Consider the following 140,310-nt stretch of genomic DNA (forward strand, 5'->3'; position numbering starts at 1 on the left):
CCTTTTTAAACATTTTCTTTAACTCGTTATATATCATTTCCCAGAAAGCCTTTATCTCTTTGCAAGTCCGCCACATGTGGTAGAATAAACCTTCCCTTTCTTTACATTTTCAGCACTCGCTAAATCTTGCCTTAGACATTTTAGCAAGTTTAACTGGCATTAAATACCACCTGTACATCATTTTATTTAAGTGCACTGCATGCAGTTAAATTAATGCCTTCTTTCCACAACCTTCCCCACGATCCTAACTGAATATTATATCCAAAATCTTTAGCCCAGGGGTCAGCAAACTTTTTCAGCAGGGGGCCGGTCCCCTGTCCATCAGACCTTGTGGGGGGCCAGACTATATTTTGGAAAGAAAAAATGAATGAATTCCTATGCCCCACAAATAACCCAGAGATGCATTTTAAATAAAAGGACACATTCTATTCATGTAAAAACACACTGATTCCTGGATCGTCCGCGGGCCGGACTGAGAAGGTGATTGGGCCAGATCCGGCCCCCAGGCCATAGTTTGCCTACTCCTGCTTTAGTCCATTGTATCGCCACCCCTTTAATCTCTTCATCTTGAGTATGATTACGTTTCAAACGCTTATTTGGTGGTTAAACGGCTATCGTCCCTTCCGACCTCTCCGCCACGCCAGCTCAGCATGCTCCGGATCTCCCCGTCGATGGGCCACATCCTGGACATGAACATCTCCCTCCGCCACTTGCTATTCCTCCTGGAGTATTGCATGGTGACCGGCTACGACTGGTGGGACATCCTACTTCACGTCCAGCCCAGCATGGTGCAAAACCTGGTGGAGAAGTTGCATGAAGAATACATGCGCCAGAATGCGGCCCTGCAGCAGGTGAGGTGGGAAGGGGAAGGGAGGAAGCTCCTTCGCCCCGAGTGCGTTGGAGTTGAGTGGACGCCGCCAAAGGGCGCTGGTATGCATGGAGGTGCCGTTTCGCAACCCGCCAGCAGGTGGCGCTAGCCATCTCGAGCTCCTCGGGGATAGGAAAGGGTTCCTTTGCAATGGGCACATGCGTCAGTTTGCATTTCCCAGCGCGGAAAATGTGGCTCTGATGTGTGTTGAGATCTTTCCTGCTTCGCTTACACCCTTGTGCAAATTAATTGAAACAAACCGTTTCGTTTCTTGTACGAAACTCACATATGCATGGACAAAACTCACATATTATTATTATTATTTAAATTGAAATACTTTATTACTTTATTAATTGAAACAAACCGTTTCGTTTATTGTACGAAACTCACATATGCATGCACAAAACTCACATATTATTATTATTATTTTTTGGAATTGAAATACTTTATTGCCACTTGCGCGCTGTGGTGCAGTACAAAAGGACGCTTTCCATTGTGAAATATTTGTGAGTTTAGGGAAGCTTTTAATGTTTAATAGGCTATTGTGTTTTAATATTTTGTTGGAAGCCGCCCAGAGTGGCTGGGGAAGCCCAGCCAGATGGGCGGGGTATAAAGAATAAATTATTATTGTTGTTGTTGTTGTTGTTGTTGTTGTTGTTAGCGTATGTTAGTTTCGGATATGACCTCTGCTATTTTTAAGCAGCATTTGAACACTGTTCGGCATGGAGTCTACTGGTTTCGAACAGTCGCTGTTGTTCTGGTTTGCAAACTGTTTTCGGAAGCCGAACATGCTCTGTTTTGAGTGTTACGCTGAGGTCTGCCTGTTTTTGCTATTTATTTTGCCCTTTTGCTTTTGCGGCTCTTTTTTTCGTTTTGCTTTTGTGACTGTGTGGAGCCCGGTCTGGCTACTGCCTGATCGATCGTGTGACTGCAGTACATCGTTTACGGCTTTCATTTTATGGATCGAGGGTCTGGTTAGATAGCAAAATTCATGTTCAATTTCTGTTTTAGGGGTTGTTTTTAAAAGTCTGGAGCGGATTAATCCGTTTTGCATGACTTTCTATGGGAAAGCAGCGCGCCTTGGCTTTGGAACGCTTTGGTTTTGGGACGGAATTTCCAGAATGGATTAAGTTTGGGAACCAAAGTGCCGCTGTGCGTCAGAATCTGCTCTGGATCGATATTGCGTAGAATTTCATGACAGTATAACCCTCTCTTTTTTGCTTTGGCAGGTGCTCTCAACACGGATTATTTCCATGAAGGCGTCGCTGTGCAAGCTCTCCTCCACCACGGTGTCTCGGGTATGCGACTATCATGCCAAGCTTTTCCTGATCGCCATCAGCTGCACCCTCAAATCGCTCCTCCGCCCCCCAGTCCTGAACACCCCCGACAAAAGCCCCGGCGACCGTCTCACGGAGATCTGCTCTAAGATCACCGACGTGGGTGCGTGACAGTCTTGGCAGTGACATACCGTATTTTTTGCTCTAGAAGACTCACTTTTCCCCTCCTAAAAAGTAAGGGGAAATGTGTGTGCGTCTTATGGAGCGAATGCAGGCTGCGCAGCTATCCCAGAAGCCAGAACAGCAAGAGGGGTGGCTGCTTTTGCTGCGCAGAGATCCCTCTTGCTGTTCTGGCTTCTGAGATTCAGAATATTTTTTTTCTTGTTTTCCTCCTCCAAAAACTAGGTGCGTCTTGTGGTCTGGTGCGTCTTATAGAGCGAAAAATACGATGATGATGGTGATAATAATAATAACAATTCAATAGTCAAGAGAAACAGAAACGAATCCATTCAAAAGTATGCATTATAATAAAGATTATAAACTCAAGTAGAGATTGCAAACTCTAACAGATTACAAACTCAAACTCAAAGAGATCTGTATAAAACAATAATTCGTTGCAAAGATTTTTTCCTTTTCACCCAACAATAATGCTCAGTGATTGAAACTGAGTCTCCATCTGCCAGCTGATAAAGGACCAGTGATTGTTGAGTGAAAAGGAGAAAATCTTTGTAACGAATTACAGTTTTATACAGATCTCTTTGAGTTTCTAATCTCTACTTGAGTTTGTAATCTTTATTATAATGTTGTTGTTTAGTCATTTAGTCGTGTCCGCCTCTTTGTGACCCCCTGGACCAGAGCACGCCAGGCCCTCCTGTCTTCCACTGCCTCCCGCAGTTTGGTCAAACTCATGCTGGTAGCTTCGAAGACACTATCCAACCATCTCGTCCTCCGTCGTCCCCTTCTCCTTGTGCCCTCCATCTTCCCCAACATCAGGGTCTTTTCCAGGGAGTCTTCTCTTCTCCTGAGGTGGCCAAAGTCTTGGAGCCTCAGCTTCAGGATCTGTCCTTCCAGTGAGCACTCAGGGCTGATTTCCTTCCAAATGGAGAGGTTTGATCTTCTTGCAGTCCATGGGACTCTCAAGAGTCTCCTCCAGCACCAGGATTCAAAAGCATCCATTCTTCGGCCACCAGCCTTCTTGATGGTCCAGCTCTCACTTCCATACATCACTACTGGGAAAACCAGAGCTTGAACTATACAGACCTTTGCTGGCAAGGTGACGTCTCTGCTTTTTAGGAGGCTAAAAATATTATTATGTATTATAATGTTATTTATTATAATACATACTTTTGAATGGATTCGTTTCTGTTTCGATTGACTATTGAATTGTGAGTAGGGACCACTCCCACTGCTGAAACTTCCATCGGCCTGAATTCTTGGTGTGCTTTTTCATTGGTATATTTAATAACAAGAACTCGCTTTCCAGATATCGACAAAGTGATGATCAACTTGAAGACGGAGGAGTTCGTCTTGGAAATGACCACTTTGCAGTCTCTCCAACAGCTGATTCAGTGGGTCGGCGACTTTGTCCTCTACCTTTTGGCCAGCCTCCCGAACCAGGTGAGACCCCCCCTGAGACCCCCCACTGCGCAAACACTTTCCCAAATTGCCTTCCGGGTCGACCGGCGATCCGACTCTCCACCTAATTTCCAGGGACGGCGCGTGAAAACCCAAAATATTCAGATAGTCTTTAAATTTCTTCTAGTCTTCTTGGTGTTCCTCTTCTTTCTGTCAAAATAAAAAAATTCCTTCCAGTAGCACCTTAAAGACCAACTAAGTTAGTTCTTGGTATGAGCTTTCGTGTGCATGCACACTTCTTCAGATACACTGAAACAGAAGTTGCCAGATCCTTCTATATAGTGAGAAGGTGGGGAGGGGTATTACTCAGAAGGGTGGTGGGAATGGGAGATTGGCAGATAGCTGAGATGAGCCGGTTAACGACTCTTAACGACTGCAATAGGTCTTACAGGAAAAGGCAAGGGGTGAGAAGGTGAGAAATGGCTTAGTCATGTATAGTGAGATAAGAATCCAATGTCTTTGTTCAGACCAGGTCTCTCCATGGTTTTAAGTTTGGCAATTCAGCAGCTTCTCTTTCCAGTCTATTTCTGAAATTCCTTTGTAGTAAAACAGCTACTTTGAGATCTTGTATAGAATGTCCTGGGAGATTGAAGTGTTCTCCTACTGGTTTCTCTGTTTTGTGATTCTTGATGTCAGATTTATGTCCGTTTATTCTTTGGCGTAAGGCTTGGCCTGTTTGTCTCTTCTTTCTGGTCGCGGATTCTCCCGGTGAGTTTTGACTTTCCTAACCTGCCCCCCTTTCCCCCCAGGGCTCGGGTCCCGTCCGCCCGGGACACAGCTTCCTCCGCGACGGCTCCTCCCTGGCCATGCTGCGGGAACTGATGGTCGTGATTCGCATCTGGGGCCTCTTGAAACCAAGTTGCCTGCCCATCTACACGGCAACTTCCGATACGCAGGACAGCATGTCCCTCCTTTTCCGGCTCCTGACCAAACTTTGGCTGTGCTGTGAGTAGGGGGCGAGGCTCGACGCAACTGCAGATATAGCAATATAGAAATCACATTAAAGCGGAACCGACTCATTCAGCCTTTATTCGCATAATTCAGACCAGGCTGGATAAAAACAAATGCAAACCGGATTTTTTAAAAAAAATTTAAATCAGATTTGTTTTTTATTTAAATCAGATTTTTAAAATGAAGTCCTAAGTTGTTGTTTTTTTAAATCGGATTTTTAAAAATTTAAGTCAGATTTGTTTTTTTTAAATAAAGTCCTAAGTTGTTGCTTTTTTAAATCAGATTTTTAAAAATTTAAATCAGATTTGTTTTTTTATTTAAATCAGATTTTAAAACTAAAGTCCTAAGTTGTTGTTTTCTTAAATCAGATTTTTAAAAATTTAAATCAGATTTGTTTTTTATTTAAGATAGATTTTTAAAATAAAGTCCTAAGTTGTTGTTTTTTAAATCAGATTTTTAAAATTTAAATCAGATTTTTAAAATAAAGTGCTAAGCATGTGTGTGTGTATATATATGGTTTATATATATATATATGGTTTAACCACATCAGTTAACAAACATGGATACATCTGCTGTAAGTTACCGTTTTTTTAATTTCAACTGGATTTTTAAAATAAAATGCTTTGGGGGGGGGGGAAATATTTAAGTTACATTATAGCCCAAAGGCTGTTAATCAGGAAATAAGGATTGCGTTTTTCATGTGTGCTAAAATTCCGTCTAAGTAAAACCTTGCTTCCTGGTCTGCTAGCTTTCTAGGTGCAGGGATTTCAAAGGCAAATTTCAGGGGGCCGCTTGGCGTGTTTAAGAGGAAACCCCCCAGGAATGGAGACACGGCTTTCTGCTGAGCTTTGCATGCAAAAGCGATTTTTTTTACAAAATCTGCAAGTAAAACCTTCCTCCCTGATGTGCTAGCTTTCTAGATGCAGGGCATTTTTTTTGTGGTACCCAGATCCACTTCCTCTGTGCTTGACCCGCTCCCCGTTGCCCCTCGCAGGTCGGGACGAAAGCCACCCCAGCGAGCCGGACGAAGCTTTGATTGACGAGTGCTGCCTCCTGCCCAGCCAGCTACTCATCCCGAACCTCGACTGGCTGCCCGTCAACGACGCCATCATCCACAAGCTGCAGAGCAAGCAGCCCGTCCGGATGCAGTTTGGGAAGCCCCCAGGGCAGGGGCAAGGCCACCCCGCCTCGCTGCAATTCGACGCCTTCGTCAGGTAAGTGTCGGGCGATGGGGAGACAGCGGAACTCCCTGCCACAGGAATGCCACCACCGTCTGTCATGGCTTATTTAAAAGAGGACTGGGCATACAAATCTCAAATCAGAACCAGTGAAGGCGGTGAAGGTCCTGTGTGAGTGTCTGGAGGTGGTTGGAGGATGGATGGCGGCTAACGGATTGAGGCTGAATCCTGACAAGACAGAAGGACTGTTTTGGGGGGACAGGGGGCGGGCAGGTGTGGGGGATTCCCTGGTCCTGAATGGGGTCCCTGTGCCCCCGGAGAACCAGGTGCGCAGCCTGGGAGTCCTTCTGGACTCACAGCTGTCCATGGAGGTGCAGGTCAATTCTGTGCCCAGGGCAGCTCCATCTGGGACGCAGGATGAGACCCTCCCTGCCCGCAGACTGGCCAGAGTGGCGCATGTTCTGGTTATCTCCCGCTTAGACTACTGCCATGCGCTCTCCGTGGGGCTGCCTTTGAAGGTGACCCGGAAACTACAACTAATCCAGAATGCGGCAGCTAGACTGGGGACTGGGAGCGGCTGCCGGGACCACATAACACCTGTCCTGAAAGAGCTCCATTGGCTCCCAGGACGTTTCCGGGCACAATTCAAAGTGTTGGTGCTGACCTTGAAAGCCCTAAATGGCCCAGTATACCTGAAGGAGCGTCTCCACCCCGGACACCTGGGTCCATCTCCCGAGGGCCTTCTGGCAATTCCCTCCCTGCGAGAAGCAAAGTTATAGGGAACCAGGCAGAGGGCCTTCTTGGTGGTGGCGCCCTCCCACCAGATGTCAAGGAAATAAACAACTATCTGACTTTTAGAAGGCATCTGAAGGCAGCCGTGTTTAGGGAAGCTTTTAATGTCTGATGGATTACTGTATTTTAATGTTTTGTTGGAAGCCGCCCAGAGTGGCTGGGGAAACCCAGCCAGATGGGCGGGGTATAAAGATTATTATTATTATTATTATTATTGCTTCCCAAACGCCGATGTTTTGCCTCCTTAATTCAGGGTCCCCGGGCAGCCGAAGATCGACCACTTGCGGCGGCTCCACCTCGGAGCGTACCCCACGGAGGAGTGCAAATCGTGCACCAGGTGAGTGCCAGGGGAAAAACAAAACCCCGGAGACGGGAGGCAGCGTTGCTCAGCGGTTGCAGCATCCCCGGTCCGGTCTTCCCCGTCTCCTGGCGGGAGAGCGGCGGCCAGTCAGCCTCGGGTTCGAAATCCGTTAGGGCTGGGGAAGGAGAAGAGGGGAAAATACCCACGTGGTTTGGACCTGTGGGAAACTGCTGCCGACCCGTGCCGGCCATATGGAGCTAAGACGCAACTTCCGGTCTTGACTCCGCAGGTGCGGCTGCGTCACCATGTTGCATTCGCCCAACAAGACGACGGCCGTCAAACAGTGGGAGCAGCGCTGGATCAAGAACTGCCTCTGCGGCGGGCTGTGGAGGAGGATGCCGCTGGGATACTCGTGACGGCGCCCCCGCCAGGCCGGGAGGAAGGACTGCAGGGAAGCCGGACTGGGAAAAAATAAGGCGGTTTTGTAAATATAAAGGTTCTGAGTTTTGCAAAAAGGCTGTTTTCGTGTTTCTTGCCATTCCCTCTCCTGCAGAGTCTCTGCTTTTTCGAAGATTGAAACGGCCACCTCTCATCGGTTTGCAACAGGTTTGCACTTTTTCATTTATGTTTTTAAAAATCGTTTTTTCCGATCCGAATTTCGTGGTGCGCTTTTGCAAAAAATGCAGAAAACCTCGGGGTAACGACAAGCACGTCCGTGGAAATGACGTGCAAAAATGCCTTGCGCCAGGAGAAATTTTTGCTTGCGGGAAACAGCAGGGATTGCACAAAAAAACAGAGAAAATTGTGCTGAAACACCAAAGGATTTTTTTGCAGATTTGGAGAACTTAAAGCCTGGAACGCGCGGGAAAGACATGCAAAATCTAATTTTTGCATCTTATTATTTTTTAAAATTGATTTTATTTAACATCATTATTACAAAATATTGCAAATACATACATACATATTTCAGATAAGCACACATATATAAAAAAGAACAAGAAAGGGAAAAGGAAGAAAAGTTGGAAGAGTCAATCAATGACATTTTATTACTGAGATATTTGTAGAATAAATTTGGAAAAAACTTCTAATATTTGCATCTTAAATTTGCGGGGCAAGGAGAGATCCTCTAGCTATTGGTGCTTAAATGGCCGCGAGGGATCCACTGGTTGCATTGGCCAAGACACTGTCGATCCATTCGGCGTACGGAGCGGTTCGGGTGTAAATCCCGGGTTTCTTCCAGTTGCCGCAAACTCGCGAGCCGGTGGACACGATGGCTTCGGCGACGCCGTTGCAGACGAGGGGCCCCCCTGAATCTCCCTGGGAAAAAGGGGTGAGAAAAAAGCAAGAACGTTGGATTATTGCCACTACTCTATAAGCCTGGGGTCAGCAAACTTTTTCAGCAGGGGGCCGGTCCCCAGTCCCTCAGACCTTGTGGGGGGCCGGACTATATTTTGAAATTAAATAAATGAATGAATTCCTATGCCCCACAAATAACTCAGAGATGCATTTGAAATAAAAGCACACATTCTACTCATGTAAAAACACACTGATTCCCAGACCATCCGCGGGCCGGATTGAGAAGGCGATTGGGCCCCCAGGTCTTAGTTTGCCTACCCATGCTAATAAGCCACGTCCTGTGTTCGAATTATGCCTGCACTCCCAGGATTCTCAATGATGATGGTGATTTCTCATTAACATTTTATTAAACAGACATGACATACAAAAAAACCAAACCAATCTTGCATTAGATCCTTCTAGACTAAAGAGATCATTATCACAGTATACGTAATCCAATTGTCAAGATATCTAGAATAGAGTGTGCTATATAATGGAAATAAAAAGTGAGAAAGAAAGGAAAAGGAAAATAAACAACGATAAAAGCGAAAAGTTGGCGTAACTAAAACTATAAAAAAGCGGTTATTCATTAAAAAAGATAATTTTTTTTTTTGCTTTATAGGACACCCTTTTCCCCTCCCAAAAAGGAAGGGAAAATGTGTGTGCGTCTTATGGAGCGAATGCAGGCTGCGCAGCTATCCCAGAAGCCAGAACAGCAAGAGGGATTGCTGCTTTCGCTGCGCAGCGATCCCTCTTGCTGTTCTGGCTTCTGGGATTCAGAATATTTTTTTTCTTGTTTTCCTCCTCCAAAAACTAGGTGCGTCTTGTGGTCTGGTGCGTCTTACAGAGCAAAAAATACTGTAATTTTTGCAGAGGGTCATTTAGTGGGGAAAAAACCCTGCGACGCGGCAGGGTGAGTTGCACACATTGGAATCCTTCTCTTGCCCCGTGCGAAGAGGAGGAACTCTCGTGCAAAAAAGTACCTTGCAGGAGTCTTTTTTCTTGGAGTCGGCACACATCATTTTCTCGGTCACCTCCCCGTCGTGGTGGATCCGGTGGTTGCATTTGGCTCGGCCGATGACCCCCAGCTCCACATACTGCAATACGTCCGGCTTCTTGCCCGTGTTGCGAGTGATGCCCCAGCCGGTCACCTCGCACAGGGTCCCTTCGGGGACGTCCCTGCCCTGGCGTTGGAAAGCCAGCTTCTGCACGTCCGGGTTGAGGGAGGCTGCCTCGTCCAGCTGGTTGGCAGAGACGGAGAAAGACAGAGGAGGTTTTCATAATAATAATAATTTATTATTTATACGCCGCCCATCCGGCCGGGTTTCCCCAGCCACTCTGGGCGGCTCCCAATCGAATATTAAAAACACGATAAAACATCAAACGTTAAAAAGCTTCCCTAAACAGGGCTGCCTTCAGATGTCTTCTAAAAGCCAGATAGTTGTTTATTTCCTCGACATCTGAACGGAGGGCGCCACCACCGAGAAGGCCCTCTGCCTGGTTCCCTGTAACCTCGCTTCTCGCAGGGAGGGAACCGCCAGAAGGGCCTAGGGAGATGGACCCAGGTGTCCGGGCTGGACGATGGGGGTGGAGACGCTCCTTCAGGTCTACTGGACCGAGTCCGTTCAGGGCTTTCAAGGTCAGCACCAACCCTTTGAATTGTGCTCGGAAACGTATTGGGAGCAAATGTAGGTCTTTCAAGACCGGTGTTATGTGGTCCCAGCGGCCGCTCCCAGTCACCAGTCTAGCTGCCACATTCTGGATTAATTGCAGTTTCCGGGTCACCTTCAAAGGGAGCCCCATGTAGAGCGCATTGCAGTAGTCCAAGCGGGAGATAACCAGAGCATGCGTCACTTTGGCCAGACAGTCTGCGGGCAGGGAGGGTCTCATCCTGAGTCCCAGATGGAGCTGCCCTGGACACAAAACTGACCTGCACCTCCATGGACAGCTGTGAGTCCAGAATGACACCTGGTCCTTCAGGGGCACAGTTACCCCATTCAGGACCAGGGAATCCTCCACACCTGCCTGCCCCCTGTCCCCCAAGAACAGTCCTTCTGTCTTGCCAGGATTCAACCTCAATCCGTTAGCCGCCATTCATCCTCCAACCTTGGCATTTTCAGCGCCACGCTCTCACAATTAGTCCAAAACTTCTGGCGTTTGCCAGAATAACCTGCGTCTTATTCGCAGAAGAGATTTCCCGTAAGGGAAACGTCATGTTTTCTGGAGAACCGGTTGCTCAACGTTTTCCCACCTCTTTGGGGGAATTCCCTGAAACTGCCCTCCTCCAAACTTCTCGATTTCGGAGATCAGCACTTCGTGCTTCCTTGTCGCAGAGATATTTTTCGGGGAAAGGGCAGTCAAAATGGCAAGGCGATCCAGCCAGGGCTACCCTAAGCAGCCTTGCTTTGCCTCCTATTTTATTTTCAATTTAAATCCTTTTTACTGGTTTTTACAAATGCAAAATGCAGTTAAATAGAACATAAGAGACCACATCACACTGGTCCTGAAAGACCTGCATTGGCTCCTAGGACGTTTCCGAACACAATTCAAAGTGTTGGTGCTGACCTTGAAAGCCCTAAATGGCCTCAAAGGCCCAGTAGACCTGAAGGAGCGTCTCCACTCCGGACACCGGGGTCCCTTTCCCGAGGGCCTTCTGGCGGTTCCCTCCCTGCAAGAAGTAAGGTTACAGGGAACCAGGCAGAGGGCCTTCTCGGTGGTAGCCCCCTTCCGTCAGATGTCAAGGAAATAAACAACTATCTGACTTTTAGAAGACATCTGCAGGCAGCCCTGTTTAGGGAAGCTTGTAATGTTTGAAGTTTTATTCTGTTTTTATATGAACTGGAAGCCGCCCAAAGCGGCTGATGGGAAAATCAGAGATCCAGTATTGTTTAGGGATTAGGGTGACTTACTGGGAACTGAGAGACCCGGGTTCAAATCTCCCCTTGGCCCGGAAGCTCACTGGCTGTGATTTTGGGCCTGTCATTGCCTCTCTGCCTGACCTAGTGAGGTTACAGGGGTCCTTCTCAGTGGTGGCGCCCTCCCGCCAGATGTCAAGGAAATAGACAACTTTCTGACTTTTAGAAGGCATCTGTAGGGCAGCCTTATCTAGCATCACTCACCTGTACCAGCAAGAGGTCATCGTGGTTGGTGTCTCGGTGGCTTCCGGGGTGGGCGATCAGCTGGCGGACCCCGTATAGGCGCTTGTGGGGTTCGGGGAGGGAGAGCGATCGTGCCCCTAGGAGAACCGCAAAAGTCCCGTTGCCCCTGCGTGGAAAACCACCGTTAGGTTACTGGGCCAAAATGCTAGACTTCTGCAATGGGGCCTTTGTGGGGCTGCCCTTGGGCCCGGATTCGGGGGCCCAGATCGCCGACACCATTGTGGAAAAAGCCCCACCGGTCGTTCCCTTACTATTGAGCAGGGTTCGAGGTGTTGGTACTCATTTACTAATCAGTCCCCATGCAAAACCCTATCATTCCTATTGAAGTTGAAAAGTGTCCCCAAATTCATTGGGGAAAAATCTGGGAAACTTTATTTACAAGGCCCTGAACAACTTAGGTCCAGGGTCCCTCAGGAATGGTCGGAATAATTCCTGGATAAATTTTATTGGGGTTTATAAAGAGAAATGCAATGCTGGATATCAGATATCTTTTGTGTCCGAAACGAAAAACATTTATCTGAATGCAAAAAAGGGGGAAAAAAGATTGACTTCCTTCGACTACAATACGGTTCCTAGAATCTCATATTTTGGTTGTCTGTAATCGTTTTAAACTTTATGGAGAGATAAATTTGTTCACCTGTGGAGTTTTCAATCTAGACTACACCGGTCACAATTTGAGGAAGCTACCTTCTTCGTATAATTTATATGAATCCTATAATCATTCTCTCCTGATTTTTTTCACCCGATTGACTTATTTGGAATGATTTCGCGCAGGATCTACTGTTTCCGCCAAGCGACGGAAAGGATTGGCTCGGCAGAGCAGCGAAACCCAACGGGGAGATCCAAGGGGACAGCTCTGTTGGTTTAGAGCCCGATGCGGGGATCACGCCAAGGTTGCGGGTTCGAATCCCATACGGGGCGTCCGAATTGCAGCGGGTCAGGCTAGATGACCCCCTGGGGTCCCCTTCCCGACTTGACAATTCTACAATACTAGGAATACTTACGCGTCCTCCAGGCAATGGGCGGCGCTCAGAACCCATTCGTCGGCGATGAGGAAGCCGCCGCAGAGGTGCTGCCCATTCAGTTGGAGAGAGGCCATGTACGGGCGCCGGGGGGCGTCCCGGCCCCCCAGGATACGGCCTCTGGGGCGGCTTGCTGAGAAGGCAATAGCACAGAGGGTTAGATCATGGGTAGGCAACCTAATGATCTGTATGCATGTGAAAACTGTTTCTATTAGAAAAACGGAAAATAAAATATTTAAAAAATAAGAAATAAATTTAAAAAGGCACAGCACCAAAGGAAAGAGGGAGGAGGAGGGCAGAGGAAAGCTATGGTTACCCCAGTAGTAATGTATGGAAGTGAGAGCATAAAGAAGGCTGATCGCCGAAGAATGGATGCTTTTGAATTCTGGTGCTGGAGGAGACTCTTGAGAGTCCCATGGACTGCAAGAAGATCAAACCTCTCCATTCTGAAGGAAATCAGCCCTGAGTGCTCACTGGAAGGACAGATCCTGAAGCTGAGGCTCCAAGACTTTGGCCACCTCATGAGAAGAGAAGACTCCCTGGAAAAGACCCTGATGTTGGGAAAGATGGAGGGCGCAAGGAGAAGGGGACAACGGAGGACGAGATGGTGGGACAGTGTTCTTGAAGAGACCAGCATGAGTTTGACCAAACAATGGAAGACAGGAGTGCCTGGCGTGCTCTGGTCCAGGGGGTCAGACACGCCAGAGGCGGACACGGCTAAACAACAACAACATAATAAATACCTAAATAAGATATATATATAAATGAGAGAAAGCAGGATTTTGCAGCCGACTCACCATCTGCGGCGAAGAGGCCCAAAACAACTGGGAGCCAGATGGAAGAAAAAGCCATCTTCGAGTCAGGCTGTCAGGAATAAGTTCTGCTGAACTTAGGAAAGATATATATTGGTGTGTTTGCATGTGATTTCCAGGACGTATTTTATCGGCTCCGAAGCGTGGGATTTTATTTTTTTCCTTCTCTGCACAAACACAGAAGAGGAAGCAGCCTGTTTGCATTGGCAATCTGGCAGTTTCCTCCTTTGACACACGAAATCTGATAAAACTGTTTGCCAGAGCTCTGCAAGTTGCGTGGATTTCGAAATCCCCTGTAACCAAGTCCTTGGGACAGGCCTATGTCATATGTCCGTCAATCGATAAGTCACATTCCTTTGGGGCGTTAAACAAAGAAAAGCTCTTTGGGGTTTCCCTAGGGGGGGAACTCACCAAATTTGGGGGTTTCCCTAGGGAAAAAACAACTCAAATGCAATAATAATAATAATAATAAACTTGCCTAAAATCCAGGACAAATTGGAGCCAGTAAGTTGTATACAGCACAATTTGAGTTTTTTCTGCTTCTAAATCTTTTCCAACCACTGCTTTATATTTTTGTCGCAATGATCCTGTCGGTTTTTCTTTTACGTTGCATACCGCTTGGAGATCCCCCCCCCCCAACCAAGGCTTCTAAATAAATAAAGTTTGTCACCAATGAATCCCGCCTGACGCTGCATGTCACCTATTGAAGTCCACAAAGGCCACCTAGGCATGAAAACCAGAATTTTAAACAGACTATTTTGGGTGCATATTGGGCAAGGATTCCTGGGATATATTGGATACCAGGAGGGGGATTTATTCGGACCCATACAGCGGTCCCTTGGTTCTCAAACGCCTTGGTACTCAAACAACTTGGAACCCAAACACTGCAAACCTGGAAGTAAATGTTCCAGTTTGCGAACATTTTTCGGAAGCCGAACGGGCTCCGTTTTGAGTGTCAACACTTCCGATTTGAGTGTTACACCAATTTCTGTCTGTTTTTCCTATTTATTTTGCGTTTTTGTGGCTCTTTTTCTGTTTTTGCGACTGTGGAACTGATGGATTGATTGTTTGACTGCAGTACATTGTTTATTGCTTTCATTTTATGGGTCAGTGGTCTGGTTCGATAGTAAAATTCATGTTCAGTTGCTGTTTCAGGGGTTGTTTTTAAAAGTCCGGAACGGATTGATCCGTTTCGCATTCCTTTCTATGGGAAAGAGCGCCTTGGTTTTGGAACGCTTTGGTTTTGGAATGGAATTTCCGGAACGGATTAAGTTTGAGGACCGAGGTGCCGCTGTGTTGAGATCATGATGGTCAAAGGGAAGCAGGATCTGTCCCCAGCTGCCCCCAACAGCTGTGAGATTATCCAAGTGGCTTAACCTAAGCCTCTCCGCTCCCAATAAGTGCAAATGCTCAAGTTTCCTCCTAATTCATAGCCTGGGCAGAGGGCTCAGGAATAAGGGGCAGACACTCTGCACAAGCTCAGAGGAAGCTACCTCTGAGCCCTTCGTAGTGGAAACAGGTTTGGGGGCATAAACGCGCCCCAAGCCCTCCTTTTCTTCCGGTTTCCCCAAGGTACAGTTAGCCTGAAGACGGGAACAGGTGCACTTTTATAAACAAAGAAACCAGCTCCCAAAGGATTTATCTCTCTCTGTGCTGGAAGTACTCTGCCTGTGCTCAGAGACTACTTCCACCCACTCCTCCCCAGGATGGAGAAACTGATTCTTGCCTGAATATATTTTTAAAAGTGGGTTTAAAAGGCTACCACACCCTCCTCCCCAAGGGTTATGAAATGGATTCTTGCCTGTTTTTTTTGGAAAGTGGATGGGACGCACTCTGTTTACGCTCAGGGACTACCCGCCTTCCTCCCCAAGGGTTATCAAATTGATAATTGCCTGGGTGTGGTTTTTTTTTTGGAAAGTAGGTGGGATGCACTCTGCTTATGCTCAGGCGCTAAGCCCACCCTTTCCTCCCCGAGGACTGGAGAAGCGTTTCCTTAATAATAATAATAATAATAATAATATAAAAAAATTTGGCCCTATTCTAAGGGAAACTAAAAGAGAAGGCTGGGGAAAAACTGCCTGGGGGGTTGGAGCCCCCGGACCTGTTTTTTTCACCGAGAAAGAATCGGATGGGGACCTGGAGGGGGGGCATTTTCTGTCGCTGAGTCTGTGCAGAGAGAGCCCCCCCTGCGCAGTCAGTGATGGAGGGTGTGGCTCACGAGCCCTGCTCTCTCCCCCCCCCATAACCCCCCCAGCGTACCCTCCCCGCTCTCAAAATAACGCGCAACCCCAAATTTTGGCATTTGGAGATGCGCTTTTTGCGCCAAACACGGGCATCACCGCGCTCTCTATGGAAACCGGAGGTTGGATAGAGACGCGCGCGCGGAGCAGCCGCCACCCACCGCCTCCCCCGCCTCTCCCCCCCACCCACAAATCAAACCAGCGGGGGCCCCCCTCCCCTTTTTCGCCCCTTTGTGCTCAGGCTTGCAGGAGCTGGGGCTAGAGAGAGAAAGAAAGAAAGAGAGAGAGAAAACCATGCTATCCATTTTTGGCTAGCGCAGAGCGCAGGGAAAGAGAGGCGGTCTGAATCCCCCCCCCTCCACCCAGTTCCTGAGCCCCCCCTCTCTCATTGGTGGGGTGCAGGTGGTCATTCTTCCAGTGCCAACCCACGCGCACCCCCACCCGGGTTTTGAAAAAGCAAAACCCTCTCCAATTTCAGAACCAACCACCTTTTTAGCCAAGTATAAAGGAGAATTATTTTTCCGCTCTTCTCCAACCCCCCCCCCGTGGTGGTGGGCGGAATCTAAAGCTGGAAGGAGACCCCCCCCCCTTTTAAAAACGCATGCATCCCCTTCGCCACTAATCCCAAGCAAGAGGAGGCGATGGAAATGTCCTTTTGCATCCCGGAGCGGCAAAAAGGGGCGAGATAAGATTTTTATATTATTTTGGAGAGGGTTGCCTCCTCCCTAGATGCGCGCGCGCCCCCGCCCCGTTTCCAGCTGCAAATCGGGGGGTGCCTCGCAGACGCCGGGCAGGTAAGTTTGATTTTATTTTTAAAAAACTGTTTTTCCTCCCCTCCCCTCGTTTTCTTTCTTTTCTTCTGCCACCATCATCCCTCTCTCTCTCTCTCTCTCTCTCTCTCTCGCACGCAAATCCAAGCGTCTCTACATCCACCCCATTTTGCGTCTCCAGACAAAGGGATGGTTTGGACTCTGTGTCACGCTGACTGCAATGAGACCCCCCCCAAAAAAAAAATGCAAGAAGGGGGCTCTCTCTTACCCCCCCCAGCTCACTCTCTGACATTTGCATTGTCCTATTAGAACCCATCCCTGAACAATAGCCGCAAAATATCCAACCCCCCAAAAAGAAAAGGAGAAAATAAATCGCAGAATGGTCCATTATTATTAGGGCGATTACCGTATTCCCAGCCACACACCACTTGGGGTTTTGGGCTTTGGGGTGGGAATGGTCTGAGACCCAACGAGACCCCCGTTTTATGCTGCGATGAGTATTTTTATTGATCGATCGATCGCTTATAACCTCTCGGTCCTTGAAATGGAAAAGAAAAGATATTTTTTTTAAAAAAAAGGATGGATGAGGCTGTCTGGCCACTTGTAACTTCCCAAAGCATCCATTAGCTCTGGGGGGAAAACACACACACCTTGGGTTGCGGGTTCCTTCGGAACTCACCGCCACAAGATGCTGGTGTTGGTGGTTCCTTGCCCGCCTTCTGAACAAATCGGTTTATTTCGGTCGCTGACCAGAGAGCTCTACGCCTTTTTTCAAAAGGGAGTGGGCAGTTTAGACATTGGTTATTGGTGTTGGCCGCCAAATGAAACCTCTATGTGGATATGAAGTCTATCTGCGAGTACCAGGGGCTGGTACAAGGGGGTGCTGTGACCTTGTAGGATTTCTCAAACTGGGATTGCTGGATGGAAACGGACTCTGAAACACTTCCCTTACCGGGTTGACTTAAAAAATAATAATACATTTATACGGCCATTTGATGCATCCTCTTTCAATGTTTTCTTTGTCTCCACAACAAGAGCCCTGGAGTCAGAAGCTGGCGGTTTCTGAGCCTCAGTTGGCCACCTCTGTAAAATGGGTTGATACTGATATTCCTCCTTTCCTGTTATCCCATGTTACAGAAGTAGCCAACAGAGACTCAACAGGGGCTAGAGGCTTGGCACAAACGCAGCTAAACCTCAGGTTTGGATCTGAGCTGGAGAGGCACGAAACAAATAATGAAGAACGCAGCGGCTCAGAGCATGTGCAGAGTCCACACGCCTCCCTAAGTAAATCCAGAAAACGGATTTGTTTGGGATCTGGGGAGGGGACTGGATTTCATAATGAAGGATGCCTTACTCTGGGAAAATCCCAGAACCTGTAAAATAACTGCTGGTTGAGTTATTTAAATTCATTCATTTCAATGGACAACATGGGCTTAATTGTTTTTTAAACAACAAAAACCTGTATTTCACATTTAAAGACTGTTTTTCTTGTTTTGTTCTATTTTTTTTTTTAAAAGATACCTTTTATTAAATTTACAATTTTACAATTCCAAATCAACATTTTACAAACTTTAAAATACCCAAACGACTTCCATTCTTCTCTTTCCATGGTTCGTTTTACATTTCACACATCTCTCCATCTTTCGCTATGACGGTTCAAATCGGTTTTCCGCTTTCACATCCATCAAATATTATTTCCCCCTGTTTTGTTCCAATCCATCCTGGTCTTTGGGAGACATTGCACATATATTCTGGCCTATTCGACCTCTTTTTCTTAACAGCAACACGGACCGTTCATAACACGGGAATATTCTTCCCAATGTGGAGCAGGGGGGGAAGCGAAGGCAATCAGCAACAAATCGCTAAAACGCCGTTCGTTCCTCCTGCTCAGGCTGCACAGAAGTAGAATTTCGGTTCCTGAAATTCATTCCAATTGTGCAAGTAAAATATAACAGATGGAATTCTACAGGGTGGGGTCTTAAGTGTGTGGAAACAGTCCAGGTTCAAGGATCCCCAGATGGCGGAGGCGTCAGGTGTCATCCTGGCACCCAAGAATCTTCACTCGGTGGCAAACGGCCAAAAGCCGAGTGCAAAATACGCCTGGCTAATTTCGAACGCTGTCTGCTGTGGCTTCGAGACAGATGTTGGGCAAGAGATGTTTCAGAGAGAGAGAGACAGAGAGAGAGAGACAGAGAAAGAAAGAGAGAGAGAGAGAGAGAGAGAGAGAGAGAGAGGAGGTTTTCTCCTTTCCATTTTTTAAACTGTATTATGAAGCCTCTCGCGTTACTTGGTTGCGGGAGTGGATTAAATAAGAAAATACAGATATGTTAAATCTGGAAGGGCATGATCATCGATTCGGATGGCATGCGTATTTATGGCACGAGAAAGGGAAAGTACATAAAGGATTTTGCAATCATATAATTAGGAGACCACTTTCTAAAGTGTGGGAATAATATAAAGACCTATTGGAACAAAAGACTCCATGGTGGTTGTCTCCAACAGAGGTAATGGCAATCAAAAAATTAAATAGGGACGCAATACGGCTTACATGTAGGGACCTACTAATGGAGATAGATGGGAAATTATAATATATTAAGTACCCTATTAAATCTAGAATCGAAAAGAATGTATTTTTAAGACTGTGAGAGATATAAAATAATGATATTAAAACACTAAAAAAAAGGCAACGTCAAGTATTAATAAGGGAGATAAAAGGGGTGAGTTTATGTTTACACCAGGACACCAAATATATAATGTTATCTTGTAGTCTGTTAAATCTGGTGCCAAATTTTTGGATGTCCATAGGTACTGTAAGCGATCGTTTCCCTTGGTGGCAGGCTGCAAGGTCTCTCTCTTGAGAGGGAATACCACCACCAACAACCCCCCCCAAAAAAACCACACCCCATAGAATTGCAATAAGCCCCCATGCTTTTTACTAAGGGTCCGCGATCGCCGCTATGACCGCTGGGACTCCGGGTATCGATTTGGGCGTTAAATGGGTCATTTTGACAGACAGCGGATCTATAGGACCTGGGGGGGGGAGAGATGGACGTGCCTCTAAATAGGGTCAGATCCAATGTCAGTCCTGCTCAGAGTAGACCTGCCAAAATGAATACACCTACGGTCTGCCCACGCCTGTGGATTTTAACTGGATGGATCCATCGCTAGTCAAGTTCAGAGTAGACCCATCAGAATCGATGGCTAACGGTCCTGAAAGACCTGCGTTGGCTCCCAGGACGTTTCCGAGCACAATTCAAAGTGTTGGTGCTGACCTTGAAAGCCCTAAATGGCCCAGTATACCTGAAGGAGCGTCTCCACCCCGGACACCGGGGTCCCTCTCTTGAGGGCCTTTTGGCGGTTCCCTCCCTGTGAGAAGCGAGGCTACAGGGAACCAGGCAGAGGGCCTTCTCGGTGGTGGCACCCTCCCTTCAGACAGGAATGATTTTGATGCACAACTCTCTCTATCCTATATTAATATTATGGTGGTTATCTCCCGCTTGGACTACTTCCATGCGCTCTCCGTGGGGCTGCCTTTGAAGGTGACCTGGAAACTGCAACTAATCCAGAATGCGGCAGCTAGACTGGGGACTGGGAGTGGAGACCACCTAACACCAGTCCTGAATGACCTACACTGGCTCCCGGGACGTTTCCGAGCACAATTCAAAGTGACCTTGAAAGACCTAAACAGCCTCAGCCCAGTATCCCTGAAGGAGCGTCTCCACCCAGGACACCTGGGTCCATTTCCGGAGGGCCTTCTGGCGGTTCCCTCCCTGCGAGAAGCAAAGTTACAGGGAACCAGGCAGAGGGCCTTCTCGGTGGTGGCACCCTCCCGCCAGATGTCAAGGGAATAAACAACTCTCTGACTTTTAGAAGACATCTGAAGGCAGACCTGTTTAGGGAAGCTTGTAATGTTGGGTGTTTTTAATCTTCTGTTGGAAGCCGCCCAGAGTGGCTGGGGAAACCCAGACAGATGGGCGGGGTATAAATATTATTATTATTACAGGTCTCGTGGTTTCAGCGGGTCTCCTCTGAGTAGGGCTCAATTGGCTCCGACCGGGATAGGTCAGCGTGAGACTTTTAAGCTCAGCGTTGTGGGTTCGAGTCCTGCACGGGGCAAAGAGGGTTGGGCTAGATGACCCCTAGGGTTCCCTTCCAGCTCTACAATTCTGTGGTTTTTAACTCCTGCTGGTTTTGGTTCTGTGATGTCTCGTGGCAGCGATGATCAGGACCTAGGCTGAGACCCCTACCCACCAGATTCCTCTGAATCCCACCGCTGACACCATGATCTCGGCAAAGGACAAGGCCAAGGCTCCGAAAGACAGCATGACTCTTCTTCCCTGCTTTTACTTTGTCGAGGTAAGCAGAACTTTTCCGTCATCTATACAGGTAAAGGTAAAGGGACCCCTGACCATTAGGTCCAGTCGTGGCCGACTCTGGGGTTGCGGCGCTCATCTCTCTTTACTGGCCGAGGGAGCCGGCGTACAGCTTCCGGGTCATGTGGCCAGCAGGACTAAGCCGCTTCTGGCAAACCAGAGCAGCGCACGGAAATGCCATTTACCTTCCTGCTGGAGTGGTACCTATTTATCTACTTGCACTTTGACGTGCTTTCAAACTGCTAGGTTGGCAGGAGCAGGGACAGAGCAACAGGAGCTCACCCCATTGTGGGGATTCGAACCACCGACCTTCTGATCAGCAAGTCCTAGGCTCTGTGTTTAACCCATAGCACCATCCGCGCCCCTATATCTTTTGTTTAGGAGAACTTTATTTGGTGGACATGCAAGATAACCAAAGCATTCTGGGGAATGATATATACAGTGGCACTTTGGTTCCCAAACGCCCTGGTTCCCAAACACCAAAAACCCGGAAGTGGGTGTTCCGATTTTCAAACATTTTTCAGAAGCCGAACGTCCGACACAACTGTTGGCTATTGTTTCCAGTGCGCCTGCGCCAATCAGAAGCCGCGCCTCGGTTTCCGAACATTTCGGAAGTCAAACAGACTTCTGGAACGGATAAAGTTTGAGAGACAAGGTACCGCTGTATTTGGTGCCATCAAAATTATTCCATCAGGTTTACAGTAGGAGCTTGGTTCCCAAATGCTGAAAGCCCAGAAGTGAGTGTTCCGGTTTTCAAATGTTTTTTGGAAGCCGGACATCCAACCCCAGAGTCGGCCACGACTGGACCTAATGGTCAGGGGTCCCTTTACCCAAAAGATAGCGCCTTCTTCTCCCCCCTCTCCCCCTTTTGTCTCCCAGCTGCCCATTGTGGCTTCCTCGATTGTGACGCTCTACTTCTTGGAGCTGACGGACCTCTTCAAGCCCGCCAAGGTGGGCTTCCAATGTTATGACCGGGCTCTTTCCATGCCCTACGTGGAAACCAACGAAGAGATGATCCCATTGCTCATGCTGCTCAGCTTGGCTTTCGCGGCCCCCGCAGCCTCCGTAAGTAGCGTTCCGACCCCTCCTTCCCTCTTGGGTTTTTATTATAGCTATAGTTGGTACAGGAGGCGGCTCTTAATCTGCGGGTCGTGGGTACGGGTCCCACACTGGACAAAATATTCCTGCTTTCTCCAGCTCCTGCGAAAATAGGGACGTCCTATTCCATCCCCTCCAACGTTTCTCCCCTGAAAATAGGGACGTCCTATTCCATCCCCTCCAACGTTTCTCCCCTGAAAATAGGGACGTCCTATTCCATCCCCTCCAACGTTTCTCCCTTGAAAATAGGGACGTCCTACTCCATCCCCTCCAACGTTTCTCCCCTGAAAATAGGGACGTCCTATTCCATCCCCTCCAACGTTTCTCCCCTGAAAATAGGGACGTCCTATTCTATCCCCTCCAACGTTTCTCCCCTGGAAATAGGGACGTCCTATTCCATCCCCTCCAACGTTTCTCCCCTGAAAATAGGGACGTCCTATTCCATCCCCTCCAACGTTTCTCCCCTGGAAATAGGGACGTCCTATTCCATCCCCTCCAACGTTTCTCCCCTGAAAATAGGGACGTCCTATTCCACCCCCTCCAACGTTTCTCCCCTGAAAATAGGGACGTCCTATTCCATCCCCTCCAGTGTTTCTCCCCTTAAAAGAGGGGAAATAGGGACGTCCTATTCCATCCCCTCCCATCCCTTGTCAACAAGCCCCACCCACCTGGGCGGAGAAGTCGCTGAGAGGGGAGGGGCTTGCTCTGACCCCTCCCCTCTTCCCTCCCTCCCTCTCAGATCATGGTTGGCGAAGGCATCATCTACTGCCTGCAGTCCAATGTCAAAGGCCGCTCCAGCTCTGAGGGCAGCATCAACGCCGGCGGATGCAATTTCAACTCCTTCCTCCGCAGGACGGTCCGGTTCGTGGGTAAGTTCATCCCCATTAGGTCCAGTCGTGGCCGACTCTGGGGTTGCGGCGCTCATCTCGCTTTATTGGCCGAGGGAGCCGGCGTACAGCTTCCGGGTCATGTGGCCAGCAGGACTAAGCCGTGAACCAGAGCAGCGCACGGAAACGCCATTTACCTTCCCGCCGGAATGGTACCTATTTATCTACTTGCACTTTGATGTGCTTTCGAACTGCTAGGTTGGCAGGAGCAGGGACCGAGCAACGGGAGCTCACTCTGTCATTGCGGGGATTCGAAGCGCCAACCTTCTGATGGGCAAGCCCTAGGCTCTGTGGTTTAACCCACAGAGCCACCCATGCCACCTGCACCCATATAGGGTGCAGAATGTAGGCACTCTATGTATAGAAAGGAGCAAACCAGTGATATTTTAGGGAGCAGGCGGGGCCCATGACTCACACCCGAGGAGCTGACACAACACAAAACACTGTTGCTGGATGTAGGTTTTATTCTATTTGTTTTTTATCTTATATTTTGGAAATGTACATCCAGGTGTTTTTTTCCTTTAATTTTTTTTTGGGGGCCCCAAGAGAGTGGGGCCCTAGAGAGAGCTTGTTTAGCTTAGATGTAAATAAGCTCTCTGTGTTCTTATTGCCCCAGCCCTCCACTCTCAGCCATGAGGACGCCTTTTTTATCATCGGGGATCAAAACCTGGTATCTCCTGCGTGCAAAGCCAGTGCTACGAGAAGGTGGATGTCATTGAAATTCCTCTTTTGAAATGGACAATAGACCCTGAGAGGAGGAAAGAGATCTATGGGCTGGAGATTAGAGTGGATTTGGGGAGGAAGAATCTTGGACAAAGCAGACCGTGCTTAAATAAGAAGCAAAGGGAGACCATCTAATGAATGCAAACTATTAGGTTCTCGTGCACGCAGAAGGAAGGGGGTTTATTTTAGGAACAATCATTATCGACCAACTGCAATTTCCCGAGCAACCATAGCTTTCGGAAGTGTTAAAATATAGCACATGCAGGAATTGGCAAACAGATAGCAGATGGGTAAGGATAATAGGTTAAAAATAACAAACAAAAATCCCTGCTAAGGATATGGAATGAAAAGCGAATTAGAAATAACTGCGGCAGCAAGAGGCACACAAAGAGGAAATTTTGGGTGCATCGAGGACCGAGCGTGGGAATGTTGGAAAACTGTATTGAATTGGTTTTGGTTCATTCGTTAAGATTTGGAAAATCAATAAAAATGATTTGGCAAAGAGGGGGGGAAAAGGAAGCAGATGGTTTGCCACTGAGCTACGGAATTTTCTGCTTTTGGGGCATCGGGAGGATGCTAAGAATTTGGTGCTTTTCTTTTCTGTAGGGCTGAATGAGAAGGGAGAGCCGGACAGTCTCTGCCCTGTGTATGCCCTGAAAAGTGGGGTTTTTTGGGGGGGGCTCAGAGGATGGCGAGAGGGACACGGGTGGCGCTGTGGGTTAAACCACAGAGCCTAGGAGTTGCCGATCGGAAGGTCAGCGGTTCGAATCCCCGCAATGACGGGGTGAGCTCCCGTTGCTATGTCCCAGCTCCTGCCCACCTAGCAGTTCGAAAGCACGTCAAAGTGCAAGTAGATAAATAGGTACCGCTCCGGCAGGAAGGTAAACGGCATTTCCGTGCACTGCTCTGGTTCGCCAGAAGCGGCTTAGTCCTGCTGGCCACATGACCCGGAAGCTGTACGCCGGCTCCCTCGGCCAGTAAAGCGAGATGAGCGCCGCAACCCCAGAGTCGGTCGCGACTGGACCTAACGGTCAGGGGTCCCTTTACCTTTACCTTACATTCTGCTATTTATCATTCTTAGCAGTTTGCACCTATTTTGTGTTATAGCAAGTTTCTAGAGACCAGATAATGAGTCTTTGTAAATTGTGTTCCTAAAGGAACTTTAGAAATGTGTTTGCATTATTCAGTTTGTTATGCATCAAAAAGCATTTTGGGTTGGAGCATCATAATCATTTCACTATCCATATACTTCTTCTTAATTGCATTTCACTATTAATATACTGTATTTTTTGCTCTATAAGACTCACTTTTCCCCTCCTAAAAAGTAAGGGGAAATGTGTGTGCGTCTTATGGAGCGAATGCAGGCTGTGCAGCTATCCCAGAAGCCAGAACAGCAAGAGGGATCGCTGCTTTCGCTGCGCAGTGATCCTTCTTGCTGTTCTGGCTTCTGGGATTCAGAATATTTTCTTTCTTGTTTTCCTCCTCTAAAAACTAGGTGCGTCTTGTGGTCTGGTGCATCTTACAGAGCGAAAAATACGGTACTTCTTCTTAATTGCATTTCACTATTAATATACTTCTTTTTAACGGCATTTCAGTCCAACGATGACTTTGATAAAACACATCTTTTGTGATGCGCAAATGTCTTGAGATACCTGTGAAGTCCATAAATGACTATGTAGCATATATTCAACACACACAAATTTGTTGTGGACAAAGGACAGCTGGACATAGAAAGGGCCCCATTTCCTTCAGGAGCTGAGGGCCGCATCAAACCTAAATCTGGCCCTGTCTGCGGTCCTTGCTTGACACCAGAAATGGGTGTGAAGAGCTGGATAAGGATCCCCATCCCAGGTTTACAGTTTCTCTGCCCCTGGGCTCTGTCCCGGCGGGAAACAAATCTCTAATATCCCGGCAGGTGTGCACGTTTTCGGTCTCTGCGCCACGGCCCTCGTGACGGACGTGATCCAGCTGGCCACGGGGTACCACGCCCCGTTCTTCCTGACTGTCTGCAAGCCCAACTATACCCTTCTAGGCATCTCTTGCGACGCCAATCCGTACATCACGCAGGACATATGTTCGGGGCAAGACCAGCATGCCATCCTGTCAGCCAGGTGAGGCCGGGACGCTGTTCCAAAATCCGGCGGTTACCGGTGTAATATATTACCCCGGTCAAATTGGCGAAAATATACAAAATGGGAAACAAAGTTTGTTGGAAATGTAAAAATAAAGATGGGGACCTTTATCATATGTGGTGGCTATGCGAGAAAATGAAAGGATTTTGGAACCTGATATATGATGAATTAAAGAAACTTTTTAGATACACCTTCCCAAAAAAACCAGAGGGATAATAGGGGATGAAATAAAAAAAAGAAGACCATAAGTTATTTCAATATGCAATGGTGGCACCTGGGGTGCTTGTAGCACAAAAATGGAAGTCATCAGAGATTCCAACATTCATGGAATGGCGGGCAAAACTTTTTGAATATGCTGAATTAGCAATAATGACAAATAAAATCCGACACCAAAAAGGGTCAAAGTTCACAGAAGAATGGAGTAAATTTGTGACATATATAGCATTGAACTGTAGAAGTTTAAGAACTACAGCAGGACTAGGATAGGGAGGGAAGGAAGTCGAGGCGTGATTTAGTGCAATGTAAATAAGACGACATTAAGAATGAATGTAAAGATTGTTTTATTTTGTTTTTTTTGAAAATGACAATAAAAAGTATTTTTTTAAAAAATTCGGTGGTGACCGCCGCCTGCTGGAGCTAAGCGGGGGGGGGCGAATCGCCCCCCACTCTGCACCCCAGTTTGCAGCAATTGTTCCTGTATGACGTTTCCTTTTCCCCCCCTTTCCTTTCCCCAGGAAAACCTTCCCCTCCCAGCACGCCACGCTCTCCGCTTTCGCCGCCGTCTACGTGTCGGTGAGTCCCCGGTCCCCGTCCGCGATCCGCTGGCTGGATGATCAGAATCAGCTGCTCATTCTGGGAACTATCTCTGGGATTCAGGCTAGAGTGGGGTTGAGTATTGGGCAGCAACAAGGCCCCACCTCAATCCGCTTCGGTTTCAAGCCTTCGCAGAAAGGGTGGCGAATTTTGCAATCTTTAAAATTACCTTCTTGTTTTTTAAAATGTTTTTATTAGCAATTTCAACATAACATATCATATTCATTATTTTTCCCCTTTTTTCATCACCCCCCCTCAAACCCTCCCCCAGAGACTTCCCTCAGTTCCTCTCTCTGATTTCTCAGCACATCTTATTCTCTGCATGTTATAAAATTAGACAAATCCTTACATTATCTGTCTACCGTGTCATCAGGCAATAAATCTGTGCATGCTTATTCAAAACCTGCCAATTCATTTTGTTGTCTTTCTAAGCAATTTGTGAAAAGTTCCCATTCTTCTTTAAAGTCACAGTTGTCCTTGTCCCGCAGTTTGTATGTCAAATTAGCCAGTTCTGCGTAGTTCATCCATTTATCTTGCCACTGTTCTTTTGCCGGGGTTTCCTCATTCTTCCATCCTAAAATTATGTTTTCAAAAGTTTGTCATTTTTCCAACTTCCTCCCCTGTTTTCCATGGCGCGGTGGCAAATGTTGAAGGGCAGGACCTTAATTGTGATGGCCCCCTTGGCGTGCTCCCACAATGGGAGCCCACAGCCATGCCCCCAATGAGTCCATAGCATTTCCACCCCCCATCTTCCATCCCGGATGCCAAGGCCCAGCTCCCAGGGTCTCCTGGGAGAAGTTAAGTTACAGGGAACCAGGTGGAGGGCCTTCTCGGTGGTGGCACCTGCCCTGTGGAACACCCTCAAGGAGATAAATAACTACCTATAATAATAATTTATTATTTATACCCCGCCCATCTGGCTGAGTTTCCCCCAGCCGCTCTGGGCGGCTTCCAATCAAATGCTAAAAACAGTCCAGCGTTAAATATTAAAAACTTCCCTAAACAGGGCTGCCTTCAGGTGTCTTTTAAAGATAGGATAGCTGCTTATTTCCTTCACATCTGAAGGGAAGGGAGAGAAGGCCCTTTGTCTGGTTCCCTGTAACCTCACTTCTTGCAATGAGGGAACTGCCAGAAGGCCCTCGGAGCTGGACCCCGGTGTCCGGGCTGGAAGATGGGGGTGGAGAGGCTCCTTCAGGTATACTGGGCTGTTTAGGGCTTTCAAGGTCAGCCCCAACACTTTGAATTGTGCTCTGAAACGTACTGGGAGCCAATGCAGATCTCTCAGGACCGGTGTTATGTGGTCCCGGCGGCCGCTCCCAGTCACCAGTCTAGCTGCCGCACTCTGGATTAATTGCAGTTTCCAGGTCACCTTCAAAGGCAGCCCCACGTAAAGCATGTTGCAGTAGTCCAAGCGGGAGATAACCAGAGCATGCACCGCTCTGGCAAGGCAGTCCGCGGGCAGGGAGGGTCTCATCCTGCGTACCAGATGGAGCTGCCCTGGACACAGAACGGACCTGCACCTCCATGGACAGCTGTGGGTCCAAAATGACCCCCAGGCTGCGCACCTGGTCCTTCAGGGGCACAGTGACCCCATTCAGGACCAGGGAGTCCCCCACACCTGCCCACTCTCTGTCCCCCCCCCCCAAAACAGTCCTTCTGTCTTGTCAGGATTCGACCTCAATCTGTTATCCGCCATCCATCCTCCAACCGCCTCCAGGCACTCACACAGGACCTTCAACGCCTTCACTGGTTCCGATTTAAAGGAGAGGTAGAGCTGGGTGATCTACCTGACTTTTAGAAGGCATCAGAAGTTCTTTCAAAAAATGTGGTGTTTTATTACGTTTCAAAGAGTGCCTTCACGACCCCCGCCATCAATCTTTGCAGATGTACTTCAACTCCATCATCTCCGACAGCACCAAACTCCTCAAACCCATCCTGGTCTTCACCTTCGCCATCGCGGCCGGGATCTGCGGCCTGACGCAGATCACACAGTACCGCAGCCACCCCATCGACGTCTACGTGGGTTTCCTGATCGGGTCCGGCATCGCAGCATACCTGGCAAGTCTCTTCTCCTAAGACCCCTTTCCCGGACTTTGGGGGGGGGACACCGGGTTTGGGGCCACCTCGCTGACGCTCAAGAGGTCCGCGGCGAGTCGGGGCCCGGGTGGGCGAACACGTGGGAATGTTCAGGGAGACAGGAGAGAATATATTGTTTATTAATATCCTTTCTAATTTGCGCTGGAAAGTTCTATATTACAGGGGCCGGCAAACTTTTCCAGCAGGGGGCCGGTACACTGTCCCTCAGACCTTGTGGGGGGCCGGACTATATTTTGAAAAATAATAATAATGTACGAATTCCTACGCCCCACAAATAACCCAGAGATGCATTTTAAATAAAAGCACACATTTTACTCGTATAAAATCACGCTGGTTCCTGGACCATCTGTGGGCCGGATTGCAAAGGCGATTGGGCTGGATCCGGCCTCCGGGCTTTAGTTTGCCTACCCATGCTCTATAACTTAGCAGAGTTTTAACATTCCCCTTTTAACGCACAGCATTTGTAGGTTGTTGTTTTTTTCAATATTATATTTTGGAAATGTACATCCAGTTCCCCCCCTTTATTTTTTTGGGGGGGTCCCCAAGAGAGCGGGGCCCTAAGCCGTAGTTTGTTTAGCTTAGATGTAAATCCAGTCTTTAACACCTGTCATTCCCTGCCCCCAAACAGGCCTACCACGCCGTGGGCAACTTCCGTGCTCCGGCCGAGAAGGCCCCGTCCAACCCCCCCGCCAAGGACGCTTTGCGGGCCCTGACCCAGCGGGGCCACGACTCGGTCTACCACCAGAACAAGTCGGTCAGCACCGATGAGCTGAACCCGCAGACGCGGCTGGAGGGCATCAACCGACAGGTCCAGCGCGAGAAGAACTCCCTGGGCAGCCTGAAGCGGGCCAGCGTGGACGTGGACCTCCTGGCCCCCCGCAGCCCCATGGGCAAGGAGAACATGGTCACCTTCAGCAACACGCTGCCCAGGGTCAACACGCCCTCGATGGACGACCCCGCCCGGCGCCACATGACCATCCACGTCCCCGTGGACGCCTCACGGTCCAAGCAGCTGATCACCGAATGGAAGCAAAAGTCCGTCGAAGGCCGGGGGATGACCTTGGCCGAGGAAGTGGCCCGGCGGGTCGGCTCCGATTGCTTGGTTGGAGAGGACGACGAACACATCCCGCCGTCGCTGTACCCCACTGTCCAGGCCCGGACGGCCGAGCGCGCCGCCATGGGGCCCCGGGTCCTCATCCAGCCGAGACCCGGAGCGACCCAGCTGGTCCACATCCCCGAGGAAAGCCAGGCGAACGCAGGGGCCAACATTTCGCCCAAGAGCAGCTCGGCCGTGCGGGCGAAATGGATGATGATGGCCGAGAAAGGGTCGGCGTCGCAGAGAGTGGCCAACCCGCCGCGCCTGATGCAGGTCATCGCCATGTCCAAGCAGCCAGGGATGGTTTCGGTGACGCCCAAACATTCGGAGACGTCTTCGTCGTCCACCAGCTCCGATTCCTCGCAGTACCGGTCGCCGTCGGAACGGGACAGCTCCAGCGTCGTCACTATCGACGCCCACGCCCCGCACCATCCAGTCGTGCACCTGTCGTCCGGGAACGGGCCGTGGGAATGGAAAGCCACGCAGAAAGTGCCGGACGGGACGGACGCTTACGAGCTGAACGACATGGCCAAGGATTTCCGTGGCTTCCGGCCGGCCAAGAGCGCCGGCGTCTCCCCGGGGTCGTCGGTCAGCGACATCGAACAAGACGAGCCGCGGTACGGCAGCGTGGCCACCATCAACGTGGCGGCGGGAGTGGGGGGCGGCGAGACCAGCCCGGCGGAAAACATGCTGGGGGGCCCCAGCCGCGAGTCGACGCTGCGCCGCAAGCCGACGAGCCTGACGGTCGGAGAGAAGGACGGCCAGGCGGAGGAGACGGAAAACTTCTACAAGAAGATGCAAGTTAATCGGCGGTTCAAAGACTAGGTCCGACCTGCGGGGCCGAAACAGGATGGGGACGATTCCTCCCGTTTCCAAAAATAAAATTGATTTCGGTCGCCGTCTCCGTGGCAAAGATCTCCGTTTACCGAGCGTCGAACAGCCGGGATCCGGTGTCTATTTTGGGGAAGCTCTGTGGACCAAATTTTGGGGATTTCCTGCTGGTTTTTGGCCAAGGAATCGCCCGTCCCTCTTCTGGATTATTGCGGGGACATTGAGGGACCGCTGAAGGGATTTTTTTTTTCAAATACCCGACAAATTATTGGTGCTGTTGATTTTCAGGACAAGTGTAATTTATTCGTAACTACTGATTGTAAAGCCGGCCAGAGCGGGGAGCCTGGCATGGGGTGGTTTAAACATTACGGAAGGGACACAGGACTGTACCCCTTGGTACGATCTCCCATCGCCCTGGAGCCTGCGCAGTTTGGGGAGGGTGTGTCGTATTTGAAAAGTCAAATGGGTGGGTAATTTAGCTTGCAAGATGAAGCCTTCCCCTGGTGATGATTCAGAGATGTTTTCTTGGTCTCCAATGCAAGTGGGGAGGGAGTCTGTAAATACCTGGGGTGCCCAAAGGAGGCAGAAGAGGAGGAGGAGATAAGTCTTGGAAAAAGATAAGATGTCCGGCTAGGGGGAACAGAAGAATCCGTCGTATCCGTTCTTCCCTGCAGCGGCCAAGGAGATTATAATAATAATAATAATAATTTATTTGTACCCCACCCGAGGTACCTAGGAGGTGACAAACGTGGTTTACCCGAAGCATTTAGTCTCTGGAGATAGACTGCCCCTGTCCTTGGGGGCTCTGGCTGTTGGCAGGCCCCCCAGCAAGCATCAGAAGTCATCAGGCCGATACGTTTTGTTTGGGGCAGGCGAAGGGGGCATTCTTGGGATGCTGGGTTCTGCCCTCCCCCCAAAATTGGCAAAAAGCGAAGGCAGAACTAGGGGGCGTGGGGAGACCCTGGTTGCCCTGTCTGGAGCAAAACAGCGGCCGTTATTAGTCACGAGGCTTCTGGAGTAGATTCCGTCGTGCCCCTAAGAATGTGATGGGGAGATATACGTATTATGAGGGTTTATAGCGTGGCATGGCTCAGTGGTTGGAGTAGGGAGGGAATGTAAAATGTATAGCCTTATGGGGGGGGGCTTTGGGGTTGTAGAAGGGGTGGCAGCCCCTGTTCGCATGAGATGGGTTTATTAACTTGGGGGGGCGGGATGGGGAGGGAGGAGTGGGGCTCGATTTCGAGATGCAACGTCACCGAGACGTCAAAAGTTACTACCGTAAGATCCAGTATTGCTATAAACCAGGTTTCCTCAAACTCAGCCCTCCAGATGCTTTGGACTACAATTCCCATCATCCCTGACCACCGGTCCTGCTAGCTAGGGATGATGGGAGTTGAAAGTTCCAAAACATCTGGAGGGCCGAGTTTGACGAAGCCTGCTATAGACAACCAGATGTTACCTTAACTCGGTTCCAGATGTTCTTAGACTCCTGCAAATGGGATTCGGAGTCCGGCAACATCCAAAAGAGTGTCAGGTTAACAAGACCGGTTTAGGAAGTTTAAGTAAACCATAAATGCTCTCGCTGCCGAAAACGGAATACCCCTTTCACGGTTACCCGAAATTTATCCTCTTCCTGCTCGAGAAAAGGGAGTTTCCTGAAAGAGGAAATAGCCATGGTTTCCGCCAATTTGACGGAATTGCATTTTTAAGCAAGCGCCTAATTGTTCCTAGTAGAAAAGGCTGATCTTTCCTTGGACTTGGTTGTTAGGACAGCTTCTGGGCAGACCCCTGCAAGGGTCCCCATTTTCCAGGGAAAGTCCTGGACATACAGAAGAGGTCTTACTTTCTGATTTGATCCCAGAATGTCCTCCTTTCCCTTAGGACGTCCCTATTTTCATCGGGGAAATGTTGGAGGGGGTGGAATAGGACGTCCCTATTTTCAGGGGAGAAACATTGGAGGGGATGGAATAGGACGTCCCTATTTTCAGGGGAGAAACATTGGAGGGGATGGAATAGGACGTCCCTATTTTCAGGGGAGAAACATTGGAGGGGATGGAATAGGACGTCCCTATTTTCAGGGGAGAAACATTGGAGGGGATGGAATAGGACGTCCCTATTTTCAGGGGAGAAACATTGGAGGGGATGGAATAGGACATCCCTATTTTCAGGGGAGAAACGTTGGAAGGGATGGAATAGGACGTCCCTATTTTCAGGGGAGAAACATTGGAGGGGATGGAATAGGACGTCCCTCTTTTCACAGGAGAAACGTTGGAGGGGATGCAACTTAGGAACTATACCCAGCTAAGCTATACTGAGACTTAAGCATTGAAATGAGTTGGCCTTTTAGTCCTGCCCATTCATTTCGATGGGTCTCAGTAGGACTTAGTCTGTGATGAATCCTATATATATATAGTTTGGGGTACGTGGAGGGGAAGACTACACAGTATTGTGGAGGGCTCCCCAAAAGGCCTCCGGGAATTCTGGGCCTCTGTTTCCATAGCGACGCCGGCTGGGTACCCGAGCCCTGTGTGCCGGATCCGCTGTCTTAAGGGGAATGTTGGCATGTATAGAAGCGTTTATGTCTGCGAGGAAGGAATGTATAACCTTATGGGAAGATGGTAGGGGGGCTGTTGTTGTTTTAATAGGGCCCTCCAAAAAATGGCATGGGGAAGTGGTTAGGTAGAAGAGGGGCGGTCCTTTTTGAACGGGGAAGCATGGGGAGAAATGGGCACAAGGTGGACATTGAAGGCATTTATAAGGTTCCTCTCTCCCTGGTACTTTCAAGGAGCAAGAAGATGCAATTTGTGCAAGAAGATGCATGTGCCCATTTACCGTATTTTTTGCTCTATAAGACTCACTTCCCCCCTCCTGAAAAGTAAGGGGAAATGTGTGTGCGTCTTATGGGGCGAATGCAGGCTGCGCAGCTATCCCAGAAGCCAGAACAGCAAGAGGGATTGCTGCTTTCACTGCGCAGTGATCCCTCTTGCTGTTCTGGCTTCTGAGATTCAGAATATTTTCTTTCTTGTTTTCCTCCTCCAAAAACTAGGTGCGTCTTGTGGTCTGGTGCGTCTTATAGAGTGAAAAATACGGTAAATGCACCGCTGCAAAGCTCCATGGTCCCGCCTGCGCCGTGATTTGCAATGCACCCCGAGTCCTTTTTTAATATATATATAAATAGCGGCCAGAAACAGGAGACTTGGAGCCCTGCCCTTAAGAACGACCCCCGCAATTCAGGCGTCAGGTGAGTCGTTGCCCTTGAGAGATTTTTGGGAAGCCTTGCTCTGCCTCCGAGAAATAAAAATTAATCATGGACCGATTGCCAAGCGTGTGGTTTCGAGAGCATGGCGGGGTCGCTGGTGGGAATTGTGCTATGTCAATTCCCCCATCAGAGCCTGCTTGGGTATAGCTGCTGCTGCTGCAGCCAGAGTGCTTTACAGCGGCTGCAAATCAACCGCTCATGAAGAACAGGCAGTGTGTGTTACTAATAATTCACCGAGATGAGCTACGGGCCTGGCGTCTTTCCAGATCGAGGCAGCACCCCAAGTCGCAATCCACACTCGGCACACATATCTTCCATCTTCTTCGGCGATCCCTCATAGCCGAGTAAAATTGTCTTCCATAAACACGGTTTTAGCAGTCAGTCCGTAAGGGACAGTGGAGGCCAATTCTGGATCCACACGTCCTTCCACAGTGGGGACATTGGTTTCCGGGCAGGAGTTGACCCCGGTGAGGGTTTGCCAAGCATGCCTTCCTCTTAGCACGTTTCTCCCTCTTCTCCTGAGTTCGAGTGTCTTCAAAGCCCACAACACCTTTGGTCAAGGCTGTTCTCCAACTGGAGCGCTCGCAGGCCAGTGTTTCCCAGTTGTCGGTGTTTATACTACATTTTTAAAGATTTTCCTTGAGAGAGTCTTTGAACCTCTTTTGTTGACCACCAGCATTACGCTTTCCATTTTTAAGTTCGGAATAGAGCAGTTGCTTTGGAAGACGATAGTCAGGCATCTGCACAACATGACCAGTCCAGCGAATTTGATGTTGAAGAATCATCACTTCGACACCGGTGATCATTGCTTCTTCCAGGACACTGGCCTTAGTTCGCCTGTCTTCCCAAGTGGTGGGTAAAATATTTCAGAGACACCGTTGATGGAATATTTTGAGGAGTTGGCGTTTATAAGCGGTCCACGTTTCACAAGCATGCAGTAAAGTTGGTAGTACAATAGCTTCGTAAAGGAGCAATTTGGTTTCCCTACAAATGTCACTTATGCACAGCTACACAGAGCAATCTGAAAGCCAGGTTTCATCATCACAGTGGGGAATCCCAGGCCATTCTGCAACCATCTCTCTCTCTCTGTTTTGCTGTCTCCTGGGAGGTTGGCAAGAAAGAACACTTTCGCCCTTCGCGATTTACTCCTTCCAAAGCAGCTAAGCCTTTAATATCTCCTCGTCAAAGCTCGCTTTTTTTATCTGGGCGCACAAAGCTAATTAGAGCTCAGCTTGGCGGCGAGGAGAAAACACCAGAATCCTCTTTTTTCCACCCGGCAGCTGGAGGAACGATAATGCCTTCCTCCGCCTCAGTTTTGTGCAGAGGAAATGGCCAAATCTGCAATATCCGGGTGGATATTCTGAGAAGGGGATTTCCCACACACACCCCACGCACACAGAAACAACTCGTAGAAATTCTGCGCCAAAAGCAGTTGGGATTCTGCAAATCCACAACAGGACTTTCTGGGGGAAACAAAATCTCCCTTAATTCCGTTGTCCGCTGGGAGTTGCTAAGAGACTCCTCATTCCTCTTTGCAGAGCTACAAATTCCAGGTTTCCCTTCAAACCTTCCAGAGTATTTGGTGTCAGGAGCTGAGAAGGATCAACTTATATATTTAGCAAGTCAACATCTGGCCAGGGTGTGTGTTGGGATTAACTACGAATAGCTTCAGCCACCTGCCTCCATTCCTCTCGATTCAGGCCTCTGCCGCCAAAGATGCCATTATTTTTCAAATTTTATATACCGCCCAGTGTTAAAAATGGACACAGTTGACGGTGAAGGGCGCCATCGGCAATCAGTGTCAACACATCGCCTAACAACCATGCAAAAATAATAATAATTCAGCAATGCACAATATCATTCCCGCAGCAATAAACTCCGCAACCGCTGCAGAAGGCAGAGGGGTTGTTATGCCGCTAAGCCCTACTCAGAGTAGACCTGCTGAATGAAATGAACAGATCGGAATCGGAGCATGCCTTTATGTTTCCAGGAGGTCTTAATCGGACGCAACTGGAGTCCTGTAAGCTGTTACCTGCATAACTTGGGCTGTAAGACATAGCCAAGTAACTCCAGGAAAATAAGGAAGAGGGAGCGCTTCTGCCTGGCTGATGGCGCAGTGCCTCTTGCTAGCTGGGTAGAGGATAATAAAATAACAACTTATAATAATAATTTATTATTTATACGCCGCCCCTCCGGCTGGGTCTCCCCAGCCACTCTGGGCGGCTCCCAACAGAAGATTAAAAACACGATAAAACATCAAAAAGCTTCCCTGAACAGGGCTGCCTTCAGATGTCTTCTAAAAGTCTGGTAGTTGTTTATTTCCTTGACATCTGATGGGAGGGCGTTCCACAGGGCGGGTGCCACCACCGAGAAGGCCCTCTGCCTGGTTCCCTGTAACTTCACTTCTCGCAGGGAGGGAACTGCCAGAAGGCCCTCGGAGCTGGACCTCAGTGTCCGGGCTGGACGATGGGGGTGGAGACGCTCCTTCAGGGATACTGGGTCAAGGCCGTTTAGGGCTTTCAAGGTCAGCACCAACACTTTGAATTGTGCTTGGAAACGTCCTGGGAGACAATGCAGGTCTTTCAGGACCGGTGTTATGTGGTCTCGGCAGCCACTCCCAGTCACCAGTCCAGCTGCCACGTTCTGGATTAGTTGTAGTTTCCAGGTCACCTTCCAAGGTGGCCCCACGTAGAGCGCATGGCAGTAGTCCAAGTGGGAGATAACCTCAGCCATGGGTAGGCAAACTAAGACCTGGGGGCCGGATCCGGCCCAGTCGCCTTCTCAACCCAGCCTGCGGAAAATCCTGGAATCGGCGTGCAACAGTTCAATAAAGATCAAGTTGAAGAGTCGGAGCCTGAGCTCGCTTGCTTCCCTCTTCCCTCCTCGTCCCTCTTTCCTTTTGTGTCGTCTGCTTAGCCTCTGTTTCCTCCTACCGATGGGGAACCCACTTAAGGACTCTAGACGGGCTCTTGCATACACCATAAGGGAAAAGGAGCAGGTTTCTCCCCCCCCCCATAAAATAATAATAATCACTTCGTTTATCCAGGATGAACAAATTCTATGTGCAAGAGTGACTAATGCACCAGTCTCCTCCTGATCTGACACGGAGAAGGAAGAGGTTAGGGAAGGAGGAGGGAGCGTGTATCACCCACACTAAACGCTAAATGCAGGCACCCAGAGAGGGGTGGGGGGGGGCGGACGGATGGGGTTGCCATGGCAAACAAGACAGAGCGTGGGAGAAAAAGAGGGATTTTGAAAGCAGAGGGGGGGGTGGAAAGCGAATAGCTTTGAGGTCATGGGGCCCACGACGCCCGCTGAGGTCTTCTAATAGGGGAGGGGGCGGAATAGATGAAAAGCATGGTTTTTTTGGGGGGAGGGGTGTCCCCCCCCAGGGCAACATCCCCCCTGCCTCGCTTTTCCCACATCGCATGCCGTTCTCACAACCCCCTTGCGATGAAGATAGATGCTCCCTCGGCGGCTGGCCTCGCCGTTGCCGCGGCAACGGGTACCGCTACTCCGAGCATCTCTCTCCTCGCCATCATCACTATTGCTGCAAACACCAGGCTTTTCTGTCTCCACTTTCAAGGGATTGGGTGCTACCAGGATACCCCAAGCAGCTCGGGTTGGGGAGCCAAGCTAGAAATTTAATGAAATTTCATTTCCATTTTGACACATAATTCAGTTTCCAAACAGGTCGTCAAACTCTGCCAGGAACAATCCGCAGATCTTTTCTTTAAAAAAAAACCAAAACATTTTAAAAATAAATTTCAAGAAAGAAGTATTCCACACATACGCTCCAGTAAATTTTGGGTTTTTTGGGAAACGAGATGTCTCTGCTTTTTGAGATGCAGGTAAATGTTAGAATATACTAAATGCAACAAAAGGGCCTCATTTTCTCTCCCCCTCCCCTTTGGTTTCCTGAACCATTCTTGCTCCATAGGTAGACCAGTCCGATCCTTTTGGTATTTTGCATTAATTTTCAATTAAAATATCACCCACCAAAAGAAATTGCATATACAGGGCAAGGCACACAGTACCCAAGTTTGATTTTACTGTTTACTATTCGATTCCAACGGGCTACTGAACATGGCTTCATTTTCATATTGGCTGCTTATCACAAAGTTATGGCGACTTCTTATATTGGATCCGATTGCTATTAAGTGTTCGACGTTTTATTAGGTTTTTGTTTTTGGGGGGGGGAAGGCGCCCAGAGTGGCTGGGTCATAAAAAAATATGTTATTGTTGTTGGCTTTAGGATATCTGAGCCCAAGCATTGTCTTTGCCCCTCTGTCCATTGCTGGCATGTGCCCCCCAGGCAGCTAAAAAAAAGACCCCCTCCTGGCCCTTTCTGCAGACACCAAAATAGGTGGTTAGTGCAATTTTTCGACATAAAGGTAGCTTATGTTCCTTTCTGAAGAGCCCCACCTCCCAAACCCAGTGAGAGCATCTTTTCGCAAAGGGTTGTTTATACCCCCACCCCAAAAAATATTTGATGCGCTTTCTATGGCAACAGAGGACTTCGCTGTCCCAGGAAAGAGCTTGCTGGGAGAGGGAGAGAAAAACAAAGACAGGAATACAATAGCCAGCCCCCCACCCCCCTTTGTGCTCCCCCCCCCACTGGGGTTGCTATAGAGACCCCTGCAATGTGGCCTAAGGCACAATCGCTCCAGACACCAGATAATTAACATTTCATTGCCATGCAGGGCTAGTTTAAAAAAATCTTTAAAATGCAGGACACTCATTTTTATTTTTTTGTTTGGGGAATTTTGCTTGTTTGCAAAAATACATTTTGCATGCAGTGGAGAACCAAGGGCTGCATTCCAAACGTCTTCTTTGGCGAACCCTCGTAGCCGAGTAAGATTGTCTTCCAGGAATACGGTTTTAATGAAGGAATGGGTTTCCCAAACCCCAAACTGACTGTGCAGGCATTTTTAAACTGCATCAAAATCCCCATTTCTCCTTAGCTAAAATGCATAAACTTTAGCCGTTGAGCAAATGCAAAACAAGAACACAGCTCTCTCCCTTATCAGTTTGACGGCAAGACTGGCCTTGACTTTACCAGTAGAACAGACACAGACATATCTTATGTTCTGACCACAAATGACGGGGAGACCCAAGTCTGGGACTAACGCCAGAGCATGTTCTCGGAAGTAGTGACCTTTTGCTCCAAGATAGGAGTAGGAACAGGAATATCCTTTTATGGTCAGGAGTGCAGGAAGGAAATCCCTTTTATGGTTGAGAGTACCAGAGCAGGAACATATGTGATGTCAACCTGCATACATAGGCTGACGTGGTTGGAAGGAGGGAGAGGGTGCCTGGAGGATATAAATACTGCATGAAACTTGTCATTTCTTTGGACTTGCTGTGGACATCACACAAGTGCCTTCTGCTATCCGGAGAGCAGAATAAACTTTCTTTGAACCAACTCGGTGTCATTTTGACTTCCTTCCTCCTGTCCCGGAGCAACGCAGACCCAATCAGTGAACTCCAATAAGGCTACATTAACAGTGAGTCCGTAAGTGACTATGGAGGTCAATTCTGGATCCCCACATCCTTCCACAGTAGGGACATAGGTTTCCAGGCAGAAGGTGATCCCGGTGAGGGTTTGCCAAGCATGCCTTCCTCTTAGCACGTTTCTCCCTCTTGTCCTGAGTTCGAGTGTCTTCAAAGCCCTGTGTATCTGAAGAAGTGTGCATGCACACGAAAGCTTATACCAAGAACTAACTTAGTTGGTCTTTAAGGTGCTACAGGAAGGAATTTTTTTATTTTCAAAGCCCATGACACCTTTGGGAAAGGCTGTTCTCCAACTGGAGCGCTCGCAGGCCAGTGTTTCCCAATTGTTGGTGCTTATAATACATTTTTAAAGATTTGCCTTTAGGCAGTCTTTAAACCAACCTTACTGTCTGCTTGTGAAACATGGACCACTTATAAACACTATCTCCAACTCCTCAAAAGATTCCATCAACGGTGTCTCCAAAATTTTTTACACATCACTTGGGAAGACAGGCGAACTAAGGCATGTTCTGGAAGAAGCAAAGATCACCAGTGTCAAAGCGATGATTCTTCAACATCAACTTCGTTGGACTGGTCATGTTGTGCGGATGCCTGACTATTGTCTTCCAAAGCAACTACTCTATTCCAAACTTAAAAATGGAAAGTGTAATGCCGGTTGCCAACAAAAGAGGTATAAAGACTGTCTCAAGGCAAATCTTAATAAATGTAGTATAAGGCAAATTGATGGACAGGGTTAATACTGATGCGCTACAGCCAACCTTTCCCCATTGAAAGTCGTCTCTCTATAGCATAGCAACTTTCCCTCTTCACCACCAGAAACTTTTAAAAAAGAGATGTGTTTAAGACTTGCAGAGTTCCCCCCATCCCCAGGGAAGCATGGAAATAAATAAATAAATAAAAATAGGTGCATAAAATGGGAGGCAGCTGGAATTATATGAGGAAGGGGAGTTGAGCATAAAAACAAAAGAGAACAAAAACAAAAAGGCACAATAATAAAAAGTAGGAAAGAAACAGAAACAAACAATACAGAAGACATTTATTGAGAGCCAAAATAAAAAGAAGTACAGATAAGCCAATCGACTGCTTACTACAATCCAAACAAGGAAAATAAGTAATGGGCTACAGAAGAAAAACTACTACGTTCAGTATAGAATAGTTTTAATTTCTTTTTTTTGTTTTCTTTTTTTGCATTACATTTTTTCCCCCTCGTGAGCCAGGCGATGGAATTTCTGACACGAATGGCAAGCCCTCCCCAGCCCCCAATACTGAACCTGTAATAAGCTGGTTATCAAAATATACAATACATCTGTTTTACCAAAAAACGTGGGTTCTGCTGCCCCCTCATGTCTTACAACAGGTATAAAAAATTATAAATATTTACACCTTTTTTTCCTCATTACTCACATTTACATGCAAAAAAACACAGGATCGAAAAGGAGAAGGGGGGGGGGGTGGAACCAGGAAAGAAAAGGAAAGATGAAACTCCCTTCTCCCCCCCGCAACCCAGTTAAACTGCTATACGCCTGTGTGCGTCTGAAAACATACCAACTCAACACACGCGGATATAGAAGTCCTCAAAGGTTTGCTGACTGATTCTCAAGCTACTTCTTATAAAGGAAAAAAAAACCACGTCAGCAGGGGGAGAGGGGTTGTGATGTCCGAGCGGCCCCCCCAAGACGCAAAGCACGCTTTTTAAAACATAGAAACGACCCTAGAGATCGTTCTTAACCAAGGTTAGCTTTTAAAGTGGTACTTTTGCTGGGCGCCGCTGGGGGGGGGGTGTGCCTCGCCGCGCGGTCCAACGGTGGCCCCCTTCTTCCTAAATCAACCGGTGTGGGGGCCCCGCAGCGACGGACCTCCATGCCGCGCTGAACGAGCTGCCCCACCCCAGACCCCTCTTCCCCCCTCCAGAGCCCGTTGTCTTTAGGGCCGGGCGAAGGGGGTGGCGCGCTACGTTTCTCAACCCGGAGAGCGGCTGCTGACCTTGCTGGGAAGGCCGACCTGCGCCCTCGACGCCAGCTACAGACCAGGGGGGCAAGCAGGCAGGGGAGACGGCCGCCCGCCAAATCAAACGGCCCCCTGCCTCTTCCCCCAAGAAAACATGCACAGAAGGCGATGTGCACAGGGTCAGCTGAGAAAGCGAGCGGCTTCAGATCGGCCCTCGCCGCTGGCGCAAGATTCTTTTCCGCGGATGGTGTTTTTGCGAGGCACAGGGAGGACTATCGGCCAAGAGGCTCTCCCCCCCCCCTTTACGTGGGCGACCCAAGGACAAATCCTGACTCAAAAAGACATCCATACACACCTCCAGCATAGATTGCATCCCCGTGATACTGGGATGGATATATAGATTATTTTAAAAAAAAGATTTAAGACTTTTTTCTTTCCTTTCCAAAACCCACAGTGACAAAAGGGAAAAAAAGCAAGTCGTACAACAGATCCCGCGAAGCAGGGAACGCGCGCGACTTGAGAGACAACACCACATACGTCGAAGAGAAAGAAGAAAAAAAAACGAACAACAGCTTTGGTCCACAATTTGAGGAACTATAACCCTGATATTAAGTACAAAGATTCTGGTTATCTTAAAATCTCACATGAGCCAAGAGGGAAATGTAAGGCAACATCGGAATATAAAGAAGGCAATATATCAACCCGGGAAAGTTGGAGGTCACAGAAGAATTGTGTTTTTAGGTACTATCTTGGTGCAGAGGAAGAAAGCAATTTGCATTTCTTTAAATAATATAGATAAGCTTGGATTATTACAGTAAGATGACTCCTTTTAAATGTGGGTCCTTTCCTTCTCTCGAATTTGCTACTTTAAATACTTCTTCAAAGTACAACGTTAATCTTCGGAAACGACTTCATCTTGATAAAACTAAAATTATGTGCTAGTTGGGGTTTTTTTTTCCAGCTTACGAACGAAGAAAAAAAAAATTACAAGAGTACAGGATACATGGGTAATAGAAAGAGCAGGTTTAGATATATTTATACCATCTATATATAAAAAAAGTTACGCTATTGCATTTTGCATATATAGATATATACGTATGAATTAATTAGAATATTTGGTCAACTGGAAATATTGCTAGGCAAAGGTAAGACTGCATTGTAGAACAAAATTATAGTAGAAAAGGGGTTAAAACAAGAAGCTGAAACTACTAATAGCTTGAGATCGGAGATATATGCTGGTGGTTAAAGGGTGAAATCGAGGTTACAAAGGAATCTGAAACCAACCCTTTTATAGGATGAGGCCCAAATTAAGATTCTGAACACAGATTTGGAGAAGCTGGCTGCTCCGGTTTAACTAATTTACAGTTTCCGCAGCTTTGGGGAATACTTAATGCGAAAAGAGGACTGATGGGGCAAAGGACGCCCCCCCCCAATTCAAGCACAAATACATTATCGGCCCGATTTTTGCGAACTTTGCGGGCTGGAGGAAACCCAACTCAGTCTGCGAGTTAAGATACGTTTTACGCAGAGATATATTAGAGGAAGGTAATGCTTTATCCGCCACCCACCCCCCTCTTCGCAACTTTAAAGAATTTCCCCAATGGCTGCTCCCCCCCCCTTTTATTTTTACAGAAAAAGCTTCTAAGGCACAGGATGCTTGATGCAAGGCTTGGGGGGGAAGGGCTCCCCCCCCAACAAAGGAAGGCATCTGTGTTCAGGAAAAAAATGTATTTTAAGAAAGGGTCAGATTCAAGATAAAAGGCATTGCTGTGAAGCTGGTCAGCTTTCTGGGAATGGGTGGGATTTCGTTATTTTCTTAAGGGGGGGAGAAACTCCCGGAGAGGCTTCTTAACCAAGAACTGTAAACTTCTAAGTTTATGGTTTAGTTTTTTTCTTGGTCAAATCTATTTATAGTCAACCCCACTCACTGCAAGAAAGGTTATAGCGACGTGAATTAAGAACTTGCATTTCTCTTTTTATAAAAAGGAACACCCGGTAAACTGTTTCATCTTTAAAAAAATAAAATCTGTTGTCTTTTTAAGGTCACTTCTGCTGCAATCTCAATCTCTCTCTCTCTCTTTAAAGTGGCTTCTTATTTTGTTTCTGGAATGACGAAAGTTGTCCCACCCCCATGCCGGTGGCCCAGCCCTTGGGGAAAAAGGACGCCGAGGCCACCAGGAAGGGTGGCGACGGCGACGGCTTTTTTTGTTTTGTTTTGTTTTCTCAGTCAGGGTCCATATTCTGCCGCGCGGGCACCTCCGGAAAACCCCCGCCTAGATGGTGGACTTTGAGAAGGAGACGCGCAAGTGGTGGTTTTCGCCCAGGTCGTGGTTGTGGAGGTCGATGAGCGATTGGATGGCCTCGTCGACGGAGCTCATTTGGATGAGAGCCATCTTGCGGTCTTTCCTGCCCGGGGAAACAAAAGCGTTCTGGGTCAGAGAAGGGGGGAGCGCACGCAGAGACCGCGCGTGAGATACTCATTCCAAGTTCAAGGCCAAGGAAGAGAGAGAGGGCAGGAGCAGGCAATCCCGGGGGTGGGGCTGGATGACCTTTGGGGACCCCTTTCCAACTCTGCAGCCCTATGGCAAACATTGAAGAGGGAAGGCTGGCCATTTAGCGGGCTGCCTCACCCTGGGACTAGCCACTCCATTCCAGCTTTTGTGATCTGGACCAAAACCAAGGTTGAATTTGAAATGTGCCCCAAATCAGATTGGGGAAACGATGAACTAGGACTGGGGTCTGCAACCTTTAAGACAAAAAGAGCCACTTGGACCCGTTTCTGAAGGAAAAAAAAAACTGGGAGCCGCAAAACTCGTCATTATAAAAATAACTTTTTTGTCACTTTTTTATGATTTCTTTGTTTGACCCCTCAGAATTACTCCTCCTCATAGAAATAAACGTTAAATTAACAAGTTACCTTTTTGTGTGTGTGTGTTCTTCACTCCCCTTCAAAACAGTGACCAGCGTACATGCACCCTTTCAATGCAGTGACCAGTGTACATGCCCCTTACAATGTAGTGGGCGGGCGGGAAGGAAGGTGACGTCGGGACGGTGCGTGACTAACGCACGCACCGCCCCCATGCGACGTCACAGCCAGTACAGCGCCCGCCACAGTGGGGAGTGTCGGGGCGCACAATGCGCCTCCTCCCCTCGCTAGTATCCGCCCCGGAGCCGCGGCAAAGGTGTAAAAGAGCCACATGCGGCTCCGGAGCCGCGGGTTGCTGACCCCTGAACTAGGGGAATGTTGGTGATCAGGTATGGGGGACCCATCAAAACTGTGTTGCGGCTCCTTCCCTCTGAGGTGTGGGGGAAAGAAGGAGCCTGCAGTCTGAATAACGCTGTAACTAGACTCGCAGGCAACTGGCCCAGTGCAGATACTCATGTCAGGAAAAGGGAAGACATTTCAGAGCCCTGTTCTTAGAGGGCAATCTGCCTGGGCTCTAGGAATGCATCTTAAATTTCTAATGCCGAGCTCATCCGCCCAATGCAACACAGTAGAGTTGCTACCAGCGGCAGCTTCTGCAAGGCAACGGGGATCCACACTTACTGGAAGAATTTGAAGCCTTTCACCATCCCGCCGTTACTGGAGAACAGCAGCTTGAGGTCGTCTTCGATTATCGAAGGCCTGCGGGAACAGAAAGGGAATATGATTAGGCTACGGTCCAGGCTCTGGAGTTGCTTCACACATTCAAAGGGCCCAATTTAACAATCTCTGGAAAAATCAACATGAAATTCACTGCTTGCTACACATCGAGAGACAAAAATGTATCACATAAATGATGGAGATGTGGAGAAGGAGTGGGCTCTATGTTGCACGTGTGGTAGACATGCAAAAAAATTAAGGAGTTCTGGGATTAAATATATATGGAACTCAAAAAAACGCTTAAGGTTTCATTTACAAAAAATAACAACCCAGAGGCTTTCCTTCTTGGAATATAAGGTCCTGATATACCAACAAATGTCTTCCAAAGCAACTCCTCTATTCCGAACTTCAAAACGGAAAGTGTAATGCTGGTGGGTCAACAAAAGAGGTTCAAAGACTCTCTCAAGGCAAATCTTAAAAAAATGGAGTATAAACACCAACAACTGGGAAACACTGGCCTGCGAGCGCTCCAGTTGGAGAACAGCCTTGACCAAAGGTGTCGTGGGCTTTGAAGACACTCGAACTCAGGACAAGAGGGAGAAAGGTGCTAAGAGGAAGGCACACTTGGCAAACCCTCACTAGGATCAACTCCGGCCCGGAAACCAATGTCCCCACTGTGGAAGGACATGGGGATCCAGAACTGGCCTCCACAGTCACTTACGGACTCACTGCTAGAACCGTGTTCATGGAAGGCAATCTTACTCAGCTACGAGGGATCGCCAAAGCAACGACTTACGGAATATTGGAGAGATGGAGGGTGGCGGAAGGGGGAAAAATGTTTTGGAAGTTCTTGGAGCCTGGCTTCTTGAAACGGTGGAGGGGAGAGTTGCCGTAGTCCTTGGTCAGCCCCTGGTCTTCCTGCCCTTCGCGGGGCAATTGTACCGTCTGATGCTTTGACAGAGTGATGCGGATGGGCTTTCCGTGAAGCTTTTGACCATTGAGGTGGCTCATGGCTGGAGAGAGAGAGAAAGAGAGTGCGTGTTAAGGAAACGATGGGGCTGTATCTATGTTCAGAGGGCAGAGCAGACCCAGATGTGCCCCACAAAAGGTTTTTTTTGGGGGGAGGCAAGAGGAAACGCTGGAGAAACACCCCACCCCCAACCCCAGGTGCTGATCGTAAGCTAGAGAAACCAACAGTCTGGCTTTGCTGAAATGCCCAGGGGCAGAGGAACGGTGGTGGTCGCATCAAACTAATGTATTTTTCGCTCTGTAAGACGCACCTAGTTTTCGGAGGAGGAAAACAAGGAAAAATATATATTCTGAATCTCAGAAGCCAGAACAGCAAGAGGGATCGCTGCGCAGCGAAAGCAGCAATCCCTCCTGCTGTTCTGGCTTCTGGGATAGCTGCGCAGCCTGCATTCGCCCCATAAGATGCACACGCATTTCCCCTTACTTTTTAGGAGGGAAAAAGTGAGTCTTATAGAGCAAAAAATACGGTAACTCTTACTCACAGCAGACCCACTGAGATTAACGGACCAAGGTGGTGCTGAGAGCTCTGTGGGAAATGGCAGAAATCGCCTCCCGACTTTCCCAAATGCAAAACCCCACTGCTTCTCTGTCCCTCCTGTGGATCGAAGGAGCCCTTCCAATTGCAGGAGGGCAACTCTGGATCCAACCCCTTTGCGTTGGCTGGAGCAATTTTACCCTACACACGGGCCCCTAAATCTTCAGTATGTATCTACAGGAGCCGGGCAAAAATGATTCTCCTCAACCAGACCTTTGGCTGATTCCATGGCCTTTTCGATCTATCTGTTGCAGGGGATGGGGGCTCTTGTTCTCATATTGTTTTGCTATCTATTTGGTGGCTTCACAATTGTATTCTTATGTTGTGAAGCGTCCCACAATCTTAAGCTGAACGGGCAGGACAGTGGTACCTTGGTTCTTGAACGTAATCCGTTCTGGGAGTCCGTTCGACTCCCGAAACCGTTCGAAAACCAAGAAAAGCATTTGCAAGCTGGAATACTTACTTCCGGGTCTGCGGCCTTCGGGAGCCAAGCCTGTTCAAGGACCAAGGTACCACTGTATACAAATTTAGGAAACAGCAACACAGAAGGCAGCTCCCTTTGTTAGCGCCACTACTATTCCCCAACGTTCAGAGAAGAGGGGATTAATAATAATAAATAATAATAATAATAATAAATTATTATTCTTTACCCAGCTGGGCTTGATTGCCATCTGCCATTTGAACCAAGGCGTTTTCTTTCTTATTGAACAAGATCTTCACTCTCTGCACATCACCATACACGCCTTGGGAGGAAGCAAGGGAAGAGGGGGCGGTGGTGGAAAAAAGGAGGTTATCAAGGACGAAATCCGCTTGCCTCTAGCCCAAAATCCAATCAAGGCACTTCCAAACCCCCCACATTGCTCTCACTCCCGCTTGAAAGTTGGGTTTTGCTCTGCTGGGGATACATCTTGACCCAGCAGCAGAAAAAAAAGTGGAACGATCTTTAGGTGGAGTTATAAAACACATGTTTTATCTTGTGTGGGGGGGGGGAGTAGTGGCCCCAAAAAGTGACCCGTGGAGGCCAGGAGGGGCAAATCTGCACATGCTCTCTCTTCCTGACCCAACGAAACAGGCATGCAAAGCAATCAAAACCATGCACGATGATGTACGAAACAAAAAAATGATTTAAAAACGGGGGAAATAACTAAAGCTAGGGTAACGCAAATAATAAAAAAGCATCCGATCGAAGCGGCAAAACCCATCCCGCCGCCCCTTCCCCACCCCCCACCGAAAAGCAAAACCTCAAAGTGAAATAATAACATTTTTAAAAAGGTAATAAAAAAAGTGTGAATGATAACGTACCGAAAAGAATAAAGAGGCATTGGGGTGTAACTCTCTTTAGAGAACAGCAGAGGCAAGGCAGCGGAGAGACAGGGAAGAGGTAAGGAATCGGAGGGGAGAGCGAAGGTTGCGTAAATCGTCGACAACGAAGGAAAGGTAGAGTCCCCGCAGGAAATGGCGAAATTGGTTGATGGATGATGAAGTTTTCAAGATGGTTAATATTGAAGGGCAGGTTGGTTTCCGAAGAGCAGGAAGGTTTTTTTTTGTTTGTTTGTTTTGGTTTGAGGGGGGTATTTTTTTAAAAAAATATATAAAAAATATATTTGTTTCAAGCAACAACAGGAAGCAGAAGTACCGTGCAGTCAGTTGGCAAAGAAATTCCGGATCGGGGGAGAAGGGGGGAAAAAAATAATAATAATTGAGGGATGGGGGTGGAGAGAAAAGGAAAAAAAAAAGTAGCAAAAAACATAGGTCAGTAAATACATAAAAGAAATATGTAGTGTTCCATCAGTAAAAGATTTATAGATTTCTAAAAAACGTACAATACTTCGGTTTTACAGAGGAAAAACTAGTTAATAGGTTGTGGTTGGTTGGTTTTTGGTTTTTTTTGTTTAAACCTAGTGGAACACAACAGTAAAAAGAAGAGCACTTTACTTAAGTAAGGTATAACTAAGAGGGAGAGGCAGTATTGCAACAGAGGGATTCACAGGCAAGAGGACAAACTCCGGATCGTGACCACATATAACAGTCACGTGGGGTGACAAGGGAGGCAGGTTTTCAAAAGGGTCCAGGTCAGCCTCCAGGACACAAGTACGTTTCTGAGCACAATTCAAAGTGTTGGTGCTGGCCTTGAAAGCCCTAAACGGCCCAGTAGACCTGAAGGAGCGTCTCCAGCCCGGACACCGGGGTCCCTCTCCCGAGGGCCTTCAGGCGGTTCCCTCCCTGCGAGAAGCCGTTACGGGGAACCGGGCAGAGGGCCTTCTCGGTGGTGGCTCCCTCCCTGTGGAACGCCCTCCCACCAGATGCCAAAGAGAACAACAACTACCAGACTTTTAGAAGACATCTGAAGGCAGCCCCGTTTAGGGAAGCTTTTAATGCTCAATAGGTTATTGTGTTTTAATATTCTGTTGGAAGCTGCCCAGAGTTGCTGGGGAAACCCAGCCAGATGGGCGGGGTATAAATTATTATTATTATTCCCCAGATGTTGCCAGGTTGTAACGCTAACCACCCCTGGAGACTTGGCCAAACTGACTGGGGACAATGGGAGGACCCTCGTGCCAACAGCATCTGGGGGACGCCACAAAAGGCCTGCCCCACTGAACCCCTTTTCAGTACGGCAGGCTGTGATGATGGAGGCGGCCTGAGTTCAGCATTCTTTGTAAGCCAGGGAGTTGCCTGGTGGAGCTCGCATTTCCCCTGAGCGCAACTGAGCTTTCCCCCCTTCCGCTTACAAAAAGGTTCCCCGACTCGACGCCAGGAAACTCCAGCGCAGGAACTGATCAAGGTTTGGAGAAGGGTCTGCGGACTAGCCACCTGCCATATCGATACTGGTGGGTCCTGGTGGTGGTGGTGGTGGTGGGGAACGGGAGGATTCCCTCTGGAGAACACTGCCTCTCCAAACAGTATGCACAGATTAAGTTTCTACAACACTGATTATACAAGCAATGGAAAAAATAAAAAGGTCGAGGAGACGTTAGTTCACAGCTTCACTACAGGTATCGAGGTTTTTAGCCCAAAAGGAGAGAAGCTGGATGGATGAGGGAGCGTCGAAGGAACATACACGCAAGAGGCGAGAGGAGCTGCTCAGCAATTCGCCTAAGGGACAGGCAAAAGCACCAGGGCTTTTCAAGAGAACGTGGCGGCCACGTTTTGAGATTGGAGGTGCAGAGTTTTGCAGGCAACGACACAGCCGATGGCTGTGCTTGCATGGGCTTCCTGGGAAACAACTGCGGCACAAAAAATGGGCAGCTGCGTTCAGATTCTGTAACTCCTTCTCCTCTCCCTAAAGACTCTCAGACTCCTAGCGTATAATGCAGTTTTCTGGTAGAGGTGTCGATCGCCCTGAGGCCATTCTGCCACCAGGCGGTCCTACCCACCTGTCGAAAGTCGGCCAGCAGGGTTGAGGGGGTGGTTAAAAGACCTGGCCTGCCGGGCCAAAAAAAGGCTGCTCGCCTCCACTCTAAAAGAGGGCAATGATCAGGGTTACCTCCATCCTGCCTCATAGCATCCCTATGCCCCAAATGGTTTCTCTCTCAAGGAAGTGGATTGTGGCGGAACAACCGGCTTATTGTTCATTGGACATTTCGCTGATTTTTACATTCTGTGGCAGAACCCCACTAACTGCTTAATGGTATGTTTTAACCCACCTCCCTGCTTTCCCCCCTGTGATTTATACTATAACGGCCCTTTGGCTACAAGCAGCAAGAATGCGGCTAAGTCCCTTGCATGCTCCTCCTAGCCAATGTTGTTTCCAACAGGCTCAAGAATTCAAGGATCTATCTGGGAGCTCAACGCTGCACTCTCTCTGGTCTGTCACTTCAGGGGAGCTACTCAAGGCAGACCACCCCTCCATGCCCTCTTTTGCTAGTGAATGAGGAGAGGGGTTTCTAGTTGCCAGGGCTCAAGGTCCCATCAGGCTGAAGACTAAGGGTTAGTTCCAGTGTTCGTGACAATCAGAGTAAAAAGGTAAAGGGACCCCTGACCATTAGGTCCAGTCATGACCGACTCTGGGGTTGCGGCGCTCATCTCGCTTTACTGGCCGAGGGAGCCGGCGTACAGCTTCCGGGTCATGTGGCCAGCATAACTAAGCTGCTTCTGGAGAACCAGAGCAGCGCACGGAAACGCTGTTTACCTTCCCACCAGAGCGGTACCTATTTATCTACTTTGACGTGCTTTCAAACTGCTAGGTTGGCAGGAGCAGGGACCGAGCAACGGAACTCACCCCGTCGCGGGGATTCGAACCGCCGACCTTCTGATCGGTAAGCCCTAGGCTCTGTGGTTTAACTCACAGCGCCACTCGCGTCTCCTGTGATTTTTCATTCCTACACTGAATCTCTTCTGGGCATCTCCTAAAAACCTTTTTTGTTTAGGCGAAAGCTTACACATTAAGTTGATGAATTGCTGGCAGCACCTCATGCTCTGAAAAAAGCAGTTATAGTGGACAGAAAAAGACATAGCAAAACAGATTGAGATTGGTTATTTTCCTATTAAGTTTTTTTTTTTAATTTTATAGTGGTTCTCTCATCCATGTCTCTGCTTTGGAGCTTCTGAAACAACCAAGATAAGCAGAAATCCAAGATTCTGGCCACAGCCTTGTCAGTTTCAAGCACCGGGGGGGCTCAAGCAATGTACACAAACACATTGCAATAACACCTGAATGCAATTTCACAGAAACCCACTTCAAAGGCAAAGTGGGTCCCTGCTGAATTGCATCCTTTTATTTTACACAGAAAATACCAGGCTTCGTTTTTTGTTTGCCTCGAGAGCCTCAGTTTGCAAGGCAGCCAAATGTTCCAACTCAAAAAAGGGGGAAAGGGGGGTGGGGTGGGAATGTTAAAATGGAACTTAAAAATGTTTTTAAAAGTTAAGGAGCAAAAATTAAGTAAGGCACAACAACACCAACAACTTTAAAGGAATTTCGGTCAAAGGTGGGAATGTACCAATGCATGACAAAGGAAATATATAACTTGCAAAAGGTAAAATGAAGCTAAAGCTGGCAAGGGGAGGGGAGGGCAAGGAATTAAGATACCCATGAAGGGGACAGAAGCCACATCGTCACTCCAACTGAAGAGTTCTTAAAAAGTCATGACATGCCAAAGGGAAAAACCAAAGGGGAGGATCTGGGCTACTGTGAGGTCGACCCAAGTAGAGACAAAAGCTTAGCGGGAGATTTCACATTCTGAATTTTTTGCTGTTGGGAGTGAGAGCAGACCAGCTAAACCTTTGCGCTTGGTAAGGCAAGGAAGAAGGCAATGGTTTATAAAGGCTTCCACCTGTGTCTCTTTTAAGTCAGGGATGGGAAACCTCTGGCAATAGGAATTGGGGGTCCAGCAATGTCTGGGGAGCGGCAGCTTCACCCCCCTTCTTGCTTTAAGTCACCCACTTAAGAATTACACCAGGCTGCCCGTTCATTCCCCCCTCATTTTATCGCATTCCAGTTCAAAGAAAGGAAAGGTGTTTGGCATTGTGACGCTTCAGCGTTAAAGTATTTCGTGAGAAGCGACTGGAGAGATAGGCGAGAGCAGAAAGTAACTGGAAGAAGCAAAAGTAAATAATAATATAGATATATATATATATGAGATAGTAAAGTTGGACAGAAGATGATTACAAGGCTTCCACTAACCTCGGCGTTCAAATTGCTAACCAGCAGAACGGAGTTCCCACCCCCGGAAAGGCCGGGAATTGCAATCCGCCCTGCGGCTGCTGCGGCGGCCGCTGCTGAAGGGATCCCCAAAGGAGCAAGAGCTCCGTGTACATTGGGGACTGAGAGGCCTGGAAAAATTAAAGCGTATTAACCAGTGAATGGAAGTCCACAGCGCATCCTCGGCCGACACCCCGTGGGGCTGACCCACGGTGCTTCTTTGGAGAGAGGGGGTTTGCGTCTCGGCGCCCCCATCCTCCCTCAACGCAAAGGGCCACAGAGCCTCTCCAGTTCTGCATTTGTGCTCTCGGGCTTCTGGCAAGAGTTGGGGGGTGGGGAAGGCATTTTTCTCTCTCCTTGGGTGCTGGGGGGGGGGGCAACCAGACAAGCTCTAGGTGTGTCTGGTTTCCGAACTGGATTCAGCAACATTCCACGGGTTTATCTAAAGCAAAAAATTCCACCACTGGGGAGAGAAGCAGGGGAAAGGGGGGTGCGACACACACAAAAAGCGGTGCATTCCTAAGGGGTCTTTCCACCAATACATGCCTGGAAGTGCCTCATTCAGTCGGATCATGCACATACCAAACCACAGCTGTGTGCATTCCAGGCATTTTAAAAATATATATATATACGCACATATATATTCTACAAGGGTTTCGTTTTCAGAAGGGGGCCTTTCAAAAGCAGGCGTCCGAACACCAGCTTGTTTGAAGAGCCCCCTTGCGTGTTACCACTCGTCAAAATTCCTCGCTCGAAAGGCACGTTTTACCTGTTGTACGCCACAGCACACAAATAAGGGGGGGGGCTGGCTGGTTCTGCCGTTTTCCCATGGGATTACACCACGGGCAGGGAGAGACAGGTACAGGGGCCGAGCATTATCAATATATGCGCACCGTCACACAGACACCGCCCCCCCCCGGACTGCCGTTATGCGCAGCAAGCTTCAGAAACAAAGAATCTCACCCTCGATTGCCTAGACACTTACACCAACTGCTACTAGGGTCCTTACCCCAAAAGCAGCAGTGAATCTCAGGACGGTCTGTGATCCTTCCCACCCCCCAAAATTCTGCCCTTGGTAACCCCGTCCAAATTTCTTCGTACAAATTTCCTTTGGCCAAATATCTGTTTGCTGCCATACAAAAGCCGAACCCTTAGTGGCCGGCAGAGTACGGGCAGGATCGTACCCACGAGGACGTTGGCACACTTGGGGGAAATCTCCCAGATTTTGCAAGTAGTACAAAAAAAAGGACTTTGGGGAAATAGAGGGAGCCTCTGGCTATGGAATGCTGAGCATCTGTTGGGGAAACAAATACAGATTTGTTTTTTTGGGGGGAGAGAATATCCTGGAAGGGGGGGCAATGCTAGCTGGCACCCCTAAAAAGGAACACTCCACGCCACAGCATTTTGCCCTGGCTTCCCCCTGCTGCAGCTTTCTTAGCTTTTCAAGTTATATACAAAAGCCTTTTGCCTTGAGTGTAATTCTAGCCATCTCTCCTTGCTCATTTTGGATGGCCGCTTAAGTATTCACTGGGCTTAAGTATTCACTTAAGTATTCGCCCAGAGTGGCTGGGGAAACTCAGCCAGATGGGCGGGGTATAAATAATAATAAATAATTATTATTATTACTTCTGTGCGGTTCCTACCCACCTCCTCTTTGTGAGATCAGTGTTGGGATGTTAAAAAGAGAGGAAACCAGCCCTAATAACCAAAGAGGAAATTTGGGGATCTTCAAGGATGACAACTATTTTTTTTAAAAAAAACCAAACCAGGGGCTTAAATGCTGAAACCCCGAGGTCTGCCTAACGCAGATTATGTTCAAAGACTTTGTAATCTCTTCCTTTCCTCAGCTCCCCAGACGGGTTGCCCCTGATCTGCTGGCTTCGTTTTGGACTCTTAGAGACCGTAAGGGTGAAGGGGAAGGAGCTGCCGGCATCTGTACGGCAGAACCGTGCGAGCGGCGTTTGGGAAAAGGCAGCAGCCTCAAAAAGGAGCAGTACCTGCAGCCTGAGGAATCGCAAAAGCGGGTGGGAAGCCGGCCCCTGTGTAAGGAGAGGCAGAAATGATCCCTGGAGCACCTACAAAAATAAAAAGAAGGAACAAGGGGACCTGTTATTTAGGTTTCGTACGGATCAGAAAGGGGCAGCAAGAATGATGTCGCAGACTTACAAAGCAGCAGTCTTTAAGCGTCATGCAAGCTAAAGGGGGAAACTGCGCCCCCCATCAGTTCTGGGTGCCTTCCCTGGGAGACCCAACAAAACGAACCTTGTCTCAAGGGGACAGAGGTTAGCCACCCCTGCTGTAAAACAACAGTTTGCAACTCACTCTCCCGCACTGAGCATACCCACAACTTTACTTATACAAAGCTAAGGCACATACATTTTGCATCTGCCTCACTAAACAATCTTATTTCTGACTAAACATGGAGTTTTAATTACAGTCGTACCCTGGAAGTCAAACGGAATCCATTCTGGAAGTCCGTTCGACTTCCAAAATGTTCGGAAACCAAAGCATGGCTCCTGACTGGCTGCAGGAAACTCCTGCAGCCAATCAGAAGCCCCGCCAGACGTTCGGCTTCCAAAAATCGTTTGCAAACCGGAACAGTCACTTCCGGGTTTGCGGCGTTCAGGAGTCAAAACGTCTGAGAACTAAGCTGTTTGAAGACCAAGGTACGACTGTATTCCTAGAATTCTGCCCACCCTAGTGTCAAAAATTAAAGGACGTTTTGCATTAAAGGGTCATGCTTCCTGTAAGATCTATTTTGTTGGCTGCCATGAGATTAGGATACTGGACAAATCCAGCAGGGGTCTATTCTTCCAAGCTGGACACATAAAGGGAACTTGCAGCCACTGTCACTTTTCATGCCTTGCTATGGCGATGACTCTCTACAACCACCCTGTAGGGTAGGCCATTACTACTGCCACTATGACAGGCAGGCGGAAAAGGGCTGAAGCTAAGAGCAGCTTGCCCCCCAGTCTCTGAATCTACAGCTAAGGGGAGCTTTGGAAAACTCTTCCCAGTTCACAGCATGTTTCCGAAGCCAATCCTCACCCCCATCACACGCCCCAACCCGCCCCTCACCAAAAGCAGCTGCCATGGTCTGGTCGAGGGAGGGCTGGCTGTCTCCAGAAGGCAGATCTGGCCGGGTATAGTCCCTGCTCTTGTCGTTGTTGTATTTCACGTTGAGGCTGGTGAGCTTGGAGAAGTCGATGCGGAGTGTGCAGCAGGCGTTGTAGATGTTTTGTCCGTCGAGAGACTGCCGGGGGGGGGGGGGGACGAGAGGAAGAGAGCCAAAAGGACAGGTTAGGTTCAAGCTAACCAGGGTGCTTCGGGAAAAGACCGCTGCTTGTCTTGGATGTGTAACTTGGGGAAATAATCAAAGGCGAATGCCTGAGGAGCGCATTTGCACTCTCTGTAAAACAGTACTTGAGTACGTCCCCCTATGAGGAATGATCCTTGTTGGGTCTCTCGGGGTTGATGATTAGAAAAAAAGAAAACACACCTTTGCAAGGTGGGAGCCCAACGTCAAAGCCCGCATCTCTCCCAAAAGACTATGTGCGGCATGATTAGGCCATTTCCCCTTTTCATTCTGTTTCCAACTGAAACTGTCTCATTTACAAACCCGCCTGGGCAATTTAGACCTCTTATCTCTCTGCCTCTTATCGGTAACTTAATCGCCACCAGCATCCTGCAAGCTTGCAGTTCACACAAACATATATACATATGCAGAAATCAATGCCTTAATTTTCGACCGGTCCCATGTTTGCTCCCAGATGGGGCAGAAACACAACCGCCCAAGTTTGCTATTAAGGTAAAATGACGCTGATTCTAAAAACAAAAGTGATTTATAGTTTCTGAATTTGCATGCGGCCTATTAAAAACATCCGGTGTGTTTTAGCTGCCAATTCAGACCTCGCAATGGTCTGAACCAGGCATGTCCAAAGTCTGTTCTGGGGGTCTAATCCGGCGGTCGATGAATTCCGAACAAAAATCAGCAACTTCAATCCTAAAAAAAAGCTCAACAACTTTGGTCGGCCCTCACGCATGCTCACTTCATCAAATCTGGCCCTTCACGAACCCTTGTTTAACGGGATGCCTGGATTGGGCTGAGGCGAGGCCTCCCTGCCAATTCAAACTCCAGAGCTCTTCTTTGAAGAGACGCAGCGGGGTCTAAGATTGTGCCTGTTACATCTGTGCGTCTCGAGAGACAACGGAGTCCACCTAGTGACCTCCCCAGGTGTAGTGGGCTGCCTAGACGACAACCCCCCCCCCCGGCCTTGCTGATGTGGTCCAAAGGAAAGCAGAGAAAGACGTTTGTCACGGGCTTGGCTGCCGAAGGAGCCTGAGGGCGGCGCACAAGGCACCATCCAACCCCCTTAGGGACTCCATTCCCGATTTGTGTGGAGTTTACTCCCATACCTTTCCTTCTCCCGAAGATACCCCATAAAGGCAGCAGAGGTTTATGACCAGCATTCTCCTCCACCAGGTTGACAAGCCCCACCTGCCCCTCACTTCCCTTTACAGCAAGGGTAGCCAACTCCCAAGAGACTGCAATCTACTCTCGGGGTTAAAGGCTGGCAGTGATCTACCCCCTTTTTTTGGGTTCAGGTCAAAGTTGTTGAGCTTTTTAAGGGAGGAGGATAGCCCCGTTTTTTAGGGCTTCAGAGCAGAAACGCTGAGCTTTTCTTAGACGTGCCTGCTCTACAGCATGTGCAGAAACCGCCTTCTTGACTGACTCTTGGTCTTGTCTGCTCACTCCACCAGAGCATGCAGGAGAAGCCCCTAACCCAACAAGGGTTTAAGACCCAGCGGTTCCCCTCATCTGGTTCAGCCGGCCAGTCGATGCTTTTCCCTGGGTGTGGCCGCTGTAACATGCCAACAGCTTCCAGGAGCCACAGGTGAGAGCACCCGTGTTTAGGCATGCTTTACCGTGCTTCTCCTGAACAGCTGCCTCTTGCAACATGTGTTGCGGCAGATTCGAGACCGGAAGGAGCCACGCAAAGCCGGACTCACCAGTTTGGCGTGCTGGGCGCTCATCGGGTCTGCATACTGCAACAGCGCCTGGAACTGGTTGTTCTTTGTGAAGGTGATGATTTTCAGCACGGTGCCAAACTTGGAGAAAATCTGCGTGCGCACAAAACAGAAAAGTCGCCTGAAGTAAACTCTGGAAGTTGCGTTTTGGGCCCAGACTGAAACTCTCCGTTTTGAAAGCATGAAAGCAACGCAGCAGGAAGACTGCAGCTGCTATGGATCTGCCAATTTGCCCAAGGCGCTTATGAAATTTCACAGCAGAAAAGAAAAAAATGGTAAGGAATGCTCTCCTCCCGACTTGCCTCAGCAGGCAGATCAGAGGCCCCAAAGCCCCAGATTGTGCCTGGCAACACTAGAGGGCAGCAGAGGTGTGTTTTAAGGAAACCTACAAATATTTCTGCTTCTGGAGTGTCTACGGTGAACAGCTGGAGCCTGGGCTCTGTTGCAAGGGCAGGAAGTGAAGAGCACGTCGCCCACAGAGGCTTTTGTGACTTTTTAAAACAAGAGGACCACCCAGAGCAGGATGAGACCTAATGGCAAATGGGGCCAGGGAAAGGAAAGGGGCTCATTTCCCATCTGACAGGAAAGGGAGGAGTTTTTTTTGCATATAAGCAAATGTCAAGTGTGTGCAGCCGAGATGGGAGCTCCTTGAACCCTTATCTGGGAGAGCTGAGCGAAGAAGCCAAGCTTTGCGCAAGGAGTTAATGTGTCACAAGCAGCTTCAAGCACAGTTAACTTTTGAAAACGCGTTTCGACCTTTAGAACCACACTTTCAGAAGCCTACACCTTGCTCTCCCCCAAAAGGCACAGCCAGAAAATGCAAGCTCAACTCCTCCTGTTCTCTGTCCTGAAAAGAAAAGAGCAGAACTCTAGGACTTTGCACCCAGTCGCAGAAAATCTGCTGAAATTAAAAGGCACGCCTCGTCCACGGGCCTAGTCAGAGACAAATTTAGTTGGGTGCACAGGCCTCTATGCAGATACCAAGACTTGCAGGACAAGGAAAACAGGCCCACAAACAAAACTCAAATGTGGGCAGAGAAAAAGAGCTTTCTTTGCCGCCCCACAGCCCCATTTTCTCTTTAATTCTCTTCCCTCGCAAGCCCCTACATGGCCAGAACACCGGGTGATCTTTTCTGGCCAACAACCATCTCCAGCCTATTTCATATGGGCTGCCGGGAGGAATTTTTTAAATTAAGAAGGTACATCACACGCAACCCCAGAATCCGGCCGCTCCCCATGCCAGAGGACCCTCTCTCACCTGATGCAAGACATCCAGGGTGACAGGGTAGAAGAGGTTTTCCACAATGATCCTCAGGACTGGGCTCTGCCCGGCCATGGCCATCCCAGCATCCACAGCTGCAGCGCTGGCAGACAGCGCAAGGTTCCCAGACTGCACGGAGTTCACCGCTTGCAGGGCTGCCTGAGCGCGCTGGGGAGCCAAACGTTTTCAGTACGTTAATAAGCAGAGAGGTGGAAAGAGAAAGATGCGAGCGCTCACTCGGCTTCAGAATCATGTTGCCCCCTGTTGAACAGGACATTGAATGACAGGCAGACATGCAGGGGACCCTTGGGAACCTGGCCTTTAGCCTTAAGAGATGAACGGGGAGGACGACAAGATGTTTTCTTCATCCTGTACACAAAAGGACAGGGGCCCTGCGGAACTCGAGATGCTGTTAAGACTCCCAGGAGCCAGACAATGGTCAGGCTGACGCAAACTGAAGTCCAAGCAACACCTATAGGGCCACAGGTAAGACATTAACACACCATCTATGTGTAATTCGTTGAAACCGATGGCTTCCATGGCCTGTAAGTTAGAAGTAACCAGAATGGAACATGCACGTTCAGGCCAAGTTAATACACGTTACCGTGCTGTGAGCCACAGAAAAATAAGGAAGACCTCAGGTCAAGTGTGGGCTCGATCCGGCTAAGTTTCACCCAGAGCAGACACACTGAAATTAAGGGCCGTGACTAACTTAGGTGCATTAATTTCAATGAGTAAATGTTTGTTGGACAGAATCCTTTGTTTCCGTTATAAACTCACTAGGTTACCCTGGGCAAGCTACATTCAGCTATATTATACCATTTCGGTATTTAGGTAGGAGTGCAATGTTGATCTAAGCTACAGGGTTTTTTGTAAGGATAATGCAATGCGGTGGGTTTTGAGCACCCTACAACACTAGAAAATGTGAAAGGTAAAGAGACCCCTGACCGTTAGGTCCAGTCGTGGCTGACGCTGGGGTTGCGGCGCTCATCTCGCTTTATTGGCCGAGGGAGCCGGCGTACAGCTTCCAGGTCATGTGGCCAGCAGGACTAAGCTGCTTCTGGCGAACCAGAGCAGCGCACGGAAATGCCGTTTACCTTCCCGCCGGAGCGGTACCTATTTATCTACTTGCACTTTGACGTGCTTTCGAACTGCTAGGTTGGCAGGAGCAGGGACCGAGCAACGGGAGCTCACCCTGTCATTGTGGGGATTCGAACCGCCGACCTTCTGATCGGCAAGTCCAAGGCTCTGTGGTTTAACCCACAGCGCCATCCGCATCCCTATGAAATACTAGGTAAGGTAAGAAGAAAATAAGTAAGGACTTCGATCTGATCCAATGTGAGTATTCTTAGTACATTCTTCCCTGCCTTACTTTACCTCACTGGGCTACATACAAATTATGTACACATCTTCTCAGCCACGTTGCCGTCGCTTGTCTCTTTCCTTGGCAAATTTAAATACAGCCACGGACACAGAACGTTACCCCAAAGCCCTGCTGCTGTTGCTGCTTGAAATCCCGACTCACCGCCTGGTTTGGAGAGTTGTCAGTCTTCAGCTCTTTGTGGTTGGAGAACTGGATGTAGATGGCCTGGCTCCGAAGGACAGGAGTTACCGTGGTGTAGTAGCTAACCATGGTGTTAGCTGCTTCCTCTGTGTTCATTTCTATGAAAGCCTAATTGAGATAGACGGGTGTAAAACACGGGCTGCATCAGCCTTAAGTAATCTTAGCCCAAAGGCTGCAGTTCAATTTCTGAACAAGTCATTTCTTCATACACACAGTGCCCTTAAATACCAAATCACAATCTACTCTAATTTGGGCATATTTAAAGGGACATTTAAGGTGTGGTTTTTTTTTAAAGGTGCCTGCGTGCCACACAGGCAACAGGGCTCTTAGGTTGCTGGAGTCGCTGACTTCATGACAGTTCAGTCTTTGGAAGTTGTGGAGCTGGTAGGCTTCATAGCCGCCCTACTTTCAGCAGTGCTTTCTGACTTAAGGCAGCTGTCGTAATTTCTGATTCAAGCAAAACACAACAACCAAAAAGGCATCATGAGGCAGCCTCGCACAGCTGCTGCCTCCAAACCCAGCCTCCAACTCGGTGCTCTCCTTCCTGCCCTCTCCCACAACCAGAAATGCATAGCTTTTATTATTTATAAATTGCTCTTCATCACTTCCATTTTCTGGGCAGCTTGCAAAACGAACCCAGGTAGGCGAGAGCATTTACGTGAGCCTGGGCAAGACATTTTTAGCCAAGAGCTTCAAACTGGGGATGCCAACAAAACGAAGCAAAAAACTTTATACGTGCAAGGGATGACACTGACTTCCAGACCCAAGGATGTCAGTACAGTCTCTTATCTTGAGTATCTCAAATTATCAGGTTATTGTTTGCCACTCATGGTTTGTCCGGGGGGAGAGAAAACCACGAGCCTGGGTTCAGATGTAATGTTAAGCTACGCCATATCTTAGCCCCAGGGAGCACAGAAACAGCAGGACTGGAGCAAAGAGTGCCAAGGCCATTATTTCTGCTTCGAGAAGCTGCATGTCTGCTCATTCACTAGGCTATTATGCCTTCCACTTTACAGCCAATTTGAAACTTGGTGGCTTGCATTTGAAACTAGCTTCTTTATGGAATATGGTCCCTAAAACTGATATAAGCCCGTTTCTAGGCCTGCTTAGGAACGAAAACGCCGCCATCTACGCAAACGGTTTCACTTCTTCAAGCAGCTACAAATCAAGCTATCGATTTGAAGGCTGAAGCTTCTGCAGCTGAAAGTGAAGACTCCTATGGTGCAGCTAATCACTTCTACCTGAGTTAAATGGCTCCACGTGCATATACATACCTGATTCTTCCCTTTCAACATCAGCAGGTTAGTGACCTTGCCAAAAGGTAGCCCTAAGGAAATGACTTCGGCTTCTGTGACGTCACTGGGCAGCTTGCGGATGTGGATTACTCGCGAGGGGATTCCTGCAGTTCTGCTGTCGCCTTTGAACTTTTTGCTGTCATTTCCGTTGGCTGGAAGAGAGATCCGGCAGGGACAGGTGAGGTCTCCGGGGCAACCCCTGGCCATTTCTTCGCCCATGGCAGTCAGATTGAGGAGTCGGGAAATGTTGTCACTTCCTAGCCAGTTTATAACACCTTTCTGGTCACCATTTAGACCAGTCTGTATTAGAACCAGACTGCCCCAGTGGCTGTCTAGTGTGGCTAGCTACTCCAGCAAGGCTGGGCAAGGTAAGCGTGAAGTTTAGTGCGCAAACCAAGAGTAATCCAAGGAGGCCCTACCTCCTCTGTGGCTAAAAGGTGGTAGCTGAGCACAGGAGACACCTCTGAGACTTGCAGAGCTATTACACTGATGCCGTGGCCATGCAAAACTGCCCCACCCAACCCCCAGTTTAAACCAGCCCCTAGAACTCCACCCACCGCATGGGTTGAGCGTAGCTTCTGGCTGGCAGAAGCGATATAACCAGTGCAGCCAGTTGTGCCTTTGAAGATGGCTGTGCACAGCCTGAGAAACGTGCAAGCCAGCTGGTTACACAACCAGGGAAAACCTTTATGAATCCTTTCGTATTTTTGAGTTCCTAAACGCGCAGCTAGCCTGCACTGTGACCCCCTTCCCCTTCCAAATGCAGCTGGGAAGGGGGCACTTGCTCGGCGGTGGACGCCACATTCCAGAGATAATACGATCTGGACGGACTGTGGCTCATGTGGATTTCAATTGCCTGCCGTGCAGATTAGTTGCCAGAGGCCTGATCAATGCCAAATTAGGCTAGGTGGACTAGTAAATTCCTAGGGCTGACCGGCTTGGAGGCTACTCTAAACAGCATTCCTAGGGCATGGCATATTTCCCCAAGCCTCTGCTGTGACGTCTAACACAGTGCCATGGTGTGCTTCTTGCAAATGGCACAGAACATTTGCACCAGTGTCAGGAGTGAACGGCACGGCGTGTGGTTCTGCACATCACAGCAGCGGTGTGGGAGAAGGATAACCCCTCTTCAAGCCAGCTCTGTGCTGTCTGCAACTCGTGGCCAATCCTTTAAAATCCCCACCCTCGCAAATGTGATGCGGTCACCGAAACGGGACTTTAAAGCAACACTGAGACCCTGAAATTTGGGCCCACGGAATGCCAAGAAGGGCTTCTGAGTTGCGCCCTTGCAACGCTACGCCGACTGGCTAACCACAAACTTGTAACCGCTTCGCTAAGGCTTTCAAATTCACAGGCTACTTGTCCGGAAGCCTTAGGACACAGAGCTAGACAGTGGGAAAGTAATAATAAAAGGAAAGGAAGCTTCTGTTTAAAACCAAGGCCTCGTGGTTTGCCGGCTGGTTTGCCAAACGCCAGCGCAACAAGCATTGACTGGTTCTGCAAAATGCTCGGGCAAGTGTTCAGCACGTCACTGAATACTCTTCTACACTCATCTGACATTCAAATACTGCATGGAAGTTCTAATGTTAAAAGAGGTGGGGCTCAGAGTCAGTGGTGACTGTGGGCGCGACAGTGAGGGGCCAACAGAAAAAGGCCAGGATCAAAAGTCCAGCTCACCCCCGAATAAAGAGGCATCATTCAGTTCCCAGCTGTCAAGAAGCACCCTGTGTAGTGATCCTAGCAGCATGCCTGAAACAGCAGACCCAAAAAACAGACCCCTCGTTAAACGCCAAAATATCAGGGTGTTTGAAATGTATGCTTGCAATCTTATCTTCTGCTGGTAACTGTCCTTTGCCCTTACCTGTGCGGGACGCTTTGCTAGTATACATCTTTAATGAGATGCTCTGGGGCAGGTTAAAGTCAAGGCATTCGTTCTGGGGGTTGGGGGGGGCGCAAGTCTGTTGAAACTTGTAAATCTAACAAGGCAGCAGAGGTTCCTTCCTTGGGGGCAGGGCTGTTCCTTTAACGAAGGAATAAGCATACTGGGGGTGGCGGTGGCTGGGAAGGGGAATATAAGGAAGAGGGCTAACTTTCGCTGACAACTGGGCCCTTCAGGAAAGCGCTGAACTCCTTGGGCTGGCAATGTTACCTGCAGAAGCAGAGGTGCTGCTCATGATAAAAGGTCCGTTAGTGACACAAGTAGAGAAAAGTTCGTCAGATCCCCGCTGGAAGAGAAAGAGAGAAGGAGAGAAAAAAAAATAAAGGTGAGTTGACAGCACTTTTCTAAATTCTACACAGGAACTGCGAGAACAGGAGGACAATCCAGGATTGAAGTGGGAGAGAAATTGAGCGGAAGGGTGGGGAAAGGGGGAAGCCTGGAGTTCCAAACCCATCCCTTTCTTCCAACCACATGAAATGGAATCAGCAGAAGTTGACGTTAAGAAACCTAGTAAGTAAAAGGGCAGCTACCCTGGTAGTGCCCATAACCCAAGGGTAAAGTTTATTTTCTCAAAGGCAGCGTGCTATCCTTGGAATTATAATATGTTGGACACCTTTCTCAGGCACGGTCAAGGCAAGGAAAGGCTACGAAGGCAGACCTGAAAGCCTATCTGCACCATTTTAATGCGCTGCTGAACAGGATGAAGCTGCGAGGCCAGAACGCTCAACCCACCCAAATGGAGAACGCACTTGCCACCGCAAGCAGCTTACCCCTCAAGCAGACAGACCTTTTTGCTGGAACTTTTGTGTTTCTCAAAAACTTACCATCGGCCTTCACACATCCAATGTTTACGGTAACTAAGCACACACCTCAGAACAAGAAGCAGGAATGCTACAGACACACACCCATCACAGAGTGCAAAAACTCACAAGGCAGGAGGGCATGGGTTTGCTTCTCCACAACTGTGAAATGATCCTAATGAGACAATGAATCAGTTTGTGGGCAAATTGGCTCTGCAGTTGGAGCAGTCTTCTGCAATCTGGTGGTCTCTGGATGGCTTAGATTACACTGGGCAAATTTTTTTACTTTTTGAATGTTGGAGGGGGAAAAGTGTGTCCTATAGGGCACCCACGTATCTGAAGTCTCTACCAGCTCCAGACTCCTACTGGTGTGGGTAAATGAAAGGGGAAGCCACCTCTCCCAGCCCTGGGTATAGCAGCACATTTTAAATCAGAAAGGGCCCCCTCGCCTCCCTAATTCTACCATTATCTTGTCCTAGATTTTTCAACCGGCCACACAATGGGGCCTTGTGAACAAAGCTTGGTTGCTCTTCCTTTTCAGACTCTCCTGAAGCCGACCGGGTGTCCCCTTTCCTATACAGCAGGAAAAGAAAGCTTTCTGTTAGCTGAAACACTACCTTGTAGGGTGCAGAACCCAGCTGACATTCCCAGCAGTTGCGGCTATGTAAGAAGCCATTCACCACCTCCCACCTCTCATCATTATTTCACACCTCTAACCGGTTAAAGTAGGCCACGCCATGCAAGCTTGGAGGAAGCGAAACACTTAAGGGCCTTTCGCCTTGATTTTGTTTGCCCAAAGCAAACAGCAGGGCCCTGGCCAACGCCCCTGCTCAAGTTCTGAGCATGTACATTCTCTGTGGGCCCTTCGGGGTTGCCGTTTTGACCCCATGGTTGCAGGCTGCACTCTCTCTACCACGGATAGGTTGATTCCTATATTTCCCGTGGGCGGCCAAACTGCAGGGGTCAAACATCACCCTGAACGACGGCTTGCCTTGGCCCTGGGCTAGAAGGCAGGCGTTTCCAAACATGCAGCCAAACATACGTTTTAAAACTGCTTCTCTGCTTTCCCCTGTGCGCTCAGCAACCCGCAATTTAGACCTGCACATCCACTTTCATATTTCATCTCCTTGCCACTCCTATGGCCATTCCCACAGCAGCTGCCTCCAGAGGAAGAGCGATAGCCTCAATTATGGCTCACCAAATGAAGGCATCACAGCAAACCATTGCAAAATACAATGCCTGAACTAAGACAGCCATGTATAGTTTCGGAATGCATGGTAATTTCTTTACCGATTCCAAATAAAAAAATCTTCTGCATTCAGCATGAGGGCAACACACAGATCTCCACCAATGAGACTGCACATCCACTATAGACATACCGTATTTTTCGCCCCATAGGACGCACCTAGCTTTTTTTAGGGGGAGGGGGAATTAAAGGGGAAAAAAAATCCCCCCCAGGTGCAGCGCAAGCCCGAGCTTCCCCCGACCCCAGAACAGGCTGCTATCCGCTAGCCGTGGGAGAGCTGCGCAAAGCCTGAAGCTTGGGGTGTGCTGGTGCGCACCGACCCCTCTCGCTCTCCAGGCTTCAGCGAAAGCCTGCATTCGCCCCATAGGATGCACACACATTTCCCCTTCATTTTTGGAGGGGGAAAAGTGTGTCCTATAGGGTGAAAAATACGGTAAATCACTGTACTGGGATACTGTATTGCTGTTTCAAATGGTACGAAAGCCTATAATGGTTTTATTTTTAGTGCCGGATCCTAGAGCAGGCAACCGGCATATGCCTATTTCTTAAAAGTTCTGTTCACAACTACAGAGAGGCAAAGATAAAATAATAGTCTTACTCTGCTCTCCCTCCATGCCCCAGCCAGACTCCTTCCAGCTACTATGGAGACACGCCATGAAACAAACCTGCCCTTTGAGCGAATCTGAGGGGTGTGGCTATTGTTATTAACCGCTCAGAATTCCTGAGCTCAGAGTAACCAAAGTTATGCAGTCATGCTTGTCTGATAGGGCTCTCCACACCCAAGCGAGCTGCCTCCAGCATTTACAATTATGAGGACAAGCCATGGTTCCGACCTAAGCCAAATTTCAAAGCGCTTCTTAAAAGCTGGCAAAATTCAGCTGCTACACACCGAAAGATGGAATCAGAAGTTCTAGACAGGTTGTTGTATCAAAGGGCTGCATCAAACTAAGTTCTACTCAGAGTAAACCCAGGGAAACGAATGGGCCTCAGGTACTCACATCCTTCAATTTAAACAAGTTTACTCTGAGTGCGACTAACACTGGCTGCAACTCAAATGATTAAGGTTTTAGTGTTATGTTGAAAGCTTCCCGCAAACTCACCTTGCAATCACACAATTAGGTGAACTTGCCAAAAAGTAGCTAGAGGGGAAACTTTGCATCAGACATGATTCTAGGGCAGGGGTTGGCAACCTAAGGCCCGTGGGCCGGATGTGGCCCAATCGCCTTCTCAATCCGGCCTGCGGATGGTCCAGGAATCTGTGTGTTTTTACATGAATAGAATGCGTCCTTTTATTTAAAATGCATCTCTGGGTTATTTGTGGGGCATAGGAATTCGTTCATTATTATCTTTTCAAAATATAGTCCGGCCCACCACATGGTCTGAGGGACAGGGGACCGGCCCATGAATGAAAAAGCTTGCTGACCCCTGTTCTAGGGCCCAGGTTATGTAAGAATTGGGATGGGCCTGATATTTAAATGGCACGGACCACAACTGCACCTTTGTTATGGAAAGAGTACGATTGACAGGGCAAAGGAGGAAGCAACTTGGCCCTTCGGATCTATGGCGGGCCCAGTTGGCCTGCCACACAGCTAGCTGCCAACCTGTTACAGGAGGGCTATAAACACGCCTCTCCGTTTTGAAACCGAGCAACAGAATCATGTTTTAGAACTATCACAGCACACTGTAGTGATTGGAAGCCTTTGCCTATGAAGCAAGATTGACATGTAAAACTAGTGGTAACATGCCCCAAACTGTGCAGCACCCAAGCTTTGTGGCGAACGCAGGAGAATCCTGTGTCAGCTTCTGTTCCCAATAACCCAGGCAGTCTTCAAAAGAGGACGACAGCCCAATAAAAACTCAGGAATCCAAATAAAGCTTGCAGAGTTGAGGCCAAGGTCACGGCAGAGAAGTGGGTCACTTGAGAACCTTGGGACATGCTTCCAAGACATGTTTAGCAATGAAGAAAACATGTGCCAAGCACATGGCATACACAGAGTCAGGATGCTTCCCACCTCAACAGATGCCAACAGGACTTGTGAACAAAATTAGCACCTAGCAGAACCAGGGCAACTTGGGTTCTTCAGTTCTTGCACAGTGCATTTAATTGCAATACAAATCCCTGCTCGGCTTTGCAAACTTCCTAGCAGTTTTATTGCTCCACCGCTAGGTTTATTCAGAAGCAATAGGACAATAGATAGAGCAATGGTCTGTCTCGGTATAAGGGGACATTCCACGTCACCTGGTATTTCTTCCACACGCTAAAAGGCCACTATTTTAAGGGGCCTTTCTACAGGGAAGTGAAAAACTGTACAGTACTGACTTGATGGCTCCAGCATCACCCAAGGCAAAGCTTTGCAAAATTAGAATGCTTTTCATTTATGTCAAATTTGGTAGTTTTTCCGTAGTCTTTTTATCAGTACGGGCCAGATTCATCAGAATAGAAACACTGTTTATTTCATGGAGGGAACATCCAAGTCAGTTTCTCATTTGAAGGAGGCGCCCCTCCCAACACTAAGGCTTTATGTTACTACCGGCTCCGATAATAACCTCAAGAGGCTAAGCAAAAACTTTAATAACTTTAATTAGGCAAACAGGAACGTACAACCAAGCTAATGCAATCAGAACTAACTTGTACTCACATTTCTCTGCAAGAAATTGGGTGCAAGAGGCCACGAACATAGCCCAGTGTTTTATATCTGAGATTCAGTTTGTGGTTACAATTAGCTTAGCAGTCTGTAAGATGGAAGCACATTTCTTTGCTCTGAAGTGGCTCCCGCCATCCTTCCTGGCACCCTCGAGATGTTTTGCACTACAACTCCCAACCACCCCAACAAACACAGCCATGCTAAGCTGGAGCTCATGCCGGCCGGACTCAAAACACCTGAAGGGCAGCTGGCTGCTGTAGGCTATCCTATTGGGATCGTCACCACAGGATGAGGCCCTTACGATTATTTGATTCCACCCCTTTGCAATTTTACTATCAGAACTTCTAGAAGGCCGAGAGGTTACAGGCAAACCGTGAAAGCAGATCTACGCTCATGCACACTTTATATATTTGCATTATCGGTGCAGAGGGGTTTTGATCGAGTTCTCTCGTGACTTGCGAATTGTGATAACCTGAGTATCAAGGATTATTATGAGGAAGCTCAGTGAGGATAGTTTATGCAAGTGGTATTAGTGTATACCGCTTGCTTGCCGTAAACTTTTCTATTACTGGCCATCATCATTTATTTATTTGTTGTCTTCTACACAATAGTTTAAATGTGAAGCACAAGAAAAACAGGGAAAACGTTTTTTAAAAAAATAAAACATAGCCAAAACAAAACACTAATATTAAAGGTTCATTTATCCAGCTGGAAAATCCTGTTTGAACAAATGAGTCTTCAGTTGTTTCCAGGGAGTGTACAAAACAGGGAGGCAGCCACGCAAAACTGCTCCAAATTACTGTGGAACAGGCCTCAGAACTTTGGATTTCGGAGGATAAACTTTCCCGCAGAGTGCAGGTATATACTGGGTATATAAGGGATAAGGGGTTGCAATATAATGTATTTGTTGATGAATATGTTTTGTATATTTATAAGAGCGGAAAGATCATGGAAAAGCTACTTCTGATTGCTATACTGTACTCCCAAACAAGGCTTCTGGTGTATAAGTTTAACACAAAACAGACCTATTTGCTTCAAGGAATCAACAAAGCTATAAGAATCTGCTTTGTTGGGTTATTGAGAGGATAAACAAGGCCACAGCAAAAGGAACCACTTCAAGGCTGAAGGCGAGGGCTATAATTTGAATTGCTCCCTTTACAGCGACATACATACTGCAAAAGGAAAGCCAGGCTATTGTTGCATTACAAAACACGACTTTCTAGACCTTTCTGACTGCAAGTGGCTAGTTTTCCATTTGCAGGGAGTGATGCATTTTACATAAGATGGGGCATTTAAAACACCCCCACACCCACCCTTGCAATTTGTGGAGGTAAGACCTTGTCTACCTTAATGTTTCCCAAATAGTAGCACGGATGTAAATTAGGGAAACTCCTCTTCCCAGTCACTCGGGTCATCTGTTCCCAGCAACGATTTCACTGAAAAAGCTGTGCCAGAACCAAGGAAACGGGAGTTTCGCCATTTGCAGCGCAGATGGGCACCTCCACACATATACAGCAACATTAACTGCATACCCTACGTGTTTCCCATATTTTTAGACTGCCAAGAAAAGGTCTGCATGAGTCAATATCCCTTTGTGTCAGCACATGTGGCTCCCATCTGTGGCCAAGCCTGCTCCAGCAAGGCCTACCAAGAGGCAGCCTGTTGCAGCCTTTGAACTGAAGCCGTAAATTGAGGGGCCAGAATTCCTCCGCTCGCATTCTTGGCCTGTGGCCCGAAGCCGTAATTGCTGTTCCCATGGCAAAGATCCTGGCTTCCCTACAAAACCAGGTCTATCCAGCCAGGCGGAGCTAATTGCTCTCAAGCGCGGCTCGCAAAGGAGGGGACAATGAAATGTGTTACGGAGCCTGTGGCGTTTGTATAGTGGGACACAGGCAGTTCAGTCATCGTGGCAAAGGGGGAGGGGTTTGGAAAACGTCAGTGTTCCCCCCCATCCACCAACCCAGGGCTCGGTGGTCTGCCATGAGGTATGATTTCACGTTCTCTTTCCTGGATTCAGAGCAAGCTAGCGATTAAAATAATTATTTCTATTCCCTATGTTAGGTACCAGCCGATGACTGAGCCATTACTCAGTCTAAGAAAATGGAGGCACCAGCAGCCTTCAGTGTTTGATCACCTAGGATTTTAACAGGCCTGCACAGCTCCCATCCCATGATCTATTTTTTTTTTTTTTTTTATAAAATTTTTATTGAGTTTTCGGATTTTATATAGACAAAAACAAAAACACAAGAAACAAATAAACACATAAACAAAGAAAGAGAAAAAAAAAAGAAAACAACAACAAACATATATACTTTCCCGAAAATATTATTTCCTAACCCTGGTCATTGACTTCCCCCTACCCCCTCCCTTGCATCCCCATTTCCAAATTTATGTCAGCAAATTGGCATTTCCCTGTCCTAATATTAGTCCTTTTATAAAAACAAACAAAAATTAATTTTTTCTAAGTTGGACCTCAATTCCCTTCCAACGATTTCCCATTTTGTCTTGAATAATGATCTTTTTAACCAAATCCCATAATCATGAGTGTTGTTAGAACTTAATTTTTTTCCCTCCCTCCCATCCCCGGTTTGCGTCCCTTCCCAAAGCATGTCCAAAATAACAGTTCTTAGCCCGGGTTCCTCACGTCCGAGGCCCTCCAGTCTCTTTCAGTCCCTCTCCGCCGGTCTTGTTGGTAACCTTTTATGCCAGTCGTCACATCTCGAAAGAGTTCTTTCACCATCAGTCCAAAGTCTCTTCCCATATTTGCAAACAGCTGCTGAAGAGTTTCCACAAGGCATGAATCTTGAAGGTAATCAAAGTCAGAGTCTATGTGGAGGCCCCAATTATATTTCTTTATTTTAAGTTCCTTAATTTCATAAACTCCCAGGGCCTCCACTTTCATCTTCTGCATCTTTCGTGGATTTATAGTAGATTTACTCCAATAGTCTCCTTGTTTGTATTCCACAGGCGTCAGCTTCTGCTCAGTATTTTCCCACATCATTTCTTCTCTTTCTTGTTTTGTCTTCTCCTCTGCTTCTATTATCATTTCTGGTTCAGCTGTGGATTCTTTCTCATTGAGGTCCTCTTTACATTCAGCAGGACTACTTGTTTCAGAAGTCAAGGTCATCAATTGTTCACTCATAGCCGTAGTCTGCTCTTGTAAGATTCCAACCAAGTAAAACATCCTTTCGATTTCTCCCAGTATCTTTCCATCCACAGCCATTGTAATTCCACAGAATTCCCTCTAGAGGGAATCTGGTTACTTAGTATTCTTTTCCCCAACAGTCCTCTGTCTTGTTATTGTTTCTTTATTTCCAACAATTTTAGATCAATTGTAACTCTTTTTAGTCCAGAGGTAACTTAGGTAGCAATTTTCCACTATTAACAGTCCGTTTGACAGCTTTGACAGCTGTCAAACTCTGCGCTTCTTAAACCAGCTCCAAAGCAGGACGCTCCCGGGCCCGGGAGGGGGGTTATTTACAGCAGAACATAAAACATCCAACACTCCTCTCTCCTGCTCAAAATTTCCAAATCTTGGAAGTTACTGTCTTTTTTAAAGCTCACCCTTTACAGGGTAGGCACTCCAGCTTAGTTCTTTTTTCGTTGCTCTAGATCGTCTGCAAGGTAGGGGGTGCGGACTTCCTTTTAGCACATCCCCCGATCGTCTCAAATTCAGTGGATAAATTTCTTAAAAGCCAAGTCCAAATTACTCACGGGTTGTTTTTTCAGCCGAATTTCAAGGAAGGAAGTCAGCGCTCTCCGGTCATGGCTCGCGGCTTCGCTCAGCAGAGGTAGCGATGGACTCTCAGTGCCGCGCCACCCCCCGTATCCCCTCCGCAGCCTTTAAAAAGGCTCTTCGCGAATCAGGGGGGGCACTTAAGGCACCCGCCGAGTCTTCAGTCCGCAGGCATTCCGCGCCTGCGGTTTTAAGGGTCCCCGTGTCGCCGGCACGGCAAAGACCCGTCCCCTGCTGAGCCGATTCCCTCCGGAGCTCGGAGGGAATCCGCCATTCCCAGATCGCGTCAACCCCGGAAGTCTCCCATCCCATGATCTAAAGTCAACAGTGCTTCCTGGTTCCTATCTCCTTTCCAGGTTGTGATTACAGCAAGCCGAACATTCATCCCCCTCCTGCCTTTAGATGTGATTGTAATCAGCTTTAGTAAACCAGAGGTCTCGCTGGGCAGAATTTTCTTTAGATTTCAAACTTAAAAGACAGGAGCCTGTTGCAAACTAGGTGCCACTCCTCTCAGCTAAGTAAGGAACACATCTTTACACTCCTGCCAGTAGCTAAGTCTTGTATTTTTACTACATCCCTTTCAGGCAGCACATCCTATCCTATCCTTTCCTTTCCTTGAGGTGTGCTGTCTCAGCTTTTATGCTGCCTCCACTGCAGTTCCTACCACTGCCATTTTCTGTAGATAAAAGCTTTACTTCAAGGCTGGGTCGAAACTAGCAGGATAAAAGGCCAAGCGTTATTGTGCTCCCAGGGTATAGGTGATGGTTTAATCGCAAACCAACTTTACAATACAGGCCTGGGGTGTGGACCAAGACAGCTGGAGTTGTCCCTAAAATTAGGGACTCGTTCTTTCTCAGGCAGAAATATGTCCAGATCTCTCACCACACTTCTTTAATAGCGATGTTGTTTTATATTTTCAATCACCAAGCTATCTATGAATTGCCAAGGACATCCTGCATACAACAGAACATTCAAGGACCACTCAGAGTGAGCAAAGTGGATGCATGACTTGTGATTAGGAGGAAATTGGCAAGGATTGCTGACTTTTAACACTAGCAACAAAACACCCCTGCTCTCATATTCTACAGCTGAAATTAAGGAAGCTGAGTGTGTGTGTGTGTTAACCAGAAGTGCATGTTTCTGTAGAAAGACTGAGTACCATTATGTTATGCTGTTCTGAACAAATTCCTGTGCTCAGAATTCTCTATTTCTAAGTGTATGTCTTTTGAACCTTTTGATGGATCTTGGGGTTCTAGCAAAAACACAAATTGCTCAACACGCTGAAATGTGTGCCTGAAAACACACCAGACATTTCCCTACCGTTGCGTGTTCCAGTTCCTACACAACAGACACGTAGAAACGACTATATAAGCCTCGTACCAGGTAACACAAGTCACAAAACACCAATTCTTTTAAAAGCAGCTTGTTTCTGTAAATGCGGTGGTTTACAGGACAACATACATTTGCTGAAGCAATGAAGGAAAGGAAAAAGGCCTACCTTTGTACCAACTGTTATATCTTGGACAATGCTGTAAGAGAAGGACAAGACATAAAATATTAGATTGGTTTTCAAATACAGGAAGTATAAAAACAACAACAACTATGCAACTCTTAGCAAGAAACTCTGTATGCTTAAAATAGTGATGAGGAACCAAGCGCCAAAGGTATTCAGAAATTTACGAGACAGCAAACTGTATTTCTTCCAACAGCAAAGCGCATGGGTAACAAGGTAAGCGATTGCTGTTTCTAAGAATACAACACAACTTCCAGGTCAAAGGGCAGATGTGTTACATGCAGTCACATCTCAGTCTGTAAGTCATAGTGGCAATTCACCCCCAAAAAGGAGAATTGCTAGTTTACGTTAATTACTGTGAAGAAAACAAGAACTGTTTCAAATTGTACTTCCACCCAGCTCTGTCCAGCTTAGAGGAGCAAGGTTTTTTTGCATTTAATGATGCATACGATAGTAAGTTGCCCTTTAAGGGACATTGAGATCTTATCCCTTTCTGCAGACACCCTTGATATAAATATCTGTCTAGAATCAGGTCCTCTAATCTCATTGAGTCCATCTTTTTCCACTGTATCAAAGGGGGGAAACTACTGAACTCAAGAAACGTTCCAGCCCTGACTATAGAGCTTGGGCTCCCTAAGCAATGGGGTCTGTACTTGTCCCAACAGATTATTTCTGTTCCCTCACCCCTTCCCCCCAGCCCAGCATATCAAGACTGCAGTGCTGCTGGTAGCCCCAGTGTTAGTCACAAGAGACAGAAGGAAAATGAGCAGGGCCGCAGCACTGCAGGTTGTAAGGTCCCTCAGAGACGCATGATCACAAAATGAGAGTACACGGTGGCAACCCCAAACAGCTAGTTCTCTCAGAATGGCAATCATGGTTGCATTGGTTAAGAGCGTGGTGCTGACAAGGCCAAGGTTGTGGGTTCGATTCCCATGTGGGGCAGCTGCATATTCAGATTGGACCAGGCGATCCTCAGAATCCCTTCTATGAGCCTATGAATTTAAATGGGTCTATCCCCTGGTTGTCTTGCCAATGCGCTAGGCCACAGTCTGGCTCAGGATGCCGGAGAAATCCCGGCTCATGGCTGAGTCCACCCAAAGCACAAGCTGGAAACCACTGGACAAATCTTGGTTGCAGTTCAGGGGTTCATCTGGAGAGTGCTCAACCAGAAGCCTGGGTTTGGACAACGCAGTAGCCAAACCATGGCTTAGCTCAACGCAGCAGCAAGTGGCTGCTTGCTCAAACCAAGCCATAGTTTGGCTTAGCGTTTATGTGTGAAGGCAGCCAGACAGACAGCCGTATTGCCATACACCTGGAGTTTTAAGACAAAGGGTTTACTTCACCACTCCCCTTGCTCACTCATTTGGCAACTTCGAAGAAACCAGGCCAGACTGCCCCTATATTTAATCCCAGCAAACCACTGGGCTCCCTTGCCCCAACCGCCTGAGCATTTCTTCTTCAGAAGCCAACGTTTGACTCCTCACCCCCAGCAGTTCACAGCTGGCGTTAAGTCTGATTCAGGACTAGCTGCCAGGAGTACTACAAGCTAGCAGCAATTGCCACTGCGAACCAATGACTTTTTTTTAAGAAAAGAAAAAGCTCAAGTGAGGGAACGCAGAATTTTTACAATCCCACTGGTGTTTAGAATTGCCAGCGGAGACAGATGGGTTTTGTTGAGATCTTGAACGCTTAGTTCAAGTGGACTAATTAAACCCATCTGTGAAATCAGCAGAGAAGCCCAGCCAAAGAGATGCTTTCCACTGCTTCGTCATCATGCAAATTGTATAAGAGATTAAAAAAATACAGGGTTACTGAAAAGCCATTTTACTTCTGTTCATCTATAGGAGGAAATTCCCAAGACAGACTAACTCTCAAAAGTTATTCTGAGAGCAATGACTCTTATTTCCTGCTTCTCTGGGGAAGGGCTCATTCAAGGATTATTATTTTTTTACACAGCAAGTTGAGACAATGGTTTTAAACTGATCATAACCGAGCAACTGTTAGGTTCAGTAATACCTAATGAGAAATTGTTAATAGCTGCTTAGAAACTATTTTATGTAGGTTTTTGCGTGATCTTCGAGGCAAATTGAGAAGCTCCATCAGAACATACTGAAGGAGTTATTTCCCGTGGAAGAGTCAAGGCTGGGAGTGGAATGGTGGGAGATACTTACAGGAAACTTAATATATGGACTTTGCCAGCCAAAGGAACTTTGTTATCAGGACCAATTCCTGGGGCTCAGCATTTTAACAGACAGATTTCCTACCAAAGGAAGTCCACTTTTCCCCTCCCACCAGGAAACTGTATTTTTTTTTTGCAAAACTACATCTATCAGTGGTAGTCAGCTATTCCGGTCTTTATCACTTCTTAAAGACAGAGAACTGCATCAAACAGAATGCAAGTTTTGGGTCATCTGAGAGGGCCTGGATGCCACCACTATGCCAATACTGAGCTCCATTTCCTTTTATTCACCTGGTGCCACAGTGAAGCCGTGAAAATCCTCAATGATTTGCCCAGATAGACTCATGTATTTGATTTGGTCTAGTAAGTTGAGGTTCATTCCTGGCAAAGATAAGAGGCTCTGTTGGAGAGCAGACAATGTGATCCAGGCTTGGGAGTATAGTGTGGCTCTCCCGCTGAGTAAGGGACCACCAGAACTGGTCACAGGAGCTCAAGATAGAGAAGGGTTGCTGGTCATAGTTTAAGGAACCTATTCCCATTTATCTGAAAATATTCCTTGTTTTTATTGGATATTCCTTCCACATTCACCATGGACTGTGTGTGTGGAAAAAACATTCACCCCATCAATAGGAAATAGAAGTTGAAATCAACTGATTGACAATTGACACAGAATTGTTTTTTTTTGCGACATGGCACCAGGGCTGAAATACTTTCGGGCACCCAGTTACACTGGAATTTTAAAGTGGCACTCAGATGCGATGGTTTCTTTTTTTTCCAGCTCTATACAGGGCTGGCGCCCAAGAAGTTTGATTTCTGGCTCAGAATTATAACTTACCCTTGTTCAACCTCTGAACCAATATGTAATGACAGAACTGTTTCGATGGACATGAACTGCCAGGACAATATACTGACTAGTTTATTGTGGTTCTCAAGGTCACCTTTAAAAGGTGACTCAAAAGAAAAGCAGAAGTCCCAGGCATACATTGCTCTCCACACCTAGGCAACAAATCTCCACCCAACTACGCCTGCAGGGGAAACTTAGATTCGCATGCAAATTAAAGGAGGAAACATTTTCTAGGTAAATGGAAGGGTGTGGCAGAAATAGGACCTTCCCAGCAAGCCCTTTTTTTTGCAATGCAGAGAAAAGCAGGTGGGAAGCTTCCTGACACACTCAAAGTGGGAGGAAGCTGGAGGGAACAGCCTGTGGGACACTGAATGGGCACCCACACAACAGAAGGTAAAGCCACATGAAGAATGAACTAGAAAACTAGAATTAAGTAGCAGACAGGGAAGCAATGAAACTGCACAAAAACTTTCCTTTGCAAACAAGGAAGGGTTAAAATGGAGTATCCTTTCCCCCCCAAAAAACTAAGCAAAGGAGTACATAAGGGTGTCTCAGTATGCAAGAAGGAGTAACACACACAGTGAAAATGGAAACGGTATTAACTTTTGACTAAGGCAGAGGTTTTTAAACTGTGGTCTGAGTTCCATTTGGGTAGCTTGTGGAAAGGCTGTAACACAGTCGAAGTATCTGTACTCAGCCCTGCACTTAACTTTTCCTTGATGTCTGGATGGAGGACTGCGCGTGAGTCAGGTGGCTCCATGGAGATGTCAGTTGCCAACCTGACACCCAGAAATCTCCACACTGTCGCAACTGGACCCGTGTCAATAGCAAAACATGCCTGGGGAATTTCAAACACGGGCTGTTCCTTAATTATTAGGAGTACAGTGGTACCTCGGTTTTCGAGCGCCCTGGAAGCTGAACGTTTTGGTTTTTGAATGCCAAAAACCCGGAAGTAAATGCTTCAGTTTTCGAATGCACCTCAGAAGTCGAATGGCTTCCGCTGCGCTTTTTTTCAATTTTCTCCACTGACATTGCCAAACGCCCTCTGTGCCTCAGTTGTTGAACGTTTCGGAAGTCGAATGGTCTTCCGGAACGGATTACGTTCAGGAACCAAGGTACCACTGTATATTACTTCTATTTGCTAGGCTTCAGGGTTCTAGTTGGGGGGGGGGGGATACCTTGCAAGCTGGCCTGCCCATGTTGCAAAGTACTGCAACCAGGTTGCCTAGGCAGTTACGTGCTTGCCACCAAGGCAATGAGAAAAACTATCTACAAAGTTGACCCAAGGTCAATCAGTGATCTCCAGGAAAGTATGCTGACAATGGAACTCCTTTGCGAGGGAATGAGTTTGAAGTTTTCATCCATCCTGGCAGTAAGGGAGAAGTGAACAGTGTTTTTAGTATATTCTTCCACCAGCGTGCACTTAAGAGACTGAGGCAAGAGGGTCACAACCAAACACTTCAGGGAGAAGGGGCGGTTCAGAAGAGAAAATGTGCTTCCAGATAAGGATAGGAAGTGGGGGAGAAGCACAACACAGGCTTCATAAATATAAGTCGTGGGGAGAAGGAGGCAGCTACCCTGACCCATAGAATGGGGTGCTTGAAGCAAGTCGACCGAAGGAAGCTGCAATTCAGAGAAGAGGGGAGAGTACAGAGAATATGGAAACCATGGGGGCATGGGGAGTGAAAGGTATACTCTGCATCAGGCTAATGAGGATAATCCAAACCACTAATTGTTCCTTAAGTACATTAAAGGGTGTCTGAAGAGACAACCCCCCAAGATTTCCTTCTTCATCCTTTTCCAAACCCTTATTTCTTCTTCCACACCCATCGCTCAGTTCACACAGCTTTATTCCCAGCCACCATTGCTTCCTTTCTACATAGCAGTGGGGTGGGGTGTGAACCATTTCATTTGTTCGCTTGGTTTACTCCCCAAAGTTCAACCTCTGGCATCCCCAGGGCATCTGCTGCCCTGGTTTACTCGGGACTAAGCTGTAAAAAAGGAGGACAGAAGAATAAGCACCTTTAAGCAGGTTTGTGCCCGGTTTTGGGAAGGGCCATTGCTCAACAGTAGAGCGTCTGCTTCACACGCAGAAGGTGCCAGGATCAATCCCAAACATCTCCTTGTAGTTGCTGGAAATATCCCACGAGGGTCATCCAGCCCAACCCTCTGCAGTCATCAAATCTGTTACCCAAGCACGCACTGCCCTTTGCTAGACTTGTGGCTTTGCCACACTCCCCAACTTCTCTTTTTAACCCACGTGCAACACTGCACACATGAACTTCCCTTTTTCTTTTAGATCGCTCAAAGGCCTTTCGCCACCGTCTCATGTGATTTTGGGTTCATTCATGAGATAGGGTACATATTCTTGCAACAGAAGGCCAAACCCGAGTGCATCAAAGTTCAGCAGCACTTACCCCCTAGTTAAGGGTCCTTGCATCCTTAAGAGGCACAAGCAGACCCTACAAGTGCCCCTATTTTCTGGGGACACTCCTGGATTCACAGAAGCCCTCCCAGTTTCTGATGGAATTACGGAATGTACCACTGTTCCTTAAAGGTAAAGGGACCCCTGACCATTAGGTCCAGTCGCGGCCGACTCTGGGGTTGCGGCACTCATCTCACTTTACTGGCCGAGGGAGCCGGAATACAGCTTCCAGGTCATGTGGCCAGCAGGACTAAGCCGCTTCTGGCGAACCAGAGCAGTGCATGGAAACGCCGTTTACCTTCCCATCGGAGTGGTACCTATTTATCTACTTGCACTTTGACGTGCTTTTGAATTGCTAGGTTGGTAGGAGCAGGGACAAAGCAACAGGAGCTCACCCCATTGTGGGGATTCGAACTGCCAACCTTCTGTTAGGCTGGCCTCAACTAGAGCCAGGGCTTTTTCGGCTGTGGCTCCGATCTGGTGGAACACTCTGTCACAAGAGACCAGGGCCCTGTGGGACTTGACATCTTTCCGCAGGGCCTGCAAGACAGAGCTGTTCCACCAGGCCTTTGGCCAGGGCGCAGCCTGACTCCCTCCCTCGGCAATCTTCGCAGAGCTCTGGCCCAATGGTTGCCAGTGGCCTGAATTAATTAATTTTATAATGAATGATTTTAGAGTGTTGTTTATGCTATACTTTTATACTGTTTTATTGTTGTTAGCCGCCCTGAGCCCGGCTTCGGCTGGGGAGGGCGGGATATAAATAAAATTTATTATTATTATTATTCTGATCGGGATGCCCTAGGCTCTGTGGTTAAACCCACAGCGCCATCCGCGTCCCTCTGTTCCTTAGGACATCCCTATTTTCATGGGAGAAATGTTGGAGGGGATGGAATAGGACGTCCCTCTTTTCAGGGGAGAAACGTTGGAGGGGATGCACATATAACCCCCCCCCAAAAAAAAGTCTTGGGGGTGCAGAGTAAGAAAGAGGAAGAGAGAAAAAAAGAGGGCGTGGCTAAGAGCAGACTTAGCCCGAGGCAGCAGAGACAAGACACTTGGGAACAAAGTTTCACGGGTGGCTTTGAAACACAAGACGGGATCGAGCATCATCCACGGAGCTGCTTAGGTGGGCGCTGAAGCGCATGCGCCTTCTCCCGCCGCGCTCCCCCCCCCGCCCCACTTTATTCGGAGGAGCAGAGAAGAACTTTAGAACGTTGAGTTGCGGGCCCCGCGCGCGCGCGCACACACGCCGAACGTTGCCGCGGGAGCGCGCTCGCCCCCCCTCGCCGCTTCAGAACGTTCGCAGGTCGGGAACGCGGCTGCGGGGGCGCGCGCGCCGGTTAGAACTTTCGCGGGGGAGCGAGTGCGTATGCGCGCGCATACGGAACTTTCAAAAGAGACGGGGGGACGGTGGCGCGCGTGCGCGTGCCCGCTCCCCCTCCCCCTCCCTCATATATTTCACTTTCTACCTCAGAAAAGGCCTAGTTTTCGCCCCCCCCCCTTCACGGAACCGGGTTCGAATTCCCCTCAGGCGGGACTTCTTCCCCCCCCCTCAGGTGAGCTCCGCCCCCTTTTCGACCGCCCCTCCCCCCTCCTCTTCCCCTGAGGTGATTTTTCCCCCTCACAAACCGCCCCCCCTTCCCTTCCGCTCACCCGTCCATGGCACACGAAGGCGACCCGAAAGGGAAGCGGAGCTGGACGCGCTGGAATAGCAGGAGCGGGCTCAACGGCTACGTGTTATATAGACTCACAAAATGGCGGCGCGGGGCGGGGCCCGCCCTCGGCTCCTTTTGAGGCGCCGGGGGCCCCATTGGCCAGGCGGCGCTGTCACCTTGACGAGGCGGGCGGCGGGGCTCCTCCCGGCTCGTGGCTCCCATTGGGTGCTGCTAGGAGACGGGGGCGGGCTCCGGCTCTTGCGCGCGTTGCGATTGGCGCGCTGACGACGTCGGGCGGGAGGCCATTTTGGGGGCGGGCTCCCCTCGCTGCCCGCTCGGTCTTCCAGGGTGGGCGGCCCGTCGGCGGCCATCTTGGGTCTGGGCAAAGGAATGCGAGCGCGTGGATGGGCCTTGGAGCGAACGCGGCGGGCGGCGGAAGCCTGGCACGCGAGGCTGCCGCGGCCATTTTGAGAACGGGCATATGTTTCTAGTAGTGTAATAAATATATTTGTAGCTGGATCCCGAGTTCAGGTGCTGACAATTTAACAACAAAACAAGGACATTGTCCTGGGGTTAGGTGATTTTAGACCCTGGATTTCATAGTCTCTTTTGAGTCCCCCTAAAAAAAAGGGGTAGGAAAAATTAAGGAAAGGATTCTGTGGTTTGTAGACCTATGGAACTCCCCGCCACAAGGAAGTCGTTCTGGTAAAAGGATTTAGCAATTCCCAAAGAGGGGCTAGATATCCATAGAAAATGTGCTCCATAAAATGTGTTGGGGGTTGTTTTTATTTTGATGTGTTTGGTGTTTTTATATTGCATCCTGTGAGAACTGCAAGGTATAGGGTGATAATAATAATAAAAATAAAATTAATGATAATAATAATAGGTTTTCCCAGTAGTGATGTATGGAAGTGAGAGCTGGACCATAAAGAAGGCTGATGGCCGAAGAATGGATGCTTTTGAATTCTGGTGCTGGAGGAGACTCTTGAGAGTCCCATGGACTGCAAGAAGATCAAACCTCTCCATTCTGAAGGAAATCAGCCCTGAGTGCTCACTGGAAGGACAGATCCTGAAGCTGAGGCTCCCAGACTTTGGCCACCTCAGGAGAAGAGAAGACTCCCTGGAAAAGACCCTGATGCTGGGAAAGATGGAGGGCGCAAGGAGAAGGGGACGACGGAGGACGAGATGGTGGGACAGTGTTCTCGAAGGTTTGACCAAACTGCGGGAGGCAGTGGAAGACAGGAGTGCCTGGCGTGCTCTGGTCCAGGGGGTCACAAAGAGTGGGACACGACTAAACAACTAAACAACAACAACATGCCAAGCGCTGCCTCTTTGGGGTTGTGCCAGTGAGACTCAGTAATTTTCTCCCAGCTCGGGTGGGCCCTGGAGAAATTTCCAGCCGAATTTGGGGGGCCACCGTTGTGTTCAGCTATTTCGATTGCTTTTGTTCGATTTGCTCATTGCAGACAGCAGAAAGCCTGTCAATTTCGAAAACAAACCTGGTTTGCAATGGGGGTTGAATAATTTCGATGGCAACTATAGCTATTATCAACCGCGGAGGGAGAACCTAAGGCGTGCAAGGCAGAAACCGGGAGAAATGTAGTTGGGGAAGGAGACCTGGGGGTGGGGAATGAAGAACGGGAAAGCAAGAAAGGCGTTTTAAATTTAGTTTTCTTTGCTTTCATTTCAGGCTCCCATCTCCAGTTCACCAGCTGTTTGGCAGCGACAGCACCGCATGCTTATTCTGTTACACGGCTGGATTGGGTTTCGGCCGGGAGGGATGTAATTTCAATTCCAGGTTACCTTTCTCTGCCCGTGGCAAGATGAAATCGCCCTCCCCTCCACCCCCCATTTAGCCGAGAGACTTGTGAACGTGCGGGCCTGCCTGGGCACCAAACTCCAGCGCTTCAGAGGACGAGATGGTGGGACAGTGTTCTCGAAGCTACCAGCATGAGTTTGACCAAACTGCGGGAAGACAGGAGTGCCTGGTGTGCTCTGGTCCAGGGGGTCACGAAGAGGCGGACACGACGAAACGACTAAACAACAACAAGAAGACTGCACACATAGTGTGCACTTGAAGCACATTTAAGACTCCCTTCCCTCAAAAATAAAATAAAATCCTGGGAACTGTAGTTTAAGGGTGCCAGGAAGTGTAGCTCTGTGAGGGAGCGAACCACAATTCCCAAGAAGCCAAATTCCTTTAAAGGTATGGGGTGTCGGCCGGCCATATGATTTTGCTAACCTTTCTGATGTGTGTGCTTCCGAATAAGCAACAAGAACTAAATCAAAAAACCCTAAAGGGAAGGAACAGTTTCCAACAGATTCCCTCCGCACCCTGCCAAATCTCCCGAAAATTTTGCAAATGGACGGGGCTGCGTCTTGTTTTGGCATTTGCCGTTCATATAATTGCGACACTTTCCTGCTTCGGGCTGCTCCTCTCTGATTACTCATTTCCTCATATACACTATGAAAAGAAAGAGGGGGGGGGGACTACGCCAGCCATTTCCTGCCTATTGTGGTGCGGAATTTTGTTGAAACCACAAGCTACCATAATAAAAATGGCAGAACCCCGACTCCCCAGCACGGCAAATGGTTTCTAACAGCAATTTTTATTTTTGCAAAAAATGCAATGTTCTGGCAATCCTCCCCGTTACCGGTCAGTTTATTTCGGCAGTTTCCACACCACTCCTTCAATCCAAAAAAACCAAAATATAAATGCATTCCAGGGCTGCGATCGTAAGAACAAAACATCAACGCGACGTTAATAAACCAGAAACGGTTCCACCAGCTTTATATATGTGTGTATAAAAGGGTAAATACACCTAGGGCTGAAATGAACGCTTTGTAGAAGACCTCCTTCCTTCTTTCGGGAGGGTATTCTAAAGCCAGGGTGCCACCACCGAAAAGGACCTGCTACCTTTGGCTCCATATTGCAGCTTTTCTGTAGAAGGTAGAAATTCCAGAAGCTCGCTTTCTGCGTGCTTCTATCAAGGCTGTGTATCATTTGTACACATGGCTATCCTATCACATCTCATATTTTCCAGGCTAAACATACCCAGCTCCTTCGACCGTTCCTCCTGAGATGTTTTATTTACGAGTGTTTTCAACTGTAGTAGAAATTGCTTTTTTTTTGCTTTTAAGTCATGCCTCTGCTTGCTGCCCTGGGCCCCTTGGGGAGGGCGGGCAAGGCGTAAATTCAAGAAATAACGGTGTACGAGCGAGCAGGTTGTTTGGAAACGATCAAACGCCCCAGATTCCCTTCCTTTGTTTTTTAAAAAGAGGTTCATTCTGGCGCCTGCATTATAAAGTTCAGCGTTGGCTGGCTTATATATTATATACAGAGGTGACAGAAACATCAATGAGGGACGAAGGGATCGTTTCCCCCCCCTTCGCACACCGCAAGGTCCATCGCTAAATAATTCAGGGCAGCGATGGTTTATTCATGCCCGCCAGCTCCTTTCATCTCATCCGAGTGTCATGGAAATTTCCCGTCGGAGCAAACAGAGATGGAAACCGCCCGGAGTGGTTTCAGAAAGCCATCCTTAAATTCCAACTTGTCTTCAGCATCTGAACAACCCTTTAAAGAAGCAAACGTGAAAATCAAACACAAATTTGCACCCGCCGTTAGTCCTTAAGCAAGTAGAAATTAACGGAGATGGAAGGGGCGGAAATCGGCTCTGGTTCGCATCTAAAAGCGGGCCTGTTTAATTCCCAGAATGATGCGCAGAGCAAAATGCAGTGCTTGTTTGAAATGGGCATATGTAAACTGCTAAAGATGAAGTAAAATGAAAATCGGATAGGGGGGACTTGGGGAAGGCCACCTAACAGTGTTTAGGGAAATAAGGATATGGCAAGAATTTGTCCGTATTGTGTGTACTTTCTGTTTGTGTTATAAAATGGATAAAAAATTTCGAAGAAGAAAAACGGCAATGGTAATTATATCAGGGACAGTCGCTTGCAAAAACGAAAAAATCATGGGTCCATTTGGCAGAACGTGTGCTGAGAAGTTAGGAGAAGTTCTCCACCGCGAGTTGTCCTTCAGCGCCAAAGAGCCTCCCTCTTGTATTTCCTTCGCAAGGTCTCCCAACGGGGTTCCAGGAAGCTGAAATGTCTGTTTCCTTAACTTCGCCACCTCCGAGATCTGACTTGTTCTTTCTTTCTTTCTTTCTTTCTTTCTTTCTTTCTTTCTTTCTTTCTTGTAGGGACTGGCCTGTGTGTCAGGAGGGCATTGCTGGTAACTCACCGCCATCCCATAAACGCAGGTCCTCACCCCCTTCGTCCCCACCCACCAAAGGCTCCTGGAAACTGCAGTCTGTTCAGGGTGCTGGGAACTGTAGCACAGCAAGGGGTTACGCTGCAGTTCCCAGAATTATTTTTGGGGGAAGAAATATCCTTTAAACGTGCTGTGGATATATGGTGTCTCTGCAGGCAGCTGGAGCCGAGCGCATGCCTTGCGGAGGAGACAATTTCCTTAGGAAACACGGTGCAAAAACTCCAGGAAACTTGTCTCATCTAACCGGTCATAGCCCTGGCATTGGGGTAGAGAAACAATGACCAAATCTCCGCACCGCACTTTAGAAAACTCCCCTTTAATAGCTAGAAACGGGTGCAAGTATCTTTCCCCCTGTTAAAAAAAAAAATAGCCCCTTTCTCTGGCCTCTGTTCCTTCTCCTCTAACTGGTTTTTCCTCTCCGGATTCTTTGCATTCTTCCACCCCATCAAGAAATTGCGTGTCTTATTTAGACAAACAGCCCCCATTGCTGCGTGCAAAAGGAAAGGCTCCTCAGATGGCCTCTCCCAGAAGTGCAAACTTCTTGTTGCTTTTCTGTGCATCGCACAGACACCCGCGCCGAAATTTTATCTGCCCGATTGATCGCCCACACTCCTGAGTTCTGTCATGCTGTCCAAGGATTTCCCCTCTTCCCGGGTCCTCCTGTGATTGTTCCTGGATAACCGGGACACTTGGAGGGGATGCTTCCATACTCACAGACCTGAAGGAGCGCCTCCACCCCCATCGTTCTGCCTGGACACTGAGGTCCAGCTCCGAGGGCCTTCTGGCGGTTCCCTCCCTGCGAGAAGCCAAGTTACAGGGAACCAGGCACAGGGCCTTCTCGGTGGTGGCGCCCTCCCTGTGGAACGCCCTCCCGCCAGATGTCAAAGAGATAAATGACTCTCTGACTTTTAGAAGACATCTGTAGGCAGCCCTGTTTAGGGAAGCTTTTAATGTTTGATGAATTATTGTATTTTAATATTTTACTGGAAGCCGCCCAGAGTGGCTGGGGAAGCCCAGCCAGATGGGCGGGGTATAGATAATAAATTATTGCTACTACTACTACTGCTACAGCTACAGTGGTACTTTGGTTCTCAAACACCTTGGTATTCAGACAACTTGGAACCCAAATATTGCAAACCTGGAAGTAAGTGTTGCGGTTTGCAAACGTTTTTCGGAAGCCGAACACGTCCGTTTGGAGTGCCACGCCTCTGTTTTGAGCGTTACATTGAGTTCTGCCGTATTTTTGCTATTTGTTTTGCGTTTTCCTTTTTGCGGCTCTTGTTTTGCTTTTGTGACTGTGGAACCCAGCTCAGCTACTGATTGATTGATTGTGTGATTGCGGTACATTGTTTATTGCTTTCATTTTATGCATCAATGGTCTCGTTAGATAGTCAAATTCACGTTAAATTGCTGTTTTTAAAAGTCTGGAATGGATCCATCCATTTTGCATGACTTTCTATGGGAAAGCGCACCTTGGTTTTGGAACACTTTGGTTTTGGAACGGAATTTCCGGAACGGATTAAGTCTGAGAACCAAGGGACCACTGTCTCGGCCTCCTGTGATTTCTCCGAACCTGGAAGCTTTTGCACAGAGCTTGGCTGGGTGGAAGGAGCTGGTTTTTTTGCAGCAGCAAAAGCGGCGTCCAGCGGAAATATTGCAGAAGCAGGGCGGGGGTAGCCAGATAAGCGGTTCACATTCTTTTAAGGCTTGCAGAAATAACAATGAGAAGTGACGCCATGCAGGAAAACAACAACATGTTGCATCTGGGAAGAGTAGCTTGACCTTGCTCTGTCTCTTCAAGTACAGTACAGAGTCCCTACTTCCTGTCTTAAGAGGTCCCTTGCTTCTGTTCGGTGGTCAAGAGCCTTGCCGGAATGATATACAGTGGTACCTCGGGTTACATACGCTTCAGGTTACAGACTCCGCTAACCCAGAAATAGTGCCTCAAATTAAGAACTTTGCTTCAGGATGAGAACAGAAATCGTGCTCCGGCGGTGCGGTGGCAGCGGGAGGCCCCATTAGCTAAAGTGGTGCTTCAGGTTAAGAACAGTTTCAGGTTAAGAATGGAGCTCCGGAACGAATTAAGTACTTAACCAGAGGTACCACTGTATAGGGACGCGGGTGGCGCTGTGGGTTAAACCGCAGAGCCTAGGACTTGCTGATCAGAAGGTCGGCAGTTCGAATCCCCGCGACAGGGTGAGCTCCTGTTGCTCTCTCCCTGCTCCTGCCAACCTCGCAGTTCGAAAGCACGTCAAAGCGCAAGTAGATCAATAGGTACCACTCCGGCGGGAAGGTAAACGGCGTTTCCGTGCGCTGCTCTGGTTCGCCAGAAGCGGCTTAGTCCTGCTGGCCACATGACCCGGAAGCTGGATGCCAGTTCCCTCGGCCAATAAAGCAAGATGAGCGCCGCAACCCCAGGGTCGGTCCCGACTGGACCTAACGGTCAGGGGTCCCTTTACCTTTACCACGGTATAACCTTGCATATAACCTTACAGGATGAATAAATTAAGCTCAGTAGTGCCTCCAACTGCCCCTATTTTCCAGATTTACAGAAGCTCTAATGAAGCAAGCCCTTTATCGAAGGAGCATTTGGAGCCACATCTGTAACATCTGTAACGGTGTCTTCCCGCCCTCTGGTGGAAGCTGGGTGGCGTTGCAGCTTAAAGTTAGCATTCGTTTTTTTTAAAAATGACAACAACAAAGTGAGGACCCCCAAAAAGTGGTGGGAAATAAAATTAAAGGAGATAAAGGTCACGTTGGGGTGCAAAGGGCAATCTACTTTAAAAGAGAGTTTCCAAGCGCACAAGGACTGTAATTTACTTTTAAATCTATAGTCTGAGCCTGTGTGATTTTTTCGCCTGGCGCGACAGAGCTCACATCCACGCTAGATATTTCAAACGGAAGGCTCCCCAGCACAAAGGATCCTGCCGTTATCCTTTGCCTGAAGGGATACGTCAAGCCTTGATTTGTGATCATTGCCATGATCATGGCGTACAGCTGGTGAAAACCCCAAATTAACCATCTCAGAAAATCAGAATATTCAAGGAAATCAGCAAAACAAGGATTGCAAATCAAGCAAGATTGGACCTCTGAGAAGCAGACGCACATCGCGCTTTGCATGTCACGAGTCAATCTCATAGTTTCACCATTCAAGTTGAATTCCTGAAATCAAGGAACTTTCCCACGATATTCTAATTTTTCGAGTTTCACCTATATGTCCAGCTGTCCTTTGTCAACAACAAATTGTCACTGTTTTTTGTGTTGAATACCGGTATATGCTATATGGTAATTTATGGACCTCATAGGTATCTCAAGCCATTTGCACATGTGGCCATAGAACCAGTCCATGCAGAATGTAGGCACCCTATATATAGAAAAGAGCAAACCTGTGATATTTTAGGGAGCAGGCGGGGCCCATGACTTACACCAGAGGAGCCCACACAACACAAAACACTGTTGCTGTATGTAGGTTTTATTTTATTTGTTTTCTATCTTATATTTTGGAAATGTACATCCAGTTTTCTTCCCCCTTTAATTTTTTGGGGGCCCCCAAGAGAGTGAGGACCCTAAGCTATGAATTGCTTAGCTTATACGTAAATCCAGCACTGGACTTAACATTCGCAAAAGGACGGAGACGAAACGATTTATTCCTCTTTCTTGATCGTATATAAATTATACACATATACATATATGAGCCCGTTGTGACCGTGCAGGAACCAGACAAGAGACAGACTGCTGGGTCCCAGGGTAGTCTCGAGCTTTGAGGGTGAGGCACCCTGAGTGATACTACATGCATGGATCAGGGCCGCCTCCTTAGCCGGAAAACAAACAGAACCCCGCCCTGTACAAAGACGCTGGAAATGTAGCAGAAAGGAAGTTAAGATTTGGACGCTGGAGCTCTGGGTTCAAGTCCTGGTGAGGCAGCGAGGGTTCCTGCCCTATCAAGGGTACTCTGTCTGGCCAGAGTGGTGCATGCTCTAGTTATCTCCCGCTTGGACTACTGCCATGCGCTCTCCATGGGGCTGCCTTTGAAGGTGACCCGGAAACTGCAACTAATCCAGAATGCGGCATCCAGACTGGCGACTGGGAGTGGAGACCACATAACACCGGTCCTGAAAGACCTACATTGGCTCCCAGGACGTTTCCGAGCACAATTCAAAGTGTTGGGGCTGACCTTGAAAGCCCCAAACAGCCTCGGCCCAGTAGATCTGAAGGAGCGTCTCCACCCCGGACACCGGGGTCCCTCTCCCGAGGGCCTTCTGGTGGTTCCCTCCCTGCGAGAAGTGAAGTTACAGAGAACCAGGCAGAGGGCCTTCTCGGTGGTGGCACCCTCCCTTCAGATGTCAAGGAAATAAACAACTATCTGACTTTTAGAAGACATCTGAAGGCAGCCCTGTTTAGGGAAGTTTTTAATGTTTGATGTTTTATTGCGCTTTTAATTCTGTTGGGAGCCGCCCAGAGTGGCTGGGGAAACCCAGTCAGATGGGCGGGGTAAAAATAATAAATTATTATTATTATTGGGACCCACCGGCCACAAAACGGCGGAAGGTGCTGCGACCACTCAGCCCCACTGCCTCCGCCCAGGAAGGAAGGAAACTATATTAAGATTCCACCCAGCTCAGCTTTCCCCACACAGACTGGCAGCAGCTATGTCAGGCAGTGCGCCTCTCACCCAGGCTGACCTTGAGCTGTCAAGGTTTAAAATCTGGGACCTTCTGCGTCCAAAAGCGGTGCCTCTGCCCCAAGCCCTAGCCCTTTCCTTTCCTTTAAAAAGAGAAAAGGAAGATTCCAGTCCTCATGAACTGATTTAAAGGGGGAAGTGGGAAGCTGTCCATCACTGAGACCATCTGCCTGAGTACTGGCTGGCAGCGCCAGGGGCTGAATTTGGGGGTCTTCGGCACTGCCACTGACCTCCCCCTAAAAGGAAAGTTAAGGTGCTAGACCTCACCATCGCAACCCAGAACCCGTGAAATCGCCAGGATCAATTCTGGGCCGCCTCTCTCGCAATCAAAGTGGCGCAGAATTTTAATCGGACATAGATGGGTCGGCGGGATCCGACCGCTGGCCGAACCCGGCAAGAGATCAAACGGAAAAACACTTGGGAGACCAGAGAATTAAATACCAAAGAAAAGCCCCACAGGCGGGCGCCGATGCTGGCTTTGGGAATTCTAGTTCCTCTCCAAGGTTCAGTCGCTGTCGTCGACGGCCCCGCGTATCTGGCCCGTCTCCCAAAGCTGAGCCAGGAGTCCCCTCTGGCAGACGACTTTGGTGGATTTCACAACCTGCAAAAGGAATCGGCGGCTCAGTTAAGGGAACAAGTGTTCTTTTGCAGCCAGCAGGGGCCGCCTTGCCTGGCAGACGAGCTCCCGGGGGCCGTGTGACCGTGGTGAAATAAAATTTAGGTGTAGGCTACCTTGAGTCCCTGCCAGGAGAAAAGGCGGGTAATAATAATAATAATAATAATAATAATAATAATAATAGTAGTAGTAGTAGTAGTAGTAGTAGTATGACGGTATGCTGGTGGCGCTGTGGGTTAAACTACAGAGCCTAGGACTTGCTGATCAGAAGGTCGGCAGTTCGAATCCCCGCAATGACGGGGTGAGCTCCCGTTGCTCGGTCCCTGCTCCTGCCCACCTAGCAGTTCGAAAGCACGTCAAAATGCAAGTAGATAAATAGGTACCACTCCGGCGGGAAGGTAAACGGCGTTTCCGTGCGCTGCTCTGGTTCACCAGAAGCGGCTTAGTCCTGCTGGCCACATGACCCGGAAGCTGTACGCCGGCTCCCTCGACCAGTAAAGCGAGATGAGCGCCGCAACCCCAGAGTCAGCCATGACTGGACCTAACAGTCAGGGGTCCCTTTACCTTTTTACCTTGGTTTTTGAGCTTCTCGGAAGCTGAACATTTCGGTTTCCGGATGCCAAAAACCCGGAAGTAATTGCTTCCGTTTTTGAACGCGTCTCCGAAGCAGAACGGTTTCCGCTGGGCGTTTTTCAATTTTCTCCGTTGACTTTGGAGACCACCCTTTGTGCCTCGGTTGTCGGACGTTTCAGAAGTCAAACAGTCTTCTGGAATGGATTATGTTCGACAACCGAGGCCCCACTGTAATAGGGACTGTGAGAATGATCGGGAGTGCACCAGAGCGTAAATCCTCTTGAACTCAGTGGGACTTCCTTCTGAGTAAAAAAGAACCACCTAGGATTGGAGTGCAAGGCTGCACAGTCTGGACCATTGAATACAGAGGGGCTTACTTCTGAGTAAGACAGTGTAAGGCTTTCTCCCCACAGGGCAAGGGCGCCGTCTTACCTCGGAGTCGATTTCGTCGTGCAGATCGATGCCAGCATACTGGGGGAGGGAAAGAGGAGGAAGGTAAGAGAACAGGAAATCTGGCAGGGAGGGGATATTCCGTAGTGTTAACGGAAAAATCCGAGGGCTCCCTTGGACAAAAACAAAGACACCAACCAGGATAACTTGGAGCAAAACAGCAGCCTGTAGCCTTTATTGATCTGTTGCAACAGGGTGCTCCCCTCACTTGCAGGAGAGAGGAGGGACCCAGAAAAAAAAGGTGTGCAAGGCCTTATAAAGACTTTTGAAATTCCCATCCTCTAGGTCAAGCCCACCCCCAGAAACATCATGCATACATCACAGAAAGGATGGGTTGAGGGAGGGGTTGTGGTGGTAACCTGAGTGTCCTGTCACCTGGCTGGTTCCCCCTTTCCCCCTCCCCATAAATACTTTCCAGGTGACAGAGGGGAGTTTGCAGTTTCCTGCCCCCAGAGGGAAGAGCTGATCATTGTCCTTTGTTCCAGTCAGTGCTGAATCCACTCCTATATGCAAGTTCTTTGTGATCTTGATGGTCTTCTGTCTGGGACCATCAGGGTTGGCATAGCAACTGGGCAGGGCTCCTGTGTATGTACTGCTATGCTCAAGGGATTATGGCTGCCCTGTATCAAACCTTCCCCATTTTGTAGTCCTTCCTTCATGGAGTAAAATAAAAGTGGAACAGTGCAAATCTGATGTCTGGTTGATTTTCTATGAATTTATAACAGAAGCATAGCGTATGTAGTGTGTGAGTGTGAGTGTGTGTGAAGTTTGTACAAACTGAATGATTGGGGGGGGGGTTTCCTGCTACAGTAGGAACGGCTGACTGTATGCCCTCCAGTGTTTTGCAAATTAGGAACACAGGAAAAGTGTCTCGGGCTGAGTCACAGCTCTCAGCTCGGTGTCCGCCCCAATTCAGACTTTCCCAGCTCCGACTGGAGACACCGGGCGGATCGAACCAGGCGGCCACCTGCGCAGCTGCTCTGCTATTTATTTCCCCGAAGGATAATGCAAGATTCCAGCCCTCTTGATTCTAAACAAAGGCCGGCTTTTAATACGAAGCTGCCTGGGCCAGGGCTCCATCTAGTTCAGCGCCGCCTGCACTGACGGGCAGAAGTGGCACTCTAGGGCAGGCATCCCCCAAATCGGCCCTCCAGATCTTTTGGGACTACGACTCCCATCAGCTAACAGGACCAGTGGTCAGGGATAATGGGAATTGTAGTCCCAAAACATCTGGAGGGCTAGGTTTCCTATGCCTGCTCTGAGCCCGGCTTCGGCTGGGGAGGGCAGGATATAAATATATTATTATTATTATTATTATTATTATTATTATTATTATTATTATTAAACTGGGGTTTCTTCCCCTAGGGATCAAAACCGGGGAATTTCTGCATTCAAAGCGGACACTTTCCCCTCCGTTGGTTAAAGCGTGGTGCTGATAACAGCAAGGTTGCAGGTTTGATCCCCATAGAGGACAGCTGTGTATTCATTCCTGCATTGCAGAGGGGTTGGACATAATAATAATAATAATAATAATAATAATAATAATAATGATGATGATGATGATGATGATATATTTATACCCTGCCAGATTTACAGATTTGAAAATAAGGGACCAGCAGCCAAAATAAGGGATTTTCAGAGCGCAGGTATGTTCAACTTCTGAGCCCCTCCGAGCCAAAGCCCAGCCAGCAGCCAAACGAAGCCTCAAGCGGTGGTTCCCACAGCGCAGCAACCCGGCAAAGGGGATGCAGCAAGGAAAACCACCGTCACCTCTCCGCTGGGAAGCGCTGAGCAAAGGCGAGTCCCCAGGCAACGCGGCCGATTTGATTGGCACAAGGCATGCAAGCTCCACCCCCCAGTCGTTCTTAGACTCCTTATTGGGTGAGCAACGCAGCCAAGCAACACAGTTGGAGCCTCCCTCCTCCCTGGCCGGCAGGGAGGGAGGGAGAGGAGCTGCTTCCTTTGAAACCCGGGAAATTTAAGGGACATCATCAATAAGGGACAGCAGTGGGACACGGCGCTGGGATAAGGGACTTTCCCGCCAAATACGGGACGGCTGACAGCTATGTACCCCGCCCTTCTGGCTGGGTTTCCCCAGCCACTCTGGGCGGCTTCCAACAAAATATCAAAATACAGTGACAAAATATTAAAATACAGGGTCCCTTCCAACTCTACGATTCTCCTATCTAAGGCAGCGACCTCCGCCCCCAACACCCTGTTGCAGCAGTTGCTGGCAAGTCCCTACCGTTCCTCCCTCCCTGTGCCTCTTCGTCTTCTCCTCTTCCGCCGACGGACGCTGCGCTCTCCAGTCCGGTTCCGAGGATGGTTTCCTGACATAGGCTTGACGCGGGGACAGCAAAGGAGACAACCTCGCAGGGGAATCGGGAGCAGCCACGGCCGATACGCAGTAGCTGTCGGCAATTCCTGAAGCAGCTGGTGGAGGGAATCAGAAGAGAGAGTTAAATTTAAAAAGAAAGAAACCAAGCGCAGGGATATCTCGGTGGTGGCGCCCACCCTGTGCAATGCCTGCCCATCAGATGTCAAGGAGATGAGTAGCTATGCAACCTTCAGAAGACATCTGAAAGCAGCCCTGTATAGGGAAGTTTGTAATGTTTAATGTTCTATTGTACACCTAAAGAAGCCTCTCCACCCCCATCGTCCAGCCCGGACACCGGGGTCCATCTCCCAAAGGCCTTCTGGCGGTTCCCTCCCTGCGAGAAGCGAGGTTACAGGGAACCAGGCAGAGGGCCTTCTTGGTGGTGGCGCCCGCCCTGTGGAACGCTCTCCCATCAGATGTCAGGGAAATAAAAAACTGCCTGATTTTTAGAAGACATCTGAAGGCAGCCCTGTTCAGGGAAGCTTTTAATGTTTGATGTTTTGTCGTGTTTTTAATATTCTGTTGGGAGCCGCCCAGAGTGGCTTGGGAGACCTGCCCAGATGGGAGGGGTATAATAAATTATTATTATTATTATTATTAATTAGTTGACAACTCAGTCAGATGGGTTATTATTATTACTGAATAAGACGTCCCTATTTTCAGGGGAGGAACGTTGGAGGGGATGTAATAGGACGTCCCTATTTTCACGGGAGAAACGTTGGAGGGGATGGAATAGGACGTCCCTATTTTCACGGGAGAAACGCTGGAGGGGATGGAATAGGACGTCCCTATTTTCACGGGAGAAACGCTGGAGGGGATGGAATAGGACGTCCCTATTTTCAGGGGAGAAACGTTGGAGGGGATGGAATAGGACGTCCCTATTTTCAAGGGAGAAACACTGGAGGGGATGGAATAGGACGTCCCTATTTTCAGGGGAGAAACGTTGGAGGGGATGGAATAGGACGTCCCTATTTTCAGGGGAGAAACGTTGGAGGGGATGGAATAGGACGTCCCTCTTTTCAGGGGAGAAACGTTGGAGAGGATGGAATAGGACGTCCCTATTTTCAGGGGAGAAACGTTGGAGGGGATGGAATAGGACGTCCCTCTTTTCAGGGGAGAAACGTTGGAGGGGATGGAATAGGACGCCCCTATTTACACGGGAAAAACGTTGGAGGGGATGGAATAGGACGTCCCTATTTTCAAGGGAGAAACACTGGAGGGGATGGAATAGGACGTCCCTATTTTCAGGGGAGAAACGTTGGAGGGGATGGAATTATGGAACCCCCAAGTCAAGGAGATAAGTAACTAGATAGCTAACTTGTGACTGCCTTTCCTTACGGTTGCAATTCTGCAAACCATTCCTTCCTGCCAGCCTCCTGGAGCGGGGTTCTAGCTACAGAAAGGCGGCTTTGTGAATGAAATGACGGCTGTGTTGATGCGATTTGCCATGGCACGTGAACCAGCTGGCACCGACCCCCCGCCCTGCCCCTCTCACCCGAGCTCTGTGACCATGTCCGAGAGGGTCCCACCGCAGTCCCAGTTCTCCTGCGCTGCTCCTGAAGCTCTACTTCCCTCTGCAAGGCATCCTGGATCTCCTGGTCAATCAGGGCCGACATCCGGGGTCTCCGCGTCTTCACGGTGTACAGCTCCTCCCGTGGAGCGGACCCCTCCAGCCTGCCCTCTTTCCCCCGGGAGGTCGGGGGTTCCCGGTCGCCGGCAGACGAGAACTTGAGCTTCCTCACTGGGATGGCGAAATGTCCTTCCCGCAAAACCGCAGGCTCCTCTCCCGAGTCTTCCGGTACCCAAGACCCAGAGGGAACCACCCGCTGGTCGGTGTCGTTGCGGTCGAAAGGGTGCAAGTCACCCCTTTGCTTTCTTCCACTGGCCAAAGAAGGCTGGTAGGCCTCTGAGCTCCACTTCACGTCCTGGCCGGCCGTCCTTTCCTTGGGTTCGCCGTTCTGGGCCTCCTCTGGCTCCCCCGGCATCCTTGCCGTCCTGGGGGCCTCCTCGTCCCTTTCAAACACTTTCCGGCGTTCCGATAACTCCTGTCGGAGCCCCCTGTCGTACGTCCCGGACAGCAGCCTCCCTTCTTTCTGCAGGTCCTCCTCGCGCCTGGTTTCCTGCTCAATCTCCCTCTGCACGAAGAAGGAAACCGTGTGTTTCTCTTTTCCTTTCCTGGAGGAAACCGGCGGCGTGTCGTCCGACAGCAACAGAGGCTTGGTTTGGATTTCCACCAGCTCGTCCCGGCTGTTGACCCGGCGGATCCCTCTCTCTTTGCGGTGGGCGTCCTCCCTTTCCATCGACAGACGGATTTCCCGCTCGATGGGTGTCTCGTCCGACGACCCCAGATCTCCTTCGGCAAGGCCTTGGCCACCGGTCTCCCAATCCAGAGGTTCTCCTGCCGCCTCTTTGATGTAGACACTTCTTCCATCGGACGCCACAACGCTTGAGTTCTGGGGCATTTCTGCCAGACCGTAATCCCAGCCGCCTCCAGTTGAGTTTTGACAAATAGGGGTTTGCTTGGGAGATGTGGGTTCTGTTCTTTGGAGAACGTGACTCTCTGCCCGCTCAGTAGACCAACCAATTCTTCTCTGGCTGTAGGCATCAGGAATCTTCTCCCCTTCCGTCCCCTGAACGTTTTGCGTTGTCCGCGAGCTGGGCGCCGGTTTCCTCGGCCCCAGAAGCATCTTGGGGTTGGCCTTCTCCAACTCCAAGAACTGTTGCCGAGCCATGGCAAAATTGATCTTCTTCGTGTCTATGTTTTGAGGGTCGACGGGGCTGCTCTCCCAGCGGGAAGAGGGGCTGTCGAAGCAGACCGCGAAGCCGGTGGAATAGCTCCTCGTCCCCGGGGCGGCGGAGGAAGCGTTGATGGCCTCCAGCTCCTCCGTGGAGCTCCACTTCTGGGCCATGGTGGTGCTCTTCCTAACCACTTGGCTGCGGATGATCTCCCGCCGTTCCTCCTCCAGCTCCTCGGCTTTCTCCGGCGAGGCCTCCTCGGGACGGATCCTGTACCTCAGCTCCTCTTCGTCCCCGTCGTAAAGCCTCGAAGGCTTCGTCTCGCCTTTGTACGCCCGGATGTCGTAGAGCGAGCCGGATTTGACCACCTCCAGCTTGGACTCTCTGTCCGGCGGTGAAGTCCAAAGGTCCTTCCTCCCATTGATGGACTTTGACCCATTTTCGGGGGGCTCAGCCGTTCCCCACCCATTCCCAGCCCTCTCCTCGCGGTGGTGGCCCAAGTCAAAATACTCGTCGCCCGTTGCCTCTTCAAACTTCATCTCCACTCGCGAACTGGACCGGGGGCTGCTTGGTTTTTCGTCTTCAGGGTCTGTGCTTGGAGACGAGGTGAAGACAAGCCTACGGATATACATTTCCGTTATCGAAAGCAGGTACCTCAGAGACTTCCCCTTAGGAGGTGAGAAGATGTTCTCCAGATGTTGGGTTGGGTGTTCCAGTGGTGTTGCGCAGCCTTCACATCAGGAACAGGGCTTTGCGGTCCCTGGGAAGCAAGAGGGGGAGAAATTATATGATGCGGGTGGCGCTGTGGGTTAAACCACAGAGCCTAGGACTTGCCGATCAGAAGGTCGGCGGTTCGAATCCCCACCACGGGGTGAGCTCCCGTTGCTCGGTCCCTGCTCCTGCCAACCTAGCAGTTCGAAAGCACACCAGTGCAAGTAGATAAGTAGGTACCGCTCTGGCGGGAAGGTAAACGGCATTTCTGTGCGCTGCTCTGTTTCGCCAGAAGCAGCTTAGTCCTGCTGGCCACATGACCCAGAAGCTGTACGCCGGCTCCCTCGGCCAGTAAAGCGAGACGAGCGCCGCAACCCCAGAGTCGGCCACGACTGGATCTAATAGTCAGGGGTCCCTTTACCTTTACCTTTATTCATACATTCAGTACATAGTAAGCTGCCTTCTGCTGGGTTAGACTGGCTGCTGATATAGCCCAGTGTTGTCCACTGGCTGGCTGCTACCTTGGAAGGTGACCCGGAAACTACAACTAATCCAGAATGTGGCAGCCAGACTGGGGACTGGGAGCAGCTGTCAAGACCACATAACACCGGTCCTGAAAGACCTACATTGGCTCCCAGGACGTTTCCGAGCACAATTCAAAGTGTTGGTGCTGACCTTGAAAGCCCTAAATGGCCCCGTATCCCTGAAGGAGCGTCTCCACCCCGGACACCGGGGTCCCTCTCCCGAGGGCCTTCTGGCGGTTCCCTCCCTGCGAGAAGTGAGATTACAGGGAACCAGGCAGAGGGCCTTCTCGGTGGTGGCACCCGCCCTGTGGAACGCCCTCCCACCAGATGTCAAAGAAATAAACAACTATCTGACTTTTAGAAGACATCTGAAGGCAGCCCTGTTTTTAATCTGTTGGGAGCTGCCCAGAGTGGCTGGGGAGACCCAACCAGATGGGCAGGGTATAAATAATAAAGTATTATTATTATTTCCAGGGTTTCAGACAGAGATATGATTTCCAGAGTGGTTTAGCAATCAATTCCCTCTTTGCAGGCAACTCTTGTAGTTCTGCACAGGGAACCGGGATCTCCTAACTCTAGGGACCCTTAACGAACGATGCTTCCCAAGTTTTTTTGGGGGGGTGTCACAACAACTTTTTGGAGCCCCTCCCCGCCAGAAAAAAACCCTGTCTACACCCACGGTCCCTTCAAACTCTGCAGTTCTCTGATTCTATGATTCTAAGGCAGACCTTCTTTATCTTAGAGGCCACCCTAATAGAATAGCAAAGCACCGATTGCCCTCTGCTGGGAGAAAGGAGAATTTATCACTCAGGACATCGAAGAATGGATGCTTTTTAATTCTGGTGCTGGAGGAGACTCTTGAGAGTCCCATGGACTGCAAGAAGATCAAACCTCTCCATTCTGAAGGAAATCAGCCCTGAGTGCTCCCTAGAAGGACAGATCCTGAAGCTGAGACTCCAAGACTTTGGCCACCTCAGGAGAAGAGAAGACTCCCTGGAAAAGACCCTGATGTTGGGAAAGATGGAGGGCACAAGGAGAAGGGGACGATGGAGGAGGAGATGGTGGGACAGTGTTCTCCAAGCTACCAGCATGAGTTTGACCAAACTGTGGGAGGCAGTGGAAGACAGGAGTGCCTGGCGTGCTCTGGTCCAGGGGGTCACCAAGAGGCGGACACTAAACAACAACAACAATGCCAGGGAGACGAGACAAAGGTGGTTGGGTCGCTCATAGTTTTGTTCGCAGAGCCATAAACCACCTCCTTAGTGGACTCACTCCATGCCTATCTGGTTTTGCAGGAGAGAGAATTAACAGAAAGCCGCAGGTCATAAATGGGAGTTTCGCAAGCTGTAAAGGGCAGCAGACATTGACCCCAGGGGCAGAGGAAACTGGCGCCAAGCTCGCAGACAACGCAAAACATTCAGGCAGTGGAAGGGGATAAGATTCAGGAGCTTAAATCGTCACTTGGCAATCGGGGAGGGTGGTATTTCGGTGGCAGAGCCACCCTGCCAGGGAGGACAGCTTCACTCCTTTCATCCACCTGGCCCCAGCAGGGCCCTGAAAGATGCCCAGGAAGGGAGATCTGAGAATTAAACCACGCGGTAGGGTTACCTACTGCGAGCCTCTGTTTTCTCCCACCGGGGAGAACAAGGCAGCCCTTGTTTCTTTCTCCTCTCACTGTGTGTGTGTGTCTGTGTCTCTGTGTGTGTCTGAATTAGTTTGCACTTCCAGGGTTTCTCTGTCTGGTGGTGGAGAACACCAGCACCTCGCTTCCTCGCCCTCTTTGGAAAAGCCAAGCGAGTTGATAAAGGTAAAGGTAAAGGGACCCCTGGCCATTAGGTCCAGTCGTGGCCGACTCTGGGGTTGCGGCGCTCATCTCGCTTTATTGGCTGAGGGAGCCGGCGTACAGCTTCCGGGTCATGTGGCCAGCAGGACTAAGCCGCTTCTGGCGAACCAGAGCAGCGCACGGAAACGCCGTTTACCTTCCCGCCGGAGCGGTACCTATTTATCTACTTGCACTTTGACGTGCTTTTGAACTGCTAGGTTGGCAGGAGCAGGGACCGAGCAACGGGAGCTCACCCCGTCATTGCGGGGATTCGAACCGCCGACCTTCTGATCGGCAAGTCCTGGGCTCTGTGGTTTAACCCACAGCGCCACCAGCGGCCCAAAAGGCGAATGCTATTCTAGGCTGCATTCCAACCCTAAAATGTATTTTAATATTTTGTTTTAAGCCGCCCAGGATGGCTGAGAGCCGCTTGACCGTGCGACGGATGGAAGGCAGCGGGCTTTCCTTCCTTGAAGGTTTTTAAGCAGAGGTCAGGAGGCCGTTCCTGCACTGCAGGAGGGTTGGGATGGATGACCTCTGGGGGTCCCTCGCAACTCTACCATTCTGTGATCTCTTGAGTGCATGCACCTATCTTCCAACAACGTGCTCCAAATCCTCTTGGCCCCCACAGAGGTCTCCAAATCCGGGACCGCCATCAGGTCGGATTTTGACAGCGGCGTCACCTGCGAGGCTGGCATTCCACAGCCTCACAACGCCCTTCTGCTGCTGCCGCCCCGGGAAGGACTTTTGACTTCTCGGCTTGAGATAAGGTCCGCAGGGTGGGCAAAGGTCTGGGAGGGGCAACGGGAGAGCAAACCGCCGGTGGAATGAGCACACCTTAAAAGAATTTGTGGAAAGAGACGGACAGGTTCGGGGCGAGGTCAGGAATTCCTGAGTTGGCATGGCACCTCTCTGGTTGGCAGGAGGGACTGAAATGGCGAGTTGGGAACCTTTAAAGCAGGGGTCGGGGACGCAGGTGGCGCTGTGGGTTAAACCACAGAGCCTAGGACTTGCTGATCAGAAGGTTGGCGGTTCGAATCCCTGCAATGACGGGGTGAGCTCCCGTTGCTCGGTCCCTGCTCCTGCCAACCTAGCAGTTCAAAAGCACGCCAGTGCAAGTAGATAAATAGGTACCACTCTGACGGGAAGGTAAACGGCGTTTCCGTGCGCTGCCCTGGTTCGCCAGAAGCGGCTTAGTCCTGCTGGCCACATGACCCGGAAGCTGTACGCCGGCTCCCTCGGCCAGTAAAGCGAGATGAGCGCCGTAACCCCAGAGTCGGCCACGACTGGACCTAATGGTCAGGGGTCCCTTTACCTTTACCTAAAGCAGGGGTCACTGAGCTTTTTCAGCCACGGCCAGTCCACTCTCCCTCATACGGGGATCAAACCTGCAACCTTGGGTGCTTTCCATCCTCTAACATGCCCAGGGAAGTGTTCACAAATGGGCCTTGGCCTCTCTGAGCCCCACACCCAAAGCTCTCTCCAGGAGGGCTGGGCACAACCTGCTTGCAAGACCCCTTTTTTAATTAATGCATTTTTTAATTGAGCTTTCGTCAGGCCAGCTGCCCTCTTGACCCTCCCAGAGGCAGCTCTGCCTTCCCGTCAAATCCCACCCAAAGCTCTCCGTCCCGCGGACGGACGGACCCTGTGCCCACCGCCGAAACCAACCTGCCGAAACCGAAATCCATTCCTCCTGTCGCAGACTGAGCAAAGTACGTTCCTCTGTTCCTGAACCCGGAGCAAAGAGCGTTTTCCGCAGCAGGCAGAAACCACACGGGGCCTTTTCTCTCTCTCTCTGTCTCTCCCCTCGTCTCACCCCACAGAGAGGCCTGTTAGGGGGCACCCGAATGCCTGGTTTCGAACGAGGCGCAGGCACACTGGGAGTGTGCAGGCTGCGCCAGCCTGATAAGAACCTCAAAACTCACCTCCTCCCCAGAGGAATTCTAGGAACGAGCGGAGAGCAAAATAAACGTCAATTTTCAAAACGGTTTCGTGGCTCAATGCCCTTTCCGGGTGGTTCTGCCCTTGCCAGCTTCAGAGAAAGCCACAGATGTGGGATCAATGGCCTGGAAGTCAAGGGTCTCTGGCTTAGCGCACTCTGCGAGCAAAGTTGGTCTTTTTCTTTTAAAGTTTGGGGGCAGAGACAGGAGATATGGGGAGGTCACCTCCAACGGAACCGATCAGGAGGACCAGACAAAAGAAAGGGGCTTTCTTTGCGCAACGCTAGCCTGCGGAACTCATGGCCACAAGGTTTTAGGTAAAGGGTGAAAGGAAAAAGGCCCCTTGAAAGGTTAAGTCCAGTCCAAGGCGACTATGGAGTTGCGGCGCTCATCTCGCTTTCAGGCCGAGGGAGCCGGAGTTTGTCCGCAGACGGCTTTCCGGGTCGTGGGGCCGGCAGGTCTTAACCGCTTCTGGCGCATGGCGGAAACGAGAGCGCACGGAAACGCTGTTTGCCTTCCTGCCGCAGCGGTACCTCTTTATCTACTTGCGCAGGCGTGCTTTCGAACTGCTAGGTTGGCAGGAGCTGGGACAGAGCAACGGGAGCTCACTCCGTCGCGGGGATTCGAACCGCTGACCTTCTGACCGGCAAGCCCAAGAGGCTCAGTGGTTTAGACCACAGTACCACCAGACGAAAGAAAAAGGGGTTCTTTGCACCGCGCACCACTAGCCTGCGGAACTCACGGCCACAAGATTTTAGGAGAATACGCAGGTACGTAGGAAGCTGCTACATACTGAGCCGGATTCTAAGTTCTTAGGATTACCTGCGTTGCATGTTATATATCACACCCACTCCATGCTACAATGCGATACGATACAATATAATAATACAACCAGTTTAATTTCCTCCAGTTGTACGATAAATTAAAGTGGCCCCAACGGCTTCTGTGGAATAGGACGTCCCTATTTTCATCGGAGAAACATTGGAAGATACGAAATAGGACGTCCTTATTTTAATAGGGAGAAATGTTGGAGGGGACGGAGTTATGCGGCCCATGCAGCCAAGGAGATAAGTAACTATGCAACCTTTCAATGACAGCTGGAAGCAGCCCTGAAGGAAGTTTTCTTTTAAGTTTCATGTTTTATTCTGTTTTTATATGTGTTGGAAGCCACCCAGAGTTGCTGGGGCACGCCAGTCAGATGGGCCAGGTATAAAAAATAAAATTATTATTATTATTGAATACAATGTCCCTATTTTCATCGGAAGGTATGCCACGATGGCCACAATTTCCATTAAATAATAACGATTTAATCCCTCTTCCCAAAGATCTCTGGGAATCATAGGTCCAGGAGGAGAATTTGGTCTTCTTACCACTCCTGTGCGGTTCCGACTCCTCGTTCTCGATCCAGGAAGGTCTCTGGCTACAGGATCTCTCAAGGACGGAGGCAACTCAGCTAGGACTGTTGGGACCCGAAAAACCGCTCTTAAAAGCAGGTCCAAATAACAAAGTCCACGGCTTCTGAAGCCAGAGCCACACCCTCGACGTGGCCACATTCCCACAGGGCAATAGAAACTGGAGTTTTTTTTCCTTTGCATCCCAGCAATTATGGGCTATTAAGAAAGGGGATTCTCACGGGACGGGCGCCAAACTCCAGCCTTCCCAAGGACAGTTTATTGCCAGTTGGTTCCCCTGCCCTTCTTCTCTTCCAATGGCAACTGGGTGTTGGGGAAGCTGGCATGGAGCGTTCCCTGATCTTGCCCATGGGATGATGGAGAAAGATGATGCCCTTGATTGGGGTAATATCATCCCCTCCAACGTTTCTCCCGTGAAAATAGGGACGTCCTCTTCCATCCCCTCCAACGTTTCTCCCCTGAAAAGAGGGACGTCCTCTTCCATCCCCTCCAACGTTTCTTCCCTGAAAATAGGGACGTCCTATTCCATTCCCTCCAACGTTTCTCCCCTGAAAAGAGGGAAGTCCTCTTCCATCCCCTCCAACGTTTCTCCCCTGAAAATAGGGACGTCCTATTCCATCCCCTCCAACGTTTCTCCCCTGAAAATAGGGAGGTCCTATTCCATCCCCTCCAACGTTTCTCCCCTGAAAAGAGGGACGTCCTATTCCATCCCTTTCAGCGTTTCTCCTGTGAAAATAGGGAGGTCCTATTCCATCCCCTCCAACGTTTCTCCCCTGAAAATAGGGACGTCCTATTCCATTCCCTCCAATGTTTCTCCCCTGAAAATAGGGACGTCCTATTCCATCCCCTCCAACGTTTCTCCCCTGAAAATAGGGAGGTCCTATTCCATCCCCTCCAACGTTTCTCCCCTGAAAAGAGGGACGTCCTATTCCATCCCTTTCAGCGTTTCTCCTGTGAAAATAGGGACGTCCTATTCCATCCCCTCCAACGTTTCTCCCCTGAAAATAGGGACGTCCTATTCCATCCCCTCCAACGTTTCTCCCCTGAAAATAGGGACGTCCTATTCCATCCCCTCCAACGTTTCTCCCCTGAAAAGAGGGACGTCCTATTCCATCCCTTTCAGCGTTTCTCCTGTGAAAATAGGGACGTCCTATTCCATCCCCTCCAACGTTTCTCCCCTGAAAATAGGGACGTCCTATTCCATCCCCTCCAATGTTTCTCCCCTGAAAATAGGGATGTCCTATTCCATCCCCTCCAACATTTCTAATTTAATTATTTATACCCCGCCCATCTGGCTGGGTCTCCCCAGCCACTCTGGGCGGCTTCCAACAAAAGATTAAAAATACATTAAAAAACTTCCCTAAACTGGGCTGTCTTCAGATGTCTTCTAAAAGTCAGATAGTTTGTTTATTTCCTCGGCATCTGATGGGAGGGTGCCACCACCGAGAAGGCCCTCTGCCTGGTTCCCTGTAGCCTCACTTCTCACAGGGAGGGAACCGCCAGAAGGCCCTCGGGAGATGGACCCAGGTGTCCGGGGTGGAGACGCTCCATCAGGGGTACTGGGCAGAGTTTTTGGAAAGTAGGATGCTCTCTCCCAGCGCTGGCGGTATTCGTTACCTGCTTGTCGCTGGTCAGACAGGTTGGTTCAGGTGGAGGAAATAAATTCTTCAAGGAGGCTGGGGAGAGGGGGCAGAATCGGCTCTGCAATCTCCTTGTCTTTGCTGCTTCGGCAGCAAACCAGCCGTTCTTCTGTTGGATTAAACGCCTGCAGAGGCCCTTGGGCAGTCGAAATCTCGCAAATTGCATCCAAACACATTTTTGACTTTATCAGCCAACACTTTTGAGTCTAGTGTCCAGAATCGGCCTCTCTCAACCTGTGGGTTCCCAGATGTTGTTGAACTACAACTCCCATCACCCCTAGCTAGCTACACACACACATGTAATAAACAAAAACAGATTGAGGTTGAATCCTGACAAGACAGAAGGACTGTTTTGGGGGGACAGGGGGCGGGCAGGTGTGGGGGACTCGCTAGTCCTGAATGGGGTGACTGTGCCCCTGAAGGACCAGGTGCGCAGCCTGGGAGTCATTCTGGACTCACAGCTGTCCATGGAGGTGCAGGTCAAATCTGTGTCCAGGGCAGCTGTTTACCAGCTCCATCTGGAATGCAGGATGAGACCCTCCCTCCCTGCAGACTGTCTCGCCAGAGTGGTGCATGCTCTGGGTATCTCCCGCTTGGACTACTGCCATGCGCTCTCCATGGGGCTGCCTTTGAAGGTGACCCGGAAACTCCAACTAATCCAGAACGTGGCAGCTAGCCTGGTGACTGGGAGCGGCCGCCGAGACCGTATAACACCGGTCTTGAAAGACCTACACTGGCTCCCAGGACGTTTCCAAGCACAATTCAAAGTGTCGGTGCTGACCTTGAAAGCCCTAAATGGCCCAGTATCCCTGAAGGAGCGTCTCCACCCCCATCGTTCATCCCGGACACCTGGATCCATCTCCCGAGGGCCTTCTGGTGGTTCCCTCCCTGCGAGAAGTGAGATTACAGGGAACCAGGCAGAGGGCCTTCTCGGTGGTGGCGCCTGCCCTGTGGAACGCCCTCCCACCAGATGTCAAAGAGAACAACAACTACCAGAGTTTTAGAAGACATCTGAAGGCAGCCCTGTTCAGGGAAGCTTTTAATGCTTGATGTATTAGAGTATTTTAATATTTTTTTGGGAAGCCGCCCAGAGTGGCTGGAGAAGCCCAGCCACATGGGCAGGGTATAAATAATAAATTATTATTATAAACACACACACACCCAGTAATTTAAAAGGCCACATATTGTTGAATTAGCCAGAGGCCACTTTTAAAAAAATGTCTACCTCGCAGGTCTGTGGCGAAGCTAAAAGGAGTCAGATGTACACAGTTTTGGGGGCTGGGATTACGATTTTGGGATTACCGTAAATATCCCACCCCCCCCCCCCGCCTTACCTGCACCTTTGGAAGTCTAGCGTCGTACAAAGAAACTGCTGCAGAGGGAGTTTATCTAAGCATCCTTGCTCCGGAACGGTGAGGCAGACTTGGGACTTGGAAGGAGTTTCGGAAAACAGGAGAAGCCACCGAGATTGGGAGCCAAACCAGGGAGGAAGAGGAAGCCGAGAGAAGCTGGGAGTACACCTGAACAGGTAGAAGCTACCTTGTCCATCAACGCTCAGCCAACCCTCCGGGGTGAGAGGCGGTCTGCGAGGAGGAAGAGATCAGCGGCGGGCTTGGAATGTGAGTTAGAAGCAAACAGGAGTGTCTGCTTTCAGGGCTGCTAAAATCTGTGGGTGTGGAGCGTCCTTCTCAAGAGAGCGAAAGGGACAAGGACTTTGTCATATTGTGACATTTCAGTGTGTGTGTGTGTGTGTGTGCGCGCAATTGCAGACAGCTTCCCCCCACCCTGTTCGATTACATCTGTCATTGTCGTTGTCTTCTTCTTCAAGAATTTTCCGAAATTTTAACGCGTACAAATTTTTGTTATCGGACACACCGGGGTCCCTCTCCCGAGGGCCTTCTGGCGGTTCCCTCCCTGCGAGAAGCGAGGTTGCAAGGAACCAGGTGGAGGGCCTTCTCGGTGGTGGCGCCCTCCCATCAGATGTCAAGGAAATAAGCAACTCTCTGACTTTTAGAAGACATCTGAAGGCAGCCCTGTTTAGGGAAGCTTTCAACGTTCGAAGTTTTATTCTGTTTTCATATGTACTGGCAGCCGCCCAAAGCAGCTGATGGGAAAATCAGAGAGCCAGTATGGTTTAAGGGTTAGAGTGACTTACTGGGAACTGAGAGACCCGGGTTCAAATCTCCCCTTGGCCCCGAAGCTCACTGGCTGTGACTTTGGGCCAGTCGCTGCCTCTCCGCCTGACCTAGTGAGGTTACAGGGAACCGGGCAGAGGGCCTTCTCGGTGGTGGCGCCCTCCCATCAGATGTCAAGGAAATAAGCAACTATCTGACTTTTAGAAGACATCTGAAGGCAGCTCTGTTCAGGGAAGCTTTTAATGTTTGATGTTTTGTTGTGTTTTTAATATTCTGTTGGGAGCCGCCCAGAGTGGCTGGGGAAACACAGCCAGATGAGCGGGGTATAAATAAGTTGTTGTTGTTGTTGTTGTTGTTGCAGCAGCTTTCCCAACCATGGGTTTATCAGCTCACCTGAATGTGTCCATTCTCAGAAGGAAAGGGTCACGCCTTTCCCTTGCCTCTCCACACCTGGAGCAAAGCAGACCTGGGCCATCCGCAGTGGGGATCAGGACAGACCTGGCCGCTGGGTGACGCAGGGTTGCAGCAGACAGACTCCTTTCGCAGGTGGGGCGAATTTAATTCCCCCCGAGCACATCCTTCCAAGACTCACCTCCGGGATCGCTGGCCTGGTTTAATCCCTTGACCCTTTTCCGAAGGGAAATCCTGCGGTTTCCGACAGCTTGGCTTCATTTTTGAGGCGGCCGGCCGCGCCGCTCTGGTGTTTTCTGGGATTTACTGGGAACAAAGGCCCCAAACCCTTGGAGCTAAGCATAAGCTGACTGGAGTGTGTGTGTGTGTGTGTCTGCAATCCAGGACATTGTTGGGAACCTCAAACAAAAGGATGGGGTGCTCATGGGGTGGTGACCGGGCAAAATGCAGAAACCGGAATATTGCTGACCAGTGTGATTTCGGAGCACCCATGGGTGGGGCGGTCAAGAGCCTCACGCTCTACCGACCCGGCTTTGTGGTTTTTCTCCCCCCAGATATACAAAACTGGCAGTGATCTACCCAGTTGTTGAACCTTTTTTGAGGGGAGAGACCCAAAGTTATTGACCCGTTGGACATGCCTGGTACACCGTATTTTTCACTCTATAAGACACACCAGACCACGAGGCGCACCTAGTTTTTGGAGGAGGAAAAGAAGGAAAAAAATATTCTGAATCTCAGAAGCCAGAACAGCAAGAGGGATCGCTGTGCAGCGAAAGCAGCAATCCCTCTTGCTGTTCTGGCTTCTGGGATAGCTGCGCAGCCTGCATTCGCTCACCTATAGTTCCCAGGATTCTTCAGGGAAGCTATGAATCTTCGCAGCAGAGAACTCTGGGAACTGTAGTTCTGCAAGGGGAACAGGGAGCGTCCCCACAAACTATAGTTTCCAGGCTCTTTGGCAGGGAAGCCATGGCTGTTTAAAGCGGGTATTGTGTCAGCGCGTCAAACACATAGGTGTGGGAATTGCCAGTTGTTCAGACAGGCAAAGAGAGAGATCCGCAGATCTGGTTTCGTCCCCCCAGATGATTCACACCTTTATTATTATTATTATTATTTTGTTCTGCTCAGGCATTATTACAAACCAACCGGCGGGGAAACAGCGGCGAGGTTGGTGGCAGGGAGAGGCGGGACGTCGAAACAGCTGGTGGTGGGTGGTCGATAAAGCTGCGGAGAAACGAGGGAAGAGCAAGCCGAAGGGGCCAGATCTGCGACAGAGGACCAGGGGCACAAAGGAGGGCTTGGGGGTGGAGTTGGGACCCCCACGTCTTACACGCTAGATGAGACAGAGGAGCGAGCGAAGGGGGCGGACGCACCAGACGTGACATCTCCGGAGAACCTGATGGTAAGGTAAAGGGACCCCTGACCATTAGGTCCAGTCGTGGCCGACTCTGGGGTTGCGGTGCTCATCTCGCTTTATTGGCCGAGGAAACCGGCGTCCAGCTTCCGGGTCATGTGGCCTCAGGACTAAGCCGCTTCTGGCGAACCAGAGCAGTGCACGGAAACGCCGTTTATCTTCCCGCCAGAGCAGTACCTATTTATCTACTTGCACTTTGAGGTGCTTTTGAACTGCTTGGTTGGCAGGAGCAGGGACCGAGCAACGGGAGCTCACCCCGTCATGGGGATTCGAACCACTGACCTTCCGATCGGCAAGCCCTAGGCTCTGCGGTTTAACCCACAGCACCACCCGTGTTGGTGCCCTTACTCAAATCCAGGCCACCTGACCGTTCCCTCCCGTGGTCTTCAAATAAGTCCAGGTTCCCACCACGTATATTTTTCCGAATCACGGCCATTCGGCTGTTCCGGGGTGGCACCGAGGACTGGAGAAGAGGCCGGCTGACCAGCGGCATGGCGGAGACCTCCAGCTGCTCTGGTCACCTCCCCGATAAGGGTGGCTAAGGGTGGGGGACAGCGGGGACGATGAGCAGGTTGGGCATCCCTCAAGGCACTTCCTTATGCCAGCTTGGACCAAGTTGCTCAACAGAGGGTGGCCTTCCATGCATCACAAAGGGGGCACAGAAAGGAGACGCGGGTTGGGATGAACTTTGCAGATGCAAATTCAGGAACAGCTGCTAGCGCTTAATACGTCTCTGCATAGCTGGGGAGGCAGAAGCGGACTTGGGCACAGCGGCCACCACTGGCCATTGGGACAGGTGGCTGCGGGAGGCTGGGAGCCTTCCAGTAGGTTGTGCCAGGGCTTGTGACGGGCAGAGGAGCAGGAAGAGGCAGCTGATGGACAGAGTAAGCAATTGACTGACGAGGGGAAACACTGGTCCAAACAGATAGACACCGACCGACGTAAATCTGGTACAAATTTGCCCGGTGTGCACCTTTCAGAGCACCTAGCGACACCCCTGTTAAGCGGGCCGCTCCGTGACTGCGAAGAGGGTGGTTGATCACCCCGTAGGGACCAGGAGGTTGAGCTGTAGCTGCCCGCGTAAAAGCACCCCAGGTCTCAGTTTTTGTGGCTGGGGAGGGCAGGAACCCTGCTCCATGAAACCCAAGCGACACACCCTAAACCCTGGCTGCTTTGGCACTTCAAATTTGGCAAGGGGGGGCGGGTGGGCAGTGGAACGACAAGCCCCTTGGACCAGCAAAAGTTTGCAGTAGGCTCCGCTTCCCATCAGCCTCAAAGGTGGCCGGCACGCCCAATGGTCAGAGGCGCCGGGAATCTCCAGAAGCCCACCCCCCCTAAATCTAAATCCTTTCTGCCCCTGCTCCTCAGTCAGCTCACCTGCTCTGTCCACACCTGTCCGGCCTCCCCTGCCTAGCTAGAGCCGCCCGGCTGCCTCGCCCTCTTGCCTGAGCCTTCTGCAGCCATGCTGATCATTGGGACGGATCAGGCCCTCCCAGCTGGCGCACTCGGCTTCGCTTGCCGGCCCTCACCTAAGCGAGTAAGTATCTTTTGCCAGCGGTAGTCGCCAGGGCAATTTGGGTCTGCGAGGCGGGAGGATGTCAGCAGGTGGCGCCAGAGGAGCCAACTCCCAGGATCATAGAGTTGGAAATGACCCCACAGGGTCCTCTCGCCCAAACCCCACCCACAAAATAGAGGAATCTCAGCTAAAGCATTCGTGGCAGGTGGCCACCCGACCTCCTAGTTTCTCAACAAGGGGCAACACTGAGAATGAGAGGGAATTGGCAGTCAGGGTCACCACCTGAGGGTCTGGTTGCAGTGAGAGAAGGTTGGCTGAGAACCCACCAAACGTGGCAGGTCGGTGCCCCCGTTTTACTCGAACCAACCAGCCTCTCCTGTATTTTCCTCCCGACCGGGTTTCGGTTCGGAACCGCCGGCCAGTCCTACAGTTTTTACAAGCCGGAGAGGAAACCGTCGAAGAATTAAGGAGGGAAAACGAAGCCACGTCAACACCGACGGTCTCAGAGCTGTCCAGGTCCGACCATCGCAATCTCCCCAAAACTTCTTCCGGGACTCGTACGACGCTTTCCCACGAAGCCGTGGAGAATGGGATTGTCTCGCCGACGGAGCAGATCACCAAGCCCAGTGTCCGGACGTTTGCTCTCGGGCCACAGCCGATTCCCGTCACCCTGGTCTCCCACCCACCCCAAACACCGTCTTTTTAAACGTCAGCAGGGCAGGGTGTGTGTGTGTGCAAAACTAGGTTTTACCAAGCCGGATTCTTTCGTTGGCACGAGAAACCTGGCCAGTGACGTTCTCGGAGATCCCAGGAAGCGATCTTCGAAGGCCGGCGGATTTGCAAAGGTCCCCAGAAACGCAAGAACGAAGAGTCTCCTTAATCGATGTTAAATTTCCTTCTCCGGAAGGAAAGTCCGTTGGCGGAAATCGTGCCGGTTCGTTCCGAAATGGCGGAAATACCGAAACGCACCCGATTCCCTTTCTTCCATATTCGGTTGAGCGTGAGTCCAAGAAACTTTGGCCACAGCGGTTTAAGGTTTCCCGATTGATTCTGCTTAGGAGCAAGGGAGCGGCGGGGAGAGGACAACAGCGTCTAATAAATATATTTCGCATCTGTTCAGCTTACGAAAAAGCGAACCGAGATGAAATGTAGCAGGGCCATCACTGGGCGTCAGACTCCAGCCGCCGCCACCAACTCTTGCATTATAATATTTCCCCAGTCACTTAAAGGGAACAGAAAAACAAAACCTCTGGGAGCGGTGGGAACTGCATGTCTTGTTAATTAAAAATAAAAAAAAACCAACCACATTAAACCTAGGAGTTTGTGGAAGAGGTGGGAATTATGGGGGGAGAGGGAGGGGAGAGAAGGCAGTCCTGATTGGCTGTAGAGTCGAGGGGGGGCGTCTTACATCACCGAACAACATTTGCAGCGCTGTTTCTTGGCGTCGAGATCTTGCTCTGCGTCTTTGGGGTCGGTGCTGTTGGCCGCTGGCGGCTCCCCGGCTTGATTCTCCACCTTCTGGGGGACGGACGCGTCCACCGCGCTGCCGTTCGGAGGGGCGTGATCCTTCCCTGTCGCCGACGCTGCCTTGTTTTCGGCGTCCTCAATCACCACCAGCTCTGCCCGGATGGTGCCCTCGAGACCCAAGACCTTCTTGGTCTCGTCCTCATCCTCCACGTTCTGGTAGCCCATGAAGATCATGGTGACTGGCTTTTCCTCACTGGGTTCGGGGCCTTGGCCGGCCGGCATCAACTTAGGGGTTTCCACCGGCTTCGCCTGCACCCCGGTGATCTCCTTCCTCGGGGTGGCCTTCTGGCTCGGCGGGTTGCTACGGGGCTCCTTGGCCGCCTCCGAGGCCTCGCTCAGGGTCACCTCGTCGGCCTTGTGGATGAGCTCGTCCACCTCGGAGGAGCTGAGCTGCTGCAAGCCATTCTCCAGCGCCCCGTCTTCGACACGGACCGCGTGCACCACTGCAAGAAAAGAGACAGAGAGAAAAAGCCTTGAGCCCCAACCTGGAACCATGCTCAGTGGTTAAGAGCGTTTCATCGGCGGGCATAACGACTCATATTCAATCCCTGCCCACGGACTGTCTGGCCAGAGTGGTGCATGCTCTGGTCATCTCCCGCTTGGACTACTGCCATGCACTCTCCGTGGGGCTCCCTTTGAAGGTGACCCGGAAACTGCAACTAATCCAGAATGCGGCAGCTAGACTGGGGACTGGGAGCGGCCGCCGAGACCATATAACACTGGTCCTGAAATACCTACATTGGCTCCCAGGATGTTTCCGAGCACAATTCAAAGGGTTGGTGCCGACCTTGAAAGCCCTAAGTGGCCCTGTATCCCTGAAGGAGCATCTCCACTCCCACCGTCCAGCCTGGACACTGGGAAATGTTGACAGCTATGGTTCCCAGGCGTCGGGCGCCTTGTTCTCGCCGTTTTTCGGACCCTGCGTACCTTTCATCTCGTCCTCATACACCTTGACCCCCTGAACCGAGCGGTCTTTGGGCAGCCTGGTGGTGCTGGAAAGGACCTTGGTCTCGCCCGTCAGTTTGTCCTTCTCCACCGTGATCTCCACAGAGTACATCGCTGGGGGGCAAACAGGAGAGTGAAGCCCTGCCGCCCCGGGGCCCGGACTCCCGCTGGAAAGCAAGGCGTGCGTCGCACGAGCAAGGCGTGAGGCCGCGAAGCGGGTGCAGAGGGGGCAAGCTCCAAAGTGCAAGGGGTGCGGTTAGAAAGCGGTGCGCAGGGTCCATCCGTCCCCGTAAGGAGAAAGGGAGCCCCTTGTCTACAGTGCCAAGCGCAGCCTGCAAAAAGCAGCCCTTCCCTGCTTCGTGTGGGTTAATTCCCATTGGCGCCTGTGGGGCTTCACCTGTTGGACTGCACCTAGCGAGGAAGTATATATATAGTAAAGGTAAAGGGACCCCTGACCGTTAGGTCCAGTCATAACCGACTCTGGGGTTGCGGCGCTCATCTTGCTTTACTGGCCGAGGGAGCCGGCGTCCAGCTTCCGGGTCGTGTGGCCAGCAGGACTAAGCCGCTTCTGGCGAACCAGAGCAGTGCACGGAAACGCCCTTTACCTTCCCGCCAGAGCGGTACCTATTTATCTACTTGCACCCTGACGTGCTTTCGAACTGCTAGGTTGGCAGGAGCAGGGACTGAGCAACGGGAGCTCACCCCGTCATTGCAGGGATTTGAACTGCCGACCTTCCGATTGGCAAGTCCTAGGCTCTGTGGTTTAACCCACAGCACCACCCGCGTCTATATATATATATACACAGCAGTACCTTGGTTCCCAAACGCCAAAGCCCCAGAAGCGAGTGTTATTTGAATAAATAATGTAACATTAAAAATTAGAAGCTACCTGAAAGTACCATATAGGCCTAGGTTTAAATTAGGAGCTAATTAAATAAATGAGATTTGGAACATTAAGAAAAGTTAAGAAATTTGACTATAACTGGAATATTGTTTTTGGAATAAGGATATTGGAAAACTGCTACATTCAGTTACAAGGAAATCCAGACGGGAGGAAGTCAAGTAATATGTTTACGAGGTTGGAAGTTTAATTAATTAATTAACTTGTATCGCTTATGTTTTTGTTGTTACACTCTCTTTTATTTTTGTTTTCTTCGTTGTTGTTCTTTTGTTTCATTTATTTTATAATATGTGTTTTGTCTGTATGAAACTTAATAAACATTATTGTAAAAAAAAAAAAGAAAAAGCTGGGCACCGACACATGTGCCTTAATACTCGCTCCAAAACGTGCGAAGCGAGGCCAGAACGTTACTTCTGTTCTCCGCCGTACCCGATCTTTACAGAGCAAATTGCATTTGCGCCCAACGCGGTTATATAAATGACATTTCAGCCCGCGGCATGGAAACCTATCAAGCTGAGCCCCTCGCTGAAAGGGCTTATTTTATTTTTATTTTTTTGGCGCGTGACAACTCTGCTGCGGTTAATGGCCCTCTTTGTGGAGGGGAGGGGGTCCAGCTGCCTTTAGGATGCTTTGACCTTGCAAAAGGTCTTCTCTGACCTTTGAAACCTCTGGCAATTCAGGAATGCAAGGCTGCTTCCCAGGCAGGAGGGAGGAACCAGCCAATTTCATTTCCTACCCGTTCATTAAAAAAAAAGAGGAACGGGTAGGAAATGAAATTGGCAGAGACATCACCTTGCCAACAAAGGTCCATATAGTAGTTTTCCCAGTAGTGATGTATGGAAGTGAGAGCTGGACCATAAAGAAGACAAAGAATGGATGCTTTTGAGTTCTGGTACTGGAGGAGACTCTTGAGAGTCCCATGGACTGCAAGAAGATCAAAAATATCTATTCTTAAGGAAATCAGCCCTGAGTGCTCACGGGAAGGACAGATCCTGAAGCTGAGGCTCCAAGACTTTGGCCACCTCAGGAGAAGAGAAGACTCCCTGGAAAAGACCCTGATGTTGGGAAAGATGGAGGGCACAAGGAGAAGGGGACGAAAGAGGATGAGATGGTGGGACAGGGTTCTCGAAGCTACCAGCCTGAGTTTGACCAAACTGGGGGAGGCAGTGGAAGACAGGAGGGCCTGGCGTGCTCTGGTCCAGGGGGTCACGAAGAGGCGGACACGACTAAACGACTCAACAACAACAACCTGTTCCTTCACCCCCAATCCCACCCCCCTGCCCATATTCAGAATGCCAGACCTCCAGGGCCGGCCTGAAGTTTCTGGGTTCGCCTGCCCTCCTCCAGGCAGCTGGTGAGGAACTCCAGGCTCAAGGTGGACCAGTAAATTTTCACTCCTCGTCTTCATTTATATATTAAGAGGACGGTGAATGCAGCTTGCAAAATTCGCTCCGGTAGGAGCCGGCTGCAAATGGTAACCTAGACCTTCCAACACAGAGGTGTTCCCTCCAATGTTTCTCCCCTGAAAATAGGGACGTCCTATTCCATCCCCTCCAACGTTTCTCCCGTGAAAATAGGGACGTCCTATTCCATTCCCTCCAACGTTTCTCCCGTGAAAATAGGGACGTCCTATTCCATTCCCTCCAACGTTTCTCCCGTGAAAATAGGGACGTCCTATTCCATTCCCTCCAACGTTTCTCCCCTGAAAATAGGGACGTCCTATTCCATTCCCTCCAACGTTTCTCCCCTGAAAATAGGGACGTCCTATTCCATCCCCTCCAACGTTTCTCCCCTGAAAAGAGGGACGTCCTATTCCATCCCCTCCAACGTTTCTCCAGTGAAAATGGGCTTTATCCAACCTCAGTCCTAGTACTCAGAGTAGACACCCAGCATGATGTACTTAGGTCTACTCTAGGTAGGGTACAACTCCACTCCTTGAGTCAGTAAATTCTAGGTGAAATCCATTCTTCAACTCTTTTATCCATTCAAAACAAACAAAACCATTAAGTTCTGCAGTCGGAATTATGCAGATCTATTTCTCCGAAGCTGCCAATTAAACCTCAACAAGTTAGAATATCACCCAGCGCATCTCATCTCCCGTAATGTCATTTCCTCTAACCTAGAACGCGTTAGCGCTTATCTAACTCTTCCCTCTTTCGATTCCCCGGCAAGCCTGAAATATAACGCAAATTGATTTTATCCTGAGCATCCAATCGGGTTTTCTGCCGCCGGAGCGAAACAGATGCAAATCTGTTTGTTTAATTAATTCATTTTTAAGAACCCAATTATTTCCCGCAATTAGAACAAATGCAAATCTATTTATTCACAAAATTTTCCAATTAGATCCTGCGATTAGCACTTCCCGGTATTGTTTGTTTATTTGGAGGGAGCGAGAGGAGGAATTGTGGACTGAATCTGGGGAGACCACGTTCCAGTCTCCCCTTTGCCATGCCAAACGTCACTCCCCCCAAAAAAACCCCACGGTGACGCACTCTGCACTTTCTCAGAGGCACCGCTGCTCACACATTCGGTTCAAGCACAGAGGGAAGAGATATGTTGCAAAATCTGGGCCGGGCGGAATGGGAACGGGAATTTTTAAGAACTGCAAGACGAGGGCAAATGAAGAACCTTTTTTGGGGTTCAGGTGCTCCCCCCAAATTCAGCTGAAAATGCAACAGCCGGTTCAATTTGCTCAGCGCGAACAGCCGAAAAAGCCTGTAAAATTTGGATAATGGTCCTGATATGCACCAAGGGTGGAATAATTTCGTATGCAACCGGAGGGAGAGAGAGAGAGATTTGCATAGGGGAAGTTTTTAATGTTTAATGTTTTATAATGGTTTCGCGTACGCTGGACGCTGCCCAAAGTGGACTGGGTACAAATAAAATAAAATTATATATATAGGAGGAGAGAGAGCACTAGCCTGGAATCAAGAAGGAGGGGGAAATTGACGCAGCAATTCTCGAGTGCAGGATTCAGTCTTGAGTTTAAGCACGGCGTTCTCTAACCCAGGGCCGGATTTAGGTTGGATGAGGCCCTCAGCTCCTGAAGGTAATGGGGCCCTTTATATATCCAGCTGTCCTTTGTCGACAACAAATTGTCGCCTTTTTTGTGTTGAATGTATGCTCTATGGCCATTTATGGACCTCACAGGTATCTCAAGCCATTTGTACACATTGCCCTGCAACCAGTCCATGCAGAATGTAGGCACCCTATATATAGAAAGGAGCAAACCAGGGATATTTATGGGAGCAGGCGAGCAGGCGTGGCCCATGACTTACCGTATTTTTCGCTCTATAGGTAAAGGGACCCCTGACCATTAGGTCCAGTCATGGCCGTTTACCTTCCCGCCGGAGTGGTAGCTATTTATCTACTTGCGCTTTGATGTGCTTTCGAACTGCTAGGTTGGCAGGATTTTCACTCTATAATATGCCCTTTTCCCCTCCTCCTACAAAGTAAGGGGAAATGTGTGTGCATCTTATGTAGCGAAGGCAGGCTGCGAAGCTATCGCTGAAGCCAGGAGAGAAAGAGGGATTGCTGTGCAGCGATCCCTCTTGCTTTTCATGCTTGTGGGATTCAAAATATTTTTTTTCTTGTTTTCCTCCTCCAAAAACTAGGTGCGTCTTATGGTCGGGTGCGTCATATAGAGCGAAAAATACGTTACATCACAGGAGCCTACATCACACAAAACACTGTTGCTGTATGTAGGTTTTATTTTATTTGTTTTTTATCTTATATTTTGGAAATGTACACCCAGTTGGTTTTTTCCTTTAAATCTTTTGGCGGCCCCCAAGAGAGTGTGGCCTTAAGCGAGAGCTTGTTTAGCTTATACGTAAATCCGACACTGGCATAGATAGATAGATGATAGATAGATGATAGATAGATAGATAGATAATATTTTGGAAATGTACATCCAGTGGAGCCCTAAGATAGAGCTTGTTTAGCTTATACGTAAATCCGGCCCCACTCTAACCCATCACCAATTAAGCCATGTGGGGTTCGCCCCCCCAAAAAACCACAGGGGGTTCCCCCAAGATAGTTCGGCCACCCCACCCCACTCCCGGCGAAAGCAGGCGAAAGCAGCATGCCGCTACAGTCAGGCAGAGGGGCTTGCCGTCGTCCCCCCGGCCGCCCCATTTTTGGGGGGCCCCAAGAGCTTAAAGGATTAGTGCGCCCGTAAGAGCAAGAGGCCACGATCCGACCTACCTGCCTTCATCATCCCACCGCCTTCCACCACTTTTAAAGGGCTGTTGGAGGCTCTGTTTTCCACTTGGGGGGCAAGGAGGAGAAGGGTGGGGAGGGAGTTAGAATCACAGAATCACAGAACTGTCGGAAGGGACCCCTGAAGGTCATCCAGTCCAACCCCCCACGAGGCAGGGACTCGAACCCGCAACCTTGGCATTACCAACCTAGCAACACAGCAGGACAACGCACTGCTCCCTGCTCTGAGGCGCCGCTTCTGCGCATGTGTGCAGCGTGGTTTGTAATAAATAATAATAATAATAATAAATTTTTATTTATACCCTGCCCTCCCTGGCCAAGACCGGGCTCAGGGCGGCTAACACCAAATATAAAATACAGTTAGAAAAACCAAAACAACTCCCCGCAATTGATTAAAATACGGCTTAAAATGCAGCCTCGTTTTACTGGCGGCCCATAAATCAAGACCGTAAGGAGAGGAGACGTCAAATATTCACCAGGGCCAGCTATCCCTGCTGGTCTTACACGGGCCAGCAAAAGGGCCGAGGGAAAATTTATTTGCAGGATCCTATAGAAGGGGTTCCATTAAAAAAAAAAAAAGGTTTGGCGCTTCTGCGCATGCATGCGCATGCATGCGCGGCGGCGAAGAAACCCGGAAAAATACTTCCGGGTTTGCTGCGTTCGCCTCCCCGGTACGTAAGGGGAGGTACGGCTGTAGCTCCTTTTCGAAATCCAACCGGGATTTAAAAACGAGGGTAGTGGCCCTCCGCCCCAGTGGCCCTCTAAGGAAGTCACGGGTTCGGGTTCTGCCCTGCAGAGCAGGAGAAAAGAAGCATGTATGTACGCTCTCCCATGGGGCAGCCCTCGAGATATCAGAAGATGGCTCTCCTATCCCTCCTCTTTCCAAGGCTAAATATCCCCAGCTCCTTCGACCATTCCTCATCCGGCTCGGTTCCCAGACCCCTTGATCATCTTATCCACTTTCCACCTTGTCAATATCCTTAAATTGTGGTGCCCAGAACCAGACACGGGATTCTAGCTGTGGTCTGACCAAGCCGGAATCGAGAGGGACTCTTGATCTGGACACTGGACTTTTGTGGATGCAGCCTAGAATAGCACTGGGCTTTTTTGCTGCTGCAACACGCCGTTGGCTCACGTTCAGCTTGGAGGAAAATGTGGGATATAGATGCAAAGAAAGAAAGAAAGAAAGAAAGAAAGAAAGAAAGAAAGAAAGAAAGAAAGGTACCTACCTTTGGCCGAGCCTAGAGGAGTCTGTGGAAAAAGAAAGCAGACATTAAGAGGAGGGGGAGAAAATATATTTAAATGGAGTATATCAAAGTTTAAAAACACGGGAGCCAGACCAGCTCCAGCTCCTGAATTTGAGGTGGCCTAGGTCACACAACCCTGAGGGGCAGGCCAGGCTGAGATTTCTTATATATAAATAGATTTATACCTGCCCCAGCCACTCTGGGCGGCTTCCAACACACATAGTTGTACAGTGGTGCCCCGCAAGGCGAATGCCTCGCAAGACGGAAAACTCGCTAGACGAAAGAGTTGTCCGTTTTGGAGGTGCTTCGCAAAACGAATCTCCTATGGGCTCGCTTCGCAAGACGAAAAGGTCTTGCGAGTTCCTGCGGGGTTTTTTTCCTCCCCCCCTTTTCCCCAAGCCGCTAAACCGCTTATCAGCTGATCCGATCAGCAGATAAGCTGCTAAAAGCCGCTAATAGCGCTAATCTGCTAATCCGTCAATGGGCTTGCTTCACAAGACGAAAAAACCGCTAGACGAAGAGAATCACAGAACGGATTCTTTTCGTCTTGCGAGGCACCACTGTAGTAGTAGTAGTAGTAGTAGTAAAAACATCAAGCATTTATAGCAACAATCTGACCCAATATAAAAAGTCACAATAGACAGCTCCTATCAAATAAAGCAATATTCAATAATCCATTAGGATCCCATAGTATACAGTGAAATTAAACATCAGCAAATAATAAGTTAAGCAGTTTACATCTGTCTGTCTGTCTGTCCGTCCGTCTATCTATCTATCTATCTATCTATCTATCTATCTATCTATCTATCTATCTATCCACCTGCCCCAGCCACTCTGGGCAGCTTCCAACACTAATATTAATATTATTAATAGTAATAATAATAAATATATTCTCAGGCTGAGGTGGGGGGAGAGAAGGACGGCTTCTTACCTTCGGTGTGCGGGGCGCCTTGTCCTCCTTGCCCGCCGCCCGAGTCTCCTCAGCCATGTTCTCTTTGGTGGACGACGCTGAGATCCCGTTTTCCAGTTGCTCCAGCTCCTTCTCCAACCTGGAAGAGGGAAACGGCATTGGAAGGGAGTGGAGACCACATAACACCGGTCCTGAAAGACCTCCATTGGCTCCCAGGACGTTTCCAAGCACAATTCAAAGGGTTGGTGCTGACCTTGAAAACCCTAAATGGCCCAGTAGACCTGAAGGAGCGTCTCCACCCCGGACACCGGGGTCCCTCTCCCGAGGGCCTTCTGGTGGTTCCCTCCCTGTGAGAAGTGAAGCTACAGGGAACCAGGCAGAGGGCCTTCTCGGTGGTGGTGCCTGCCCTGTGGAACGCCCTCCCACCAGATGCCAAGGAAATAAACAACTATCTGACTTTTAGAAGACATCTGAAGGCAGCCCTGTATAGGGAAGCTTTTAATGTTTTATTCTAATTTTAATATTCTGTTGGGAGCCGCCCAGAGTGGCTGGGGAAACCCAGACAGATGAGCGGGGTGTAAATATTATTATTATTTAATTCTATGACTCCACGAACATGCCTTTCCTCCAGACCGAAAAGCAACCTTTGCAGAGATCCGCTTCTGCCTGGGGCGACCGCCAGGTCCGTTTCATCCCCATGCAAACTTTGAAAAGACTCAACAATGGGATTTTCTCGCCCGGGAGACCCGGAGGCAGGAACAGCTACCGGCTGTCTCTTAACTGGAAAGCAGAGATGGCTTTTGCATCCGCTGCCTGCCCAGATCCCTTTAGAGCAGGAGAAGGGAAGAGAGGGGCTCTGGAGGGAGGGGAATGAATGCTCATCCCTGGAAGAAGACGGTTTCCTCGGTTTGCATAACCCTCTCTAAACCTCTCCCTTTCATTTGGCCTCCCCAAATGCGGACCGCGGTTCAGCCCTTGCCAAAGGGAGCGGTGCAGCCTGGAACAGAGACATCGAAGCCTTGCCAGTGACGCTCTGTTCTGGAGGAGAGGCAGTTTCCTCCAGAGGAGTCTGCCGTACGAAACACATCAATGCAGCGGCCGGCATATAATTATTATTATTTTTTTAATACCCCGCCCTTCCCGGTTCAAAAACCGGGCTAAGGGCGGCTAACAAGAAATTTAAAACACTTAATTGTAAAAATCAGCACAAGATACAGTATAAAAACATGAATAACAATAAAATTCGAACATCGATTTAGGGGAAATAAGGCTTAGATAATCCCCAGGGCTAGCTGGCTGAATTGGTCCTACTTGGGCCAGCGAGGAGACCAGGGGAGAATTAGCTGTGGGGTCTCAGAGCGGGTGAGGGAAGGGAAGGGAAATAAAAGATCAGGCTGAATTCAAATTGAAAGCCAGGCGGAATAGCTCTGTCTTACAGGCCCTGCGGAAGGAGGTTAAATCCTGCAGGGCCCTGGTCTCCTGGGACAGAGCATTCCACCAGGTCGGAGCCACCACCGAAAAGGCCCTGGTAGAGGATAGTCTGACTTCCTTAGGACCCGGGACCTCTAAACTATGGTTATTTATGCACCTTAAAGTCCTCTGCGGGGCAGACCAGGAGAGGCGGTTCCATAAATACGAGGGCCCTAAGCCACATATGTGAGTCTTGTATCTCCTGCAACTTCTAAAGGCAGCGACTGCATCTCTCTCTCTCTCTCTGCCTTCCCTTTGCTTTATAAACTGTGCAACGAACTCATCAGGATTCATCATCATCATCATCTCCATCATCTCCATACCACTCTCCATGCTGCTCTGTCCCATCTGGAGCAGCCGGGGAGTTATGTGAGGCTGCTGTTTGTGGATTTTAGCTCTGCTTTTAACACTATCCTCCCCCATAGACTGGTGTCCAAGCTAGAGGCGATTGGACTCTCCAACTCCACCTGTCTCTGGGTTTTGGATTTTTTGTCAGAACGTTCCCAGAGGGTTAGAGTAGGGTCACACATGTCCACAGCCCTTAGCCTTAACACCGGCTCACCACAGGGTTGCGTGTTGAGTCCCCTGCTCTACACTATCTATACGTATGACTGTACAGCCATCTATTCCAGCAACAAAATCATCAAGTTTGCTGATGATACTACGGTGGTAGGGCTCATTTCAGGAGGGGATGAGTCCGCCTATCGGGACGAGGTGGAGCGGCTCTGTGTTTGGTGTGGAGAGAACAATCTGGCTCTTAATACGGCTAAAACCAAGGAATTGGTGGTGGATTACAGGAAAAAAAAGGCGGACATTCAGCCCTTGTATATCAACGGGGAACGGGTGGAGAGGGTGGCGGAATTCAGGTTTTTGGGAGTAGCTATCGATCAGGGCATGACTTGGAGCGCACATACCACTGCTCTGGTGAAGAAGGCCCAGCAGAGAATTTATTTCCTCAGACTTTTAAAGAAGAACAATCTGAGTGAGAGACTGCTGGTGTCCTTCTACCGAGGCTCCATAGAGAGCATTCTTACATACTGTATTTGTGCTTGGTTCTCCAGTTGTACAGCTAGGGAGAGGAAGGTGCTCCAGAAGGTCATAACCACAGCCCAAAGGATTATTGGTCACCCTCTCCCATCTTTGGAAGAACTGTACGGTTCCCGTTGTCTTAGGAAAGCAAATAACATCCTGCAGGATTCATCTCACCCGGGACACTGTCTGTTTGCACTACTGCCTTCTGGCAGAAGATATAGAAACATCAAGTCAAAGACAAATAGACTGAAAAACAGTTTCTATCCAAGAGCTGTGGCCCTTTTGAATGCTGTAACTCGTTAGTGTGACCTGGGAGTTTGATGGGTGTGGTGTGGGTGTGGCTGGAATGTGGTTTGTTTGGTTGTTGTTGTTGTCTTGCTTTTGTTGTTTTAAGGGATGGCATCCAATTTCGTTGCACTTTGTGCAATGTTGCACTTGTGTAATGACAATAAAGAATCTATCTATCTATCTATCTATCTGCCATTGAAATTATCCAATAGGAATTTTAAGGTACCCAAGGTGGCGCTGTGGGTTAAACCCCAGAGCCTAGGACTTGCCGATCAGAAGGTTGGCGGTTCGAATCCCCACGATGGACTGAGCTCCCGTTGCTTGGTCCCTGCTCCTGCCAACCTAGCAGTTCGAAAGCACACCAGTGCAAGTAGATAAGTAGGTACCGCTCTGGCAGGAAGGTAAACGGCGTTTCCATGTGCTCCTCTGGTTCGCCAGAAGCGGCTTAGTCCTGCTGGCCACATGACCCGGAAGCTGTACGCCGGCTCCCTCGGCCAATAACACACCTGAGCCCTTACCTCTGGATGCTGTCTTCCAGCTCCTTGGCCTTCAAGTCATCCTCCTGCATCTGCTTTTTCAAGGCGTCACCTTCCTCGGCCGTCGACGAAGGGGCTCCTTCCAGCAACCATCTTTCCCTCAAGGTCTTTGACTGGAGGCAACGAAGAGGCAAAGGGAAGAATCGTAGAGTCGTACAACTTGGAAGAGACCCCAAGGGGTCATCTGGGTTCTTGTTGCTATTTAAATTTATTTAAAGCATTATTTAGCATAACCTCAGTTGCCGAATGTCTCTGTATGACCTTAAGCAACTTCTGGCAAACAGTGAGTGCCTCCCCCCCCACACCCTGATTTTTTGGGGAGCGAGTTCAGATCCTAATTCCTTCCAGCCACAGGCCAGCAGCTCTCTCTACCTTTAAATGTTGCAACTGACGCCGGTCGTCTTCCAGCTGCCGCCTCTTGTTTTCGATCTCGGCTTGGCGCTTCCTCTTCTCCTGAAATCGCAGGGGGGGGAGAGAAAAAGTTGAGTGGCAGCCCCAAAATTTGGGATACTAGACACAGATATAGCCAGAGAAAACCAGAAAAGATTCCTTTATGCGACAGGGGCTGCGAGAACACAAATTGCCCAAAACCAGGGGGGAAAGAAATAATACCAACAAAAATAAATAAATGAAAGAACGGCAAGACAATTTGACTATACTGAATTGGCCAGGCTGACAGAGGCAATTAGGGGCCAGTACAAGCAAAAATAATATATATATATATATTATTTTTTTAATTGGGGAAAACCTTAAAAAGCAGTGCCCTCAAATTAATACTTGGGCTTGTTTCAATTCACTTCTGGGAGATAATTTATGGTACTTAAATTAAAAATGGTAAGAAAAAGGGGAAAATAATGAACGAAGGAGGAGACAGTTTACCAAAAATGAAAAGAGAACCGTGTTGAGGATGAAGGAAGTCAATTGGAAGAAAAGAACTGAAACACAGTGGGTAGGTGTGTATCTATCTATCTATCATCTATCTATCTATCTATCTATCTATCTATCTATCATCTATCTATCTATCTATCATCTATCATCTATCTATATCTATCTATCATCTATCATCACCTATCTATCTATCATCTATCTCTCTGTCTATCATCGGTCTATCTACTCTATCTATCTATCTATCTATCTATCATCTATCTCTCTGTCTATCATCTATCTATCTATCTATCTATCTATCCATCCATCATGTGACCATTGGGCCACTCTGCGGTTTTTTTAAAAAAAAATCTGGGTTTGAATTTTGAAATGCTCTTTACAGTATGTGTGACTTTAAAGAGCACTTAATAAACTCTTGTTGTACCAAATTTGGCTTTGTTTGGACTTTTTTTGACCATAGGAACGCATTAATTGATTTTCAATGCATTCCTATGGGAAACCGTGCTTCGCAAGACGAAAAATTCACTAGACGAAAAAATTCGCGGAACAAATTAATTTCGTCTTGCGAGGCACCACTGTATAAGTTTTTGTACGTTACTATGGATTATTTATACATGGCCATGGCCATTTATACATCTTGGCCATGAGACGGGGAAGGCAGTTACTTTTTCTTCATTATTATTATTATTATTATTATTATTATTATTATTATAAAAAAGCTTTTATTTATGAATTTTCCAAACTACAACAGGATTTGCCCCTGCAATACAAAGCAGTTTGGGTATGTTATTTCCCCTGACGTACATGTGCTGCGCATTTTTTTTTTCCAAACATTGGTCGGTTGCAGAACTGTGTCGCAAAATCCCAGCACGGCCGTATTTCATTTCTCTCTCTTTTTAATGCTTTATTAGTTTTGAAACTGTAGAACGGAAATACTCAATAGATGTTGAAGACAAAATAAAAATAAACAGCCATTCGTTCCTTCATTAATACTTCATCATTTTATAATTGAATTTATAAATTTTACAAATTGAATTGATAAAACATCATTTTATAATTGAATTTAACGTGACCTCTGATCTTCGCATTGCGTTCCCGAATTGGATTCCTCGAATCCGCACTTAACTTTGTTTCCTCCATGTTGTTCAGCTTAACTTTAAATTTTATAAAGTTTATCCGATTTATAAACGAGAAACTCAGTCGAAACCTGCCAGCCGATTGATATTTTGACATTCTTTTACACAGGCGTATTCCACCTATATATTTCGGTTCTCGTTTCGCTCCGGGAAACGCAAATCCGACGCGTTTGCCTTTGAAGACGAACTGGATCTGTATTTCGCTTCTGCCAGGGACAGGGAACCTTTTCCAGCCCAAGAGTGAGGAAGCAGAGAGCTCAAAGAAGATACAGAAAAGCAATTCTCTCCAAAAAGGGACCTCTTTGGGCTCCTGCGGGCCTTCAGCCAGGCAAACCTCGAACAAGAATCTGTTGTTGTTTGCAACCGGGAGAGAAATTCCATCCCTCTCGGGGTTGCTCCACGCTCGATTTCCCTCTCGAAACGAGGGCAAGAATGTGTGGCAAACAAGGGATGCTTTTGTTGTCCTCCTCTCGGACAGCAGAGGCTCCCCGTCGCCCTAGTTAAATTAAAATCCCGCTGGGAAAACAGGAGGTGGAATACAAGCCCATTAATAATAATATAATAATAATAATAATTTATCACTTATGACCCGCCCATCAGGCTGAGTTTTCCCAGCCGCACTGGGCAGTTCCCAATCGGATATTAATAACCGTACAGCATTAAAGATTAAAAGCTTCCCTAAACAGGGCTACCGTTTAGACGTCTTCTAAAAGTCAGGTAGTTGTTTATTTCCTTGACATCTGATGGGAGGGCGCCACCACCGAGAAGGCCCTCTGCCTGGTTACCTGTAACCTCGCTTCCCGCAGGGAGGGAACCGCCAGAAGGCCCTCGGGAGATGGACCCAGGTGTTGGGGCAGAATGATGGGGGTGGAGACGCTCCTTCAGGTCTACTGGGCCATTTAGGGCTTTCAAGGTCAGCACCAACACTTTGAATTGTGCTTGGAAACGTCTTGGGTGCCAACGTAGGTCTTTCAGGACCGGTGTTATATGGTCTCCACGCCCAGTCCCCAGTCTAGCTGCCGCATTCTGGATTAGTTGTAGTTGTAGTTTCTGGGTCACCTTCAAAGGCAGCCCCACGGAGAGCGCATGGCAGTAGTCCAAGCAGGAGATAACCAGAGTCAGTCTCCGGGAACGCTCTCCCGCCAGATGTCAACTGAATAAAGAATTTGTTTAAGCAACTCCTGTTTTAGGAGTGTTGGCATTAAAAGAATAAAAAGACTCGAAAGAGGCGTCTAATTTGTGCACTTCCCCTAATCTGCATATTTTTGTACACATTACTGCAGGGCTGGAAAAACTCCTTTGCAAAATTCGGAGAAGCGTGAATATCATAGCTCGGCTCCGTTCCAGTTTGTGCCGCGTTTCCAAAAAGGAGAAATTAGTTAAATGCAAACGGAATCGCACCTCCCCAAATTTGCACTTCCAAAAGGGACCCCCCTGCTAATATTTCAACACCCAAAGAAGGTCTCTGTGGAGGAGAGCGCTTTTTCCACTGGCGTGCAAAAATGCAAAAAAACCCCACTCTCTGTTGCATTTCCGGAGGTGGCCGGGACAAGGGGAGTTAAACCCTGGAAATGTCTTCATTCCGGCCCCACATGGAAAAACCAGACAATATTCCTTTGGCGACCAAGACTGCTGCAAGCTCTTCCAAACGCATCGCCTGTCTGCCAAGTGATGATCCGTTTCTCTCTCTCCTTTTCGGAACAGCCTGCAAAGATCGCCTCCCTCCCTCTGAACTTTTTGCAGAGTGTTGCAGGAATTTATGTATAGGTTTTTTAGGGGGTTGCCCCTCCAGCAGATATCACGCACATGCTGCCCACTACCAAAACCAGCACAATCGCCTTTGTGACTTTTGTGATTTGTCCCCACAAAACACTTCATCGCAGTTTCTTCCTATCTATTCCAAGGGCCTTTGCTGCATGATGCCAAATGTCAGAATTCACTGGTAAATGTTCCTATGTACTGGGAAAACTTCAGAGATTCATCTATATATGTGAGCTCAGCTCCTCAGCAGCCCCTCTGCCTGAGGGATAATTCCTGGCCTCCTGATACCTGAGTGCCAGACAGGTAGCCATTCCAGAAAGAACAAACCCAGATGGAGACAAAAGGGAGTGATGAACTTGGCTGGGAAATGAGGAAATGTAAATATCTCTTTTGTTCCACTTGATGGGTGTTTGGTGGAGGGCAAGGAGAACCATGGGGCAGGGTCCAGGATGCTCAGATTGCGGCCACCAGACCTCCCCTTTCATGATGTAACCGTGATGTATGAGTGATGTAATTTGGGGGGGGGGGTGTAATGGGGATTAAAAAGGTAAAGGGACCCCTGACTGTTAGATCCAGTCGTGACCGACTCTGGGGTTGCGGCGCTCATCTCGCTTTACTGGCCGAGGGAGCCGGCGTACAGCTTCCGGGTCATGTGGCCAGCAGGACTAAGCCGCTTCTGGCGAACCAGAGCAGCGCACAGAAACACCGTTTACCTTCCCGCCAGAGCGGTACCTATTTATCTACTTGTGCTGGTGTGCTTTCGAACTGCTAGGTTGGCAGGAGCAGGGACCGAGCAACGGGAGCTCACCCCGTCATTGCGGGGATTCGAACCGCCGACCTTCTGATCGGCAAGTCCCAGGCCCTGTGGTTTAACCCACAGCGCCACCCGTGTCCCTGTAATGGGGATTAGCAGCTAATAAGAGTTTGGGTTCTCTTTTGTTTGGGGCTTCCATCTTGTTCCACCTTGTGGCAGGTGGGAGTCCTGTCTGTCTTCAATAAAGACCAAGCCTACGGGCTGCTGTTTTGCTCTGGTATTCTTGGCTGGGGTCCTTGTTTTTTGTCCAAGGGAGCCTTCAGATTTCTCCGTTAGCAGAGGCTCACGTTCATTCCCAGGATGGACACAGAGCTGGCCAAAGTCTCTTTGCTCCTGACTGTTTCTCTTCTCTCCCTCTCTGCCCTTCCTTTCCCTCTGAAACAATACTCTCCTTTGTTGTGAAGGGCCTGTATCTAGCGAACAGTGTCGGAAAAAAATGAGCGTCCGAAAGGGGACTTCAAGGTACGGGAAGCCAGCCACGGCCAAAGCAGCGCTGGGTGTGCCTTCGATTGGCCGATTCCGGGTTAGATTAACCAACAAGGTGCCCTGGGTCGACAGCAGGTGAAAGGGATGCAGCAGCTCTGTCGCAGAGCACACCTGTGCACGCCTCAGCTTGCCCACCTAGGGCGAATCATGACCGTCATAATTTTATCATTGTTCCCCGCCCATCCGCCTGGGTCAGCCCAGCCAGTCCGGGCAGTTTCCCACACATATATAAACATAATAAAACACCAAACTTCCCCAAAGAGGGCTGCCTTCAGATGCCTTCTAAAAGTCAGGTAGTTGTTTATCTCCTCGAGGGTGTTCCACAGGGAGGGCGCCACCACCAAGAAGGCCCTCTGCCTGGTTCCCTGTAACTTGGCTTCTCGCAGGGAGGGAACCGCCAGAAGGCCCTTGGGAGGAGGACTCCGGTGTCCGGGGTGGAGACGCTCCTTCAGGTCTACTGGGCCATTTAGGGCTTTCAAGGTCAGCACCAACACTTTGAATTGTGCCCGGAAATGTCCAATGTAGGACTTTCAGGACCGGTGTTATGTGGTCTCCATTCCCAGTCCCCAGTCTAGCTGCCACATTCTGGATTAGTTGTAGTTTCCGGGTCACCTTCAAAGGCAGCCCCACGGAGAGCGCATGGCAGTAGTCCAAGAGGGAGATAACGCATGCACCGCTCTGGCCAGACAGTCTGCGGGCAGGGAGGGTCTCATCCTGCGTCCCAGATGGAGCTGCCCCGGACACAGAAATGACCTGCGCCTCCATGGACAGCTGTAGGTCCAAAATGACCCCCAGGCTGCGCACCTGGTCCTTCAGGGGCACAGTCGCCCCATTCAGGACCAGGGAGTCCCCCACACCAACTAACTTCCCATCTCCTACATGTTCTGGAGAATTATGAGAAGGATGAGAGCGACGCCGACATCTCATCATCCTGTACGACTCACTCCGGTCCGTGTTTGACCGCTTGAAGGAGCAACAGGGGCAGGGTTACACCGTTCAGGACCATTCAGACACGCCGATTTTAAACCCACCATGAGGACTAGGATCTTGTAGCTCAGCCACTGGGCATCTGCTTTGGCAGGCGGAAACTCTCAGTTTCTGGCCTCCCCGGGAAAGTTTGGGAAAGGACCATGAGTCTGTAACTGTAGCTCAGACAACCCTGAACTAGACAGGCCGCCCCCTTCCCACAAACACATGTTAAAAAGCTGTAAGACACAGCCTCGGCCTCCCCGTGTCTCTAAATGTGCTTGTGTGGACTTCAGGGCATCCTGCGGCGATTGGACAGCCTCCCATCACATGCCCAGCGGGGTGCAAAACTCCATCATCCTGAGCTGTTGATAACAGATCATTACAGGACAATTGCGGTGTGTGTGCGTTTGTGTGTGTGCTTTCTCTTCCTAGCCTTAAAGCCGACATAAATGCTCTTTGTTGTGAGATCTGTACAGGATGGGCGATTTGGAGAGGGCAGGAACATGGCGTACTGCGAATGGCGGAGGGGGAACAGCCTTCAGCCACGGGCGCCCAGTTCCAAAAGGGGAGGGGGGTGACATAAATCGCGAGCGGTGATTTGTTTTCCGGGAAACCGGGGCCAGTTGAGACACTTGGCTTTGGTCTCCCTGCATTGCATACCTTCCAACGTTTCCCCGATGAAAACAGGGGCGTCATTACAGGGGGGGGGAGAGAGAGAAAGGGGCAGGAGGCAAAAGACCCCAATGATGCCCCTTTGTCGGTAGATTCCAGACCCTCCGAGTGCCCCTATTTCCCAGGGACAGACCTGGATGTACAGAAGCTGCCCTGGTTTCTGATCTGATCCCAGAATGTCCTGCTTTTTCTTAGGACGTCCCTATTTTCATGGGAGAAACGTTGGAGGGGATGGAATAGGACGTCCCTATTTTCATGGGAGAAACGTTGGAGGGGATGGAATAGGACGTCCCTATTTTCAGGGGAGAAATGTTGGAGGGGATGGAAGAGGACGTCCCTCTTTTCAGGGGAGAAACGTTGGAGGGGATGGAAGAGGACGTCCCTATTTTCAGGGGAGAAACGTTGGAGGGGATGGAATAGGACGTCCCTCTTTTCAGGGGAGAAACGTTGGAGGGGATGGAATAGGACGTCCCTATTTTCAGGGGAGAAACGTTGGAGGGGATGGAATAGGACGTCCCTCTTTTCAGGGGAGAAACGTTGGAGGGGATGGAATAGGACGTCCCTATTTTCAGGGGAGAAACGTTGGAGGGGATGGAATAGGACGTCCCTCTTTTCAGGGGAGAAACGTTGGAGGGGATGGAATAGGACGTCCCTATTTTCAGGGGAGAAACGTTGGAGGGGATGGAATAGGACGTCCCTATTTTCAGGGGAGAAACGTTGGAGGTGATGGAATAGGACGTCCCTATTTTCAGGGGAGAAATGCTGGAGAGTATGGCCCCCCAATAAAATTTGGGGGGGATGAAATGAGAAGCAGTTTGTTGCGCTCTCCCAAAAGATGAGGAAGAAGATTTGGGCAGGTGTCCAGCGCTCGCTGTAGGTTTCGGAGGCCCCGAGAGCTTGAAGGCCACCTCCAAGGGGTTGCTTCTCTCAGCGGGGGCCTACCTCCCCATCGTGGGAGATTTGGCGGCCCCCGTGGCGAGGTGTGTGCCAGGGGAACGGCCCTGCCAAGCCCTGGCGCCGGCCCCTGCCAGCCTCCCAAGCTCAGCTGCCCGAGAATGCGGCGTTCTTGAAAGGGTACCCGATGGGCACATTTGTTGGGGGTCCAAAGACCTCCGTTTGCCCAGCTCTGTCTGAACTGGCGGTGCCAAACGGCGGGGAAAGGTCGACGCGTTCCTCACGGCCTCCCCAAATTTGGCTGCCCCCTCCAACCCACATCCTCGTGGCTCGGGGAGGAAGCGGGTTACCGGGGGACCCCTGCCGCGCAGCGCTGGCATCCGGCTGATGTCGTAGCTTCGCCGGCTTCTAAAGGCAGAGAAGAAAAGGGCTTATGTCAGGGAAAAGAAAAAGGATGCCATTGTCTCAGAGAGAGGAGTGTTTGAGCTGAGGGGAGAGCTCCACATTTGTAGCTCTCTCTCAAGGTTACAACCCGGGTTTGGGAAGATGTAGAACAGGCCGGGAGATAGCGAGCTTTCTTGCTTTCACCCTCCTCCCTCCCCAGGAAGGAACTGAGCTCATCGGTCAGATAAATGGCATTTTCGCCCCAGGGACAAATCCGAGAAACGGGGGCACCATTGTGGTGAAGGATTGAAGGCAGTGGGACGGCCCACTGGACAATACCAGGTCCCCAGTCCATTTCTCTCTCTCCCCCCCCAACCTTTAGCATCCCCTCCAACGTTTCTCCCCTGAAAATAGGGGCTCCCTAAGGAACCGCGGGACGTTCTGGGATCAAATCAGAAACTGGGACGTCTTCTGTAAACCTGAGACTGGAAAATAGGGGCACTTGGTGGGTCTGCGGCCTTGAAGTGACTGCCTGGCAGTTCTCAGAGTCTGGTTCGTCACCTATGTGCAAAAATGAATGTGAAAAGGAGTCGATTCTCGCACCCTCGCCCTTCCGGATGGCAGCGGACCAGGAGAGGGTGTTCCCGGTCACAGGCCCTAACCTGCAAACTCCCCACAGAAGGGGTTGCAGTTTTGGGTGAATGACGAAGACACACCACTTTAACACAGACCCGGGTTATATTTAGCAATTGCGTTTCATCCTGCAAGTATCCAAACAATTCTGAATGTCTTTTCAATGGCCGCAACCTGCCTGGGGAAATCCGGGTGAAGCGCAGGTAATAATTTAAAAGAATAATAATAGGGATGGGGACAATAGCACCAAATAAATCTTGACACAAGCCTGAGACCTCTGTTTTGGCATGTCCTATCAATGCACAGGTCCGTATAATTCAAGCTATGGTTTTCCCAGTAGTGATGTATGGAAGTGAGAGCTGGACCATCAAGAAGGCTGATCGCCAAAGAATGGATGCTTTTGAATTCTGGTGCTGGAGGAGACTCTTGAGAGTCCCATGGACTGCAAGAAGATCCAACCTCTCCATTCGGAAGGAAATCAGCCCTGAGTGCTCCCTGGAAGGACAGATCCTGAAGCTGAGGCTCCAAGACTTTGGCCACCTCAGGAGAAGAGAAGACTCCCTGGAAAAGACCCTGATGTTGGGAAAGATGGAGGGCGCAAGGAGAAGGGGACGGCAGAGGATGAGATGGTGGGACAGCGTTCTTGAAGCTACCAGCATGAGTTTGACCAAACTGCGGGAGGCAGTGGAAGACAGGAGGGCCTGACGTGCTCTGGTCCAGGGGGTCACGAAGAGGCAGACACGACTAAAGGACTAAACAACAACATCAATGCAGAGTTAAGCATCCTTGCGTTCTGACTAACCAGGAACTAGGAAACGGCCAATTTCAGTTTCTCATTCTTTCTCTTCATTTCCACATCAATTTGCAATTTTTTTAAAAAATAAAAAGTCCTTACAAAAATTTGCCAGCAGTTTTGTACAAATTTCCCTATCTGGACAGGGATAGCCTAACTCCCGTCGTCTATGCTCTAGTAACCTCCCGGTTAAATTAATGCAATGCATTCTACGTAGGGCTGCCTCTGAAGACGGTTCGGAAACTTCAGACGGTGCAGAATTCAGCGGCCAGGTTGTTCAGCGGACAGCAAGATGGTTGGAGCCTTCTGGCGGTTCCCTCCCTGCGAGAAGTGAGGCTACAGGGAACCAGGCTGAGGGCCTTCTTGGTGGTGGCACCCTCCCTGTGGAACGCCCTCCCACCAGATGTCAAGGAAATAAACAACTATAATGATTTAATAATAATAATTTATTATTTATACCCCGCCCATCTGTCTGGGTTTCCCCAGCCACTCTGGGCGGCTTCCAACAAAATATTAAAATATAATAGTCTGTTAAACATTAAAAGCTTCCCCAAACAGGGCTGCCCTCAGATGTCTTCTAAAAGTCAGATAGTTGTTTATTTCCTTGACATCTGAAGGGAGGGTGCCACCACCGACAAGGCCCTCTGCCTGGTTCCCTGTAACTTGGCTTCTTGCAGGGAGGGAACCACCAGAAGGCCCTCGGGAGAGGGACCCCGGTGTCCGGGGTGGAGATGCTCCTTCAGGTCTACTGGGCCATTTAAGGCTTTCAAGGTCAGCTGGACCTCAGTATCTGACTTTTAGAAGACATCTGAAGGCAGCCCTTTTTGGAGAAGCTTTTTAATGTTTGATATTTTATTGTGTTTTTAATATTCTGTTGGGAGCCGCCCAGAGTGGCTGGGGAAACCCAGCCATATGGCGGGGTATAAATAAGAAATTATTATGACGGTGATCTTTTATTAGGATGCAAAATCAAGGACTCACCGCTATGGCCTGCAGTCTCTCCTGCTGAATTGTACTCGTGTCGATGATCCTGGAGAGAAAGACAAGAGAAAGACTTAAGAAGACGCAGGAACTCAGACTTCAAGGGACACATAAAGGTAAAGGGTAAAGGGACCCCTGACCATTAGGTCCAGTCGTGGCCGACTCTGGGGTTGCGGCGCTCATCTCGCTTTACTGGCTGAGGGAGCCAGCGTACAGCTTCCGGGTCATGTGGCCAGCAGGACTAAGCCGCTTCTGGCGAACCAGAGCAGCGCACGGAAACGCTGTTTACCTTCCCGCTGGAGTGGTACCTATTTATCTACTTGCACTTTGACGTGCTTTCGAACTGCTAGGTTGTCAGGAGCAGGGACTGAGCAACGGGAGATCACTCCGTCACTGCGGGGATTCGAACCGCCGACCTTCTGATCGGCAAGCCCTAGGCTCTGTGGTTTAACCCACAGCACCACAAGGGACACATAGATGCCCTATAAACATCAAAATCGACCACCTTGAGCCAATGCCTGCCTCTCCGCCTCGCTGGGTTGTTGTAGAGAGAGAAAACGAGCAAGAGAAGGGATTGTGTGCAACACGGATAAGGGAACGATGTAAAACCAAGCTGTTTGCAAAGCTGCGTTTCCCAGCCGAATCTGGGGGAACCGCTTGTTCGATTTGTTCCTTGCAAATGGCTGAAAATCTGTACATTTTGACAATAAACCTGCTTTGCAACAGGTGGCAAAATAATTTCAATTTTACGCCCGGATTTTCAATTTTTTTAAATACTGGTTTGGCCACTCCCAAGCAGCACGTTTATCAAGGATTCGCCCTGTGAAATTTGCAGGGAGGTCCGGCCAATGCCGCCTCTTTCTCGCGCTTCCGTTCCGATGGGTTTGCGAGAAGGTTTTGCCGTGCCGCAGCTCTCGGTCCTTCGCCCCTCCCTCCCCGTCACTTTCCTTCCTGCAAAAACACCTGTTTCTAGCTGGAAACCGGAATATGCCAATTTGTGGTTAAATCCCATCCCAAAATAGCAACTGACCGGAAGTGGCTTTCGATTTGCTTTCGAGCTGGTCGACACACAAACGCATGCACACACCTGACAATCATTGCAGCACCGTGCCACATATACCTGAGAAGCCTTTAAAATGCCTCTTTTTAACACTTTTATGGAACGCCAAGCTCTTGGTCTGCTGGGAAAGGAAGCCGGAACCGCTTTGATGCAAGGTTGCGGTTCCCGGCGTGTTGTTTCACGGGGCAACCGGCAAGCCCAAATTTACCGTATTTTTTGCTCTATAAGACGCACCAGACCACAAGACGCACCTAGTTTTTGGAGGAGGAAAACAAGAAAAAAAATATTCTGAATCTCAGAAGCCAGAACAGCAAGAGGGATCGCTGTGCAGCGAAAGCAGCGATCCCTCTTGCTGTTCTGGCTTCTGGGATAGCTGCGCAGCCTGCATTCGCTCCATAAGACGCACACACATTTCCCCTTACTTTTTAGGAGGGGAAAAGTGAGTCTGATAGAGCAAAAAATACGGTACTTGCTATGGTGACCCATTTCTCTGCTTTATTCCTCCTACACGCAGTAGACAGACCCTCCAAGTGCCCCTGTTTTGCAGGGCAGGGCCAGATTTAGATTTGATGCGGCCCTCAGCCCCTGAAGGTAACGGGGCCCTTTATATGTCCAGCTGTCCACAACAAACTGTCGCTGTTTTTTGTGTTGAATATGTGCTATATGGTCATTTATGGACCTCATAGGTATCTCAAGCCATTTGCACATTACAAAATAGGGGTTTTATCAGATGATATGGGTTTTATCAACAAGCTGTGCAAATATATGATGCAAACTACTAATAATTATAAAGAGCAGGATGTCGGCACCCTATATAGAGAAAGGAGCAAAGCAGGGATATTTTAGGGAGCAGGCGGGGCCCATGACTTATACCAGAGGAGCCTACACAACACAAAACACTGTTGCTGGATGTAGGTCTTATTTTATTTGTTTTTTATCTTGTATTTTTCAAATGTACATCCAGTCCCCCACCCTTTAAATTTTTTTGGGGGGCCCCAAGAGAGTGTGGCCCTAAGCTATAGCTTCTTTAGCTTATACGTAAATCCGGCACTGGCTGTTGCTCCAATCTAGCAGACTCTCATGTTTTTATTACTGAAATAAAGCTGTTTTTTTTTTCTTTTCTCCACCGCACAAAGCCCCACCATCCTGGGTGGGGGCCAAGGAAGACTCGGGGAGGGGTTTGCATTTCTGTTGTGCGGGCTCAAATACAATGAACCGGACACAGCAGGCGGACATCAAACGACCACTTCCTTCCCGCATCCGACCCCCCCCTTCCCTCCCTCGTCCCTATTCCCCACATTTTTGTAGCTAAATGCAGATACTTCCTCCTCCGTGTGTTGTTCGCCGCTTCCTACGTTGTCCTGTGTTCGAGCAGCGGCGAAAGCCTTCTGCGCCAGGAAGGTCGAAAAAATAACCTCCTCCTGCACCCTTAAAATGAAGGCGGGAAAAAACTTTTCCCAGTTCAAGAGATGCCGTCTTTTTAGCCGAAAAAGCACACACACACACAAACACCCCTGGGAGACAGCCGCTTACATCATTAGTAAGATGTTAATTAACTGGATAGGGAGATTGCTAGAGAGAAAAAGGGATTATATTTTTGCACAGACACACACACACACACACACCAGATAGAAAAGTTTGCTGAGTTCACCTCGGTCTCCCTCCTCTGCTCACCTTCCAGCTTCTCAACATCCATCTTAAATTGTGCTGCCCAGAACCGGACACAGGATTCCGGTTGTGGCCTGACCAAGGCAGAATAGACAGCATCTTAAAAAGCAGAGACATCACCTTGCCAACAAAGGTCCGTATAGTTCAAGCTCTGGTTTTCCCAGCAGTGATGTATGGAAGTGAGAGCTGGACCATCAAGAAGGCTGATCGCCGAAGAATGGATGCTTTTGAATTCTGGTGCTGGAGGAGACTCTTGAGAGTCCCATGGACTGCAAGAAGATCCAACCTCTCCATTCGGAAAGAAATCAGCCCTGAGTGCTCACTGGAAGGACAGATCCTGAAGCTGAGGCTCCAAGACTTTGGCCACCTCATGAGAAGAGAAGACTCCCTGGAAAAGACCCTGATGTTGGGAAAGATGGAGGGCACAAGGAGAAGGGGACGACGGAGGATGAGATGGTGGGACAGTGTTCTCGAAGCTACCAGCATGAGTTTGACCAAAGTGCGGAGGCAGTGGAAGACAGGAGGGCCTGGCGTGCTCTGGTCCAGGGGGTCACGAAGAGGCGGACATGACTAAACTACTCAACAACAACATAACTTCCCTTGATCTGGACACTAGACTTCTGTGGATGCAGCCTTGAATAGCGTTTGCTTTTTTTGCTGGTGCATCACAGACTTGGCTCAGCTTGTAGTCCACCAAGATGCCCAGATCCTTTTTGCATGTCCTGCTAATAAGCCCGGGGTCCCGCATCCTATATTTGTGCATCTGGTTCTTGCTGCCTTACTGCAGAACCTTACATTTGTCCCTATCAAAATTCGTTTGTTCAACTTGTGTAGTTCCTTCCTTTAGCCGGTGGCGTTGTGCGGGCCGAATTCTTGCCTGCTATCTTTGGCGATCCCTTGTAGCCGAGTAATAAATAATAATAATAATAATAATAATTTATTTATACCCCGCCCATCTGACTGGGCTTCCCCAGCCACTCTGGGAGGCTTCCAACAAAATATTAAAATACCATAATGCATCAAACATGTAAGATTGTCTTCCATAAACACGGTCTTAACCGTGAGTCCGTAAGCGACAGTGAAGGCCAATTCTGGATCCCCACGTCCTTCCACAGTGGGGACATAGGTTTCCACGTGGGAGTTGATCCTGGTGAGGGTTTGCCAAGTGCGCCTTCCTCTTAGCACGTTTCTCCCTTGCGTCCTGAGTTCAAGCATCTTCAAAGCCCACGACACCTTTGGTCAAGGCTGTTCTCCAACTGGAGCGCTTGCAGGCCAGTGTTTCCCAGTTGTTGGTGTTTATACTACATTTTTAAAGATTTGCCTTGAGAGAGTCTTTGAACCTCTTTTGTTGACCGCCAGCAATATGCTTTCCATTTTTAAGTTGGGAATAGAGGAGTTGCGTCAGCGGGTATCCACACAACATGACCGGTCCGATGAAGTTGACGTCGCTTCGACACTGGCGATTTTTGCTTCTTCCACTTTGGTCCTGGGTTCAAATTCTGACGTGCCGAGTGATGTAGGCCACACGGCCACCAGATGCCGCTGCTGAGATGAAAAATACACCCATCCCTTTCAGATCTTCTTCCCGCAGTTGATTTCCAGAGGGAACGGAAAACTCCTGACAAGGCCGAGATTTGGACATGTCAAAATGCGCTCTCTCTCTCTCTCATCTTCCCACCCCCACCGGGGCAGAAGCCATCCAGCCCCTTCTCCCTCTCCGCCAAGGAAGCCACTTAGCCGTAATTTATAATGCTCAGGGAGCGGGGAGGAGGGTGCTGAGGATGTCGTTGCCGTGGCAACAGAGATTAGCCCGGCAACGAAAGATGCTCTGGGGGAGCGAAAGGAGGTGGCCTTCAGATGAGACTTATCTCACAAATAAATATACCCAGAGGAGGGAGCGGCGTCTGGAAGAAGCGGCGTCTCTCGCACACACTTCCCGGCAGCTCTCTCTGCTGCCCTAGGGTCCTGGGAGGGTGCTCCAACCACTATACTGCACTGCCTCTCAAGGTGAGGAATAAATGATCATTAAGACCACTTGCGGGTGGTGCTGTAGGTTTAACCACAGAGCCTAGGGCTTGCCGATCAGAAGGTCGGCGGTTCAAATCCCCGTGATGGGGTGAGCTCCCATTGCTCAGTCCCTGCTCCTGCCAACCTAGCAGTTCAAAAGCACACCAGTGCAAGTAGATCAATAGGTACCGCTCCAGCGGGAAGGTAAACGGCGTTTCCGTGCGCTGCTCTGGTTCGCCAGAAGCGGCTTAGTCCTGCTGGCCACATGGCCCGGAAGCTGTATGCCGGCTCCCTCGGCCAGTAAAGCGAGATGAGCACCACAACCCCAGAGTTGGCCACGACTGGACCTAATGGTCAGGGTTAAGACCACTTGTAAGGGCAAATTCAGTCCCCAAAGCCTTGTTCGCAACACAGCCCAGGACTCCCGCTGGCTATCCCCGGGGGAGACAAAGGACTCTGTTGCCCCTTTCTCCCTGGACGCAAATAATAATAATAATAATAATAATAATAATAATAATAATAATAATAATTTATTTTTTCCCAGCCATTCTGGGCGGCTTCCAACAGAATATTAAAATACAATAGTCTATTAAACATTAAAAGCTTCCCTAAACAGGGCTGCCTTGATATGTCTTCTAAAAGGTGACCCGGAAACTACAACTAATCCAGAATGCAGCAGCTAGACTGGGGACTGGGAGCGGCCACTGAGACCACATAACACCGGTCCTGAGAGATCTGCATTGGCTCCCAGGACGTTTCCGAGCTCAATTCAAAGTGTTGGTGATGACCTTCAAAGCCCTAAACGGCCCAGTATCCCTGAAGGAGCGTCTCCACTCCCATCATCCAGCCCAGACCCTGAGGTCCAGCTCCGAGGGCCTTCTGGCGGTTCCCTCCCTGCGAGAACTGAGGTTGCAGTGGACCAGGCAGAGGGCCTTCTCGGTGGTGGTGCCCGCCCTGTGGAACACGCTCCCTTCAGATGTGAAGGAAATAAGCGGCTATCTGACTTTTAGAAGACATCTGAAGGCAGCCCTGTTTAGGGAAGTTTTTAATATTTAATGCTGTATTGTTTTTAACACTTGATTGGGAGCCGCCCAGAGTGGCTGGGGAAACTCAGCCAGATGGGCGGGGTATAAATAATAAATAAATTTATTTATTTATTTATTTATTTATTTATTTATTATTATTATTATTATTATTATTATTATTATTATTATTATTATTATAAAAGGTCTCGCCCATCTCTCCCCGGGACAAAGGTGTCTCTTCCCCATTTCTCTCCGGGAACAAAGGTCTCCTCCGTCACCCCCGGGTACAAATATCTCATTTGCCCATCTCTCCCTGCCCTGGGGGCAAAACCGCCCTTCCCTTTGCAGCTGGACAGGGGGTGACCATTCTCCCACCTACCCCAGAACCCCCCCCCCCCCAGCAGCAGATATCTTCCGGAAATCCTCTATTCCGTCTCGTTTTCCACCGGCTTCTTTGCCATGCGCTGAGCCCTGCCCCAAACAAAACAACCCTTCTCTCCCTCCATCTGTGCAGAGCCTCGAACCCAAAATTTATCTACCCCTCCAGCTTTTATTTGGGGTGGGGGTGGCGAACCACCTGCTGTGAAAGGGAGCAGAGATGTGGATCTCCCTGGGTGATGATTTCCAGAGGAGCCTAATCTTTGCAGCCACAACCCGCCCTATGATCTCACCCAGCCAAGGTTCAGCGGAAAAACAATTGCAGATATATATATATATTTCCTGGGCGTGGGGGGGGGGAGGGAAACATTGATGGAGAAAGGCTGGCTTGCTGTGTGGGGGGGGGTTGTGGTTGTTGTTTTAAAAAAGAGAGAAACCATTGGCAATTTTGTTCTGCGTCGCTCATGCAGGAACAAGGGCTGGAGGTGCCAAGTGTGACTAACAGGATAAGTGTTTTGCTTGTGTGTGTGTGTGTGTGTTTTCGTACGCACGTCTCAAGCCTGGTGTGATTTGCTTCCCAGCCAGAGATGGAACAGACGAATCGCTCGGGAGAGGAGACGAGGAGGCAGCTGGTTTCTAAATGCATCTGGGAAAGGGATGTGAGACTTGAATTCAGGACACAGGGCAGTTGGGGAGAGCGCTGGACCAAAGGGGTTCTATAGGGGAACCAGAATTCACCCGCGACTTTGGCCAGTCAGTAATCCCTGTCTCCACCCCCATCGTCCAGCCCGGAAACCGGGGTTCAGCTCCCAAGGGCCTTCTGGTGGTTCTCTCCCTGCAAGAAGCAAGGTTACAGGGAACCAGGCAGAGAGCCTTACATCCCCTCCAACGTTTCTCCCCTGAAAAGAGGGACGTCCTATTCCATCCCCTCCAACGTTTCTCCCCTGAAAAGAGGGACGTCCTATTCCATCCCCTCCAACGTTTCTCTGATGAAAATAGGGACGTCCTTTTCCATCCCCTCCAATGTTTCTCCCCTGAAAAGAGGGACGTCCTATTCCATCCCCTCCAACATTTCTCCCCTGAAAAGAGGGACGTCCTATTCCATCCCCTCCAACGTTTCTCCCCTGAAAAGAGGGACGTCCTAAGGAAAAGTAGGACATGCTGTTACGGCTTCTGTTAGTCTGCGACTGTCCCTGGAAAACAGGGACCCTCGCAGGGTCTGTATTCTGCTTACAAATTTGCCAACACCCCACAACCTCGTGGGGCTCGGAGCTTTGTAAAGAAATTGCAGATGTGATGTCCTGATCTTTGTTGATCTCTCTCTCTCTCTCAGACAATTCCACTCAGCTGACGAGCAAAATATTTTCCCCCTACTTGCTGATGTGGGGCGTTTTTCCTTTTTATTCCAGGATCGTAGGGAAAGGTCTAGCGACCTTTT

At 49.3% G+C, this 140,310-nt stretch overlaps 6 protein-coding genes across 8 annotated transcripts in view; 2 read left to right on the top strand and 4 right to left on the bottom strand.

Moving 5' to 3' along the window:
• The window catches only part of MED16 (mediator complex subunit 16), a 16,193-nt gene extending 8,676 nt beyond the window's left edge, over positions 1-7,517 (top strand). The window contains exons 9-15 of the mRNA XM_082206324.1: positions 645-851; positions 2,098-2,308; positions 3,629-3,762; positions 4,530-4,725; positions 5,726-5,945; positions 6,955-7,038; positions 7,292-7,517. Of these exons, the coding sequence (XP_082062450.1) occupies positions 645-851; positions 2,098-2,308; positions 3,629-3,762; positions 4,530-4,725; positions 5,726-5,945; positions 6,955-7,038; positions 7,292-7,418 (1,179 nt within the window). The 3' untranslated portion in view covers positions 7,419-7,517. The remainder of the gene's footprint in view (positions 1-644; positions 852-2,097; positions 2,309-3,628; positions 3,763-4,529; positions 4,726-5,725; positions 5,946-6,954; positions 7,039-7,291) is intronic.
• Positions 7,518-7,884: 367 nt separating this feature from the next.
• On the bottom strand, positions 7,885-13,514 carry CFD (complement factor D). The gene is made up of 5 exons (XM_082206709.1): positions 13,315-13,514; positions 12,500-12,650; positions 11,457-11,601; positions 9,321-9,578; positions 7,885-8,319 (listed from the first exon to the last, which is right to left on the bottom strand). Exons 1-5 carry the CDS (start codon positions 13,367-13,369, stop codon positions 8,143-8,145), a joined length of 786 nt encoding a protein of 261 aa, XP_082062835.1. The 5' UTR covers positions 13,370-13,514; the 3' UTR covers positions 7,885-8,142.
• Positions 13,515-16,117: 2,603 nt separating this feature from the next.
• On the top strand, positions 16,118-30,638 carry PLPPR3 (phospholipid phosphatase related 3). Its single transcript, XM_082206389.1, has 8 exons — positions 16,118-16,363; positions 20,556-20,695; positions 21,592-21,777; positions 22,550-22,679; positions 25,336-25,531; positions 26,287-26,344; positions 28,250-28,423; positions 29,091-30,638. Exons 2-8 carry the CDS (start codon positions 20,621-20,623, stop codon positions 30,381-30,383), a joined length of 2,112 nt encoding a protein of 703 aa, XP_082062515.1. The 5' UTR covers positions 16,118-16,363; positions 20,556-20,620; the 3' UTR covers positions 30,384-30,638.
• A 12,274-nt stretch (positions 30,639-42,912) lies between these two features.
• PTBP1 (polypyrimidine tract binding protein 1) lies at positions 42,913-80,158 on the bottom strand. 2 transcript variants are annotated; one of them, XM_082206436.1, is made up of 16 exons: positions 80,023-80,158; positions 72,910-72,940; positions 63,195-63,270; positions 62,723-62,794; positions 61,025-61,197; positions 59,712-59,858; positions 58,184-58,354; positions 56,908-57,018; positions 54,976-55,150; positions 53,895-53,972; positions 51,880-52,028; positions 47,559-47,592; positions 46,907-46,999; positions 45,489-45,705; positions 44,657-44,734; positions 42,913-43,515 (listed from the first exon to the last, which is right to left on the bottom strand). In XM_082206436.1, exons 1-16 carry the CDS (start codon positions 80,028-80,030, stop codon positions 43,383-43,385), a joined length of 1,746 nt encoding a protein of 581 aa, XP_082062562.1. In that variant the 5' UTR covers positions 80,031-80,158; the 3' UTR covers positions 42,913-43,382. The 2 variants fall into 2 exon arrangements, with proteins under 2 accessions (XP_082062562.1, XP_082062563.1); XM_082206437.1 differs by lacking the exon at positions 62,723-62,794 and having other exon boundaries at positions 80,023-80,157.
• On the bottom strand, positions 48,132-101,122 carry MISP (mitotic spindle positioning). The gene is made up of 6 exons (XM_082206359.1): positions 100,456-101,122; positions 94,490-96,490; positions 92,863-93,050; positions 90,600-90,638; positions 88,472-89,579; positions 48,132-48,385 (listed from the first exon to the last, which is right to left on the bottom strand). The coding sequence occupies exons 2-5, from the start codon at positions 96,360-96,362 to the stop codon at positions 89,484-89,486; spliced, it is 2,196 nt and encodes a 731-aa protein (XP_082062485.1). The 5' UTR covers positions 96,363-96,490; positions 100,456-101,122; the 3' UTR covers positions 48,132-48,385; positions 88,472-89,483.
• A 7,525-nt stretch (positions 101,123-108,647) lies between these two features.
• The window catches only part of PALM (paralemmin), a 42,849-nt gene continuing 11,186 nt past the window's right edge, over positions 108,648-140,310 (bottom strand). Inside the window, exons 2-9 of one of the 2 annotated variants that reach the window (XM_082206594.1) lie at positions 132,735-132,783; positions 122,699-122,779; positions 122,309-122,439; positions 119,022-119,139; positions 118,073-118,094; positions 116,829-116,891; positions 111,707-111,838; positions 108,648-111,222 (exon numbers count right to left, since the gene is read on the bottom strand). In XM_082206594.1, coding sequence (XP_082062720.1) covers positions 110,657-111,222; positions 111,707-111,838; positions 116,829-116,891; positions 118,073-118,094; positions 119,022-119,139; positions 122,309-122,439; positions 122,699-122,779; positions 132,735-132,783 — 1,162 coding nt within the window. In that variant the 3' untranslated portion in view covers positions 108,648-110,656. The remainder of the gene's footprint in view (positions 111,223-111,706; positions 111,839-116,828; positions 116,892-118,072; positions 118,095-119,021; positions 119,140-122,308; positions 122,440-122,698; positions 122,780-132,734; positions 132,784-140,310) is intronic. The other variant, XM_082206595.1, reaches the window with a different exon arrangement.

Source organism: Podarcis vaucheri, assembly GCF_965113315.1.
Source record: "Podarcis vaucheri genome assembly, chromosome: 18".
Lineage (NCBI taxonomy): Eukaryota > Metazoa > Chordata > Lepidosauria > Squamata > Lacertidae > Podarcis > Podarcis vaucheri.

Excerpts from the sequence above, each read along its gene's own strand:
- PLPPR3 (XM_082206389.1), top strand. The coding sequence starts at position 20,621 with ATGATCTCGGCAAAGGACAAGGCCAAGGCTCCGAAAGACAGCATGACT. Across the intron at positions 25,532-26,286 it reads CATGCCATCCTGTCAGCCAG|GAAAACCTTCCCCTCCCAGC; the intron begins GTGAGGCCGGGA and ends TCCTTTCCCCAG. Across the intron at positions 26,345-28,249 it reads TCGCCGCCGTCTACGTGTCG|ATGTACTTCAACTCCATCAT; the intron begins GTGAGTCCCCGG and ends CAATCTTTGCAG.
- PTBP1 (XM_082206436.1), bottom strand. Across the intron at positions 63,271-72,909 it reads ATATAACAGTTGGTACAAAG|CGGGGATCTGACGAACTTTT; the intron begins GTAGGCCTTTTT and ends TTTCTCTTCCAG. Across the intron at positions 47,593-51,879 it reads TTAGCAATTTGAACGCCGAG|AGAGTTACACCCCAATGCCT; the intron begins GTTAGTGGAAGC and ends TGTTCTCTAAAG.
- MISP (XM_082206359.1), bottom strand. The coding sequence starts at position 96,362 with ATGTATATCCGTAGGCTTGTCTTCACCTCGTCTCCAAGCACAGACCCT. Across the intron at positions 93,051-94,489 it reads GACATGGTCACAGAGCTCGG|CTGCTTCAGGAATTGCCGAC; the intron begins GTGAGAGGGGCA and ends TCCCTCCACCAG. Across the intron at positions 90,639-92,862 it reads GGCACAGGGAGGGAGGAACG|TATGCTGGCATCGATCTGCA; the intron begins GTAGGGACTTGC and ends TCCCTCCCCCAG.
- CFD (XM_082206709.1), bottom strand. The coding sequence starts at position 13,369 with ATGGCTTTTTCTTCCATCTGGCTCCCAGTTGTTTTGGGCCTCTTCGCC. Across the intron at positions 11,602-12,499 it reads GCCCATTGCCTGGAGGACGC|GGGCAACGGGACTTTTGCGG; the intron begins GTAAGTATTCCT and ends TTTTCCACGCAG. Across the intron at positions 8,320-9,320 it reads AGAAAAAAGACTCCTGCAAG|GGAGATTCAGGGGGGCCCCT; the intron begins GTACTTTTTTGC and ends CCTTTTTCCCAG.